Genomic DNA, 144,179 nt, shown 5'->3' on the forward strand with positions numbered 1-144,179 from the left:
GCGTTGGCGTTGGCGGGCAGGGCCGAGGGGGCGTCGGGGCGACGGGGAGGGACGCGTCCATACGGGGTAGGGGGGGAACCCCCGGCCTCCCTCTCCCGCATCCTCCGGGAACTCGAGGGGCTCCGGGCGACGGGCCCGGCAAGTTGTGGAGTTAGCCCCGGGCTCGCTCGCCCGTGCGTGCCAGTCCTGGGCCAAGGGGGGCGGCCTGCCGGCTTGTTGCCCCCCACCCCCCCGCGTAGTAGGGGAGACGGGCACGGGTGGGTCGGAGCGAGGTCGCAACCCGCTCGGCTGCCCCCCTTGGCCCGGGCGTCCCGGGCGTCCCGGGCGCTGCTTGCCGCGCCCGCGCTCGGTCCTGCTGCCCAGCGGCGTCCTGGGTGGCGACGGGCACAGTTCCCTGCCTTTCGCCCGGGTACCTCCCTGGCTGTTTGCTCGCTCGATTCCCAGGCAGGAAAAGTGAGTAGGAACAGGGACCCAGCTTTCCCAGCCCCAGGCCCAGCCCGGCGGCACTTAGCCTAGGTTTTAGGGAGGGCGAGGCTCCCTGGACCCGAGGCCTCAGCCCCGGGGCTTAACCTTTTTGCTAAACCGAGCTCTCCTTTAGGGTAAGCTTGGTGAAAGTCCCTGGGAACCTTTGGGAGTGTGCTTTTTTTTTTTTTTTTTTTTTTTTTTAATGTCTTTGATCGGTGTCCCCTTTCCTCTGTTGAATATTGTTTTCAGGAAAGGTTTCCCTGGAAATAGGCTCCAGAGCCTCCAGTCCTTTCCAAAGTAGTTTCCGAATTTTAAACAGGAGTTGGTGGTGAGTGAAGAAACAAAGGAATCAGCTGTGTCTTAGAGGCGGACAGACTGGGAGTCTGTGACACATGTTGATCTCTGAGGCATTCCGGGAGTTTCTGGCTCCTTAGAAATCTAATGAGCTTCTGAAGGTAGCAAAACTCAAAGCAGAAAGAGTTTTTTCTTTTAAAATTATTATTCTCTTTGGAGTTTTTAAAAGCTTCCCCCCCCCCCCCCCAATGGGACATTTTATCTTGTGGGGAAAAGAATATCAAGGCGTGCCCTAGGTCTCACGACCGGACCCCTAACTCGGCTGGTGGAGCTGAGTTGGAGTTTGTGTGCTAGAACGTAAGTGATTAAATTGGAGCTTGTGGCGAGGCATAGTGGCTGCAGAGGAAGCAGAAGCCATCTGTAGGTGTCCGCGAGAAGAGGTGGTTGTTGGATTGTGCGTGATGAGCGCTGGTTCTGTATTTCTTGGGATTTGTAAGACCAGGGGCTTGGGACTTCATTCTTTAAAGTTGTGAATTGTATCAAACCTGCTTATTAGTGAATCATAGGTTCAGCAAGTGAGTGGCATCTTCCAGAGGCGGTTATCCAATGTTTAATCATCAGTTTATCACCTTTTGTGGAAGAGACAGTGAAATAAATAGACTTTTTAAACAAACAGTGCCTCCTCTCTTAAGTGTGGGTTCCTGCCTGGACTATGTTGAAATGTTTCCCGTCTTCCACATAAGCTGCTCTGCTTAGCTGAGGTTAAGTGACATAGTAACATTCGTAAGGCTTAGCTGGTTCGGGCAACAGAGTCCTCATCATTGCTTAGGTCTTCGCCTGCACCCAGTGCTTCAGAGACAAAGGAGAACCAGGCTGTGGTGGTGGTGGTTACTCTAGTGGAGAAAGAGCTCTTTCCAAACTTACCCTTGAAAGTGCCCTAGGAGTGGAAATTACACACATCTCCCTATATATTTCAAAAAGGACATTGATCTTTGTTGCTTTTACTCAGATGAGTCCCCTCCAACACCTCTGAGAGTTAAAAACCACGTTTAAAGCTTATGGGAATGTTAGACTTAGAACCACGTCTTGACCTCATCTTCCAACTCTGTATAACTTTTGCTTAATTAAACACCTTAAAATACTAAGTTTGGGACAAGCAATGTATGTCAAGGAAGCCCAATGCTCTTTGACTCTTTCAGTTTTAAAAGCAAAACATCATGATAAAAAATAACCTATACCACCACCTAGAGTTTGTTGTTAGTTTATTGCTCCTGAAGTTGGCTTACATTGTCATTTCTCTTGCAGTTCTGATACAGTTAAAAAAAAAATGATTAAGAAGTGCCATCTTGTGCAGGACCTTCCAAGGAAACTTTTTTTTTTAAGTAATAAATAGCAAATGCCAATTTAAATTTTCCATGCTACCTTTAGAATCAAAAATTATATCAAGTTGAGTGGGCTCTGTTCCAAAAGATATTCATTCAGAAGAATACAAAACAATTTCCATCGTATTCTTTCAGGTAGCTTAAAGTGATTGCTTAAAAGAGTCTATGCGCTGTTATCAGAGAGTCCAGAAATCTCACAGATTAAATGCGAGGAGGAACTTCTGAAGTCCAGGGAAACAGAAGCAATGCCAAAATGTGGGCGAGTGCTAATACTATATAATTTCTCTATATTGAGAAGGTAAGAGAGAATGCAGACTGTAGTTAAGATATGAGAAGTGGGGATGAGTTGAAGTAGTGATCTTTCGTTGTTGTTGGTGTTGGTGGTTTTATGTGGGAAAGCAGTCTTCAGTGGGAGAGCCTAGGGAGGCAGCTTTGGGGCTTGTTGTCATGAGGTTTATCATTGTTTATGGAGGAAGTCATTCCCCCTTCCTGTGGTATAGCCAGAGAGAAAGATGGCCTCCAAGATCTTTAATTGAATATGCAGAGAACTAGAGCAATGTATTAATTCTGTCAAACGTCACTATTTTAGAACATTGAGGACAACTAAAAATGAATTAACTTATATCTGAAAGCAGAGTTTTATGGAAGGTGACAGATGAGGCAAAATATGTCAATCCACTGGAACAAATACGAAGATAAAGAGCTGTGCGATCCTTGGCTCCCTAGGAAAATGAAAAGGAAGAGGGTTATTATTAATTTCAGAGGTTCCATTGAAAGCCAGTCCTGTGGGATGATAATAGAGAAGTAATTTTGGAATGCATGAGGTTAAAGGAATTAGGTTTAGAATTTTAAAATCTGAAAATTTGAAGAACCTTGAAATTTCATGTTTTTAGTATTTCTCTGTAAAAGCAGGAAGGATTTTGTGTGTCAGGTTAAAGGATAACTCTCAACATAAATTGAAAGTGTAATTGTTATCCTGGAAAGGCATGTGGTCCCCCTAAATTGTGATCTGATGTTTTGCTTTTTAAACTTTGGTATCATTACTTTTTATTATTATTATTTTTCATGATATGGTTCCATAGGCACAAGGATTCCCCCCTCCATCCTCTGTTTCTCCCCGCCCCCACACCGTTTTTCCCCATATTATAACAATTGTATAGTCTTTCAACAATAGCCACAAGTCCAACATTGTGCTGTTTTAGCATATGATGGCATTGCAGGTACAGACAATGGTAGTATCCTGTTGTCAAGGTATGTTTAGCAGTTTCACTGGAAGTGTTTTTTTGTTCTGGAGTGGAGATAGCATTCCTTTTTAAAGTGTAGGATAACGAGAAAAAGAAGGAATCTGTTTTTTTCTCTCTTTCCTTTCCTTCCTACATGTCCTCCCTCCTAATCCCTTCCCTCATCTCTGTCTGCCTCCTGCCCTTCTTCCCTGTCTTCCTTTTCCCCTCCCTCTTTTCTTCCCGCTTCCCTCCCTTCCTCCATTCCTATCTCTTTTCTTCCCCTTTTCTAAACATAAAGTTTCTGCATCTCTTCATGTTTTCTTCTGTGAATATTGCCTTTCTGGTCATATGATAAGGTCGAAGTTGTTTACTCTCCAACTTAAGGCCATCTGCCCCGTCAGGTGGTTGAGCAGTAATGAGTGAGTTTCTTTTGTTTTAATAATGATTTTCTGTTAACTGGATGAAGCTTGGGGAAGAGGCATTTGCTAGACTAACAAGGCTCTGTATGTTCATGTCTTTCATTGGATAAATATTTTTACTAAAAAGAACCTTGAATGCTGTAAGAGAAGTCAGAAATGTTTTCAGTGGAATGTGGTGGTGGAACTTGCTGGTTGTGAGTTTGAAGCTGTGAATGTACAAAGTATATGCCATTGGGTTGCAGACTTTTTATTTTGTTACTTTGCTGGCAGGGTGTGAGGGATGCTGCTAGGGGATAAATGAGCAAGCTAATCATGATAGCACAGCAATCAGAAATATATACCAGGATAATCACTAAGAGTTCAAAGATAAAATTAAGGAATGTCAAATGACAAAGCAGGCAGTGGAATGAGCTGAGGATTATGTCCAGAATTTGGAATGGACAAAAAGTCAGTGGAGGAGAGAGAGCTTGTTTCTGTATCCTGTTTGTATGTGGTGCTGAAACAGGGGCTTGCCTTGCTGATGGTAATGGATTCTGTTTTATGAGGCCAGCAGTATTATATAAATAGTGGTTGGTTGAGGTAAAGAAATGACAAATTGCGCATTTGTGTGTGTACATTGTTATTAGTGTGTTAGACTCATTTGGGTGATCTAAAGTGGCACCAGGAGTTACAGTTTGTTTGAGGGAAAATGACTTGATTCTGGCTGTTCTTTGGTTTAGGTTTGTGAGAGCTGTAGCTTTGGTCCTAGTCAACATGGAAAACTGAGAACTGAGATTTGGATGGTGACCTGGAGAACTCTCATAGTGTGTCTTTGGTAAAGGTAACATAGAATTGCAAAAGGAATGCTTTATTTAGGGAAAACAAAGCTTTCTTATTTATTTTATATGGATTTCTTTGGAAGGTGAAATAAGTGGTTCATTCATTGCGTGGGAGATAGCAGCTTAATCCAGATCACTACCTGGGTGAGACAAGGACCTGTGTGCTAGGGCCCTCACTGTGGCCCTCTGTGGGTGTGCAATCGCAGAGAGCTGGAGTTGGAAGAGGGCCTGCGAGCACAGGGCACTGAGAGATGGGATGTGGGAGTCACGAGCCAGTTTTCAATCTTTGTGCCAAACTCCAATCTCGAATGTTTTCTCTATTTGATGATTCAAGATGGGTGGAAAATTGAGATTGACTGTTCTTTTCCCGTAAGTGAATGTCTGTCTTTCTTTTTTTCTTTTTTAAAGAATTTCAACAATAACATGAAGAGCAGATTTAATGATTGTAAGGACCCAGAACGCCGTAATGGAGATTACTGAGGTTATGAAAAAGACATTCGCACTATATCATATAAACTTAGCAGTATCATGATAATTAAACAAGCTTTGGGTTGTTCTTTGGGCCTGGATTGTGTCATAATGGTTCATCCCCTACCTGTGATGCTGATATTTCATGTGGGTGCTGGCTTGTGTTCTGGCTGCTCCACTTCTGATCCATCTACCTGCTAATGTGCCTGGGAAAGTGATGGAAGATGTTCCTAGTGCTGAGGCCCCTGCAGCCCACGTGGAGGCCTGACAGCAGTGCCTGGTGCAGTCCTGGCTGTCACCAGTGTTTGGAGAGTACACCAGCAGTTGGGGAACTCCTCTTCTACCCTCTCTTCTCTGTGACTCTACCTTTTGTATAAATGAATGAACCTTAAAAAAAGAGCAATAAGATTTAACAGTCTTGAAGATTATGTTATGGATAACGACATTTAAAGAAATTATGATTGATCTGATTTGTATTTTGGTTGATGTGACTTCAAAAAGAATTCCCAATATGTGTTAAAAATTTGGCTAGAAAGGCGTTTGTGACGTTCATTCATTAATCCATTCGTTCATTTCTCCCTCTGTCCTTTTTCCTTCCTTTATCTTCCTTTTCTGTAGGTAGGATTAGGTTAAAAAATAAAGAAACATGTAAATGGAATTGCTTCTTTGTTGGAGTAATAGTGGTGCTTGAAACTCAGCACTGGGATGGTTGAACAGTTAATTCTCCCCACAAACTTCAAGGAATAAAAGTTCAGAGTTACAACTCATCTTGCCTCTTTGTCAGTTTGTGAAACTGTCTTCAAGAATGTAAGAGACCCTTATTTGCCTTAAATTTCAGATCACTGTGTGAGTAAGCCTGGAGTTTCAAGAAATATTAAACTGGAAGGCTGCTGAGAATTTGAGTCATCAGCGTAAGGTGCCGCTGGGGCAGGATAACTGATGGACCTGATGTTGATGTTTACTCAGAGCTTTGGTAGAAAACAGCCTCTCCCCTTGGATGTTACTTAGGAGAGTCATTTCTCAAGCACCTGTGAAGTGATAGTCATGGCTACTCCTTGTTTTCAAACCTGGAGTTGCTAGGTGATTGAGAACAGCTCTGGAGCTGTTTGAAACTTGTATTATTAGTAGTTTTTTACATTATTTTACATTTGCATTCTTTGTTAGCAGTTGAAAGGACTAGGTAAAAATCTGGTGATTAGTTTTGGATAGTTAAGAGAAAAGCTTAGCTGTGAGTGATTATCTAGTGATTATTTCTCTCCTATGCTTTATTTTAATAGTTGAATTTGCCTGTACTCTAAATAATGCAAAAATATTCAATATGCTGCTGTCAAAAACTTTAAATGATAAATTATCAGTGAATAATAAGAAATGTTACGATCTTAAATTTAAAATAGTGTATGATGTTTTATGATAGCTTGAAGTTATAGAACACTATGTGTGTGTAATAGGACACAATCACAGTTTTAGATTTAGAGTTCAGAATAAAAAAGGGATTTCTGTCTTGAAGGATCATTCTAGAAGTCAGGAGATGAACTATTTAAGGGATTCAGAAAGGCTTGTGAACAGTATGTTTTTAAGCTTCTTAAATTCCCAAATCCTAATAATTAGGAGTAAAGTAATTGTTGATAGGGCATATGTGCAGAAGGAAAGAAAAAATTAAGGAGAGGGAGGAGAGCAGAAAAAGATGGAGGTTATCAAGAAGTGAGGAGTTGGAAACATGTGGAACACTGCAGATGGGAAGGAAGGAAAGGCCCCGGATGAATTAATCACAGTTGCAGTTTTTCCCCTGAAGGGACTATTTACACAGTGTGCAGGGTGGACTCTGGTTTGATTTTTGAAAAACAGGCTAAAAAAAAAGTTTGTGTTTGTTATTTGTTATTGAGGTTTATATTCTCCAACAAAATCAGTATAACAGGGATGAAAGGAAAGTACTCTTATTTCCCTAGCAGCATCTGTAGAATGTGAGAGTTATATTTGGTTTTTGAAATTGTGAAATTCTGAGCGTACACGTTAGTTTATGTTGTTGTTGACACTTAAGATTTCAAGCCTGTTATTTTTTTCAGAGCAGTAGACATGAACAGGTTAAAAAAAATGTGGAATATACACAAAGAAACCAACAGAAGAACCCGCAAAAACCAAAGTAGTGTTGAGTTTTTTGCCTTGTCCTTTTTCTGTTGGGAGGAGGAGCATGGAAGGGAAGATAGCTGGCGTTTTGGGAGCTGCTGCCTGGCGCCAGGCATAGTGTTGGCCACTTTGCACGCATTTGGCTTATCCTTCCAGTGACCTGACTTTCTGAGTTTAGACTGATCTAGCCTTCCAGGTGCAACAGTGAAATTGGGGGCCACATGGCTAATATCATTGATGTTGATATTTGATTCTCTGTGAGACCGGACTTTTTTTTTTTAACAAGAGGCCATCTGATTTTCAGGAAGTTGTTGAAAAACCTGTTCCTTTCCTCCTGATACCCATAACTCTCAGGCTGAGGGTGCAAGCCTTCCAGCCAGGATCCTGGTCTCACCGGGCAGGCATGCTGCTGCTGGTTGATGATTCTGTAGCAGTTCATTAATGCTGGAAGAGAGCGGATGTCCTGCTGCCTGCATTTTACTGGAGAGAAACCCAGGCAACCACCCAGAGTGGCTGAACAGGTGTCTTAGCAGTGCTTGCTGTGGAGAAGTGTCCCACAAAATTACAGCAGTGAAAGCAACAATGTTTCTTGATATAATTCATTAAAATAGCTTGTCATGGCCTTAATCCGGATGTTCCCAAGGCTAATTATGTTTATCCACTTCAAGGAGCAGTTGTAGCAAATTTGGAGTGGGAATTCTTCCTGGTTGAAAAGTTACAACTCTTAAAAAAAAAAAAAAAAAGAAAGGGAAAAAAGTTGCAGCTCTTGACTATTACTGTCCTGAATAGTTTTTTTATTACTCTGTTTTCATCCATAATAATTTTGTTAAACACTATGCTGTGGTAATAAACAAGTCTCGGTAATACAAAGAGGAAATTGACAGTGCATCTCTGCAGTATTGGAAAACAGTGAAAAAAAAGATGAGGAGTAGTTGACTTCATTTTGGGGATAGAGCATGGTTAGAAAGGAGATTTTTGAGGGCTGTGGCACAAAGTGCATTTTGAAGTACACACCAGGCATGTTCTTTTATTGTTAAGGCCATGAAAAATGGAGTTATAAACCTCTCCACCTCTTTTTACTTACCTCATTTAAAATTTATGGAATTTTGAACCCAAAACCAGTTATACTGAGTGGATAAGTAATGAGACTCATATTCACAGTACTTTACTGTGCTTTGGGCTTTGAATTGCCCAGTAAATGTTGGAAAAACAAAGGATTTGTGTAAAAGCTGAAAGGAATGTTTTGCTTCTTTCTTTTATTATGTTAGGAGAGAATCTTGTATTTTGGCCAAATAAAAAAAAGTAAAACGGTGACAGTGAGCAGTATGGGAAAAGCACCTTTACCTTCAGATGTGTACTTACATTGTTACTCTAGCCTATCTTTACCTTTTAAAAAGAGTTAATAGACTGAATCTACATGAGTTGAAGAATTCATGTAAGCATTGAAGATGGCAGTTTTTAAATTCACCGTCTATTTCTTCCCCTGGTGTCTAGATGGTTGGTGTTTTTTTGAGGCAGAGCCCAAGGTGATGCATTGCTAATGCCATTGCTAAAATATTAGTCTTACCTGTCTATCCTATAACACCTGAGTGCTCTGAGTCAAGTTTCTTTTTTTTTTCCTGTTGTTATTGTTCCTTTATAAACTTTGAGTTTTTTTCTGCCGCAACTTTCAAAAATTGAAGTAATCTCATCAAATTCTTTCATTTTTCAGGGTAAAAAAATAATCTGATAAAAGCTGTGCATGCTGTAGATTTAAGCACAATTGTCTTAGGGGATTCTTTTATTTATTCCCCTCAACGGACAGCTCAGTTTAGAGGTATCTTACGTATGGAAGAACACACAGCTAGTTTAGACTATAAGTCAAATAATGACTAAAATATTATCATTTATCATTTATGCCATTTATGCATTGTCTGATTTCTTAGTTTTTCCCTATTTTTGCCCATTAGCCTGTTATCTATCTCATTTGTTTCTCAGCATCTCTCCCGTTTTTTTTCTAAATTATTATTATTATTATTATTATTATTATTATTACTAGGAGGAGTCCATGTAATCCAGTAAGGTAAATGATTGCCTGTCATCCAGCAGTTTGTTTTGTTATTTGAAAATTTTCAGATCACTTATTATCTATATTTTATAGAAGACAAAATTAAATCCCTAAGAATTTACATAAACTTCTAGTGTCACACAGTTGCTAACAGTTGAGTGGGTCCAAGACGAGGAGTCAAGTATTGATTTATTTGACACTTTTATGTTTGTTTCCTTGTATAAAGCAATAACAGAAAGCAAGGTTTGCATTTCAAGTGCTAGGAAATGGTTAATACCATTTGGCAAGGAACCCAGCTGTAAAGTGCAGGTTACCACCTGGGGAAAGAACTGTAATGAGACCCCAGTTTGAGAAACTGAATGAGAAGGAGCTACTAACTTCACCCAAGTTCTGGTACATTTTTGCTCATGATGTTGAGAACTCTTAGGATTTAGTTGCTGTTCAAGCATTTGTAATGTAATTTGTAGATTGAGAATTTAAAGTAGTGAATTTTGCATAGATTCCTAGAGTTGTTTTGTTTGTTGCATTATGTACATTTTTGGGTCCTATTTAAAAAGAATAAGGGAACTTCCTGTTCGTAGATTAATAACCAGCTAAGTACCTTAAATTGACCAGGACATTCACAAGATGATTTTACTTGTTACTACCTAGTGATGGACTAAACCCACCCATGGAGGTGTTTGGGTTTGTTGGTTCAATTGGGAATGTAATTCAGAGGGTACAGACTCTCTTTCTGTATTCCGCTGTGAAAAAGTAAAATAAATTGAAAGGTAAACTGGGCAGTGTGATAATGATGTGCCATGAGCCATATGCCGCGTATTGAGCTCCATATTTTTAGGAAGAAGGCCTGAGAGAGGACACCTGACTGGTCCTTGACATGGGCCACAAGCTGATCACTTTTCTTGCATTGAAAAGGCAAATTGGAATGGGATTTGTTTTTGTTTTTGTTTTTTTTTCACTCATACGATAGTGGGTAAAATAATTTAGAGGCTCATTACAGTCCTCAGTCTCTAATAAGATAGAGTTTTCCTATTTTCTGTAACCCCTGATTATAGCAGTCACAGTTGTGCTCCTCAGAGCCTGTAAACCCTATAAACAAGCATATTCATTGTGTCTGGTGGCGCTGTCAGTGCCTGGCCCAGAGAAGGATGTCTGTAGACATTTGAACTGTACCAGTCCAATGGTTGGTAAAATCTGGCTCTTTGGGGCCCAGATGGCCCCTCTTTACACATAGCAGCTGTTAATTATGTGTTAACTCATGAATAATAGATGGATTTTTAAATTTAAATTAGGAATTCTAAGAGGAATATTTCTTCATAAAATTTATCATCTTTTTATAGGCATATTAATTATGAAGGAAAAAATGCAACTGTTGGTGACATTATAATTAATTGCCACTTGAAATAATTTGTTTTGTAAGACCAGGTTTCTTCAGAAATACACAAATTATATTAGAAAACATGTTTAGCAAAATTATTGGGACTAACATTTAAGGGTTTAGGGGTAAGGGACATGGAGCCTCCTATTTTGAGAACTCTGTGGACAGTTTCCTGAGCTTTACTTCCAGTAGTGAACAAGGACGCACCAGCACACCTCATTGCCTCGGCTTTGACTGCTGGGGATGTGGAGGCATTTTAACATTTCATGTATGCACTTCATTGTCATGTCTGAGAATCTTAAAAGTTAGAGGATATGGTCCATCATGAAGTCTCCATTTGTCCCATATTTCGCTGCCAACATGTAGCTGAGATGAATGATTGTCCTATTCTGTCTTCTGTCTTTTCTTGGTTAGAATTCTGAGTCCAGCAGTTCAAGTGGGGAGATCTCCAAAGATACTTTGAGGTATTCCCAGATTAGTTTCTTGTATGTTCTAGCAAGCACAGGGCCCGGCACAGTCCATCACCCTGATCAGCTGGTGGTTGCAATTGCTGTGTTGGTTCTGTTTTCAGTCCCGAGTTGCACTGGAACCAATGGGTGTTGCAGTCCAGTCTGGTTCGGCCCTTATATCAATCAGTGGACCACCTCATCGAGCGAAACTGGCAGTGACTCATAACTGGAGAACTATTAACTCCACTTGAGCACATATCTCAGAGCATGCCCCACATTCGGGACTTGGGGTGGGTGGGAAACCAGGTGGGGCTTCTCCCTCAATATCCCCCTTTACCTCAGATACATGATGGAAACAATATGGACATAATAGCATTGCCCACCTCCCTATCCCCCTGAACCTTTTTTTTTTCTTTTTCTTGTTTTTCCTTCAACTATAGTTAACTATGTAAAGATTGTCAACAACAATACAATAAAATGGATAAAAAAAAAAAAGTTAGAGGATATCAGGAACAGTTGATGGTTCAAAACCAGGTAAATGATAGGGCTTAACTAGAATCTGAAACCCTTTTGTTATATTTTGAAAACTAGGATATATACTTCACCAGAGGTGAATTTCCTGACTGAAAATACTCCCATGTTGAACTCCATTAGTAATTGCTGGTGGGAGGCAGAAAATAAAGTGTGTTGAAATTGGAGCTTAGAAATTTCTAGATCATAAATTTATTTTCAGTGCTAAAGAAAATGTATAAAATATCTGGATATCTAGAGAATTGCTTCTAAACAAGTACCGTTTAAAAACATTTAACTTAGGTTCTTGCTTTTTTTTTAAATCAAAGGTAAATTTATGCTTTGGTAGTGCTTGTCTCTTTTAGGTGGGAAAGACATCTCTCATGGCTCACATAGTTTTCTGTCTTCAAATGCTTGTAAATTATAGTAAAAGAAGAAGCTGGTGGACTAATGTGCAATGTAAAAAAAGAGAAACGGAAGCCTATTTGCCATGTATGTTGCATTCCCAGTTGTGCTTCTGTGTGTGTCCTGAATACTGAGCTCCTTTCTCCTTCATTGCCCAGCAGTTTCAGTCGTTACATTAGAAAGTGCATGCATTTCTATATGTTAGTGTCAATTTGCTATTTTTGGGTTTCTCAGCAAACGCTCAAGCTTAAATTCTATCCGTGAAGTAAAACTTAGAACTAACATGTGGTATCTCCTTTAAATTATCTTTCAGTGAAAAAGATGAGTGACTGAATTTGCTGTAACTTGCCCTGCTGCACATGTGTGTTTAGCTTTAACCATTCATCTGTGCATGTATTTCACATTTACATATCTTTGTATATTCATCCTGATGATGCCAAAGAAGGTTTTCCTTCGAATGTACGTTCTAATGGCATGAACACATTCACCTTGAATTTTAAATTCTTGTCTCACACTCTTGTTTCTCCCTTTATAAGTAATGAATTCTCCTATTGGGATTATTCATTGCAAAATTATTCATTTGCAAAATTATTATGTTAAATTTTTATGTTAAAGGTGTAATGGCCTGTTACCTTAAACCTGTAGGACTCAAGGCTAACCAAAGTAGAAGATAAAATATTGGTTAATATGGACAGTAGATAACAATAGACCTTTGAGTGATCAACAAAAGAGATAAAACCTTACTTGAAGTCTTCTGAAAATCTAAACTGACAATGCAGGTCCTTATGCCAGTCTTGTAAATCGAAATTTTGTGTTACTAATTTGTAATTTGTTTCATGTGTCACAGTATTTTTTTCCCCTAAAATGAATGGAAGGAGAAATAGTAGTATGACAAAATTAAAGTATCTGTAATAGCATGTTACTGCATTTTAAATTGTTTTATAAGGGGCCCGGCGGCGTGGCCTAGCGGCTAAAGTCCTCACCTTGAAAGCCCCGGGATCCCATATGGGCGCCGGTTCTAATCCCAGTAGCTCCACTTCCCATCCAGCTCCCTGCTTGTGGCCTGGGAAAGCAGTCAAGGACGGCCCAAAGCTTTGGGACCCTGCACCCGTTTGGGAGACCCGGAAGAGGTTCTTGATTCCCGGCATTGGATTGGCGCGCACCGGCCCGTTGCAGCTCACTTGGGGAGTGAATCATCAGATGGAAGATCTTCCTCTCTGTCTCTCCTCCTCTCTGTATATCCGGCTTTCCAATAACAATAAATCTTACCAAAAAAAATTGTTTTATAGGGAATTTTAAAGTTTTGCTTTTATTTTTGGAATTCTGCAGATATGGACAGCAATCCACATGCATAAGATAGATTTAAAAAAAAAAAAAAACTCTTTGGGGGAGAGTTTGGCCTTGTTCTTAAGATGCCAGTTTGCATGTCCACATCCCATGTCACGGGACCTGGGTCGAGTCCTAGCTCCATTCCCAACTCCAGCTTCTTGTTGGTAGGCACTCTGGGAATCTGCAGGTAATGGATGGCCCAAGGAGCAGGGTCCCTGCCACCCATGTGGGAGGCTGGGATTGAGTTTCACCCTGGCCACTGCTGGCGTGTGCAGAGTGAACCCTTGGATGCGTGTGTGCTTGCTTACTATCTCATTCTCTTCCCTCCCTCCCAAATAGATAAATAAATATTAAAAAGACATTTTAAAAGTTGTACATTTGTGAATGTCAAATAGGGATAAGTGTCATTTTACAATAGTTTCTGTATCTTAAGTCATTGTTTCTAAAATGACATCAGGAAAGAAAAAAACCTGCATTTGTATGGATTGCTTTGTGAATGTTGCAGGATTGAACAGTGCCCAAGGATTGTTTAGTTTGGAAGAAAAAAAAACAGTCAAGAGGGAATGGGAAGTTCTGTTTTCTGAGTGGAAAAAGGAAAACTTCCAAACTGTGTTGAAGAAACCATGTATTTTGGTTCAGGTCTGTCTGCATAGCAGTTCTAGAAGATATTGAGAGGGGATTTCTAGTGAAAATCTTTGTATCCTTAACACACTGTTGCTGCTTGACATGTTAATCAGAGGAATTTGGAAGAGAAGAAGAGTTAGAACCAGGGATTGGACAGATGTTAGTGTGAGTTTTCTGTGGAAAAACCACAAGATGGTTGAGTCATTTAATGTTTCCTAGCCTCAGTTTCCTTTGTAAAGTAAGGCGGTGGGACTAGAATCATAATTTGGTTGTTAGCTCTGTGAGAAACCAGCATTACTCGAAAATGAGGTTTCACTTTGGAAACCTGAGTATCAGGGTGCATAGAACTTAGGGCTGGGAGACTGTCTCATGCAATATTTTGATCATGGCATTTAATATTTTACAGCAAAGTTTTTAGTTTAACATAATTGAACTTGTACTAGATAGGGTTAATAGGCTAGAACAAAAGGTCAAAGCGTAAGGCATTAGGCTTAATTAAGGGAGAGCAGGAGTGGCAGGAGTGTGTGACAGTTAAATGGGTTTCCCACAGACTAATGTCGGTTACAGTGCAACCATGCCTCAACTTAAGTGGGTTATTTTGTGCAAAGGGCAGCAGTGATTAGCAGTTTGACATGCCAGACACTTCTGGCCAATCCCATCTGTTTTAGAGGTTAAAAAAGCACACCTTTATGAGCTGATGGATTGATTTGTGTGCCCGTCTGGTAAAGATTAGAAGTCCAAGGCCAGTGCAGTAAATGTCAGTTATAGAATATTGTACTTTCTTGTTTTAACCGTCAACTCTTTTATAATGGGGGATAACTGCTGTTTATGGAGTTGAACACAAGATGGGTGGGGGAACAGGTGAGTGAGGAAGAAAAACATTTCCTAGATGGAACTGGAATTAACATATCCTGTAGCAGGTGTTCCACATTTTATGGAGTGTTTTTGACCTTTCCTTTGCAGTTTGAGTCACTTTGTTCTGTATTATCTGAGCAGTGCTGTCAGTCCAGGATTCAATTTTGAATAGAGTTAGTAGGTGTCTTCCTTTAGGCTCCTCTGTTCCAGGCAGTTGGACAGTTTATCTGCCTATCATGATACATTTTAGAAGTATATTTTGTTCATTGCTTGGGAAGGAGAGAGAGAACAAAAGGGGAAATAAAGAGAGACATGCATGTGTGTGGGCCTGCACATGAGCACAGACATACAAAGTTCTGTGTTCTTTAATGTGGTCACTCAGGTATAGCCACAAGAAAAGACACTGGACAGGTTCAGGAAAGCAAAATTGTAATAGTGGTCCTAGGAGGCATAGCATGCTATGCAGGGCTAAAAGGCAAAGCATCAGCAAGGGTTAGGAAGCCAACAAGGCAGGAGCTGGTTGCAAATTTTATTGGAGTTTCTGCAGGACAGGCAAGACAGGGCTGGGTAACCAGGTTTTGGTTAATAATAAGCTTAGATATAGAATAATGATGTTATAACAACAATTTAGGTTGAGCTATGGTATATATGATGTAAGTGGTAGGATGGTCCCTAATTTGCCTGGTACTTGTCCTATGGATGATGAAGGCACAGGAATATTGCCTTGTTATGATGTATGGGTCAGAGTTATAGTCTGGATTGGTTAGTTTGCATATCAAAGGATTGGGTGGTGTTAATCCTTCTCAATCTGTTAGGAATTTAACTCCTCGGGGACAGCCTCTTCCTTGCCAGAAATACTGTTATGCTATCCAAAGATAATGTGCAGAACATACACCAGGTACATGGATGCTTTCTTCTTTTGTGGGTAGGATTTACAGTGGTCCCTTGGGATGAAGGTGTATCAGAGCCCTACTGGGACTGACTGAATATTGCAAGAGTGTTGGCATTAATATAGTTCACTTTCTGATTAAGATTGTAGCCCATTTGGTGACATACAAACTCTAGGTTGTGGTTATTAAAACTGGCTGTAGAATGCTCTAATATCCACAGGAAGAAGAACCCTAATTTTATGTGCATGAAGTAGAATTCCGTTATAGTCATTAATGAACTTAGGAGTACACAGCTTTCATTCATTCTTTTAGAGTGAGCAAGAAGTATTTGACAGAAATAAAATTTATCTCTATCAGATGATCTTCAACAGTTGAGGTCTGAATTCAACCAAAAACAGCATTGCAAGATTCTCATTGGCCACAAGTGCTCTAATCTTGACAAAATATTTGACCAAGAATTGCCTGTTTTTTTATTTTTTTTAAAGATTTATTTATTTTTTATTACAAAGCCAGATATACATAGAAGAGGAGAGACAGAGAGGAAGATCCTCCGTCTGATGATTCACTCCCCAAGTGGCCGCAACGGCCGGTGCTGCGCTGATCCAATGCCGGGAACCAGGAACCCCCTCTGGGTCTCCCACGTGGGTGCAGGGTCCCAAAGCTTTGGGCCGTCCTTGACTGCTTTCCCAGGCCACAAGCAGGGAGCTGGATGGGAAGTGGAGCTGCTGGGATTAGAACCGGCGTCCATATGGGATCCGGAGCTTTCAAGGCGAGGACTTTAGCTGCTAGGCCATGCCGCCGGGCCCAAGAATTGCCTGTTACATAGCTACACACACTGTCAGTTTTGTGTGTGACCCTGTATTGCTTAGTATAGAAAGAAAATTAAAATATTTCCAAGAGATGTAGTCATTTAAAGTAATAATAGTAATTGATATTTTATTGTAGGTGTCTGTGCATTTGTTTTTTAAACTAGACTGATTTAAAACAAAGCTAGAAATGGAGTTTTCTTAATTTTTAAACAGTTAAGATATTTGTTTGAAAGGCAGGTAAAGAGAAAAACAGACACAAAGATCTGCCATCCACTGATTTACTCTAAGCTGTCTGAGCTGGGCCAGGTGGAAGGCACGAGCCAGGACCTGAGCCTCGGTCTCGCATGAGGTGGCAGAGATCCAAGACCTTGAGTCATCTGCTGCTGCCTTCTGGGTGCATTGCCAGGAAGCTGAATCAGAAGCGGAAACAGGATTTGATCTCTGGCGCTTTGGGATGGAATGCAGACATCTCAAATAGCAATCAACTCCTTCTGGCACAATATCTGTTATTTTTAGAGAATTTATTATTTTTTTTTTATTTGAAAGGCAGACTTTTTTTTTTAAGTCGAAGAAGGAGAGGAAGGGAGGGAGGGAGGGAGGGAGGGAGGGAGGGAGGGAGGGAGAGAGAGAGAGAGAGAGAGAGAGAGAGAGAGAGAGAGAGAGAGAGAGAGAGAGAGAGATGTCTTTCATCTGCTGGTTCACTCCCCAAATGGCTGCAACAGCTGGAGCTGAGCTGATCTGAAGCTGGGAGCCAAGAGATTGTCTTCCCAGTGTTCTGTGTGGATACAGGGTCCCAGTGATATGAGCCACCCTCTGCTGCTTCCCTAGGCCGTAAATGGAGAGCTGTGTCAGAAGTGGAGCAGCTGGGCTGGCATGACAGCACAGTGGCTACGTCCTCACCTTGCATGAGCCGAGATTCTATATGGGTGCTAGTTTGTGCCCTGGCCGCTCCATTTCCCATCCAGCTCCCTGCTTGTGGCCTGGGAAAGCATTAGAGGATGGCCCAAAACGTTGGGACCCTTCCCACACATGGGAGACCTGGAGAAAGCTCCTGGATCCTGTTTTCAGCTGCAGCCATTGTGATCGCTTGGGGAGTGAACCAGCATATAGAAGATCTTTCTCTGTCTCTCCTTCTCTGTAAATTTGACTTTCCAATAAAAATAAATAATTGAAAAAAACTTGGAGCAACAAAAACGTACTTGGTACTGCAGGGAGAGATTAGCTGGCTATGCCACTGCACCAACCCCTCTTGCTGGTCTTCTAAGTGTATCCATTTGACAGAGTAATTTTCTTTTTAAGGATATTTGTGCCTTAATGCCTAGAGCCTGTGAATGTCTTTTTGTGTATGTGTGTGGCAAATGGGATTTAGCAGATGAGATTGTGTGACAGATTGAGGGCAGAGTGTCCTGGATTACCCAGTTATACGCACTCTAATCAGTAGGGTCCCTGCTGGAGAGAGGGAGGAGATATGGGATGCAGGTGTCCCAGCCAGTTTCTTAACTGCTGAGCTGATTGCCTCACCCCAGTGCCCTGGGGGCTTGGGGAATCATAGGGTGCAGGTATCACTAGGCTCCTAAATCTATAGTGTGAATTACATGGAAGTTGTTCACCTTGTGTGTGTGTGTGTATTTTTTTTTTCTTTAGGAGGACAAAGTGAAATTAACCTATTGGAACTTATTTAGGAATATAGTACTTAAATGGATGTGCACGTATCTGTACATATATATGTCATCCATCCTGTGTTCTTTGTGCAGTATCACCAATCAAAATGAGATCGCTACGGACTAGCAATAACAAACCCGTGCTCCTCTCTATAGGGAGAGAAAGTGAAGAAGCATACATTTTAAAATAACATTACTTTTTTCACTAAGTCATTTTTAAGTGGAAAATATCAAGTAGAGTAGTATAAAAATGCTTGAGTGGTAAGTTAACTCTCGGAGAGTTACGCAGTTTCGTGGACAGAAGAAACTTCACAAATTAATCTCTTCATGATATTGTTTTACTACTCTGAGCAAATATTTGATGCTCTACATTTCTACTAATACTAAAAACATTTTTAAAAGGATCTTAGCTCCTATCCGTTAGTTTCTTTTCATTTTATTTGGTGCATTTTATTGCCAGTTTTGTTGGAATGGCATTTGACTAAAGAGAAATGTTTTAGAAAGTTTGATCTATTTGGAGGTTTAAAGAATACATGCTGTCCCTTGTAATCTGAGGTAGTCAACTTCTGCCAATCTGTTGTGCTTGCTTCCTTTTTGTGATACGATGGTAACTAGATTTGAGAAGTGTGAAGTGTGCTCCTCAGAGCAAATTAGTTGAAACTCATGCTTGTTTAGATTGTAAAATAACAATTCAAAAACTACTTGTGTATTTAGTATCATATATTTCCCTATCTTACCGTAAAATTGTAGGGTTGTAACTTCAGTTTTTGTTGTTAGAAATTTTTGTGTCATAATAAAAGTAACAGTCCTGTTTTCTGTTTAAATTTTGGTAAGCTATAGAATTATTCTTGGCAGATTGAGTCCAACGAGTGCCATGATATGATGAATATACTCAGATACGTACGTGTATACTGGTGTTTGTGGTATACTTCAGATAGACAAGTCTGACCTGTTGAGTACGTTGTCTGGTGTCTCATGAGAGATGGAAAAGGTGCTGCCACCTGTCTAAGCGGCCCAATCCTCAGCAGATGTATCCATTCTCCTTTTTTTTTTTCTTGTATTTTGTGACCTTGCAGTCAGTGACTTAGGTCCAGAATAGTCTCAAAGTCATGTAAATGAAAGCAATTAAGGTATTGCTTATCATCTTACATAGTTCATGTAGAGCCTTATTGGATGGGGAGATTTGCCTGCTTTATGAGGAAGGTCAAAAGGAGGTTAAATTTTATTACATAAAATGATTTGGTAATGGTTTTATTTAGCTGCTGAAAAAGTCATGTCCTAATCAGAAATGATAATGCTTTTTCTTAGTTACCCAGAGATCTCTTCAGGGTTTTGTTTCTTTGTTTCCATCTTTTTATAAAACCTTATTAGAGGTGCCTTCTCTCCTGCTCCTGAGAGCATCCTGCCCTTAGGCAGGACTTTCAAGTATCACTGATGACACACACTCACATGCATGGAATTGAAAAAAAATGCAGCAAAATAAACATTTCAATTTTGTTTTCCATGAACATTTTTTTAAAGGACGATTTAAAATTTATTTATTTGAGAGTCAGGCCAGCGAGGGCAGGTAGGGGAGGGGATTGAAGAGATTCTTTCCACAGGTTCAATCCCCAAATGTCTGGAACATTTGTCAGAATTGCCAGACTGAATCTGGGAGCTGGGAATTTGTGTGGATTGCTCACATGAGTGGTAGAGACCCAAATACTTGAGCCATCACTTGAGACCTCTCTGGGTCTGCCTAGCAGGAAGCTGGAGCTAAGGCTTGAACCTGGACAGTGAAATGTTGGTTGTAGTGTATTAAGCACTAGGCAAGTGCTCAGTCCCTTTCATTACCTTTTTTTTTTAAAGATTTATTTATTTTTTATTACTAAGTCAGATGTACAGAGAGGAGGGGAGACAGAGAGGAAGATCTTCCATCCAATGATTCACTCCCCAAGTGGTTGCAATGGCTGGAGCTGTGCCGATCTAAAGCCAGGAGCCAGGAACTTCTTTCCGGGTCTCCCACATGGGTGCAGGGTCCCCGGGCTTTGGGCCGTCCTCGACTGCTTTCCCAGGCCACAGGCAGGGAGCTGAATGGGAAGTGGAGCTGCCGGAATTAGAACCTGTGTCCATATGGGATCCCGACGCATTCAAGGCGAGGACCTTAACCATTACACTATCATGCCAGGCCCTTCATTACCTTTTGAAGTACCTTCATATAGGTTACATTTCCTGATGTAGCTTCGGGGTTGTTGATATATATTCTTGCTTTTTTTTGTTAATGTCTAATTTACTAATTGGCACAGTATCTCAGAAAGTAAGGTGAAAAATCTCTCCTCATTTGGACATGCCACCCAGCCAGACTGAGTATCTGTGAGGGCTTGGAGAACATTCACGCAGATACAAGAGGAGCTTTACTCTTGAAGAACCGAGAGTCATTGATTATGTATGTGTGACTGTGAAGTAATTAAAAGACAGGCAGATATTTTTCATTATTGTTGGTCCATATAATTACCTTCTTTCCTTTTATGGTGATCTTTTACTAAAGCATGTTGTATTAATTGATCAAGGCTTTAAGATGCATTGATTCATTGAGCAGACATTTACTGAGCATTAGCTGTATGCTTTATACTTGTTAGGTATGAGGAGATTTAATGATGAATGAAGGGCTCACGGTCACAAGGAGAATAATAATAAGCCTGATTCTGAGAAGGTGACCCGGAGGCATAAGAGTTAAAGAGCCTGCTTGGCTAAGATGTTGGGGAAACTTTGCTCTGAGATGTTGGATACCTTGCAGGTGTTGAACCCCATATAATGAAATGATAAAGAAAAATAGCTGTTTGGGGGGAATGCTAGGATTCAGGCTTGGGGACTTTTTTTAGAGCTGTTCTTGAGAACTGATAACAGATTATGGACTAGAAATTGAGACTTTTTGGAGTGTTAGCTAGATGTATGTGCAGTGGCTGATACAAAAAAAGAATGTTCTAGAATGGGATCATGGAATTATCCAATCATCATCTAGCTTCATTTTCCATTAATAAATATAAGTATAAGTTAGTAAAAAGTTCCTTCACCCATCACAGCATTAAAAAAGGTTGTATCTCTAGATGGCTAAGAACTTCATCTAGTCTTATTTCCTAGAGTAAAAGCTTTCTCACATGTTGGTGTCATTCTAGACTGGTTTTTATTCTGGTTTATTTTAACATTTTCTGTTCCTATTGGTCTGGAAAAGAAATTAGATTTTTTAAAATCTCTGAAGACTATAAAATATTGTAATACTCTCTCCCAGAGTCCTTGATTGAAATTCCTGTTTATCCTTGACAATTAGCTTCTCGTGTCCTCAGAAATAGGCAGCAATCTTTAAGTTGAGTAAAGACAGACACATAGTATATTTTGGTAAATAATTTTGTAATGCAAGTTGTTTATCATATGGGGTCAAGAACTGTGCTTAAAGAAAGCATGTGTAATTAATGTTTTACCTGGTAGTATATCTTTTCATAATTTTTTGAGATGGCTTATTTAATCACCTGTCAAGACTTCATTTGTAAAATATGCTGTTGAAATTTGTGAAGATAAGAGACACCTAGTAACACTCATTTCTCTTCTTTTTCTGTTAGTGTTTGGATTGTGAGTTATTGGAGACCTCTGTCCTCAGGAATCCATATTGTAACATTCAGGAGAAACACATCCCAAAGGTATTGTTTTTGTGTTTTTTTTTTGTCTCATTGTTCTATTTCTTTTAACCTAGCCAAGCTTTTTTTGGTAATAGGAAGTTAAGACTCTTAGATCATTTTTTATTGCTTACTTTACTTTGGCTTTAATATTCACATCAAAGGAAAGAGGAGTGTGTTTTAGATGTGAAGAATAGTTAATTGATATCAAATCAGTTTTTTTATCTTACAAATATCTGAATTTCTCTTGTTATCTTTGGGGCCGGGAACCCAGATGCTCAAATCAAATAAAATGGACAAGTGAATATTACCTATCTATATCCTTCCATAAACTTTCATCATCTCTGGATTACTTACATGCCCAAGATAATGTAAATGCTCTGCAATTAGCTATTATACCGTGTTAGGTAAGGATAGTGACGAGAAAACAAAATGTTCAATACAGAATCAGTTTTCTCTTTCATTTTGTTGGAAAGAGTTTTCTAAAATTTGGTTGTTGAATCTATGAATACAGAACTCATTGACACAGGAACAAATTGCATTTATGTTTCAATTTTTCAGTTTAGATTTATCTTAAGAATGTCTTCAAAAATGAGATGTATGAAGTTCTTGTTTAAGACAGTGTGAAGTGTACATGAAACATTCGCGAAGGCTGATCGTCCTTCCTGCCTAGGACAGTTCCATCCTGTAGCAATCAGCTGGCCCCTGTATTACGTGAGTCTCTCATGAGGATCCACATGGCCCCACCTCTGAACACCTACCTGCCAACGCCCCTCTGCATTGTCATGTGTGGTTAGGTTGGTGCAGAACAGTGATAGTTCATCTGGCCGCAGACCCAGTAATATGTGACGTATTACCAGGAGGGTCGGATGTTCAGAAGATATCTTAGAGACTTGCCTTTTGCAGCCTGTCTTTGTCCGTTCGTGTTGTTATGACAAAATACCACGAGTGTGAGGATTATAAGAGAAGCAGTGCTAGAGGCTGAGAAGTCTAAGATGAAGACACCAACAGATTCAGTGTCTGGTGAGGATCCACTTCTCACAGCTCTAGCTAGAATTTCATAAGGTGGAAGGAGCCAGGGAACTTGTACAACCTTTTCTTTTTCCTTGTAAGAATCTTAATCTCATTTGTAACAGCGCTGTCTTCATGACCTAATCATTTCTCAGAGGCTCTCCCTGCAGATACCACCCTCACATAGTGGATAGATTGTAAGAATGATGGGGACACAAACATTTAAGTCATAATGTACCCCCAAAGTGCATGTGGAAATGCGGATAAACTGGCCAAAGTCAGTAGTGAGCTTAAAGCTTTCTTCTTAGAATCCAACTTTATACAGCCACCCCATATCTTATATTTTTCTTTTTAAAACTTTTGCTAGTTGTTTTTCTTGAAATAGAAAAAAGATGGAAGGCAGATAAATACATCAAATATAACAAGAAATCACATCTATGGGTTGCTTTTTGTCTGATTTTCAGGGGAAAGGTGTGAACATTTTGTGTGTGAGTCATATTTTGTATATCATTTATCTTCTGCCAAATCATTGCTGTTACATTGTATAGCTGAATAACCGTGTATCCATTCTACCGTACATGGATATTGAATACCTTTCTAGTTTGTGGCTATTTATTTGGCAACTATGAGTTTCTTTGTGATTTTTGATAGCTATAAACATTTGTTTCTGATGGGTGTGTCTATCAGATTGGAACTGCTGAATTGAATGTATATTACTGAACTCAAGGATATACTTCACAAACAGTGCCTGAAGTCTTTGTAATATTTCATAAATGTCAATCGATTCTTCTACTAATGATTGACATTATTATAAGTTAAACTTTTCTTCAAATTTAAATGTTACAGTTTCTTTTTCAGGAGTTACTTAAAATTTCTTACCCATTAAAGCTTGAGTATCTGATTTTCTGATCCAACAATAATAAATATATCCATATCTCTTCTAATCTTAGTGAAGAATAATAGACTTGAAAACTTCCTGTACATATTTATGACTATGGAAATCTTGAAAATTAATTTTTAGGCAAAATGAGATATAATGTATAATCAGATATAATGTATAATTTTTTTGTTTATTGCATATTTGCACCCCTCTGAATATTTAACACAGTAGAAACTTGAGATAAAATAATCTTTTCTCGGTATTTGTGATGAGTGTTTCTTGCAACTCTGTTTGCAGAAATCTGTCTAGCAGTTTAGTGGAAATTCTTGCTAGAAAAGTTTTTAACATTTTTATGTTAATTTTTTCAGATCTTTAAGACAGTGCTGTTCAGAAGTATATTACCAGTAGCATTATGTAATTTTAAGTTTTTTAGTATCCAGTGTTAGAAACTGGGATGAAGTTCAGATTTGCTTTATGTAATTCAATTTTTAGAAGTATTACTCTATCCCTTGATAAAAATGTAAGGTTATGAGATACTTTTTACTCTTTTTCCCTCAGCTTCTGAATCTGATTCGTACTTTTGCTTGCCATACCCTGTCTCAGTTTTAGGTAGGCCCCTTTTAGTGCTCAGTGGCCACGTGTCTGTTGGTTTTCATGTTGCACAGCACAACTGCAAAGTTGCATGTTGGAGTTTGTTAACATAAAATTCTTTGGTGAAATTCATATCTAGTGCAAATTGCCCTTAAGGACCCTTTGGTTTGATTTCATATAAAGTAGTGGGCCAAAGCTTGGGGCAACTTAAAGGCAAATGTCTGCCATTAGCAAAGCACCAGAACTCTGTAATGTGTAGGTTCACGCCTTTAATTTTAACCCAGGTTAACTGCGTGTGCCTGGTAGAATTCTACTTTCAGGGGAGAGTTTGCTCTTCCTTATTTCCCCTAAACATGGCTGGTTGATTTTGAGTAAGAAATATTGTGATCTGTTGTAACTCCATGTATTCTGAATACAATACAACAGTTTAAAAATAGTGTGTATTCATGTAGGTGCATCTATGATTTTTCCATTAATCAGGATATTTAAAGGCTACCTAGAATTTGAGTTATATTTGTTTGTGCTTATTTGCTAAGAGAGTAGAATCCATTTCATGTTATATGCATCAGATTTTGCCAACAAAATGGTTTTTAATGTTTTGTGGTATTCAGAGTAGATTGTAGATACAGGTTGCCTGACTTGTGAAAACAGTCATATTCAGAGGGCTGTTTTGGGGGTCAAGTTCTTGGGTCATATTCGGCACAGTCACACATTGAATGAGTCCCACATCTGAAATTTTACAGCTCTGACCTCCTAACACTTTTTGTTAGTGCGTATCTCTTACATCTTAATAGAAGTTAACAACTATACTTTTGACAAACCCTCTTAGCGTTAGTATCTTATGCATTATAAAATGAAAAAAGAGAACAAATCATTCCTCTACGTAGAAAATCTTCCTCTCACTTGGTATAAATTTTATTTCATGGCATTGACTGATTGTAGTCAGACTGATGACCTGCCTGGCCTCATTTGTATGCACCAAAATATAATCCTCTTTATGCTCTGCTATGTTGTTTTTGTTTGTTTTGCTCTTACATAAAACCTTTAGAAATACAAGGAAATATATTTTAAACATATTTAGTGTTTTTCTTAGGTATATGTGTGTTTTTCCATTTGGGATATGAAGTACACTTGTCAAAGATTTCTGAGGTTTCAGTGAGTTCCAGGAGACATACATTGTATTTTGCTATCTTAATAATTACTGTAGATCGGGTAGAACTTGAAGGCTTCTTGAAATTTTGCTATTTTGTGAAGGATAGATTGCTTTTCATTTTCTATAGGTAGTTTCTAATTGTACTTTTTGAAGATTGTGTTTTTACGTTGCCTACAATAAGTTTTCAAAATAGTGCAGAAAATATAATCTAAACTTACATTAGGAATGAATATATGCTGCTACAAGATACATTTAAAATACATTTAAATATTCTTATAGAAAGCTTTATAAGATGATTTTTAAAAAGTCCAAACAGAAGGTCTATTCGCATTTTTTGTTTTATACCGTGCCTTCATACGTGGAGCACAGGACAGCTGATCCTCCTACATTTGGTTGTAGCCAAAAGCATTTTCATTAGAACAGGAAGAATTAGAAGTTTTAGTTTGTCTTTCTACCACATCTCCCAAATTCAGGCCTTAGTTTTGTCTGCTAGTTAGTGGAATGACTTTCTAGCTAGTGTGTTGCCTTTTAGTATTTATTGCCCAATATATTCTACAAAGTTATGGAACAAATTCTTCCAATAAAAGTGTCATTATCCTGAAAAACTTTTGCTCCCAAGGTAAAGGCCAAATCCAATTTCTATCTGGCTCATGTTTACCACAATATCCAACATTTGATTTTACTCTATTTAAAAAATATGTTAATTTCCCAGTGAATAACAATGCCTTTTCAATGTTTTTGCCATCTCAGATGTCTTTTTATTTTCCCATCAGTTTCTTTTACCCTAATGCTGCCTATCCTGTGACATGTGAAATCGCTCTGACTAAAGGGCGTATATGCCTTCTTCTCTCCCACAGTAATTAATTGGTCCCATCCATATTAAATTTATTGTCATAGGTTTTCATTCATCTCTTCAGCAAGATTATACACTTCTAAAGAGAAGGGATCATATCTTTCATAAATTTATGATTTTTAAAGCACTTTACTTTGGGCCTCATAGAGAAGGTGATGAGGGCCAGACTGAAGTGAGGAACCTGGGATTTGTTGGGCTGTCCCGTGGAAGTGGCAGGGGCCTGAGCACTGGGCCGTCATCTGCTGCTTCCCCGGGTGCAGGAGCAGGGATGCGGAAGTGGAGTAAACAGGACATGGAGACAGCAGTTCACCTTGCGATGCCGCATCCCATTCAGGAATTAACATTCTGTGTCATAAAACCCACCCCTATGATGCTATTTCAAAAATTAGAAATCGTTTTTATAAAGGATAAAAACTCACCCTGTCTTAAGAATTTTCTTTATTCTTGTGTAACAGTTTTTCCATCGAGTTTGCTAAAGGACGAGATGATAATGTGTGTTAGAAATATGCAGGTTTGAAATTCTGATGTGAGATGTGTGATAGTACACATACCTATTGTATTGAATACACAAAATTGTTAGTCTTAATGTGATACACAGATGATATACAGAATGCTGTTTAAATGTGCCTTGCTGAGCAATAAGGATTGATTTCATATGTTAACTGAATGTTTGCCTTAGTGAGTCCCTTTACTATTCATCAAGAAAGAAAATACAGATGTCTTCGGTGAAATTAATAAATTACTTTTGTGGAATGCAATAGTTTCAAAGATGAATACATTTAAAGGTTTGACTAACTTTCCAGAATTGATCTTAGTTTTTCATATTTAATTCACATTGGTCAAAAATGTTTTTTTAAAGGATATCATTTCCAGATTTTCAGTGTTACCAGTAGGTGATCCCAATCCAATCCATTCTAATGTCCTAAAAGTGTTTAAAAACTAAATAGCTTACTTGCCAGTTGAGGTTCTAAATGGGGCCGTATTTGGGATGGTGAAATTATTTTTGGCTTCAGCCATTCTGGCCACTTGGGGAGTAAATCAGTGGATGGAAGATCTTTCTCTTTGTATCTCCTCTGTGTAAAAAGTGTGCCCTTCCAATAAAAATGAACAAATATTAAAAAAACTTTGGTAGGGACATGGTTTAGTTGCTGATAATGCTAACTAGCATTGAGTTGAGCTTCTGGCTTTCAGAGATTCTTTTTCCCCCTCTCTAAAGTTAAAACACAATCTGAGGGTCATTAACATATTGGCTGATAATTAGATTACAGAGGTTTTGGGAGAAAAGAGTTTTGTGAAACTAGAAATTTGAACCAGGATGAATACTGTCATCACACATGTAGTGGCTGCTGTTAACTTGGACTGACCATGATGTGTATTTGAATGCTCAGATGTTGGGGTCTTGAAGAAGTAGTAGATAGTGAATTTGGGAAGATAGTAGTTGTGGGTTCTGAATCTTTCTTACACATATCAGAATACAGTGTCTAATTTGGATTAATAGTTTCTGGGCAAATAAATAAGTTTGTAAGGTTAACTTTATAAGCTACCCTGTACTTCTTTGAGAGGTGAGAGAGAACCTTTGTTGTATAGCTAGGCCATAAAATTCAGAAAATTTTGAGCCTTCTCTTTAATATTAGCCAAAATGTTGATTCTTTGGTTTTATTTTACATTACAGACAAAAAATCTGAAAGCCTGTTTACTTGCATAGAATTGGGTAGAACCAGACAGTAAATATTAAAAAAAATTATTTTGATTAGTATATTAAAAAGCATGTGCATACAACCATTTAGTAGTGATGCTTTAGTGAATTAATGCTAATTTGCCAGTTTTACAGAAATTTCAGGAAATGAAAAGTTGATAACATTTTGATTTTTTTTTTAAATATTCCCAGGAGTTTCTGTTAAGAATGAAAAGCATCATTGCAGTTTTCGTTAGAAAGTCACATATGATTTAAGCAGTCTGTCAACTACAATACTGTTTTCTTTGGTAACTTCTCATAATGTAAAAATGGGAATTGGTTTCCTAGGTTTTTTTTTTTTTTGAAAAACAAAAAACTATATGAAATGAGTTTAGTGTGGTATCTGTTACCTATAGGAAGTGCCTGTCTGAGACACTAGTAGACTCATCCACATTAGTATACATATTTTCTTTTCCTGTACTTACATGTTTATTTTCTTTTCCATCTTAACTAAGTACTGATCACACACTGTGATGCAAAACTAGCATGGTTTGTTTTTCCATCTTTACGGTTACATGGATGCATGATGTGATCTAACTATAGATACTTCTTAGAAGCCTCAATATGTGTTTCTTTTTTCTTAAGTTGAAAGCTGTCTCCTTAAAGAAAGTACTGTATAGCCACTTTGTCATAACCAAATTGGCAGTATCACTCTTCTTGCTTTTTGGGACCACTATTAAGTGAAATACGGGCTACTTGAACACAATCACTGCTACCCAGTGGTACTTGGGCTGATAACTAGGAGGACCACTAAGTGTCTCACAAGTGAATAGAATATATAGTGCAGAGATACTGGACAAGGGGAAGTTTCATCCGTAGGCATGGCACACGGTGGTATGAGATTTTGTAATGCCAGTTTGAATGGGTCAGTGGAAAACTCAGTAATTGCTTATTTCCATTTAATATTTTTGGAACTCAAGTAATTTAACTGATTCCGAAAGTGAAATCATGGGAACGGGGGACATGTGGAATTATTCCTAGATATTTATGGGGAATTGGTTCCAGGATAAATGCTATATTATAATTTACATCTAACTTTTATAATCTTTCCCTCTACTTTGAATCATCTCTAGATTACTTAGGACATCCAGTGTAATGTAAACACTATGTAAGTAGATATGCTGGAAAATAGTGACAAGGACAAAATGTCTGTACATGTTCACTATAGATGTCATACGTGTCTCCTCATTGCACGCAAGTGTATGATTGGAATTCACAGATATGAAACCTGTGGATTTAGAGGGTCAGTGGTATTTTTCTTTTGCCTCCTATGTAGGCTTTACAAACTGCCACCCTCATGGCCACTTTTATTTATTTTTTTTTTAACTGTGGTAGAGTGGAAGATTATGGCCTTAAAATTCAGAAGTTCACAGTTGAGCCCTAGGTCTCCAGGTAGATTGTGGCCACTCATTTACCCTGACTTTCAGTGTGTTGATTTGTAACATGAGAACACAATCTCCATTCCAGGAATATTGCGGAGAATAAATGAGGGAATGTGTACAGTTATTTCATCAGTAGTATCTGATAGCACAATCACATGCTGTGGCACTGTTGTTAATTCCAATGTAGTTTTCTAAAAGAAATAAAATATGACTGTAGATGATTGCCATCTGACTCAGAAGCACATTTTTCTAAATTAGGACATTTTTCTCCTGACATTTTGTATTTTTCTTTATTAGCATCCACTTTCAAGAGGTTTCACCAACCCTAATCCATGCTTTAGAATTCTTTAGAATTTTGAGCCTGTTAGCATCTGCCGCCTCCTGTAGAGTTGCAGTTTCCCAGTACAGACTTGCTTCTAGTTCTCCTCTCCCAGTATACACTTGCTTAGTGGATTGCTTTGGTGCATTATCTGGCCTTCGTTCCATTTTTTGCAAAGATCTAGGTTGGTACAGGGTTAGGAATAGCAGTTTCTGAATTTCTTTGAACTTAAAAATAAGGCAGTGCATTCTAATCAGTAATAATGTTTATTTCTTCCCTAGGGAAGACAGTTTTCAGATAAAACAATTTGCAAAACCCACCTGGACTTGCTTTTTGTTTCATCATATGGCAGTTACAGGTTTTAAAAGTGACTTCTGCCTGCATACCCAGGTTAAAAATACGTTTCTGTATAAATTGTGAGTTTGGAAGTGACTCACCATAAATGGAACTACTTCAAAATGCATGGCCTTAACTATTATTTGAATTTTTATAGGTTTAAAGTTTTGCTGACTGGAAGCAAAATAAAAGGCTAGATGCCAATTTTTACTAGGTCAAGACTTATTTTTAAAATATCAACAGTTCCTCAACTTTTTGATAAAAAATCCTAAAGATACTGCTGCAAAAAATGTTTAACTAGGCTTTATTCCAGTAAGGAAAATTCAGTCTTTATGCTGTGTTAGTGATAGAAAGTAGTATATTTGGTGCATTTGCCAGTAGAAGGTGCCCAAAGTTAGGCTGCTTCATTAATATACATACAGGCACATAAAAACACAAAGTAGAAATTTACAAAAGATTTACTGTGGCTGGTGCTATGGCATAGTAGGCTAAGCCTCTGCCTCTGCTGCTGTCTTCCCATATGAGCTCCAGTTTGTGTGTGTTAGCTGTTCCACCTCCAATCCAGCTCCTAGCTTATGTCTTGGGAAAGCTCAAGTCCTTGGGCCGCAACACCCATGTGGGACACATGGAAGATATTTTTGGCTCCTGACTTGGAACTGGCTCAGCTGCACCTGTTGCAGCTGTTGAGGAGTGAACCAGCAGATGGTAAACCACTGTCTTTTCCCCCCGCTTCTCTCTGTAAAATAAATAAAAAAATAAAGTAAGTCTCTACAAATAGGTATATTTACTTAAATATTTGAAATGGCAGAATAACAGAAATCTGAACTCTTCTCATCCCTCCCCAGGTGCCCACAATGGCCTCCATTTGGGCAACCTCAACCTGGGTCTCCCTTCTGGATGGGAAGGACTCAAATTACTTGAACCTTCACCGATTGCTTTCAAGATGCATTAGCAGGAAGCTGGTTTGGGGGAAGCTAGGGTTCAGATATGCAGGCTGGTATGAGATGCAAGTATCTCAAGTAGTGGCTTACATATTTCCCACAAAATATTTTTGGCTAGAGTCTATTAAGCTCAACAATGTCATGTAATTATATTTGTGTCTACCATAATGCTAGGCAGAGAAGACATAGCCAGTGATTTATGGGTTAGCCATTTACTCTTTTGTGAAAGATCAGGAGGCATTTTCTTACCCTTGTTTGTAAAATTGGATAATAACTACTCCGCAAGTAACAAGGGAGAGGACATGTGACTTAGAATTGTTGTCAATAATTGCTATTCATTTCTCTCTAATTAATAAAAAGGTAATAGCTGGATCTAACTTCTAAGTGACTGTCTTAAAGCTTACAGAAATGTATTTAACTCTACCTAAAATTTCTAGATATTGGAGTCAAGGCAGTGTTCACGAGTGAATGTATTATAGTTGATGAGGGCTGAGACACTGTGATGTGATAGGAGATCCAACAGTGAACCCTAACTGTTGTTACCGTATGATTATTGACTTTGAACCAAGTGCTTTGTGTTGCTGTTGCTCAGTGTTTTCATCTGTCAATTGAAGCTGCCCTCAGGAATTAAGCCCTGGCATTTAATGCAGGTCTGGCACATAGTGTGTACTGTATTTCAGTGATTTTCATTATTCCATAAATAGCCTTTGGACACTAACTTGATTACTTGTGGGACTTACATTTCTGTATTTTTTGATATCACTGTGTTAGGGTGTTTAAATATTTTTAAAATTTTATATGATGATTGTGTATTTGACAAAAATCATTATTTTTTAGCTCTGTACAACTCATTAGTTAAAATTCATTCAAATTCTGATTTTCTTATTGCCAGCATATTTATATTTTTAGCAACAGATTGTTTTGGATTGGGTACACTTTTTGGTCTGTTCTTAATTCCTGCATCTGCTGTCCCTCCGGCTTTATTTCCAATGTAGAGAGTTCCCAGAGAAGCAAGGAAGACCAGGAGGCAGTGAGGGTTCAATTTGAAATCAGGTTATCATCGGTTTTGGATTATTACCCATCACCGGTGAACAAGAGTCCTCAATTAAATTGATCCAACGGTTGCTTTGTGAAATCTTACAAACAAAATAACTTTACTGTTTTTGTTTACTAATGGAGATTATGGTGGGAAGATTTGGAATAAGACCTCTACTTTGCTCAGTGACTTCTTAAAGTAATGTTATTTTGCAATGCTATACTTCATCCATCCAGTTTTCCAAAAACGACAGAGAATGGAACTATGGATGATTAAATAGTTATTATCTAATGTTGTATTGTATTAAGTATAATATAAAGTTGTTTATACTTAGATTAGTTTATAATCTCTTTTTGGTCTTACGTGTACAGTATGTTATTTTGTTGTCTGAGGACTTTATAAGTATAAAAGAATTCTCAAAGTTTGTAAGACTTATGTGAAGGATGTCACACTGAGAGCTTGAAGAACTTGCACACATACAAAGGGAACACAGTTCCTCGTTTTACTTGATTAAATCTCCTGAAATTATTTGCTCTTGGAATCTCTTTTTCTTTTTGTTTAACTCCAGAATCCTCTTTCATTTTCTCTCTTTTTTTCCTTCCAGTAGAAGAGCACTCACCATTCTCAAGAACATTTTGAACATATAGTGTTTAAAATTTTAGCTGATTTTACCATTCTAATTATTTTGAAACTCATTATTTGAACTATTTTAGTTTGATAATATGCTTATTTATAATTTTAATTAATAGCATGCGCAGTGCTGTAACATTCCCATCAGAAACATGTCTTGCAATGAAATATCTTCATGTATTTTCATATGACAGAGTCTAGAAGCGTACAGCATGAAAAAGAGGGAAGGACACCTGAGTTCTACTCAGCTTTATTTTAGTTTGCAGGAAATGATGCGAATGTTTGAAAACATATCCTGTGTTTATTAAAATATATGCAGTGGAAGACTTTACTAAAATGATTAAGGGTTTATCATCTCACCAGTTACAGAGTATGAAATGTGAGTGACTTATTGTCACAAAGAGGTTAGTTACCAAAGACCCATTTGGATTTCCTGTCTTTTTCCTCCACCATCTTGAGTGTCTTTGGATGTCACATTCAGCACTGACAAGTGATAAAGTGAGGACAACAGTTCCCCATCACTTTCCAAACTGAGCATAGTTGTATTTGTATACTTATGCCTAAGCCTGCTATTGTCAGAGGAAACACTGCTTGTTCAAAGTGCATTTTCATGGTCAGGGGTTAGCACCTGAGCCTGCCATCAAACAAGCAAGGGAGCAGTGTGTTGTTGAGGAGACGAGGCTGTCATGGCAAGTGAGTATACCAGTTTGTTATTTCTTTCAGCTTCTCTTGTGGGATCATAGAAATATGATCATGCTTAGTCAATGTCCGTTGTGTTCTAGTGGGATAGAATACTGAGCAGAAGAAATAATCATTGCTGCCTTCATTTTTTGATAAACAAATGAGATACATCATTTCAGTTTCATGGTGTCTTTCTAATAAGTGCTGATTAAAAATTGAAGACAAGAAGGGAGTGCGGAAGTTCTGAGGTGGGGAGCATGAAATTGTAGACTATATCCAGAGCGGACCTGACCTAGAAGATGTTGGCTGAAAATTGGAATCTGCATCAGAGCAGGTGATGCAGCTGTCTTGAGAGTAGTGTTCCAGTCGAAGACAGCTCTGGCTGGAGTGGAATGGGTGAGGTGAAGTCACTTGAGATCAGGTTTCCCAGAACCAGATCATTGTGTCAAATACAGCAAGATCTTTTAAAGCAGAAACCAGGGAGTTGGGAGGATGTTGTAATAATCTAAAGGAGTAGAAGATAACTTGAGTAGTGTCAGTAAGGAGAAGGTGGGGACTGTGCAGGTTGTAGTTGATACTGCACCACGTCATTATATCAATATCCCAGCCGAGAAAGGAATGGCACAATATGTCTTGGCTGAGTTTATCTGGATGCATGACTGAATTTGCTGACAAATTGGATGTAGGTGTGAGAACAGAGGTACCTCGGATGGCAGCCAGATTATTTGCCTGTGTTAGTAGAGGAATAGCATTTATTGGAGATTTGGAAGAAAAGGGAATGAGTTATTGCCATGTTTAAGCAGTTAGTAGACATGCGAATGGATGTCAAACAGTTGTTATGTAAATATTTGAAGATGGGCCAATATACATATTTTTAAAAGAATGTCATGGTCATTTGTAATAGGAAATGCCTTTAAAAATATTTCAAAAGAAAAAAAGTATTTCTTTGAAAGGTTGAGTTACACAGAGAAGGAAAGACAGAGAAAAGAAAAAGAGAGTGAGAGATCTATCCAGTATTAGGACAAGAGCTAGGACTGACACCGACTGAAGCCAGGAACTTAGCACGGCATTTGAGCCTGCCAGATCGGTGGTCGGGTTCGAGCCTGCTGCCATCTTCTGCTTCAGTATGGAATTGGATGTGGAGTAGTCAGGGCGACGACAAGAACTCACTCGGGATGCCGATATTGTAGGCTTAAAGTGCTTTGTTGCCACACAAGCCCCAGAAAATGTTTTTAACAGGATATAAATTCAAAAATAATGAAGAAAGGATAGGGAATGGTGATGTGTTGAGTGGGGATTATGTTCCATTGTACACTTCAGTGAAACACTATATGTGATTTTAAAACATTCTGAGATACATGCAAACACTGAAGACATATCTAGTGCTGACTTGGAAGTTGAATATCAAATATATTTGTTCTTTGAATTAGTTTTATTAAAGCCCCAATCTTTATAAAAATATGCATTGGAAAAAGGAACGTACCACAAGGACCAGTGGTGTGGATTGAGTTGTATATCTGTTTCTTCTGAGAAACAGGAGAAATAGGTCATCTTTCTTGACTAGGCTTCTTCAATATGGCACAGATTATAATTGATACTCAAAGATGTAACTAAACAAGCTCCAGTCAAGAGAAGGTATGATGTAGCTTGAGTGACTTTGCTGTTCCTTTTGAAGAGATAAAAGCAGAAGATGTACTTTGGCAAAATTAATGCACGTGTTTGCATTTCAGCAAGGATGCAGGACACAGCTAAATGATCAGTCCGTGCATATTACTTAAGATACTGACAAATATGCTTTCAGGTGCCTCACACAGGCTGCATATTCTAGAAATGGTTGAATAGAAATTTTGATTCAATCATTAACATTTCTGATTTATCTAAAAATTTCTAAGATAATATACTATGTACACCAGTTATTATTCAGTATGTGTCTTATCTATAATGCAAGGTTTTTGAGAAGAATGAGCTGTTTTTTTTTTTTCAGTTAAAAGTACTGTGCAGTAAAAATAATCAAATATTTAATGGGAAAGGAAACTTTATTGTTTGAAATGGAACAGGCATTTCTCATCATATTTTTTGGCCATTCTTATTTTTTGGTCATTCATGGTGAATATATTGTTGCTGGGCAGTATGAACAATTAGGGAGAAAAGCCTGTTTGGTTTACAGGGGGAATGCAGCTTGTTAATTTAGAACCTAAAATTAAAAAAAAAAAGAACCTAAAATGTATCGAAGTACTCCATTTTATTCTTACACTAAGAAAAATGTCAGATGACCATCTCCCATGAGACAGTTCTGAAATTTCAGTGATTAAATAGGCAGGCAATTTTTAGGTTTGAGAACAGAATGATGATAGATATCAATTAGACTCATTCTTTAATTTGAAAAACTATATTTTCCTTCCTTGCTTCTTTTTTTCTTCCCTCTTTTAATTTTTGTTTGTTTATGCGAGGTACACAGAGACAGAGTGAGCAAGCACTCTTACCTGCTGGTTTGCCGGGCCAGCTACACCCAGGAACTCAGTTCACCATCTCCCATGTTGGCCAAAGGCATCAGGTTACTTCACCCATCACTATCACTCCTAGGCTCTACAAGAGCTGCAGACAGCTGTTGAACCCAGGCGGTCCAATATGGGACATGGCGCTTTTACCAGTGTTTAATCACCAGCCTAATGCCCAGTGTGGGATTTAATTCCTCGGTCCTTCAAAACCTTTTTTTTAAAATCCTTTAAAAAAAATTACAGATGTTTTTGAATGTGTAATGGGAACTCCTTGCATCTTTATTTGCATTCCTCTAATGATTAATGGTGATAAGCGTCTTTTTGTGAGTTTATTAAACATGCATTAGTCCTTGATGAAACACCGTTGAATCTTTACCCTCCTTTTAAAAATGTATTAGTTTATTTTCTTTTTTTCTCTCTCCTTTTTTTTAAAGAGAGATTTCTGTATTTATTTTGAAAGTTAGAGTTACCGAGAGGCAGAAAGACAGAGAGGTTGTCCATTCACTGATTCATTCATTCCCCAGATGGCCACATCAGCCGAAACCAGCAGCCAGGAGCCAGGAGCTTTGTCCAGGTGTCCCACGTGGGTGGCAGTAACCCATGTCCTTGGGCCATCTTCCACAGTTTTTGCAGGCCATTAGCAGAGATCTGGATCAGAAAATGAAGCTGCTGGGTCTTAGAGTGCTACCCATGAAGGGTACTAGTGTCAAGTGTGACAGGTTTACATGGTACACCACATGGGCTCTTGGATTTGAGAGGTGCGGGTGCTGCTTTTGGTTTAGTCTCTAAAGGCCTGCAAAGACTGGCCTAGGGTAGGACACAAGACCACAGCCCAGTTTTCCTACATAGTGGCAGCAGCCCAGCCACTTGAACCACCAATACTGCGTCCCACGGTGCTGGTGGGAAACTTGGATAAACCGCTGGAGGCAGGAATCAAATTTTGGCACTCTGATGTTGATTGCAGGCTTGCCAACAGTTGGGCTAAATGCCTTCTCTACATCTTCCTACTTTTGGACTTTAAGGGTATACCATTTCTTTAACTTATATCTATGATTTGTAAATAATTTCTCCCATTCTGAGGCTTGTCTTGTATCTCACTCATTAGTGTAACTGCATGGATTTCACCAAGTTCAGTTTTCAGGTTTTTTTGTTTGTTTTTAATGGATTGCATTTTGAATTTTTAGTTCATAATATTTTCACTTACCATTTGTGGAAATTTTTGCTTTAGTTTTTGCGATTCAGACTGTGGTCTTTTTGAGTTTTTTTTTCCATATATGTATGGAAAAAATATATATAAAAAACTCTATTATACATATATATCTTGTGCCAACAACATTTACTTTTTTTTTTTTAAAGATTTATTCATTTTATTACAGCCAGATATACAGAGAGGAGGAGAGACAGAGAGGAAGATCTTCCTTCTGATGATTCACTCCCCAACTGAGCCGCAACGGGCCGGTGCTGCGCCGGGCCGGTGCCGGAAACCTGGAACCTCTTCCGGGTCCTCCCACACGGGTGCAGGGTCCCAATGCATTGGGCCGTCCTCCACTGCTTTCCCAGGCCACAAGCAGGGAGCTGGATGGGAAGTGGAGCTGCCGGGATTAGAACCGGCGCCCATATGGGATCCCGGGGCGTTCAAGGCGAGGACCTTAGCTGCTAGGCCATGCCGCCGGGCCCAACAACATTTACTTTTAAAAAACACTGTTTTTTACTCAGTCAGATTGCTGTGGTACATTAGTTAAAAATCAGATGAAATGTATGTCAGTTTATTCTGTCCTCTAGCCCTTAGCTATGTGTCAGTCCCATACCGTGTTGTTTACTATGTAGTTTTACAGTAAGATTTGAAATTAAACAGTTTCCTCTAACTCTAATCTTCTTCAAAATTGTCCACAGTAGTCTCAGTCAGGTATACTTTTATGTACATTTTAGAAAGAATTTTCATAAAAACTCAAAATGTAATAATGGATGTATTAATGATACTGGACATTTTTATTAGTTGAATCTTTGTTCCAGTAAATGAAGAACCAGGAATCTAGATCTTTTCTAATTTTGCCCAACAATGTTTTGTAGTTTTGAATATCCATTTTGCATTCTGATTGTAGATGTAGTGTAAAAGGAGTATAATGCATCAATAGGGACAAACCATTAAACAATTCTAAGATGTAGAAAAATGCCAAGACAAACATTGTAGCATGAAATAGCTTTAACTCTTTACATGGGAAATGTAGACTCAAGAGCTTCATGATATTCTTTTTTTTTTTTTTTTTTTTTTTTAAAGATTTATTCATTTTATTACAGCCAGATATATACAGAGGAGAGACAGAGAGGAAGATCTTCCGTCCGATGATTCACTCCCCAAGTGAGCCGCAACGGGCCGATGCGCGCCGATCCGAAGCCGGGAACCTGGAACCTCTTCCGGGTCTCCCACGCGGGTGCAGGGTCCCAATGCATTGGGCCGTCCTCAACTGCTTTCCCAGGCCACAAGCAGGGAGCTGGATGGGAAGTGGAGCTGCCGGGATTAGAACCGGCGCCCATATGGGATCCCGGGGCTTTCAAGGCGAGGACTTTAGCCGCTAGGCCACGCCGCCGGGCCCAACTTCATGATGTTCTTAACAAGTATTTTGTACTACCTGAATTGAGAACACTGGTAGACAGATAGTACTGGAAAAAAGTATTTGTGTTTTAGGAAACTTGCAAGACCCCTTATTTTTTTTCTAGAATGTATCTGGGTTTGAATTCTATGTCCATATCACTTTATGATTTGGGGTGGCGTAGAGCCATTTTCTTGATGTGTAAAATGGGTGCATTGGCTTTCCCCTCCTCTCAGATTCATTCAGCTTTGTATTTAACACATAGTTACTATTTGGTAAGACAGGTTCTGAGAACCTTGTGTCTTGCTGTCTTGGGAGTGCTGATGAGAGTGATAGCTAGCCCTGAGGGTTCCCTGTGACTTAGGGGCTCCTTGAAACAGAAAGGGACCAGCTCATCTAAAACATGTTTACCTTTTGCCAGAAGTTTGTTTTTTGTTGTTGTTGTTGTTGCTCATCGAATGTTTCTGTTTGGGGATCACTGTTTCTTGTTTGTGTACCTATTCCAAAGAGATTTCAAAAGGTAGTGTCAGAAGTTCCCATGATGCAGATCCTTTGACCTCAGTTTGTAGGTCATTGTTTGCATTATTCACACGTGAAAAATTTGGTTTCTTTAAAGAAAGAAATGAAACTGGAAACAAGTTAGTTAAAATTTTATTGGTTTAGTTAATAAAGATAGGGCAAGATGGGCTTGTTTGGTTATAGCTTGTGAGGTTGAAAAATGTATTTTAGGAAATTATCAGTTTACCTAGAACATTCTAATAGGAATTCTAAAGCAATTGCAAAAATAATTATTTTAAGCAGGTATTAATTACTTTCTTCTAGTTATAGTAATCAGAAAAAGTTCACACACACACACACCTTATCCCTTTTAGAATTGCTGTGAGAATTTATAGGCAAAGCTTGAGTGGAGTCCAGGAGGTGTAATTTGAGGCCTATCACTTAGCCAGCCCTGCTTGTGTCTGTTTCTCCTCTGTAAAATGGGAGAATGCCTTCTGCTCATTTCACTGAGTAATGAAGATCAAATGAGGTCACCTCCATGAAAGCGCTTTATAAACTGATAAAGCATGGAGCTTACATAATGCTTGTTCCCATTCATCTGTCAGACGTGCCTCTTTCTGTTTGTTAGGCTGCTGGTGAGGGTAGCATGACAGGCGGAATTACCTCTGTAATGTGTGCTGCCTGTTAGGATTAAGTATTTGTTTTATACTTGCTTTAGGGACTGGATAGTTTTGCCTTGTTGGTTTTTTCATTCTTTAAAAAAAAAGTAATGCGCATTCATTGTAGAGAGGTTAGACAATGAGTCAACATAAAGAAAACTTGGCTGTCTAAATGCAAAAAAAAATTTTGTGTAATTTTAAAGAATTCAGTCCTGTTTAGCATTAGTGTTTCTTGTTTTTGTCACTTATAATACAGTTTATCATTGCATATACTTAATTTCTATAATATCTCATGGCTAGATGATATAACATGTCCTTAACTAGATATAATTTTATTTTGATCTATAGAATGATTAGTTCTAAGGTTTTGCTGTTGGAAACATGTAAATAGTGAATATCCTTAGGGGCAAGTATTAGTCTTTATCCTTCATGTGGGTAGTCATCCTTAGTCCTGGGCCTTCCTGGCCTGTGCAGGGGGTCATGAGGGTATAGTACACCACAACCCTGGGATACCCGCAGGGAACTTGGCAAACTGAGACCTTGCATTGACCTGATGGCTGACAGGACTGGGCGTATATATCCTGTTTTCCTCTGCTTGCAAGGTCTTCCTCACCTTGTAGCGGAGGAAATGAGGTAACCAAGGTCAGGTCAGGCTCGCAGGTTACTCTCATCAGGAAAGATTGTACCTTTAAGTAGATTGGTGGTTGTGAGGGGTGGGAGGGACCAATTAGGTTGCTGTTACTGGTGCTCTGGGTCTATGTAAGCTTCACTGTAAGCCTCAGTAAGGGAGGGGATCGAGTCGGTTGTCTGACTCCTGGTCTCCTTTCCCTCGTGGTCTTCGCTGGGCCTCTGTCACCTCATCTTGGGATCTTCCAGGAGGACTGCGGAGAGCAGCCTCAGTTGGTGCCTAGGCAGGGACCCCTGGGTCGCCAGGTGAAGTCCCCCTGGTTGGCCCACCTCATCCCTTTGGGACTGCGGAATTTGCCCTCCTGTTTTCACCCTTGTCTTGTTCTCCTGTGTTCTGTCCGCTCCCTCTCCCCTTTGGTTCCTAATTCTCGTGGCTCTGCTCCTTTCCTTGGGCCTAGCCGCTGTGGCACCTGGGACCTTAGGCCCGGTATTCACCCTGCTCTTGCTCCTCTCTGCTCTGGTCGGCTATGAAGGACCGTCCTGTAATGGGGCAGTAAGGGTCTAGGGAGCCGCACCTCCAGCTGCTCAGCTGCCTTGCCTTGCGGCAGGAGGAAGTGGAGCGCTTTTGGCAGGCAGCAGCAGAGAGGTTCACTCCTGGCTGGAAGCTGCTGTCTTCTCCCGTTATGTGGGAGTACATTTGCCATCGCCGCACCTCTCATGGAGACTGATACTGGTAAGCCACTCCCGTTACAGTTTTTCCAGGTGTCACCATTGTCCTACAGTGTCTAGATCCCTACTTCGGGGGGGTGTCCTCCCGCCTTTTCCCCACCCCCAATCACATCAAAACCTTCCTTGGGGTGTTTTATGGTGGCAGCCGCCAACTGGGAATCCTCGGGCGACTCTTCTGATTCCGAAGGCGACACCACATCAGACATGGCACCTTGCCGCCAGGGTCCTGACCCCTGGCTTCTCTGGCACCACCGTATGGCTGGTCTTTGATGGGCTGGCCTTTCCACCTGGGGTTTCCCACCTCAGCTTCCCTCCTGCTGATGCCCCAAGCCGGACTTGGGATTGGTGGAGATTTACGCTCCAGTTTTGAAGCTTTTTAGAAGCCTCAGCCCCCAGCACCTAGAGGGAGGTAGCCACCTGCTCTATTTGCAGAAGGTATTCCCCTGCCCCCAGTGTCGGGGCTCGTGTTTGGTCGAAAGCCTCGGGGCCGTGGGAATCCAGGGCTCTTGGCCTCATGATGATCGCCATGTTTCCATTGTTGCTTCTGTGGCCAGTGCTGCTGCAGCCCTCGTGGCCCTAACCCAGACTTTTAAAACTACAGAAGCTGTCAGCAGTTTAACCTAACAGATTTTGACCCTTGATTCCACCTGTGTGTATGTACTAACATTCATCACCTTTTACCCCGGGTTGGTTTGATTGCCGAGGGGGACTTAAGTCCTGGTTTCACCGTTACACTCTTATCACCATTGTAATTGTCGTCTGTGGATTTCTTACAGCTACGCTGGGTTGAGAGTTTCCTCCATTGCGCAGGCAAAACAGAAGACTGCCCTTGTAACACAGGTATTAGTTGCAGACCTTCAGTTTAATACGGAGGGGAGAGATGTGGGTAGATGTCTGTGGATCTGGGCTTTCCAGGCTTATGGTGGAGGTAGTGAGGGCGCAGCACACTGCACCCTACACCCTCCCCCCCCCGCTCCCCGGGAAACCTGCAGGGCCTTGGCAACCTGAGACTGCGCTTTGACCTGATGGCCTACGGGTGATCAGGGACTAGATGTACATATCCTGTTTTCCCCGCTTGCAAGTTGCTCACCTTGCAGTGGAGGAAATGAGGGTACCAGTTAGGGACCGCTGAGGTCAGTTCAGGCTGGCAGGTTGTATTTGAAACTGACCTTTAGGTTGATTGGTGGCTATGGGAGGTGGGCGGAACCAATTAGGTTGCTGTTACTAGTTCTCTGGGCCTAAATAAGCTTCACTGGTAGCCTCAATGAGGGGATCAGATTGGTTGGCTGGCCCCTGGTCATCTCCCTCCCCTGGTGGTCTGCGCTGGGCCTCTGTCGCCTCATCTTGGGATCTTCCAGAAGGACTGCGGGAAGCAGCCTCACCTCCATGTTTGCTTTTCTTTGAGTGAAGGAAATCCTAGGCTTCCAACTGTTACACTAAAGAACGTGATATTCTTAGGCATTTGAAGGCTTTTTTGTTTTTGTTTTTGGTTTACAACTTGGTTGAGTTACAGTTGATAGATGCACATATTTAAGATGTATAGTTTAGTGTATTTTGACATAGATGCATCTGCGAAACCATGACTACAGTTAGTGCAAATGGAAGCACAGCAGTTGGGATCTAATACAATGTTTCATCTGTTTTTTTTTTTCGGACTCAGGATAATTTCAAAGTATATTCATGTTTATTATTGCATGTATCAATAGCATATTCTGCTTTATTAGCAAATAGCAAAATTATATTGTATTGATATGCCATGATTCTTTCACCTCTTGGTGGGCACTGAGCTTTTTACTAGATTTTGCCTCTTTTAAGATTTATTTTTGGGGCCCAGCACCATGTCCTAGCAGCTAAAGTCCTCGCCTTGAACGCCCCGGGATCCCATATGGGCGCCGGTTCTAATCCCGGCAGCTCCACTTCCCATCCAGTTCCCTGCTTGTGGCCAGGGAAAGTAGTCGAGAATGGCCCAAAGATTTGGGACCCTGCACCCATGTGGGAGACCAGGAAGAGGTTCCTGGTTCCCGGCTTCAGATCAGTGCAGCACCGGCCGTTGCAGGTCACTTGAGGAGTAAACCATTGGACGGAAGATCTTCCTCTCTGTATATCTGCTTTTCCAATAAAAATAAATAAATCTTTAAAAAAAAGACTTATTTTTGTTGGAAAGGCAGAGTTACGGAGAGAGGAAGAGAAACAGATACCTTCTATCCATTGGTACACTCGCCCAAATGATTGTAATGGCTGGAACTGAACTAGTTTGATGCCAGGAGCCAAGAGCTTCTTCCAGATATCCCATATGGGTGAAGTGGCCCAAGGACTATTGCTTTACCAGGCCATCACAGGAAAATCTTAGAATTGTGGTAGCCAGGACTCGAAGCAATGTCCATAATGGAATGCCAGTGACAAGGTAGAGGCTTAGCATGCTATATTGTTTTGCTGCTTTATACTTTTTGACTACTAAAAGCAAATTATCTTTGGATATTGATATGTAAATAACTATGGGAATGAGGCATTTTGTATTTATTAACAGATTTTATGCTGGCAAGCCTATGTCTGTATTGCAAAACTGAGGAAGTTTAAGAGAAAATTTAGGGTTATTGTTTCTTTGTTTTTTCTTTTTGTTGCACTTTATGGGAGATTAAACTTGTTGGGTTGTAATTTAATGGAGTATAATCTAACAGAACACTCTTAAAATGAAAAATTAACGAAGATTGAGACGCACATCATAGCAACTATAAGCCTTTTTCATAGTTTACTTTGTTGGAGCGTCTACTTTAATCAATTAAGTATGTATTATCTGGAACATAAGAACCTGCTGGCCCTTTAACAAGTACTTTCATAAATTCTTTTAAATTTCTGGCAGATAACTACTTCTACATTAAAATTGAGCAGGAAAAGGCACTTGGGTGAATTTACTGAACTTAGAAAAGATTCTAGAATCTATTTTGGAATAGATGGCAAAACCTTGTTTTCCTTTTCTTCAAGATGTACACTGACTGAATCAGGCCCTGGGAATGTGAAGACCCCAATGACGTCAGAGCTACCTTTCAGCAGCCCTCTCCATTTCCTTTCACAGGAGGCAGAGGCTTACACCTCGGTGAGAATGCTTTCCTTGATTTCATCAGGTTTAAGTATGATTTTAATGCATTTCTGAAAAATTTTAATTATAAATTGGCTTGTAATCATCAAACCTTGCATTATGTACTTTCATCTGTGGAAATTATTTCATTAGACTATGGGTTAAAAAATGAGTAAAACAGGCCTAATTCAAAAAAACTTGCATAGAATAAATGTAGGTAAATAAATGCAAATAATAAGGTTTAAACTCTCTGAGAAGAAAATAGCAAACATTCTTTAGAGTTCACTGTGTGAATTACTTCTGTTTGGAGAGACTGGGAATCTTAAAAGAATTGTATTAATGATACTTCTTTTTATCAAAATTCAGAGAAATGGATAGATAATGCAAAATATGAGATAGCAGCATAATTTTAGGTAGAAATTAATTATATAATATTTTGAGAGAAACAGAAGGATGTTTGATTATTGTGAGTTTATTATGATATGGGTCTGATTATTTCTGGAATTATGTGACATGATTACCTCTTTCAAGGCTAAGGGTTGATTAGCATTTCTGAGAAATGATACAGTAATTGGATTTAGTGAACCAGTAGGTGGGCAGTACAAGGATAGAGCTGAGTGAGGGCTTAATTCTCTGTGGATCAACACTCCTCTTTTCTAGTCTACAAACTACATGAATTTGTCCTGTTTTAGGCTCTTGGACACTATGCTGTTTGTTTCTGAGCAGAAGCAATCAAAGTGAACCGTGAATAGGCACAGTGACGGGTTATTGCTATCATAATTAATTTCAGATAGTTAGTTGAAATTCTGATCAGATTAGAGAGCAGGTACAGCATCCTGAAATGATTGGCACTCTGATTTACCAGATGTTTCACAAAAGGGTTGGAAACTGAGCCAACTTTGCACGTCACCTTCAGACAGTGACACTTTACTTGAGCTATTTCGGTTACATTTGGAAAAGTTAATAATGGAATTGTTTTAATTACTCCACCTAAATGATTATCTTTTCTTGTAGTTTCAGCAAGAAAAATCTCTGAAACATAACTTTTTAAAAAGTTGTATGAAATTATTGATTTTTTGGTTGTTAAATTTTTTTTTTACCTATTCATGTTGGGATTTTAAAATAAACTAGACTTTTTAAAATACTAAAAATTATTTTATTTACTATTGGGTGTAAGCAAACAGTTGGCATTTTTAAATCTGTTTTGGAGTGGGTGTTTTGAAACCTGTTAGGTTAAGCTACTGGTTGTGTTGCAGTTTTGTACATTGTAATACTAGATCAAGTCCCATCTCTGTTTCTGATCCAGTTTCCTGCTAATGGAATTTGGGAGGCTGTAAATGATGGCCCAAGTGCTTAGGCTCTCAAGTACCCACCTGGGAGACTCCCTGGGAGATTCAAGCAGAAATTCTTGCCTGGCCCTATTAATGCACACTTAGAGAGTAAACAAATAGATGGAAGACTACTCTTTTTTCCCTTCTTTCTCTGTGTGTGTGTGTTTCACTCTGTTGCTTTCAGAGTGGTGAAAATAAGCATCTTTTTAAAATTCCATGAAACATGCAAATGATAAGTTAAAATTGATGGAGAAATTTGTTAAAAATTTGTCCTGGACAAAGTATCTATAAAGAAATAAAGTGGCCAATAAAGCAGGCTAATTTTGTACATGAGTTACTTTCTCCAGATGTTACAAAACTCTCCTTAAAGTATGGGGTCCTCTCTTTTGTGTGGGGATACCTTCCAGTACTCTCAACAGAACTACTGAAGACCGTGGATAGCACTCAACTGTTCATACTGTTTCATTTCTATCCATACATAATGTAATAACATTGTATTTATAAATTAGGTATGATAAACTGTTAACAGTAAAACATGAAAATTACATTGTCTTCTAAAAGGTGAATATGTGAATGTGAAATTTCTCTAAAACTTTACTGTCTCATATTATTCTAACAAGGGTTAACTATGAATGATTAAATCATAGAAAATGAAACCATGGTTAGAAAAGAGTACTATAATGTGTTTTGGGTTAAAATAATATTTTGTAAGCAATGTTTAAACTGTTAACACTAAGTTTCAGTGAGAAAGTGTCCCCTGGCTGGGACAACTTGGCTTTGGAAATCTGGATGCTTGGCTCAAAATTGTTAGTTTTCATCATTGCTTGCAGTTGAGCCATTCTTAAATTCCTGTTCTCACAGCTAGTCATGGAAGCCTTATATCATTTCTCTTTCTCATTAAAGTGGTTCTCTGAACTCTCTTTTTTTAGGATTTATTGATTTTGCAAGTCAGAGGTACAGAAAGATAGAGATCTAACATCTGCTAGTTCGTCTCCCAAATGTCTACAATGGCTTATGGAAGTCAGGAGCTTCTTCCAGGTTTCCCATCTGGGTGGCTGGGCCCTCGAAATAGTTGGCCCATCCTCTGCTGCTTTCCCAGGCCATTAGCGGTGAGCTCAATTGGATGAGGAGCAGCCTGGACACCTGCCAGCACTTGTTAGGGATGTTGCTATTACAGTCGGCAGCTTTACCCAGTAGGCCGTAACACCAGTCCTGCCTCACCATTTCTTGTCTGGATCTCTTGTGCAGCTGAGCCTCTATACTGGAGGTCTTCACTCCAGTCTGTCACACCCACCAGGTCTTCCTGCGTCTCTGATTTGTTTGTGGTACTTCTTTGATCAAAACTAACACAGTGTTTCTAATAGCACAATGACCACATGAAACCAACAGGCCTTCCTTAATTAACTCAACTTACAATGCAAATACTACTGTAAGTAATATTTCTTCTTAATTTGATCTCTTTTAAAGTGCTGACTTGTGGTCCCCAGTGTTACTTATACCTACAGAAAAAGCATGCAAATTGAGAAGACCCTTTTTCTTAATCTCATAAGAAATTTTTCTATTTTGACCCAAGGGGGTTTGAAAACACTCTTTAGAAGGTAAAGTTACAATCTGGCGTTGAGCTTGCAAGGCAGTGTGTCTTTTAATACTTTAATTGATATAACTAACATGATGTAGCGAGGAAAATCCCTGCTAAATCTCCATATCAAATTATTTTTTCTTAATCCCTGAAAAGTTTCAAAGTAAGTGATTAAAATAATTTTAAAATGTGTTGATGCAACTGTCAATTCGCTTTCTCTTACATAGACCCTGCTCTCTCCACTTGAAGTAATTGTGGTGAACTTGATATTCTCCTTGAATCTCTGCTACATTTGTCCTTCAACATTGTGGCTTGCAATTCTGAAATTGGTGAGATTCTAACCAGAGAGCATATTATGCATTTTATTTAGACAACTAGAATTTCCCCATTCTGTTTTAGGAATATACAAGTTATTTTCAAATGTTTATTTCCTTTTTTGCATTTTACTTCTGGAAAGATTGTTACAGTCTGTGCAAGAGTTTAGCTGGAAACCTCATTACCTGCTGTTGCCACCTCCATATGCCTCCTCCCTGCCATGGTGCAGTCTGTCCTCAAAGTTATTGCTCCAAGGTTGTGTAGTGAAGGGCCAATTTTTCTATGTTTTCATTTTAGTTTCTTTTAAAAAAACTAATTTTTTAAAAGATTTATTTTTATTGCTATGTCAGATATATATGAGAGAGAGAGAGAGGGAGGAGAGACAGAGAGAAATATCTTCCATCTGATGGTTCACTCCCCAAGTGGCCGCAATGGCTGGTGCTGCGCTGATCTAAAGCCAGGAGCCCAGATTCTCTTCCAGGTCTCCTATGCGGGTGCAGGGTCCCAAGGCCTTGGTCCGTCCTCGACTGCTTTCCCAGGCCACAGGCAGTGACCTGGATGAGAAGTGGGGCTGTGGGGATTAGAACCAGTACAAGGCCGTGGCGCTGGGCCCAAAACTTATTTTTAACAAAGCTTCTTTGTGCAATAAATTGGAAATTAAGAAAAAGTTACACAAAATATTAAGTCTAGACTTTCATCAATTATGTACATTGGACAGCACATGACTGTCACATTCCATAAATGTTTGTAATTATTGGCAATAACGTTTCTGCAACTGTGGCTGGTATGTTTTCTTGCTTGAGTTAATACACCTCCTATTTCCCAGAGCTGCTTTTCCAGCGGGCCAAGTCTTGGTTATTTCTAGAATTAATTCTTACCCCACCTCGTAGAGGGCTTTCATTAAGAGTAGTCCCCAATGAATCTATAGCTATAAAGCATACAGATTAGGAAGACCCTTTTTCTTAATCTCTTAAGAACATTCTTGGGCCTGGTGCAGTAGCCTAGTGACTAAAGTCCACGCCTTGCACATGCCGGGATCACATATGGGTGCTGGTTTGTATCCAGGCTACTCCAGTTCGCTTCCAGCTCCCTGCTTCTGACCTAGGACATCAGTAGAGGACAATCCAAAGCCCTGGGACCTTCCTGGCTCCTGGCTTTGGATCAGCCACAACAGCTCAGTTCTAGCTGTTGTGGCCGCTTGGAGTGAACCATTGGATCAAAAATCTTTCTCTCTGTCTCTCCTCCCTGTAAATCTGCCTTTCCAATAAAAAATAAAATAAATCTTAGAAAAAAAAATCGAACATCCTCTGTTTTGTTTCTGGGAGTTTGAAAAACCTCCCTTGGAAGGAAAAGTTACAATCTACCTTCAGAAAAATTGTCAAGTTCAAAACTGGACCAAACTAGAGTGGGCACAAAAGTAGGAAATAATCACCATTTTGAAGTTGGTTGTTTAAAAGAACCATAAGTTCATTGTATCATATATTAATTCCATGTCCTTCTAAATATGCCTTTAGATTTTCAAGTTACAGCCAAAATATAAAAAAAAATCCAATGAAGTAATTTTCTCAAACTATTTTTTAAGGAGTAGTTGGATGGACCAGCAACATTTGGTGGGAAGAAGAAAAGAGACCACCAGTGTACTTTTGGGAAAAGTTTCCTTCGCTGTAGATTAGGGTTGGATAGCATGGTGTGACATTCTGCCCATGGTGACTCGGGTTCTCTCTCTGGAGTGGTGGAACACCATGACACTTGTTTTTAGTCATGGTTATAGACCATGGGCCTGGCATCAATTTTGCTGCATGGTTTTGGGAAAACTAAATTGAAAAAGTCAAAATGGAGGAGTTGGGGAGAAACAGTCCCATCTTGTCACCTCATCTTTTCCCCCAAAATCTAGCTTTCAATGCTTTCTGTACTTTGTTAATGTCTTCTCTTTTATCGGTTCTATAGTGTTGATTTGATTTTTTTCCTGAGAGCCTGGTAAGGACCATTTTATCACTGAATTATCAGCAATTCTTAGTATAAGACAACTCCTTCAGAATTTTTATGAATTTGCTACTTCTTGTATGATAAATTCAGAGTAACAATGACTATACAAAGGTGGAACAGAGTATATCCTCTCTAGTCCACTAAAATAGCACTGCTCTGTTCTTTCCCACCTGTGTCTCAGAGCCATGTCTGTATGAAGAACACTGTTGATATGGCATAGTTGTGGACACTGAGAAAATTAAAAACAAGAATATAGAGTAATGTGCTCCATTCTGCATCAAAACTGACTGATAACAGAACAGTACTTTTTGAAGTTGGTAGCAAAAGGATAAATTTGTTTTGTTACAAACCATTTTGAAAAACATGAAGTTTTTTTCATAATACCTATTTTTTGAACTTTTTGAAGACCCGCTCATATTCATGGGTTTCAAATTGTTTTTGTGCCAAATTAAACTTTATCACTTACTTTCCATTTCCCATGAACTTTTGAAATATTCACATATAGCTGCTAGACAGCATTCCCCCAGTATAGTCACCAAAGAAAAGGTAAAAAAGCAGATGGTAATTTAGTGTTATAAAAGTGGTCTCAGCCCCTTGCGTCTCCTGACTGGTCCATAGGAACCTGTGGCCTCTCTGCACCACATTTTACAAACTGCTACTTATAGGAGTTCACTTGTTTAAAGGCCACAGGATACCCTATCTTGTACTTTTATTTCAATAATATTGTAATACAGATTTTGTGTTTATAGGTTACTTTAAAATAATTTGCAAAACTTATTACCCACCCATCTATTAATGTCTAGACATAGAATGTGCTGGAACTTAGTGTTATCTTGGCAGGTATAAGACAGAGATGCTTACTCAAGAAGTCATTTTATTTGTGGATACACAGTAAGGTCATTCCTAGTTGTGCCCTGTCAGTAACCCAGGCATTCAACTAGTAACCCTCTTCACAGTCTGTAAATCTCCTGATACTTCTCCAGTGAGGATTCTTCTTGCTGCAGGTTGTAGCGGTTTGGTGGTTTTCATAAAATGAAGTTTGTCTTGTCTTTGGCTGAAACAAATTAGCTTTCCTTGAGAGCTTTCCTTCTCCTCTCCTTTGTGCGTCCTTCCCCTTTGCTTGCCTCAACCCGATCCCTGATGCTGGCACTGCCTTGCTCAGAGTACAGTCCGCTGCTCTCTGGCAGATCTTTACTTGGCCCTAGTGATTCCTGTTCTTTCTCACTCCCTCCCCTCATACTTTGGCTGATACTCTGTTAAATTCTTTCTGAGGTCTTAGCAGGACAGTCAGTCTCCTGAGTATTTGACGACTCTTTTCGAATTACATGGTTGTGCGTCTTCCCTGAGAGTTCTGGGAATTTATTGTGTACCTTCAGCAGGATAGGAATACCAAGATGGATGCTCGTTGAGCCTCTCAGTTGACCAAGAGCTGACTGATTTTTTTTTTTTAACTCATTTGTTTTATGTAATGATGTCAATGATATGAGCTCTCACTAGTATCGTTATCGGTGATAATCTTGGAGCACAAAGCTGATAGAATGCTGAGAAGTTTTTATATTTTAGTCCTATGTCCTAAACATAGTTGGCACTAAATAAATGTTTGCTGTGTTAATTTTTTTCTCATTAGTGTTAGATGAAGCTGTTAGCTCCAGCAGCCACAATTTGATTTAAACCAGAAGGCTTTTCCTTATAGCCAGGAGAAATAAGCCATCATTCTATTCTGCAATGGTGGAAGATACTGTCTTCATAAGTGTAACCTTTATCTAATACTTAATGAAGATTAATATTCAAAATGTATAAAATTAAGATTTCAGACCGGGTCTGATTCTGCCTCTGTTACATACCTCCATAGGAATTACTGATATACTTGAATGTTTTTACAAATCACTTTAACAGTGTTTTACAAACCTTGTCTGGAGATAAAGGAATTGCTTTTATCATTCTCATCTTCTGATTTAATGGTTACTAATAAATAGCATACACTTTTATAGTACTACAAGTATTTATGCTTCACAGATCGCATTCTGAATATTCAAGCCAACCTTCACGTGTTCAGATGTCTTTTTCTTTCAATGCCTTTGCCCCCACCTTACTTTGACCATAGTTTCATCTCAGTAGTAATTGATCTACACTATCTTCTCTTTTCTAAGTCATCATCAACTCCATGGCTTCTGTTTTTGCTTTCTGGTATGCATCTAATCATGTTGTTGCCAGCCAGCCTTTCACTTCCACTGCCTACCAGATAAAAGACCATCTCCTTGGCATGGCCTTGGGTCAAAGTCCTTGGTCCCGGTTGCATTTCCAGCCTAATCTTTGTCACATTGGGGCTATCTCTCTTCCTGTAACACACTCGGTTTTCCCTGTCTTTGAGTGCTGATTCTCTATCCCAGTTTGACTGCTATACTCTTGTGTCTCAAGAATCTACTGATTTCTTTAACTTTCAGGAATCAGCACCTACACACAGACATGTGAATTAGAAATTAGAGCACTTTAAACATTTCTGTCACAGTATTTAACACATTTTTTAAACATTTTTTTCTTTTCCCATGGTGACTCAGGAAGAAATTCATTTGTACTCTATACACTTATTTTTACAACTGACTCGACTCTTTACCCTTTAATTCTACTCTTGATTTGTTCAAGAAAACATATCTGAATTCAAGTGCAAGATTGACTTTGGTTGTTGCTCAGCATTATCTTGAATGTACTTGATGTTTTTATGAAAGGAGATAATTTGCAACCTATTGTTCCTTAATTAAGTCCTTATCATATACTAAGAACACTTAATTTAGAGTGACATACTTTATACCTAATAATGACAAGCAAACATTTAGGTGGAGGCACTGATTTTACGATGGTTATTCTAGACTGCCGAGAACTAGTTCCGCCTTTTTTTTTTTTTTTTTTTTTTTTTTTTGCTGTTGTGCTGAAAGAATAATTTAAAAACTTGCTTACAATAGCTAATAAATTAAAATTTTTGAGGGCAGTACTAGGGAAGTGTCTTTTTTTTTTTTTAAGATTTTATTATTATTGGAAAGCCGGATATACAGAGAGGAGGAGAGACAGAGAGGAAGGTCTTCCATCCGATGTTTCACTCCCCAAGTGAACCGCAACCGGCCGGTGTGTGTCGATCTGGTGCCGGGAACCAGGAACCTCTTCCGGGTCTCCCACGCAGGTGCAGGGTCCCAAAGCCTTGGGCCGTCCTCAACTGCTTTCCCAGGCCACAAGCAGGGAGCTGGATGGGAAGTGTGGGAAGTGGAGCTGCCGGGATTAGAACCGGCGCCCATATGGGATCCCGGGGCGTTCAAGGCGAGGACTTTAGCTGCTAGGCCACGCCGCCGGGCCCATAGGGAAGTGTCTTAACCAATTTTCTGCTGTAACAAAATACTTGATCTGTAATAAGTCAAGAATGGAAATGTATTTACCTTATGGTTCTGGAACCTGGAAGTCCCAGGGCATGATGCCAATATCTGCTGGACATCTGATGAGGACCTGCTTGCGGCCTCCTATAGGGGCAGGCCGAGGAAGTATGCTAGATCATGGCTCCCGTCTACCTTCATGGCTTCATCCAGTCCACATTGAATGCCAGAGGCCCCATCTCCAAATAACACCAGCACATGAGTTTGGGGACTAAGTTTCCAGTTGCATGGATTTCCAAACCAAAGAAACTCTGCTGGCATCTGTACTTTCTCTTGGGTCAGTCACTGGGAAGGGTAAAGCACAGTAGTAAAATGCCGCACTGATTTCTTGAAACAAGATGGAGATTGCCTTACTTTAGATTTACCTCTGTTTGTTTTTCACTCCTTTAATGATCTTCCCCTTTCTCTTAATAGTCCATCACGTTAGGAAAGAGAAACTTAGTAAATATGTAATTCACCTATTTTAGTTTTTGTAAGATAGTTTTTTTTTTAAAAAAAGAATTCTTGAGGCTAATGTTACTAGAAGACTATCCTTAATGTTAACCTGTCACTACTGCAAATCTAAAAGATATAGAACAAAGATTTTTCATTTCCTACACTAGAATATGGTCATGAAATAATTTGGCCTGAATTCTTCAATAAGCACAATGGAACTGCTGTTTACTTTTGGGGACTGATAGTTGCCCCAGCCCTTGTGATCTCTTGCTTACATAATTTGTTATGAAAGAATGCTTCAAGGTAAACCATCTCTCCAGAATGCTTCTGGTTTGTGCTGTGTTGCTTGGGAAGGGTTAATAGAAGACAACATCCTGTCAAAGACCTTGTTTTTAATTTTGCTTCTCACACTGGCACAGATCCTGCTAAGAGCAGCCCAGATTAGTTTAGAAAACCTTTGAAGAGATTTAAGATGTCCTTCAGCCAGTTTGAAGGTTTTTGTCTTGCAAATCCAGTACAAGGGCGCCTGCAGGCATCTCGACCCTTGCTGTGCCGCTGATGCCGCTCAAGGTCACACTAACCCGCCCTGTGACATTCAACAACAACAAAAAATTATGCGGTGAAACAGCTTCAGCATTCAGCCAACCAACAACTTCCTTCATGAGGGACTCAGGAAGAAGTCTCCCTCCCCCCTCCTCTTTTTTCTCTTTTTTGGGGGCTCTGTGAATTTTTGCTGTAGGAAATAATCCCGGATTTCTGGTGTGTGTGATGACAAGGTCATTTCTTAATTAGAACACATGTAAAGAACAAAGCTAAATGGCTTCAAAACAGCTTTGTAGTTGATGGAGAGGATTTAAATTATTTAAAGAGATAGTCACCCATGTTTGATAGAAGCTGAATTTTAAAGGCATTAACTCCTTCATTCCTGTCTGCTTTTGTTTGGAATTCCTTGTCTGACTTTAGAAGGTTGATTCTAAACTCTTCAAAAAAAGTTTTTTTGCAGATGCTGATTTTTCTCAAGGGATGAAATATAATTTATAAATCAAATTTTGTGTAAACTTTTGATGGACAAGTTTTCTCTCATGAGAAAATTTCTTGGAATTTTATAAGATGGCCTAACTTAGGAACTAGAGATGCCTTGTATACGTTCCCCTCTGGCAACTATGATTTATTTATAATGTGTGGAAGAGGGGTGAGTAGTGCTTTAGGGCCTCCCCATCTTGTTCTCACTTTTATCCATTTATGATGTAAAGGTCTGGTGAAGTGATTTCCCCCTGCCTTTGCAGAAATTATAGCACTTATTCAGGTTTCTCAAAAAAATCAGTTAAGGAGGACATGTATTTTTCTAAGAAAAAAATAATTTTATTTTAAAATGGTCTTTGTTTTAAACTGTTTGTTTCAGAACATAAGTGCCACCTTAGGGCACAGTGAGCCTGTGCCAGTAAACACAAGGTTGCCATGCTGGATTTGCTCTCCTTTCAGGGGCTTGTTTCCCTGTTGTGGTTCCTCCCTTGTTGCCAGAGTGACAAGTCCCAAATCCATCAGCTGGATGGAGACCAAGTGAGTTGTCTGTCTGTGCTTGGGACCTAATGCACACCACCTCTGCAGGACTGAAGCAAAATAGTCTAAGGAATGATTTTGTGATTGATGTTTCCTTTATACGTATGCATGTACTGCAGTGTGCAGTTATTTGTACGGAGAAATCACAAGCTGTAACTTCTGTGTTACAATATTAGCAAAGCAGTTTTCTTGGAGTTCATACCCAGTTGTTTTCCTCAAATACCTTTCCTTGTAAAGCTGAAAACGGTAAAATTAGGGCAAGTAATTTATAAAAATGGATAGTATTATAATTGTGATTATTGGAAATAAAGTTTTGAATTTTGTGGGTTGCACTTACGAAATTGAGTTATGAGGGTGTGACAGAATAGATTACTTAAGAATACCTAAATTGACTGTGCTAAAAGATTTTCCTCTTGTCAAGAAGCAATTTCTTTGGCTCCATGAAAGAAAAATATGTAAATATTAAGGTAGATATCTTTAGGAATGGGTATTTTAAAGCATTTCAGCTTTGCAAAAAGCGTGGAGGGAAAATCTATATGCAAGGAAGTAGTTAGTGTGATTCACTGCGTCCTGCCCTTGCCTGGAGCCTGGTATGCCCTAAATGTTATGTATGACCCAAGCTCACCTGCTAGTAATTTCTAATTTACTATCCTAATTCATCGATTTGTTATCACTAATTGTTCTTCATTTACTTCTGTGTAGTTTCCAGTACCTAAAGGGTTGAAAGGTTGCTGTAATTGGCACCCGCAGCTGCTCTTTCTTTTGACAGGGGATAATTTTGCAGCCTATGCTTTGTGTGACAGCTGCCTAATTGGGCATTCTCCCCTTGTAGCAAGCCTGCCTCCTCCAGCCTCCCTGCTGACAAATGGTGGTGGATTATAGATGAGGACACGCTGACCCATTCGACCTTGCTGAGACAGCGGGGAGGGGCCTCCTGCGACTTGAGGGAAGCTTTAGGTCATTTAGAGGACAAGGTCATGAGCCAGGTGGAGAAATGACATGATATCACATGACAGTAGCCTGATGACATGGTCAGTGTGTCAAGGACAAATGCATCAGTATTGATTCCACATTACTGCAATACTTCATGAATCACTGGTATTTCTTAATTATTCCTATTACATTTTTTAAGTCAGAGTGCAGAATAAGTCACTTGTATTTCCATAGTGTTAAAGCAATTATTTACATGAAAATAGAGCCAGAATGAAAGTCTTCTCATATATTTCTTGAATTACATTATTTTCTTTTTAATTGTTGCTTACATCTCAGCCTGCTGACTATTCTAACTCTTGTTTGACAATTAAGGTAAGTGAATTAAGATGAGGTCATGTGTGATGTTTAGAATATAAACAACTTTTGATATTACCGTAGTCATTGATGGTCATACTTTTTTTCGTATTTTGAGTCAAAAAAATAAATCAACTGAAAATATCTCATTGAAAGGAACCTCAGAATTTCAGATTAAGGACATAAAAAAGTATAATGTTGTACCGCCATAATAAAGTGTTGAAGTGCTTTTTAAAACATTTTTGAGAGCTGAAAATATTTTTAAAGTACATAATGTTAACGCTTAAAGATAAATGGAAATCTTGTGAATGTATTTTCATAGTATTATTTGTGTATGCTCTTTATGAGGAAGGATACTTAAGCTAGTCACATTTTTAAGTGTGAAATTTTAAGTATCTATGTTGAGTTTATTAGCCCAGTATTCATACTCAAAAGTGAGGCCATATGAACCCCACTAGCTAGTAGAGCTTAGGAAAAAAGATCTTGTTTTAAAAACAGTGAGCAGTTTAATGCAGAGAACACTGATCATAAATCTCACTTCTGGACAAACAGTTGTTATTGGATGCTATTGGATTGAATCCCTCAGTTCAACAGGAGGCAGTTTTATACCCCTGAAATTAAAAAAGAAAAAGAAATAAATAAAAAAGGGTAGGGTAAAGTGTGATGAATTAGTTCACCCAAGTAGACACATCTATATTTTCACGTCACCTGCTTGTGTGTGAGTGTTTAATTTTGACCAAGCTGTGCATGTGTTTAGCTGCTCTCAAACCCTGACTGGAGCCTGGTGGAGATTTAATCCTGTGCCCTTGTACACGTATACTTGATTAGTAGTTGTGGTTATCTCAGCAGAAGATATACCGCCCTCCTCCTTGTATTGGTCGGGACCGGGGCATTGGGGAGTCAATGCAAAGGAGAAAGAAAAGAGATTTTTACATTAGTATTCTATGAAAGCCTTACTGTCTGCAGAACAAATTGATTGCTCCGGTGTACCTGTGCTTGGCACCACTGCTGTGAAAGAAAGGTAGGGCTGTAATCTGTTTTATTGTATTACATATTGTGACACTCCAGGAATATTTAACGTGTACTCTTTCTATCGCTCGTGCTGTAAGTCCTGACTAAAGAAAGGGGAAATAAATGAATGAAAAGTATGCAAGAGCAGTGGGCTACAGCTTTGTTTACTTCAGTTCATGAGTTCATTCAAATAAGACAGTTTGTCTGAAAGCGTCACTGGGAACATGACCTGATTGATAACGAAGCCCTATAAGGTGTTCTAAGCCACTAATTGGCTTCCCTGCTTGGAGTGTTTCAGGCAAAGATGAAATTCAAGCTGATTTTTCACTTTTGTATCCAGAGTGAGAGAAGCACATCGATGTTATGGACATGATTAGTTTTGGAAATTCTCTAAAATTGTTCTTTTATCACATCGTTCTTAAAGGTCCTATGTGATGTACTATATGATAGGAAAAAGGGTTTTCATTCAAAAAAGGATATTCTCTAAACTGGGAATTAAGAAATGTATTATTTACTTTGTCCCTTCACTAGTTTTATTTGTGCAAGTATTGTACTGTTTGAGCCTCCTATAGGAAAAGAAATGGTAGTGTTTGCTTTCTTGATAGTTCTTTTTTCTTAAATTCTGTGAATTGTTTTCAAATGGACACTTACAATGTGCAGCATGAGGATTGCTTAGTGTGACTGGAGTTAATTGTTTTCACATTTTACAAAATGACTAAAATATTTGTGATTTGCATTTGACCCCTTGCCATTTTCAGGCATTCTTGAAATGTGGGTGTAGCTGTACTTTTAAAGTTGCATGTAAAATCGTCCTTTGAGGGAAAGCCGGAAATCCCTCTTGTCCAGGCTTGTTGCCAGAGGTGCCCAGCAGGTGCCCATTACCACCCGTCTTTATCTTGATCCTTCCATCTCAGTCAGAACACTTGACTTTAACAAAAAAAAAAGGAAGCATGGCTCATTCAAATGGTAGTGGCAGTGATGAAGCTGCACTTTTGTTCCAACATTCGCTTTCATATTCCTGTAAAATATTGTTTTTCAAAAATCTTAAAATTGTATTTCACTTTTTCACTTCCATTGAGGTATGTGTGTTTTATAATGCCTTCATAGACTTGCTTGGTATCGTAAAGACATTTTTGATGCAGATTCTTGTATGTTTATTACATTGGTCTAGACTTGGCTCACAAAAGCTTAATACAGAAGCACTTTTAAGCTTGTGTTATAGACAAATTCAAATATACCAAACCATAAAAACAATGGTTAAAATTAACCATTTGAGCTCATTTTATCTATAAAGTAAATGAGATGTTTTGAAAGAACTTTTGAAATTTGTTATAAAACTACTACTACTGTTAAATGTATATGATCAGATTTGCTATTGCATTTATAAACAGTTTTGGGAAGTTCTTTTTATATAAAGTATCAGAAAATAAGCAAGAAAAATAAACCTTAGAACTAAAAATGAGAATATCTTATTTTACAGAATAATCACTTTAAAACTTTCTTCAGTTTACTTTAGTTTTTAAATTTATAATTATGGTACAGTTTTTGAAAGATTCTGAAATCTGGTTTCCTTTCAAAAGAAACTCTGGGCATGCATGAATTTAATAGCCAAATAAGAGGGAAAATAATATGGGTTGTGGGATACTAAGTAGAGAAATTTGATATTTATGATTTCTTCTTCTTTTAACACTTTTTAGTGGAATAGATTATATGTAAAAGACAAGACTATATTGTTTACCAAAGTACCCACAGTGTTTAACATTGTATCTGATACATAATAGCTGTTCAGTAAATATTATTTTGACAGTCCAAGAAAACTGAGTGTGTTTAGTTTAGCCAAATCTAAGTGCATTAAATTATAGAGAAAAAACTTGAGAAGTAATTACAACTGGTAATTTCTGTTGTGAATATTGTTCATGAGGGCAGCTTAATTTCGGTGATTCTTTATGCTCGCTTAACAAGCAAACCATTTTCATTGTTTTGTATCTAATTTTGGTTGGGCTTGGATTGACGTTCCTGAATAATAAAAAAAAGTATGAATTAGTTAATATGAAGAATTCATTTAACTGAAAAGAACTGGATTTTAGACAAGTTGCTACTTAGTCATTGTAATAAATACACAATGCTTGGTTTTATAAAAGTGATCTTTTTCTTTTTTATGTACAGTAGCAGCTCTTTAGTTTTATACTTGTGAAATAATAGTTTTGTCAATATCAGCCAAGTTTTATAATAACAGTAAAGTTTAATTTATAGCAAAATTAGAATGTAAATCACACTAAACTGACATTGTGCATGGGGGTGTTACATATGTATACGCTTCTTGCACTGCTTTCAGTAGCTCTAGTCCCAGTATGTATTTTTTTCTTTTTGGTATCAATTATGGATGACACAATATTGGATATCAACAAGAAGGATATAAAAAATTCAAAAGAAAACTATAAAATTACAGGATGTGTATGGGAACAAATTTGTGAATAGTACAGTCACAAATAAGTAACTTTGTAGTCTGTTGATCTTCAATCCTATGGCAGTGTTTCATTTAATAACATAGTCGTTGCTGGACCAAGGGAGAATACTAGATAGGCCTTGCCTCCTTTAAGGGTAATAACATGCTGAATCGTCAAATTCAAGTAGTGTATGTATATGTATGTGTATTTTAAAAGATGTAGTCCCCCCCCCATACAGATTTACATGCAATGAGGTCATCCTTTGCCCTCCCTCTTCCTCCTCTCGTTATTTGTCCCCAAGCCATTACAGTGGCATATTCATTCATGTCACCATTTCACCTTAACTTTTTGATGTGTGTCATGACATGACAAATGTAAAGAAGGAAGAAAATAATTTTCCTGTAAATATATAACCAAAAATAATAGTGGGTCGTCTGGCATGGTAGCCTCGTGACTACAATCCTCACTTGCATGTGCTGGGATCCCATATGGGCATCGGTTCATATCCCTGCTGCTCCACTTCCTTTCCAGCTGCCTGCATGAGGTGGGAAAGCAGTAGAGGACTGGCCAAAGCCTTGAGACGCTTTACCTGCATGGGAGTTCTGGAAGAAGCTCCTGGCTCCTGCCTTTGAATCAGCTCAGCTCAGCTCTGGCCATTGTGGCCACTTGAGGAGTGAACCAGTGAATGAGAGATTTTCCTCTCTGTCTCTCCTCCTGTCTGTAAATCTAATTTTCCCACTAAAAAGTAAATAAATCTTTAAAATAATAATATCTATTCAGGAGTAAAGACACATGCTGTGTAAATCCAAAATTCAGTTCATGTTTTTAAATTCAGTTTGTTCATGGAGAAATTAGAGGCCCCCAAATGGCGTTTCCATTTGCATGTAGTTTTCAACAGCAGAAGTCAGATGAGTGTGCCTCTTTAAGTCTATCTAAAACTCAAATGTCTCGTTCAAGGAGCTTGCCAAACTCTAGTGGGTCAGGCTTTCAAATTCCTGAACTGAGGCCTGTGATGGATTTTGATTTCCAGGGTAGAAAAAGTAAAGACCAGGACGAACTTGTCAGAAAGCCACACTGATAAAACATAAGAGCAGTGGGGAAACCAAGGTACTGTGGGGGATACAGTTTTGGGATTTGGCTGTCTCATGCTGATAAGTGTAAAAGTTATAGGGATGGAGATTAAGCTATTCTTAATCCTTTTCCTGTTACAGTTCAAAAAGAAATCCTCTTACCTAGCTTTTTAGTTGAGCAATTGGGTGAAATTTATAAGCGACGTACTGAACTTTGTATTGGCATAGCGGGTAAAACTGCTGCCCATATGGCTGACGGTTCAAACCCCTGCTGTTCTACTACTGATCCAGCTGCCTGCAAAAGGCCTGGGAAAAGCAGCAGAAGATAGCCCAAGTGTTCGAATTCTTGCCGTCATGTGGGAAGCCAAGATGAAGCTCCTGACATGGTTGTTGCATCTATTTGGGGAGTGAACCAATAGATGAGTTTTATCAATAGGGGCCAACACCGTGGCATAGCAAGTTAATCTAACTGCAAGTACCAGTATCCTCTATGGGCACTGGTCCGAGTCCTGTCTGTTCCGCTTTTCAGTCCAGAATCTTGCTTATGGCCTGGGAAAGCAGCAGAGGATGGCAGAGGTCTGGACCATTTCTCCCGCACGGAAGACCTGGAAAAAGTTGGTTCTTGGCTTCTGATCACTTCAGCTCTAGGCATTGTAGCCTTATGGAGAGTGAACCAGCAGATGGAAGATGTCTCTGTCATCTTTATAAATCTGCTTTCAAATAAAAATAAATAATTCTTTTTTTTAAAAAAGTGTTCTATGTATTTCTTTTTAAACTGTGATTAACAAATAAGAAAATCAGTCTTTTTTAAAAAAAATTCTGAATCTCTATGAACCAATTTCTGCAGTTGAAAATGGGTATCAGGGTTCTATCTGTTGGTTCACGCCCCAGTTGGCTGCAAGAACTGAAGCCAAGAAAACCGGCCCTAGGCACTGCTGCCCACCTGGATGTCAGGCACAGGAGGACGTGAGCCATCGTTTACTGCTGTGACAGTGGTGTTCAGGTAGCAGCTTAACTCACCTTGGTCTCAGCCTCTGTGAAAATGTCTGGAAAAAAATTGTGCTTCTCTTTTTGAAACATATTAAATTGTTTGGAAAATAATAAGCTACACCAGATAAGGTAATCTTCTCTCCAAGGTCCCTCACAGTTTTCATACATTTTGTGCCTCCCTTTAATTGTAGATATTTGTTGGCAGATTTTTTTTTTTTTTGGAGGATCTTTAGGAAACTGAGGTGGTCTGATTAAAGTTTTACTTTTTATAGATAGCATTTGTAATTTTAGATGACGTATGCTTGTTACTTGAAATTAAGTATTATTTCAGTTACAACTTATAAACTTGTTTATTTAGCTTACATGACGATTTAAACAAATGTACATGTATTTTTTTCTGTATGTAAAGATATAATGCCAGTCGTTTCCTAGTATTGTAGAAATATGAGGCTACTTCAGAAAGTTCATGCAGAAATTAAAAGTTCATTTTGTTTCAAAACATGTAATGTATAGTTTTGTTTAGTGCACATTATCATCAATATTTTGAAGACCTCTTTTAAATAATTAAGATGTTCCAAATGAAGCTAAGAATATATATGAGTGTGTGTGTTTTCAGCAAGAATTCAGTATTTCAGATATGCCCGTGGTGAACAGTATAAAAGTATTTCTTGTCCATGGAGCAGTGACTCCAGTGTGTTACTAGAAGACAAGTTGTAAACAAGCATAAAAAAGTAAAGAGAGCAAGCAAAAAAATGAAAGAATGTAACATGTGGCTCAATACCTATGACCTCCTCTGTGTTCTACAAAGGAGTAAATGTGAGGGCCGGGTAGACTTTATCTTAAAACGACTGGGGGAAGTTGCTCTTGGAAAGTGACATTTAAGCTGAGTTGAGGAAGAAGGCTAGGGAGCAGGCATGGGAGGAGGCAGAGGATATTGTCAGAAAGAGGAGAAAACACACAGAGGCCTAACGGCAGGGAAGTTCTAGAACTGAAGGAATTCTTTGTAGCTAGTGCTGCGCTGTCCATTATAGTAGCCAGGAACCACATGTGAAAATATGTGAAAACCACATGTAAAAAATATGTGAATTGGAGGTATAAAACATCTGTAAGAATTTCATACTGATTTCATGTTAATACCTTGCTATTTTGGATAAGTTGGGTTACATAAAATAAGCCAAATTCATTTTATGTATTTTTAAGACCTTAAGAAGTATGACAGTGTGCTGAAAAGCTTAAAAATTATATTCATGGCTCTCCTATTTCTGTTGGGCATCTGCACACTAGAGTATAGTGAGCAAAATCGATATGACAGGAAGTAAGGTTAGTCAGAGTCACTGAGCCAGTTAATGCTCAACCTTCTATAATCTAGAGAGGAATTCAGCTTTATTCTAAATGTACTGGGAAACCATTATGCATTTTTAACAGTGAGATTTATCTTGGACAAAGAACATTGGATAAAATTTTGAGAATGTTTTGGATGGGAGCCAATAAGGAAATTACTAAAATGACACACATATACAACTAAATCAGTTATCAAAACAATTGTCAGGTAGTTGTATAAAACCATTGTGTCTAACTTGGAGTTTGAAGTTCTTTAATTGTGGGTGTAGGTTTTGGTCTAGGTTTATGTGTATCACTCTTTTCTCCACATTTGTGGAATATTAAAATTTATACAAAATTAAATCTCTGCCATTACCCCAGAATGCTATAATTCATAGAACTAGTAATAATTTCAAAATCATTTATAGCTTTAGAGGTTTGGAGGGCTTTTTTTAAATTATTAATTACATTGCATTATGTGACACAGTTTTATAGGGACTGGGACTCCCCCCACCCCTCCCCAAATCCTCCCCCCATGGTGGATTCCTCCACCTTGCTGCATTACCACAGTTCAAAATCAGTTGAGATTCTTTCATTGCAAGCATATACCAAGCATAGAGTCCAGCATCTCATTGCCTAGCCAAATTCAATGGCTTGTTGGGGAGACCAACTCTGGTCTGAAGGCAGAGCCGGCAGAGCACCATCCCTATCAATTTAAAGCCCCGACATGATGTCAGTAACAATTTACAGTGTCATGGAATTAATTGACATAGTATTGAGCAACCAACATGTTAAAAAAAAATGCAAGTTCTTTACCACATACTGTGACTCCTTCGCCGACACTTCAACTTTGGTTTATACATGACCGGGTTCTATACACCTTAAAATGGCCATAGGCTACCACTCAGCTGTCTCATGTCTATTTTCATTATAGTATTACATTTTACATATACTGTTTTTCATATTGACATCATGTCATCTTCAATTAAGGCAAACGTGGTATCTAACCTTTTGTGATTGGCTCATTTCCCTTAGCATAATGGTTTCCAGTTGAGCCCATTTGGCCACAAAGAACTGCATTTTGTTTTTTTTAATAGCTGAGTAGTATTCCATGGAGTATATAAACCATAGCTTTCTTATTCAGTCTTCTTGGAGGGCTTTTGACAAAGCTCCAACATTTCTTAAAACTTTGGGTTTCCAGTTATGATTTGATGATTTGTTGGAAGCTGTTGACATTATGAATCATACAGGACTAAACATAAATTTTGTAGGACACTTCCATTCCAAATTTAACAAACTTTGTCATGTAGTCCAACCTTTGATCTTCCAACTATTCTGCATTAGGACTTGTTCTCCCTATTTTAATTAAGAGTCTGAGATTGAGTATTTAACCAATGTTGCCAAGGTTAACACTGATATTCAGTGGCAGACTGTAGGCCAAAGTTCAGCTCTTTGTGGTATATATTTGAATTTGTTTATCTCATTGCGTTTTTATGAATTGTGTATGTATGTATGCTTACATATATATGCAAATTAAAGTTTTTATTTGGCTCAGACACTAGTTATAGAACTGCCATTTAATTTGCATGAAATTAGAATAATATTAATATGGTTTTTATTGCTATTTATACTACTACACAATGGTACAGTGTTGTGTTTCAGCTGTGCTCCAAAAATAATAAATGGAAGATACGAGAAATAAACAATCCACTCATTAAGTATGCAACATTCTAAATTCCATACTACCTTGTGTGCTCCTGTTCTGTCCTTCCTGCAGCTTGGGTTATCCCCACTCCGTTGTAGCCAGGCTGTGCTGTCTGGTTATTACTCTGTAGCAATCCCAGTTAACAGATAATTTTCCAGTATTCAGGTAACTCTTATTTTACTTAATTTTGCACCCAAAGAGCAAAACAGCAGTGCTAGCAATTTCAGAAGTTGTAAACTGCTTTCTTTAAGTGAAAAGGTCAAAGTCTGTACTTAATTAGGAAACTAAAATAAATCTTAATGTTGTCCTTGGTAAAACTTACAAGAAGTTGTTACTCTCTTACTGTTCCTAATTTATAAAAACTAAAGTTTAGCATAGATGTGTATATATGGGAGAAATTACATACAGGAATCACTTATGATTCATGGTTTTGGCATCCACTGAGTGTCTAGGGACATGCCTTCTGTGGATAAGGAGGGGCTTCTATATTTTGTATAGTAATGAAAAAATTCAAGACATGTTAATATAGAATAGTTGTTTCTTAAATTGTTTCTTTTTTTTTTTTTACTTTGGACAAGAAAATAAATTATTTGCTTTAGAAATATTTCACTTAGGAGTATTTAGAGGATGCCAGATGTAATATAAGTCCTTTGAATGTTTTATTTAATTAAATCTTCTTTTTTTTTTTTCTTTTGGTAGCCCTGTTAAAAAGTTATTACCTGCCTCAGGGTGCAGGAAAAGTTCAGTGTATCTGATCTAAGATTCAAAGTCACAATTGCCTGATTTCAGGCTTGGGAACTTTAGTTTCATTATCTCTGCTATTCAATATTCACACTTGTTAATGTTTTTCACTATAAGAAACAGACCATTTAGAATTCTAAAAAAGTCATTTCTTTACTGAAATCAGCATTTATTCTTGCCTATTCACTTAACAAGGCTGACAATTTTCAGTAAACAGTTTTATTTCTTCAAGTTAGATTAAAATGAAATATCAGGTAGTATTCAAGGAAACTCAATGAGCAGGATTAAAGTCTGGCAAGGTTTTTTTTGAAGTCTTTTTAAAAGATTTTTTAAAAAGTTATTTGTTTATTTGAAAGAGTTACAGAGAGGGGTCTTTTGTCTGCTTGTTCACTCCCCAAATGGCCTGCCAACACTGGTTGTCAAGAATATCTTGGTCTCATGTGGGTTCAGGGGCCCACGGATGTGGGTAATGTTCTGATACTTTCCCAGGCATAGTATCAGAGTGCTGGATCGAAAGTGGATTAGCTGGGTCTCAAACTGCTCCATATGGTATGCCACCATCAGAGGGAGAAAGCAGCTTTTTAACCACTGACCACTATGCCAGTTCACTAACAATTTATTTTTAATTCTTATATTCATAACCTAAAGGAGAGAGGAATCAGTAGACTTGTGAGAACTAACCAGTATCTTATTATAAAAGTACCAAGTGATCATAAATATGTGTGTCACATATGGCTGTACTTTACATTTTGGTTTCTGTGAAGTTAGAAATTCCAAATACTTCATATATGATATTATTAAATAGAAAATCAAGCATGTTTACATCAAGTAATAAAACATACTTTAGTTCCCACGATACTGTTTGATTTGGGACAGGAAAGATGCTAAGTAGAAGAAAATCATACTAAAACAATTACATGGATCATGACTCATACCTGGTGGTCAGTATCAACAAGGGAAAAAATGAATCAGCATTTCATGAAGACCTCTTGTTGCATGATGTTTATACTTTTTTTTTAATCTTTTAATTTGCCAACTAGATAAGTTGGTTTTACACAAATTAAATAGAGGTGCAGGCAGATTTATCTGATATTTCATAACAAGTGAATAAGCCCCAGTACTGCTTTTCCTAAAAACCATGTTTTTGGGGCCAACACGGTGGCCCAACAGGCAAATCTTCCACCTTCATACACTGGCATCTCATATTGGTGCTATTTTGTGTCCCAGCAACTCCACTGAACCTTTATTCTGAGTACATATTCTAGCTACTTCTGTTTCATAATAATTATATTAAAAATATATTTGAAAATAAAAATATTTAAAAATGTAGGGACTCATTTTAGTACCCTGCGTATGTTCTTAGCATATAGAAGGAGTGCTCCCCACCCCACCCCCTGAAAATATTGCTACAGTGTATGTGTTTGGTGAGAGGGGTGTGACACCTTGCAGTAACACCGATTTATAGTTGAAGCTGTTTTGGCAAATAGTAACTTTTGTTTTGAAAGTTTGAATCATTTCCTCTTAGGTAAGTGCAATGTTGGAACCTATCAACTATTTTAATCAGACTCACTCCAAAATTAGGTTTGCATTGCTGAACTGATATCCTTGTCTTAGTGGCTTATTTCAGAAGTAGACTGAGTTCCGTTAGGTTCTACTAGGTTCTACTGGATATTCAGAACAGAGGAAACAAGAGAAAGGGGAAACAATTTTGGAAGGAAAAGGGACTTTGTAATCTTGGATGCAGTTTCTTGCCATCTCAGATGTAAATGGACATTTCAGTTACCTCTCTCCATTTAAAGTAGGGAAAATGTAGCATATCTTTGTCACATGCGTAGGCTCTGCAAATGTCATGCAGAAAGAAAATGGTTTTTCCTTACATATTCTTTCCTGTTGGAGACTAATTTGTTTAATTCATTTACTTTTTAAAAAAGATTTATTTATTTTTATTGCAAAGTCAGATATACATAGAGGAGGAAAGACAAAGAGGAAGCTCATCTGTCCAATCCTTCACTCACCAAGCGGACACAGTGGCTGGAGTTGAGCCAATCTGAAACCAGGAGCTTCTTCTGGGTCTCCCATGGGAGTGCAGGGTCCCAAGGCTTTCAGCTGTCCTTGACTGCTTTCCCAGGATACAAGCAGGGAGCTGGATGAGAAGCAGGGCCTCTGGGATTGGAACCGATGCCCATGTGGGATCCCGGCAGCTTTAACGGGAGGACTTTAGCTGCTCGGCCACTGTGCTGGACCCCTCATTCACTTTTTGAAAACATGGTATCACTCTAATGTTTTGCCTTTGGTGCATGGTATTAATCTCTAAAACTCAACTACAGAAAATGAAATGATACTTTTAAAGTTCTCCCTTATTGGGAAAGAAGGAAAATAAGAAATTATATCTCATCTAGAGAGGGAGTTTATACTTAAATCCCCAAAGAATTGATATTCTGGAAGATGAAGCTGAGAAAGGAAAGTAGAATGTTTAGATTTAGGTATACTAAGAATATCATCAAGAAAACTTTAAAGGGGTGAAATAACCTAACCCCACAGAAATGCAATGAAATCTTGAAAAGGATTTGAGCCATATGCTTTTAAATGAGCAAAGTCAGGCCCCAAGAGAGAAGACATAATCACGTTTTTCTTGGCTTAGCCACGCTCAGTTGCAGAGTTCTGAATTGGAGTTGGTCCATCCAGCCAGATTTAATCTTTCCTTTGTTGTACCTGCCCAGGTTTTTTAATAACTGTTTTTTCATGGTATGTGGGAAAGAACTGAGAAGTAGTTGGGAAACTACAGCAATGAAATCTTCTCTTTTTCTCAATTATTCCATCATGATGTAATTGTTATTTTTGACACTTTCATTTTGACAGTTGTAGAGGTGTTTTGTGTCACATTTGTAATCTAGGACCAGGAGCAATCCAAGTCTGAATCTGAGATGTAGAAACCCAGTAGTTCAGAGCAGTTAAAAAAAAAAAAAAAGGCAGATGCTCATAAAATGCCTTGTTCTAGCTGGCTCGGCCTGATCCTGGATGACCATGCAGTTTCACTAATGAGTTTTGACTGAAGGTACTGTTTGATGCCTGCTTATTGTTAAATGCCATGCCCATTTCCCATTACAAAATGGGAATATTTTGCTGGGGTTAGTAGAAGTTAGCTGAATCATGATCCCTTTATTTAATATTGTGCCATCCGGCCCTCTCAGAAACAGCAATCTGGTATTTGTTATCCAACTTCAATATAACCAATCACCGCATGCTTTCTGCTACATTTTACACTGGCAATTTATTTTCTCCATCCACTCATATAGCTTTAAAATCAGTATGTTAAGATTTTACCACCTCTTGTCTGATTATTGCCATTGCTCTATGGTTTGGCTTCTTACCTTCTAATTAAAATGTACAGCATCTTGATCATCTGTTGGGTAAAGACATTCCTTCCAAGCTTGACTCATTCTTTACAAGGGTTTGGTTGACCTTGCTCAAGGCTAATCATGTAGTGTTTGACCAACTCGAAAGTGGTATTAGTACCTGCTCTTACATTGCTAAAGAAGTAACCTGTACCCTAGCCCATCCCTGTTTTCTTCTTTTAAAATGTGGGGTACAGCATTCATGTCAATATTAGGAATCTTGTAGTTCTGAATGGAAAAAAAAGGGGGCTGGTCTTGTGATTAATGGATTACGCTACCACCCAGAATGCCATGTGATGTTGGTGCAGGCCCTTACTGTTGCACTTCCGAACTAGCTCCCTGCTAATACAACTGGAAAAGCAGCCCAGATGGCACCAGTACTTGGGCCCCTGCACCGCGTGATAGATCTGTAGGACGCTCATGGCTCCTGACTTCAGTCTGACCCTCCCCTGGCTGTTGTGGCTCTTTGGGAAGTGAACCAGTGGATGGAAGGTCTTTCCTCCTGTCTTTTTGTAACTCTTTTACTCTGTCTTCTCTAATTCTGCCTATCAAAAACATAAAACAAATCTTTTAAAAGTAAAATTTGAATTTAAAAAAATGGAAATAAAAAGTAAGGTATCAGAATAAGGATGAAAGAAGATAAAAAATTACATGCAAAGCGCACATGTGGTCTGGAGCTATTCTAAGGCGGGTGCTACTAGAATTGTGATTGTAATGCATCTGATTCTGAGATTTTAGAAAATATTCTTCGATTTAATTATCCAGATTTTGTGTGACTTTAGCAAATTGCAGAGTGAGAGAAGATGACAATGAGCTAGTTTGACTGTATTTTCTTTCATAGCTTCTTTTTGCTGATAGGAGGAACAATAGTTTCTATGTGAAAAGAATAGTGCATCATATTTTTTTCATAATCTTGAAAGAATTGTCCTTTTTGTATGTAAAAAATTTTAATGCCAAAATTCTCAAGCTCCACCCCTAGCTACACACACAGAATGTTTATGTTCATATGTATTCAATAACTTCAGAGCCACTGAAGCTGCCTTACTAATATGAAAATAAAGACTTACCTAATTATAAATTGAACAGCGAGGGGAAAATGATAAAAGGCAGTTTAAAGTGTAACGTTCTTCAACAGCAGTAAGTTTCACACAGCTGCAGGGATAACGTGACGTAAGGACATGCTCATCCAGATGGCCTGTGCTGGCCTCCTTCCCATTCCTGCGGAAGATATGTTATCCATCCCAGGGTAGCTCAGGGAAAGAGCTGATTATGGAATTAAAACAACCAATGTCCAATTAACCCCTGTTTTGGTCAGTGTTTCCTACACAGTTTGGGTAATTGACATACTTTAGTTCCATCAAGGGAGGCAGCTGGTTAGTGCAGACCCCTGGAATAAGAAATCTGAGATATTATTATCAGCTCTACTGCTATAAACTTTACATATGACCCTGGACATTCTTATTTACCTCTTTGGGGTCGTTAGCTTTTTCCACTTAAAAACTAGTGAAACATGGTGCTCTTGAACCATACATGAGGTAAATATATTAAGGGGGTGGGACAAGGAGCGAGCAGTGTTGGTATTTGTAGACTACCATGAGTTTAAAGATTGTGGATTAAAAGTGCAGTGTGTCTTACACATTGTTGCTGTGGTGTCTTTGGAATGATAAGATTCCACGGAAAGGAAGCTCCCTCGATGAGGTTCAAGTACTGGGGGACCTAATAGATGAGCAGCAGGTTCTCGAGGAACACAAAGGGAGGAATGCTGTGTACTCCTAGAAATGGAAAAGCTCTCAGGCAGCTCCTTGCCATCTCCTGTCTTATCTGTTGTGCCTTCTTGTGGGCTGGCTTCTCTGTATGTGTGGCACTACATTCTTTCCTCTTGGCATACTGTCTTTTGTATACTAAACTGTGAAATATGACCTTATCCAAAAATGAAGTTTTTTTGTCTGTCTCTGAATTCCAGATTTCAAGAAAGGAGATAACTGATCCAGTTTGGTTGGGGGTTCCAAATATTAATCCATTCTCCTGATGTTTGCAGTAAGGAAGAGAGCCTTTAGAAAAGAAAAAGATTTAGCAAAACAAACAAACAAACAAAACAACTGCTGGCCTGACCCTTTCTGTTGTCACCACCTTCTACAGAATGGGTGGACATTTTCTTTATCCTACATCATGGAGTCCCTGACCTGATCACACCTTCTGATGGCCCCGTTCTTTACACATCCCTTTGGTTAATTTGAAGGATCACAGGAAGTTATTTGCTTCCTTGAAGGAAAAGGAATAGTTATCCAGGACTTCTGAATCATATCCTTCTTGCAAATGATGCCATGCAGGATATTAGGCATTCACGTCTTTCAGATTTTGTAATAGCCACACATATACATTAGTTAGATTGCAGTATTTCCATATAATTTGTGGATCTGCAGTCTTTAGCATATTCACTAGAGTTTACTGAGCTTAACAAAAGTGCTGTTGGAGATACAGTGAAGGCAAAAAAGCTGCAACACTTTTTGAATTCTGGAACTCATGCCATTGATGCCTCCTTCCTGATGAAGAAGTTACTGGGTTCTTTGCCATCCTTTCCATTCAAGTTATATTAGGTGTAACTGCATGTGTTCCTTATGATAATCCTTAATCTTAGGAAAGTTTCATCCCTACCTTTGCAAGCATCACTTTGGCAAGCTCCCTTCTCAGGCACTTGGTCTTCAGCTCTGCAAAATTCTTGTTTCGTTTCGTTTCGTTTCGTTTCTTTTTTTTCTTTTCTTTTCTTTTCTTTTCTTTTCTTTTCTCTCCTCTCCTCTCCTCTCCTCTCCTCTCCTCTCCTCTCCTCTCCTCTCCTCTCCTCTCCTCTCCTCTCCTCTCCTCTCCTCTCCTCTCCTCTCCTCTCCTCTCCTCTCCTCTCCTCTCCTCTCCTCTCCTCTCCTCTCCTCTCCTCTCCTCTCCTCTCCTCTCCTCTCCTCTCCTCTCCTCTCCTCTCCTCTCCTCTCCTCTCCTCTCCTCTCCTCTCCTCTCCTCTCTTTTTAGGGTTTTTCTTGCAGAAAGACCCTTCTTTTTCTTCTATTTTTCCAACCAGAAGAGAGGCTTCAAAAATTATTTGGGAGGCAGAGCAGACAGTGAGAGAAACAGTGTTTTCCAGGAGAGTGGAGTGAGTGATGTGTAGGTTCAGACACCTCTTGGAATACCTGCATTTCATATGAGAGTGCCTGTCTTGGAGTGTCCTCCCTACTTCCTCTTCCGGCCTCCTGCTGATGTGCAGTCTAGGAGGTAGCTGGTAATGGCTGCCATAGTTTAGTCCCTGCCCCCCACATGGAAAACCCAGATTGAGTTCTACGCTTCAGTCTGGACCAACCCAGCTGTTGTAGACATGTGGGAAGTGAATCATTTCTCCGAATATCTGTCTCTGCTTTTCAAAAAAAAATAAAAATAAGCATGTTTACATTTTTAAAAGGGGTGGTGAGAGAAGAACATGTGCTGTTACATGCTGGTTTAATCCACAGACATTCATAACAGGAGCATCGAACTGGATTGAGCAAGAATTGAATCCAGGTATCCCAAATGAATAGAAGGGACCCAACTGCTTGATCTATTGCCACTGCCTCTTAGGGTCTGCACCAGCAGGAAGCTGGGCATGTGCTGTAGCTGTTACTCATCCCAGTATGGGAAATGTCTGTCCTAATTGGCATCTTCTCAACTAGGCCAAATGCCATCTCCTAACAAGATTTCATATTCTAGCTTGATCAGTGAAGAATTTCTAAAAATAAAAGAAAATCATAGCTTTTCAGCATCCATGAAAGAATAAATCCCAGAAACATTGATGTGCTTTTGTTAGACTCCTATCAGCAATGGATTTTAGCTTTTGTACCTGGATCTCCACAACAGGAAAGAGCCAGTCAGTGGAAGATAATTGCATCTCTGATTTAAAGACAAGTGAAGAATTAACAAGTTCTTTAACCCTAGAAGAACCAGTGATCAGACTGAAAAGAGATAAACTATACCCTACTAAAAGGAAAAAGTTCTGTACATACAGAAAAATTCTCAAAATAAAGGATAATCTTACTTACCTGTTATGTGGCTAAACTAAACATTATCATGTTTATTATTCATAATGTTTCTGTGAAGTATTGTTAGTTTTTTACACATTTGTGAATGATAAAGCTTGCCCGAAGTTCAACAGCTGCCAAATGAAAAAGCCAGAAATTGAGCCCAGACCCATAGAGTTAAGCAAGATATCACTTCAATAGATAGCCCACGGTAACTGGAGGTTGTCAGAAATAAACAATAGCATGTAGGAAGGCTATAAAAGGATTAAACACACGGATGATGGGCTAAGCAGTTGATCCTTCAACTCTTGTTGTAATTTTTAAATTATCTGATTCTGTCATATATGGCGAATCATTTTATAAGCCACAATGTTAAGAAATTGATAGCTGATAGTACAGTCACCAGAGAAAACAGGTTTTGGCTTATAGAAACTAGCTGTTCTTCCAGTATTATTTAATTTTCAAAAATCGATGTGTAGGGCCCGGCGGCATGGCCTAGCGGCTGGGGTCCTCGCTTTGAACGCCCCGGAATCCCATATGGGCGCCGGTGCTAGTCCCAGCAGCTCCACTTCCCATCCAGCTCCCTGCTTGTGCCCTGGGAAAGCAGTTGAGGACGGCCCAATGCATTGGGACACTGCTCCCGCGTGGGAGACCCGGAAGAGGTTCCAGGTTCCCGGCATTGGATTGGCGTGCATCGGCCCGTTGCGGCTCACTTGGGGAGTGAATCATCGGACGGAGGATCTTCCTCTCTGTCTCTTCTCCTCTCTGTATATCTGGCTGTAATAAAAAATAAATAAATCTTAAAAAAAAATCGATGTGTATAGAATAATGGAAGACAGGATGTTTCTCTGTTTAACTTTGAAAAGAAGTCATTAGTTTTAGTGGATAACATCAGCCTTCCCCCAAAAATCAATTTGTAGTGGTTGATAAGGAAATTTGGTACTTCATAATGAATAGCCTCCTATATGTATTTATCTTTTGAAGCACAATTTACTTTGTTTTCATATGTGTTGAAAAGTGTCTTACTTTACACTTTAGAAAGCTGGGTTTTCACAGCCTTATCCATCTAGGACAAAGTTGGATCTTTTTTGAACTCCTACAACTTGTTAATATCCTCAGAACAAGAAACATGATCAAGGTTTAACACCTTGATATGAAGCACAAGTAGACTTGAGATTTAGCTCTTCGATATGGGTCAAAGCAATGATTTTTCCTTGATCTTATATTTATACTAATGGCAACTCTATTACAAAGTACAGAAGGCTCAGTAATGGCATATTGTTGATACTGAACAAAGCCCAACTTCAATAGTAATTTTTGTTGTTGAATTGACCTTTTTTTTTTTTTCCAGATTTAGTCTTTCAAAGTTAGCCAGGTTGCTCTTACATGTTTTAATCGAACCATATTTTCTAAGATACTGTTTTTATTTAGCCAAACTCGGTGAAAGTTCATATTTGATGTTCTTCAACAAATATAGCTTCAAATGAAAATGATCTTTGTAAGAATAGCTTTGACCAATTTCACAGAATCCTTATAACACAAGTGATTTGGCAGTTCATAAGTATCTACTTGAAGAATTTTTAAAATGGGCACAGAGAAACACTTTCTCAATTGTGGAAACAATTCATGGAAAAAAATGCATTTAGTTCAAAAAGACTTAATTTCCTTGTTTCTTTAGTAACTATTTTTTAGAATGAGTTTGATTTGCCTGGTTTTAAGCAATCTTTCCTCGTGAAACTTCATTTCTTAAAATCTCCATCCAAGATGTTTTAAGTATGTTTTAGTTTAGATAAGTTTTAATTACTCTTCTTTGGAGAGGAGAAAATTTGAAGGGAAATTTGATTTAAAAAACATGGTACTGCTAGTATGTTTGAATACATATTCATTTAAAAATTTATTTACTTGAAAGAGAGACAGAGAAAGAGATCTTCCATCTTGGTTATCAACAACCCCCCCAACCCGCCCCGCAAGTTACCACAGTGGCTGAAGCTGGTCTAGGCCAAAGCCATTTGCCAGAAACTCCATTTGGTTTCTCCTGTGTGGTTGGCAGGGGCTCAGTCAGTTGGATTATCTTCTGCTGCCCTCCCCAGCACACTAATGAGGGACTGGATTGGAAGAAGAGCAGGTTGATATTGAACTGATGCTCAAATGGGACGCCAGCATCTTAGGCAGCTTACCTCATTGCGCTATAATGCTTGTTATGTTTGCAAACCAGAATTTACTAACCTTGACTGGGGATATAGTAATTGAAGGCAACTAAATGAGCATGATCAAATCTTTGTAGCTAAATGTTAAGATAAAGATAATTTCACAGAAACTTTAACACATTTTGAAAATAGATAAATATTTAAATATTTACATATCATGTTTTCCATAAAATCTAGTAGGTATTTTACAGACTATCAAAAACTTGTTTTGTGGAATAGACTGCTTTTTTATTCTTTCTGTAACTTTATATATACTTTATATTCAGGGGCAATGATTTCTTAAGTTGTAAAGCAAACATTATAAAAATATTGCAGTTTGGGCCCGGCGGCGTGGCCTAGCGGCTAAAGTCCTCGCCTTGAAAGCCCTGGGATTCCATATGGGCGCCAGTTCTAATCCCGGCAGCTCCACTTCCCATCCAGCTCTCTGCTTGCGGCCTGGGAAAGCAGTGGAGGACGGCCCAAAGCTTTGGGACCCTGCACCCACGTGGGAGACCCGGAAGAGGTTCCTGGTTCCTGGCTTCGGATCAGCGCGCATCGGCCCGTTGCGGCTCACTTGGGGAGTGAAACATCGGATGGAAGATCTTCCTCTCTGTCTCTCCTCCTCTCTGTATATCTGGCTTTCCAATAATAATAAAATCTTAAAAAAAAAAGAAAACAGAATTGGGAACACTTCCCAGTATAATAAAAAAAAAATTGCAGTTTTCACTTGAAATTTTATGGTACCTTAAATTATGACAGCCCAGCTGCATTTTACAGACGGAGCATCTAAGAGGTTGACTTCTCATATGTTCTACTGGCATGCTACCCTCACCAGTTGCTGGACTGTAAGGATTAGACAGAATTCTCACCGTAAGGAGTATACACTCTTGTAGGAGCCCAGAATTAGCAAATCAAAATATATTTCTGTTAGTGAGATGATTAAAAAATCTGAGGGTTCTGAAGTTACAGAAATAAAAATCAGTCACCAACCCATAACTGTTGCTTCCTGAGAAGGCTGCCTTGGAATGGTGCTTTAGCAAGGACCATGTGTGGTCTATTCCTGATGCATAAACGGACTAAACCTCAGATCTGGGCTTTGGCAAAACCAGGTCTTGGATAGCAAGAAAGGGACCATCACTTAAAGCACATGGTTATGTGCAGAGATGAGCAAGACATTAGGGGAAAGTGTGCACAGCCATATCTGGAGTGAAAATTAAACTTAGTGGTTTCATCTTTCTAGTTGAAGGACATTCTTGCATTATCTGCTAATATTTAAAGACATAAAATGTTCATATGCTATTTATATTTTGTGTTCATTAATCCAAAGTAGTGGGACCCTTTCAGGCTGGTTGACAACGTCCCTTTGCATATCTCATAACCATATCTGTGTCTGGATTGTGTTTATGGGAATATGTGTATTCCAAAGACTGGCTCAAACCTGCTGTCCAGATGTCTGCATTATGGGCCAGTACCCGCAGGACTGTGTCTCTTGCAGTGTTTACTACTTCTGGAACATCAAAGTTCCTGGTCCCTCACAGCCAGTCATCATTTTTTGTTTTTTTTTTTTCCCCCACAGGTAGCAAATTAAGCAGAAAATATTCATTAATTGATAAGGGATTTCTCTAAAGATTATATTAGTATATTTAGTAATGGATTCTATTTCTTTTCAAAAGAATTTGTCAAGTAGATTTTGTGATCAAAGTCAGATGTACTGGAACTTTAGCATCAATCAGTAGTAATTTTGATAAACCTTAGTAAAAAAATTTTATAATTGATAATGTTTGTTTTCTTTTTACTTTGTTTTGGTATTAAAAAACTAGAAGCTTTAGTTAAAAACTTAGGCATGACAGTCCTGGTATTTTGATTTAACCCTCCCCATCAAAGATAATTTTGCAAAACAACAATCTAATAATGGAGAACATTTAGGTGCTATATCATATACTGTGAGCAATTTGCCAAGCATATAAACCGTAGCAAGTGATATTAGATTAGCAAAGTAAGCTCTTACAGTATAAATTTGCCTGAACAAAGGTAAGCATTCTTTAAAAAAAAATGAGCTCTTGATCTGAATTTTTCTGTTCAAACTTCCATCATGTAATTATGTTTTGTAAACATAATGTAAGATAAATTCAGGTTTTTGTTGGGCAAACTGAAATAGGTGTAGTTTTGTTTTATAATTGTATTCTTCAGTTTCTTCTCATGTGATGTTTTGGAAATTGTCACAGAAGACTGTCTATACATTATAGAATTTCTCTGTTTGAACCAGTACTTAACAGTGAAATCTGTTTATTTGGAGGAGAAGTAACCTGAGAATATTACAGAATGGATATTGAATTTCAGCTTCAAGTGAAATTAAAATCTTAAGTTTTGGGGAGCATGGTCCTTCAGGGAACTGTAAAGTAATTTCAAACTTTTTATGTGGAAGATGTCAGCTATAACAAACATGCAAAAATAAATGTGCAATCATGCATGCATATACATGGAAATTCTCAGTTGTAACGGATATGTGCCCTTTCACTGTGATCCAATGATAAGATTTTTACCAGAATATCCTATGTAGCAAAAAATATATGAAGTAATTGTTTTCCAATGTGAAGAACATTGTGTAAAACAGAGGGCACCCTGTGAGTAAATGGAGAGTGTCTGCTACGTGCACTAAAAATCCTAGGAACTTTGATTAAATGCCAGCTGTTAGATCAGTTGTGTTGGTAATCTTTCTTGCTGATCTGTGACCTTGACCTTGTGCTTGTGTCTGTATGTCAAATCTATTTTAGGTATGGGGAAACCATAGTTGAGTGTAGTGTAGTAGGATTTATGCTCCCATCTAAAGGGGTGTCCCTATTTATATACTATAGACACTCAGACGATTTTAGGAGTACAAGATCCATTTTCCATTATATTTCTTTGGTAGAAATTGAAAAACGTTATGCTTCTGAAAAATGATATCACCAGTTAGTAGTTAGTTTGCTATTCAGAGGTTAGGAGAAGCTCTACCTTTTGTTACTTTTACGCTTAAATGTTGTTTTATATTTACATGCTATCAAAATAATGTGTTAGTGATTATGTTGTGGTTTTTTAAGAGAAAATATTGTAGAAAACATTGAATAAATATTAACACAATTGAATATTGCCTTATCTTGTCATATAATTAGTTCTGTATTTTTAAAAAGTGTAGTTAGAATTTTATTAACAATAAATGAATAGTAGGATTATTGTGTCTGACTCACATACACAAGCCTCAGAAGTCTTTTATTTTGATTTATCCATTACCAGGGGTGTTTGTGTGTCTAGGACAGTTATTTTACACATTGTTGCATTCTCGTACATTGTTGAAGATCTTAAATCCTTCCCGTGTTCTTACGTTTATTCAGTATGTAACCATGTTAAGATAAGCAGAAGTTCCAGTTTCAATACAAGTTCATATTTAGCTTTTAAATAAACATCTTTTCATTTCTGCTGCTCTACTACGAAACAAATAGTGAAGATAAATAACTTTTGGAAGTATTTGGTGGATAAGGTATATGGCTATTTCAAAACCGCTTCCTTCTATTAGAACTCACAGCAAAAGACTAACGCATATTAGTCAGTGCTATTTACACAACTTTATGACAGAACATCATCTTTTTGCTTAAACTGCTTGTCACTTTTATCTACTAAAATTTGACAAATTACTCAGTATCACAGAAATACAGTGTTTGAGTTGAAGAGGCCCTCAGATACCTATGTCCTTGTACTGTATGCTTGAGTTGGACAAGCAGCAGAGTCCCCTGATGAGCCTCGAGAGTGTGAGTGACAGTGTTTTACTCGGAAGGAAGCAGCTGACAAGCCAGTTAAAGCTGATGGACCTGGAAGTGAGGAGCAGATTTGGCCTTGGGCAACAATCTGTTGGGTCCCTTGGGTTGTAGAGAACAGCCTGGGCGGCTGCCTTCCTTGCTGCAGCGGCACTCAGCCTCTTCCCTGTTTTCCACCTCTGCGGTGTGTTCACACACCTCGTGTGAGGACCCTGGAGACATGGCGAAGAAACGCTTAGGTTGTAATCACAAATGTTGAGATCCTCCGTTCAGCAGAATGCTTTGAAATAAATTCATATTAAGGGGCAAGGTGCACCCAGTAACTTGTACAGCCACCCACTGATGATAACTGTTATATTACCGAAAAAGTTAGTGTCTTGAAATTCAAATTCCTTGAAGGATTGTATTCCAATTATAATACATTTCTGCAAGAAATTTGAGTTTATTTTAGTGAAATTTTCAAGTTGCTGTTTCACTATATCCTTACTATTCTTACTATCCTAGAAAATTCTGACAATCAAATGTTTAATACTTTTTTTTCCCTAGTTTTAAGAATTTTTAATTATTTCTGACATTTAGTGTGATTTATAGGAACAGGTCTAAGCACATAATGACATCCCCTTCTGCTCCAGCTACTTTGCAACTTCCTCTCTCCTCCCTTTCTATCTTCATTTTTAGTTTCTGAGATAACATTTTAGAGTTATATTATGGGAAAAAGGCTCACTCCTTCACTGAGTAAGTTTACCAAGTCAAAACCCCAAAAACCCTAATTTAGTAGGAATACAGACAACAGCTATACACAGTAGTTGAATGGGAAAATGACCATTTCACTCATATATTATTTATTTTAAAGTAATCACAAATCATTCAAACAACAATAATAGAACTTTTTAAATATTAGATTTGACAAAGGTAACAAGTAAGGTTTTACAAAACTACATTTGAAGCAATAGTGATAGACATTTAGCTTTCTTTTAGATTATACAAGAGGATTCACTATAGTTTTTGCTTTTAGTAAAGTTTCAAGATTTCCACCTACAATGTTAGCTGCATTCTCTAATTGTACATTAAATATCGAGTTGTATGTGTTCTACTTTTTCAGTGACCCTTGATTTAGAAAGTTACCTTCCTTTGGATAACTGTTTGATTTTACACCCTGTTGGTAAATCGTACCTAAATTTTTGTTTCCTGTTCAGCTTTTGAAACTTACGTTTAGGATCTAATCTTAGAGGGAAACAAGCGTTCTTGAACTATTTACATTTTTTAGGAACTGCAGCTACCAATCCAAGTGCTCATTCAAGGAACACTGCAGAATTTCCTTTAAAGGTAGCACTCAAGTTGGTTTTACTTGATAATGCAGACGAAATTGGACAGGATTTCATGGAAACAATTGAAAGTCAAGTGTTTCATAGACATAATTTAAACACATATCACATTATTTCATACATGTTTAATCACTTTTTTATTTTCATGATTTTGTTTTTCCTGTGTTTAAGCATTTTTTGCCATTTTATTATCTAACAAATTAATTCATAATTTATTCCAAGCTGTGCTTTAAAAGTAACTAAAATAATAATACAAAAATAATGAAAAGACCTTGAAGGAGTAGTAGAATGATATGGTAGTAAAATATATCATTACTAGTATGCCATCTTCAGGTTCCTTACCGCATATCCAATTAAACTGGATCATATTTCAAGAATGCAAAAAAAATTGTAGACATTTTAACTTAATTAAACACAATTGGGAACTTAATAGTTTTTATTCTCCGTCAAGAACATCAAAGAGAAGGATGATCCTTCTGTGTAAATCAGAAAATAAAAGTAAACACGAGAGACGATTAGCACTCTAGGCATGAGTGGTGATGACGCAGAGGCCTCGTCTCTGCTGCCTTTAGATGACGGCATCCTAGGTGGGTTTTCTCAGCTGAACAATCAACAAGTAAAAAATAGAGTTAAACAATAATGTGTCTAAGAACAAAATGGAATATGCTGTCTTCATCCTAGTTAGTTACACAGTAGAATGTATTTGATCATTTAGTATCCATCATTTGATGTTTTGTAAAAAGAATATCTAACCCTGTGTTAGAGGATGTATAGGCCATGTTCTTAGATCTTCTATAATGTTATGCTACCCTAATTATGTGAAACTGTTCTTTAAATGGTAATATACTAAGATAGTTGTGTGATAAGGGAGATTGGAAGGAAGTAGATGATAGAAAAATAATTCCCTGAGTGGAACCAAGATGACTACGTATTTTCAACCTCATTATAAGCTCTTGAAGTTTTTGAAAGTAACACAATTTGAATTAGGTCATATAAGCAACTGGAAATCATTGAATCATTTAGGCAAGTACAGGGGACTTTGAAAATTCCTGGAAAGATACAGTCTGGTGGGGTTGGTGCAGTGGTTAGGACACCTGCTGAGAGGCCCACCTCCTGTCCTGCAGCCAGGTTGGGTTCCTGGCCCTGGCTGCAGACTCCAGCCTGCTGCCGTGCAGATTCCAGGAGGCACCACCTGGGCTCTTGTGGCCCGTGTTCTCAGCTCTCAGCTTTGGCCTTAGGATTTAGGGAGCAAGCCAGTAGGTGAGAGCTCGTCCTCATCCTCTCTTCCCCACTCAAGGAAAACTTCAAATCAATTTTACGCCATTTAAAGAATCTGGTCTATCTTTTAGGTCCAGATGTGTTTTTAATGACTTTTCTTGACAGGCTGAGGATTAACATGAGCTCTTTAAAATTATAAAGAGCAAATTTTGATTTAGTTGTATCTTGGTATTACATCTTACACCTTTTTAAATTATTCTCCTAAAATTTTATAGAATCACTCTAAAAATAGCAATCAGGTTGAAACATTATTCAATGAATTTTGAGGATACATATTTTTAAACATTTATTTATTTTTATTGGAATGACAGATATACAGCGAGGAGGAGAGACAGAAAGGAAGATCTTCCCTCCAATGATTCACTCCCCAAGTGACCACAAATGGCTGGAGCTGAGCCAATTTGAAGCCAGAAGCCAGGAGCTTCTTCAGGGTCTCCCAAGCTGGTGCAGGGTCCCCAGGCTTTGGGCCATCCTTGACTGCTGTCCCAGGCCACAGCAGAAAATTGGATGGGAAGCAGGGCTGCTGGGATTAGAGCCGGTGCCCAGATGGGATCCTGGCACGTTCAGGGCAAAGACTTTAAGCTCTAGGCTATCACACTGGGCCCTCAATGAATTTTTTAAAAAAATAGTCTTTAGTAGACTTTTTCACCTACACATATGTAGATTATTTAATATTAATAAGAAATCCTTACTTCCTTGTCCCATGTATGGATCCAGTATTTAAGAACCGACCAAACTAAGTTTTTGCTTCTAAAACCTTATGTGATTGGCGGAGTTTATGAAGTCTTCATTTGTTCTTTCTTTCTTTTTTTTTTTTTTAACTCCAGCTTTTCCTCTTTCCCTGCAATATTTTACTCTCTTTGGTTCCTTTCCTCACTCATAATCAATTTCAGGAGGAAATCTGTTCTTTGGACTCACATATCATGAAGTAAGTATATGCAAGTAAATTCTTTGAAGAAGATATTGAGCACTTTCAAATAGACGGCTACAAAATCTCTAATGAAATCAAGCCAACACATTACAGTGTTTTATAATTTGTTCCAGTTTTTAAATACATTGTTCGAAAATCCCTAAAGAAACCTAATCTTTAATGTGTGCTGACACTGAGGTATTTGTAACTGAATGTACTCAAGTATCAGCCTGGAAGCATTCTTCAGAAATATGTTGGTAAAAGCAGGCAGGAGAACTGTTTTTGAATGCTTTGAAAATAATGTGCTAGTCTTTTTTTTTTTTTTTCAAAAATATTAGGCCTAATGCAGAATAATTTGAAATGACATTTTTAACCTTCAGAAATCTGTACATCAGGTACTTTTAAAATTTGCAGTAATGTTTATAGGTCTCAATGAGGTATGTTATATCGAGATATCATGCCTCCTTTCCTTGCTTAGTTTTCAAATTTGTGAGAAGGCAAGACTTAGTGAAAGCGGGTGGGCTGTTTAAATATTCTCCTCCTTTAGTTGTTTAAAGGTGGGAAAGAAAGTTATTTAAAGAAAGTTGGTTCTCTGTACTCCTTAAAGTGTTTTCAATGATAGGGGCTAATTGAACCCCTGCTTGTCTAAGCACCTCGCTTTCTGATAGGGTGGAGGTGGTAGGTGTGTCACCTGAAGCAGGGCCCCCCCAGGGAGACACAGGCTTGACAGGAGAGGCCTGTCTCAGACAGCAGGTTTCAGTAGAAGCTCTTGCTGCTGCTTCTTGTAACGGGTACTTTGTAAAGGACTTCTTTGGAGTAACTGATGAAAAATAATTGTCTTGATCTTGGAAGTACTTGCTCATTTTTCCTTCAGTTAAATTTTTCTTTTAGAAAACTTAAAATAATCCCAAAGGATTTTTCAAAAACATTTAGCTTTTTAAATTATTTGTACTTCCTGTTTAACAAAGTCACAAGTAAAGGCATGGGTAGAAAAAAAAATTATATCAGGAATATTCTAGAAACCTGAAGGTACAGGCTCACCTTGCTTACTGTCTCTCTCTTTCTCTCTGTAACTCTGTCTTTTCAAATAGTTTTTAAAAATTATAATAATAATAGTTCAGAATCTTAAGGAAAGTTCTTCTTAGTCCCAGTTTGTTCATTCAATTTTATGTATTACAATGTTGAGTCACGTTGTATTGCTCTTGACTAATTCTAATTAGCACAAGTCTCTGACCCAAGAATTAAAATTGTTGTATGTTATGTGTTCTTGATGTTAACAAATGTAATGTGCTTGTATTACTGTGTTAAAACAGAAATGATGATTATTAATCTCTGTCATTAAGTATTTGTTAGGACAGGAAATAAATTATCAGAGTTGGATAAGTAGTTAAATGCAGAATTGAAGCCTTTTTGCAAAATAATATAGCTGTTCCCTTTAAAATAAACTTGAGGAGCTAGCAGGGTGGCATACAGGCTAATCCTCCACCTCTTGGCACTGGCATCTCACAAGAGTGCTGGTTCGTGTCCCAGCTGCTTCATTTCCAGTCCAGTTCCGCTTAAGGTCTGGGAAGGCAGCAGAGACTAGCTCAGGGGCTTGGATACCTGTAACACTGAGAGACCTGGAGCAGGCATGAGGCTGCTGGCTGCCAGCTTTGGATTACCTAGTTCCCATGGAGATCATCTGGGGAGTGAACCAGTGGATGGAAGATCTTTGTCTCTTCTTCTCTCCGTAAATTTTTAAAATAAACTTGCAGATCTGATTTCTAAATTCAAAAACATATAAGTTCAGTCTTTCTATTGTGTTGAATGCTACTTTGAAGGATGTGTTATGCATAATAAAATGTGGAATAGAAATAACATGAATAATAACAAAAAAGTACAGCAATTGCCTTATTGCGTTCTTCTGTTTCAGTGGAATAATGCTACTTAAAAATCAAATATCAAGTCACTGATATGAATTTGACTGATTTTTATTCAGTCTAGTCGAGGATCGAAAGGATCCCTGTGGTAGAGATAGAAATACTCATATAGTAGATTTACACTACATGTTAAATGTTTAAGTGTAAAGGTAGTATGACTGTCAAACCATATTTCTATAATTCCATGTTATTATCATCTATAAAAATGCACACTTATTTTTGGTTTTAAAATATTTATTTGAAAATTAGGCAGACATAGATAAAGATTTTCCATCTACTGGTTCATGTCTTAAACTTTCAGCAGTCAGGGCTGGGCTGATGCCAGGAGCTGCAAACTCAATGGCGGTCTCCCATCTGAGTGTCAGAGTAGCCTGCTGCCCCTCAGGGTAGCCATTAGCAGGAAGATAGGCTTGGGAGAGTTTCAGTGAGACAAACGTAGTTACTATGATGGAAGATGCAGGTATCCCTAGTAACATCTGAACTGCTATAACAAATGTCTACCCAGAGATCATATTAAGTTGATAGACTTTAAATTTCAAGATGTTACATGTCATATATATCTTCATTGTCCCTGTTTCCATTCTATATTCTTTTTCGTGGCCTTAATTATTTAGAATTTTAATCAGAAAGTCCAGTGATTTGTACAGTCAAGTAATCATTGTAATGCTTTCCAAAAAGTTAACTTCCAGTTAATCATTTTATATAGAAATCTATCACTTAATCCTGAATAAGATGAGCTTTTTTGAACAATATATTCTGCCAGCTTCACTAACAAACTTCGTGTAATTTATTCCAGCTGCTCGTCTAATGGTGCAGTGGCCCTCTATTTGGGGTCAAGTGTAACAAAAATCTTTCTAACAAAAGTGTATCTAATTAGAAATGCAGTGGGTTCATCAGTTGGGAATATGTTGGTGATGTAAACTTGTTTGGTGTTATCTTTAATAGTAAGTATCAGTGGAATATTTTGCTGATTCTAATAAAAGATGTTTTTCATACTTCATAGTCTGCTTTTTTAGTTTACAAAGGAACGGATTTCAAATCAAAAGTCCTATATGGAACATGTGAATAAGGATTTTCAAAAATAGACATATTAAACCTTTAGATAACCCTACATGAACTTCTGAGAAGTGTCACTTCCTTCTGTCTTTATTCAGTCATGGTAAAGACTATTCATAGATAAGCTTGTCATTATACATATTTTAATGTTTATAAATGTGATGAAGATTTTCCTACTTTGCCAAAGCCTACCAAATAACTTTAAGCTTATTACTTCTTCCACTTCTTTGAAAACAGGAGTGTTAAGTAAATCACTTCTGTTGGCCTCAGCCCCACATCACATTTACTTATGAAAATCTCTGTCTATTTTGATTTTTTTCTAAATGTCCAGAAACATAAGGAAGCTTATTCCGGCTCCCTTGTAGGCCAATAACACTGAAAGCAGAATTACAGAAATGTGCTCAACAGTCTTTGAAAGCTAGCTATACACCATAAATTGTTTCCCCTAAATGATTTGATCATTTTAACAAGATGGGTTCACCCATAGGATTTCTAGTAGAGTTTAATGTAATAGCAATGACAGTAAAATGAAGTACTAACAAAATGATACAAATGTATGTGTTTATTAAATATTTTCCACTAATAACGTATAATACATACACAGGTATATATTTTCTTGTGTAATGTATATAAGTCTAAACTTACAAATGCTGTATTCTTTTGCTTATAGGGATCATAGCGCAGTCCTAGTTCTGCACCTCCTTAACTGTTTTTATTTATTTTTTTTAGAGTACTGATATTTGCATTTAATGGGGAGCAAAAGATGAAGACGGAAAAACAGTATACTCACTAAGGATTATATCTGCTTGCTGCTACAGACCCGAGTGTTCAGGAATTCCACTTCTTCCTTAAAAGTTGACCAACTGTGTGGCCAGACTGCATTGGAGTTTGCCTGCCTTTTATATTTTGCTAGAAAAAACAACAACAACAACAACAAACAAAAAAACCCTGGTTGGAACGTAACCGTGCAGTTCTATTTAATTGCTGTGGAAGGTGAGAAACTCATGCATCCGTATTGAAGTTAATCTCAATCACGCAGAGAAAACCATTTTTAAAGTGAATAGGAACCAAGCCCTTGTGAACACTTGTATTGAACATGACTCATGGAGAAGAGCTTGGCTCTGATGTGCACCAGGATTCTATTGTTTTAACTTACCTAGAAGGATTACTAATGCATCAAGCAGCAGGGGGATCAGGCACTGCCATCGACAACAAGTCTACTGGCCACAATGAAGACGATCAGAACTTTAACATTTCTGGCAGTGCATTTCCCACCTGTCAAAGCAATGGTCCGGTTCTCAATACACAGACTTACCAGGGATCTGGCATGCTGCATCTCAAAAAGGCCAGGCTGTTGCAGTCTTCTGAGGACTGGAATGCAGCAAAGCGGAAGCGGTTGTCTGATTCCATCGTAAACTTAAACGTGAAGAAGGAAGCTTTGCTGGCTGGCATGGTTGACAATGTGCCTAAAGGCAAACAAGATAGCACATTACTGGCTTCTTTGCTTCAGTCATTCAGCTCTAGGCTGCAGACTGTTGCTCTGTCACAACAAATTAGGCAGAGCCTCAAGGAGCAGGGATATGCCCTTAGTCATGATTCTCTAAAAGTAGAAAAGGATTTGAGGTGCTATGGTGTTGCATCAAGTCACCTGAAGACTTTGTTGAAGAAAAGTAAAGCTAAAGATCAAACACCTGAAACTAATCTTCCTGACGTAACTAAAAACCTCATCAGAGATAGTTTTGTTGAGTCACCTCATCATGTTGGACAGAGTGCAACAAAGGTCATGAGTGAACCCTTGTCATGTGCTGCAAGATTGCAGGCTGTTGCAAGCATGGTGGAGAAAAGGGCCAGTCCTGCCACCTCACCCAAACCTAGTGTTGCTTGTAGCCAGTTGGCATTACTGCTTTCAAGTGAAGCTCATTTGCAGCAGTATTCTCGGGAACATGCTTTAAAAACACAAAATGCAAATCAAGTGGCAAGTGAAAGACTTGCTGCTATGGCCCGATTGCAAGAAAATGGCCAGAAGGAGGTTGGCAGCTTCCAGCTCTCAAAAGGAATGCCAAGCCATCTTAATGGTCAGGCAAGAACATCATCAAGCAAGCTAATTACTAGCAAAAGTAATGCTGCAACATTTCAAAATCCAGTGGGTATTGTTCCTTCTTCCCCCAAAAGTGCAGGCTATAAGAACTCACTAGAAAGAAACAATGTAAAACAAGCTGCTAATAATAGTTTGCTTTTACATCTTCTTAAAAGCCAGACCATACCTAAGCCTATGAATGGACATAGTCTTAATGAGAAAGGAAGCATTTTTGAGAATAGTAGTACCCCTACAACTATCGATGACTATTCAGACAATAATCCTAGTTTTACAGATGATAGTAGTGGTGATGAAAGTTCTTACTCCAACTGTGTTCCCATAGACTTGTCTTGCAAACACCGAATCGAAAAAGAATCTGACCAACCAGTTTCTCTAGATAACTTAACTCAGTCATTGCTTAACACCTGGGATCCAAAAGTCCCAGATGTAGATATCAAAGAAGATCAAGATACCTCAAAGAATTCAAAGCTAAATTCACACCAGAAAGTAACGCTTCTCCAATTGCTACTTGGCCATAAGAATGATGAAAATACAGAAAAAAACACCAGCTCTCAGGGAGTACACAATGATGTGACAAAGTTCAGTACCCAAAATTATGCAAGGACTTCCGTAATTGAAAGCCCCAGCACAAACAGGACTACTCCATTGAGCACTCCACCATTACTAGCATCCACCCAAGCAGAGTCTCCCATCAATCTTTCTCAGCACTCTCTGGTCATCAAATGGAATTCCACACCCTACTCCCGCAACACTCAGTCCGAAAAGCTAGCAAGTACTGCTTCTAACCACCTGATGGACCTCACAAAAAGCAAAGAATCTCAAGGAGATAAACCAGCCCAAAATGAAGGTGTGCAAAACTCTGCTACTTTCAGTGCCAGTAAGCTGTTACAAAATCTAGCGCAGTGTGGAATGCAGTCTTCCATGTCACTTGAAGAGCAGCGACCCAGCAAACAGCTGCTAAATGTAAACCCAGATAAACCTGTAGGTATGATTGAGAGATTAAATAGCCCTCTGCTTTCAAATAAAGCAAACGCAGCTGAAGAAAATAAGGCATTCACGAGTCAGTTGACAGCTCCTGAACCAGGACTTTGTGGTTCTGAAATAGAAAATCTGCTTGAAAGACGCACTGTTCTCCAATTGCTCCTGGGAAATACCAACAAAGGCAAGAGTGAAAAGAAGGAGAAGACTCCTGCAAGAGACGAAAGTACTCAGGAACATGCAGATAAAGCTCTAAGCGAACAGATACTGATGGTGAAAATAAAATCTGAGCCATGTGATGACTTACATATTCATAATACAAATGTGCACTTGAACCATGATGCTAAGAATGCCCCAATGTTAGGTATGGCTCCTGCGGTGCAGAGAGGAGCAGCCGCCTTATCAGAATCTGAGGACTTTAAATCGGAGCTTAGTTCACCTCAGGACTTTTCTTTTTCAAAGAATGGTCTGTTAAGTCGATTGCTGAGACAAAACCAAGAAAGTTACCTGGCAGATGACCCAGACAAGAGTTACAGAAACAGTGAACTGACACTTCTGGAGTCCAAGAATCTTTGCATGGTCCCTAAGAAAAGGAAGCTCTATGCTGACCCATCAGAAAATCCCTTTAAAAAGGTGAAAAATAATGTCCTTGATGCTGCAAACAGTCACAGTACTCCAGAATTATTATATGGATCCTTGATGAACCAGGAAGAGCTGAAATTTAACAGAAATGACCTTGAGTTTAAATATCCTGCAGGTCACGGTTCAGCCAGTGAAAATGAACACAGGAGTTGGGCCAGAGAGAGCAAAAGTTTCAATGTATTGAAACAACTGCTTCTCTCAGAAAACTGTGTGCGAGATTTGTCCCCACACAGGAGTAACTCTGTTTTTGAGAGTAAAAGAAAAGGACACAAAACTAGTATGACCAATAGCAAACCTGATTTCAGCATTTCTTCATTAAATGGATTGATGTACAGTTCCACTCAGCCCGGTAGTTGCATCAATAACAGGACATTTTCATACCCAGGAGTGGTAAAGACACCCGTGAGTCCATCTTTTCCCGAGCACACGAGCTGTGCAGGGTCTAGGCCAGATCCTGGCCTTCTGAGTGGGTGTTCTGTGCCCAGTGAGAAGGGACCCATTAAATGGGTTATCACAGATGTGGATAAGAATGAGTATGAAAAAGACTGTCCAAGACTGACCAAAACTAACCCCATCTTGTATTACATGCTCCAGAAAGGAGGCAGTTCTGCTACCAGTCGAGAACCACAGGAAAAGGACCTGTGGAGGGAACCAGCCTCCGCTGAAAGTGTCTCACAGGTTACAGTCAAGGAAGAGTTACTGCCTGCTGCAGAAAGTAAAGCTGCTTTCGTCCATTCAAGAAGCCCGTACAATAGCCATATGGGAAATACTGCTTCTCGCCCACACAGCGCAAATGGAGACGTTTATGGACTTCTGGGAAACGTGCTAACAATAAAAAAAGAGTCAGAATGAAATGTACCTATCATCAAGCTTTGGATCACTTTAAAACTAATTAGTATGAACTTGAGATCTGTATAAATAAGAGCATGATTTGAGAAAAGCATGGTATAATCGAACCTTTTCTTTATTTTGAGAAGTATTGGTTACTGGTGATGTTTATGCATACTAATTTTTGCTTAACATTAGATGTTATGAGGAAACTACTGAACTAGCAATTGGTTAACACTTCTGTATGCATCAGATAACAACTGTGAGTAGCCTACGAATGAAATTATTTTGTAATCATAAATAAGAGGCATAAATTAAAATGTAAAGCTCCATCCATAGTGGATTACTGCATTTCTGCCTTTATTAGGGTGTTTCATTTTGCTCTTCAGAAATCAGCTTACACATTTTTTAAAAGCCCAAACCCTGAAGTAACCTTTTAGGGAATAATATCAAATTAAACACCTAGTGCTGATTCACTTCTCATTATCAAATTCAAAAATAAAGGAGACAAAACATAGACTTACATTTTTCACTTTTTGCTAAAATACATATTTATTTTTAACTCTTGGAAGGGGTTTTGTGATTCCCAATGTGTCTGCCCTTTTCAATACATGTTTCTTTACACCTTATAGTACTTAGTAAAAATTGATTACATTTGAGGGAAGTTTGATAGATCCTTATAAAAAAAAGACAGATTTCCATTTTTGTATTTTAACTACTTTACTAAATTAATACACCTCCTTTTACAGAATTAAGGAAGCTAACATTTACCTTCAGGTGGTTTCCTGAATTGTTGAAGACTTAAGAAATTGTTTATAACAAATAAAATGGCTTTTCTTTGGACAACTTTCACCATTTCTTGTAAAAGTTAATCCTCACCATTCCGTGGTCCCTGGGAGTCCTAGGACCAGGATTTCTGAAAGCTGGACTTAGACTAGACACCTGCATAAGAACCCTCTGGAGTACTTGTGCTAAAATGCAGAATTATAGGCAAATCGAATCAGATCTGCATGGCAAGGGTCTCTGATTGCTCAATGGATCTGGGACTCTTCCATCGGCACCTGAACTCGCTCCCTTGGTGTTTCTTCTGCACACTGATGTTTGAGGACCATTACTTATTACTCTTCTCAGTATATGGACTGTAAAAAGAAAAAAAAACTATGATGCCTATATTTCCCACTGCAGTCACATGTCAACTCAAAATTTGCAGTACTGTCATTCCTATATTACTGTTATGTCTTTGGAAATCGGGTTCAAAATACTTTTTATGACAAAAAAAAAATTGGGTGGAGGGGACAACTTTCTTATCTGGCTCAACATCTCAGGAAAATCTGATTATTCATGTATTTTAATGAGTAACATCTACTTAATTAGCCTTAGGGATGGAATAACAGGGCCACTTACCAAACTCAGGTGATTCCAGGATGATTTGGAAACTTCTGACTACATCCTTAACTTCTATTAAGACCATTGTCCTAAGAACAATGCTGACAAAGATTAAAACATTCAGTTCAAACCCAAGAAAGGCACTAATCTCAGATTTAAGCAAACTTGTACAGAGGTCACATGTATCGGACAGAATTGTATAACAGCCACTCCATTGTGATGAGAATTTTAAAAGCTTAATTCTGAGCCACTTACGTTTTGATTTTGAGATAAGTCTTTTTAAGTTCAGCTTTTACAGTGCATATTTCATTCACTAGTTTTGGCTTTTAATGGTAAAGCAGGTTAGTAACTATCAAATTATTATCAACCGTTACTTATCAAGAAATTAATTTGAAGTTCTACTTGAAGCTGTTTCTAAGAATTTTATATTAAAATGGGTGTTATTTCCTAATGATCTAAAATTTGAAATGATTATTTTTTCTCAGGATGGTTTGTACAAAGTTACTGGATATATTGTATAATAATAGTCAAGACTGAATTTTACTGAAAGCATATGCTTATTCTGACATGCGAATTCCACTGGCCAGTGAATATATTCTACCCCATATTTATACTGTGATAATCTTATTGTCTACACTGTATAAGTAAGCTTTTAAATCATTTTTTTTCATCATTGTGGAAGGTGTAGAACCTTCCAGGTATGTCAGGAAAAAAAAATACAGATATTCTCCTTAGGTTAGGAGAACCTGGGCTTCTGACAAGTGAATGAAGTGTGGGTCAAAGAGAAGAGCATCAAGGCCAGCATTGCTGTTTTTGTTTATTTGGTTGATATTTTTTTTAGTAACAGGAAAGGGATTGAGAATATCTAATGCATAAATAAATGTGACCACAAAGAATGCGGTTCTGATTTATTAGACAATGTCCCCAATTTGACTTTTTTTTTTTTTGAGGAGAGCAGTGAGAAAGGGCATACATCCACGAATTCACTGTGTTTATGCACATATATTTACAAGGATGCACATATACTACACATTTTCCAGGACTATTTTAGATATCTAGCTAATTTCTTCCTAATTCAGTCATTTGTGAAAGGGTACTACAGCTCTCATCAACATCGGTAAGGTAGCATTACCTGTTTATTCAGTGCTGCATCTTACAGAAGAGTAAACTGGTGAGAGTATATATTTTATATATATATATATATAAATTGTATATATATATATTGACTTGTTACATGAAGATGTTAAAATCAGTTTTTAAAGGTGATGTAAATAGTGATTTCCTTAATGAAAAATACATATTTTGTATTGTTCTAATGCAATGAGAAAAGCCTTTTAATCTCCTTGGTTCCTGTATATTCCATGTATAAGTGTAAATATAATCAGACAGGTTAAAAAATTGTGCATGTATGTATACAGTTGCAAGTCTGGACAAATGTATAGAATAAACATTTTATTTAAGTTGTGATTATCTGCTGCATGAAAAGTGCATGGGGGACCCTGTGCATCTGTGCATTTGGCAAAATGTCTTAACAAGTCAGATCCGATGTTCATCCCAGTGTGACAGTATTCCATTTCTGGATGTGACTTCTGTGGTTTAAACTTTGTGAAAGGATGTGCTTTGAATCCAATGGTCTTACATTTTTTTTTTTAATAAATTCAACTACTGTTCAACATAAAGAAGTCACACAGCTATTTTCATGAATGTTTCAATCCCATTGAAAACATACAGGAATATTCCAGTATTAACAAATACTGGAATACAGGCACATTACCATTCATGGTAAGAATTCTGGGGTTTACATAACCGATTTTGATCCTCTGTGCTCAGTAATATAATTTGTCATTTTTATTAGGAGTTTAATTTCTTCATGTGATGTCATGAAACTGTATATACTATAGTGTGGATTTTTTGTTTTGTTTTTTAATCTTTTAGTGTTTACTTCCTGCAGTGAATTTGAATAAATGAGAAAAAATACATTGTTTTGAAGTGACTTATTTTGTAAGCTTTTCCTTATTATTAAGCTTTCTATAAACAGACAATCCAGGTCATAAAAATTAAAATAGGCTCCCCAAAAATGTTTTGCTCTTTTGGCGGAAAATAGAAGATGAATAGCAGGTCAGTGCATCTAGAAATGGCAAATAAGACAGAGTAAGTTGGGTTTTAGCCTTTCTCCTGTTACTGATGTAACTAATCATTGCTGATTGTTTTACTGGATTAGTGCAGTGTTTGAAAACAAAGATGAGTGTATGTGCACACACACACACCCTTTGAGAGCCAGCATCCACTGCTTTGCTCATGCATTAAAAGTGAAACTGCCGGCACTCAAACTGGCTATTCGACAGAGGATACGGGCAGGGCTGGCAGCAATATAACCTGTACAATAATTACCATGGTACTTTGGTGTTAATAGTTTAATTTTCATGGTAATCATTTTAACTGCAGAAATATTGCTTCTACTGTAAGGATTAAGCCACTACCACAACCCCAGCCCTATACAAACTTTTTAAGATAGTTTTTTTTTTTAAGATTTATTTTTATTGGAAAGAGGAAGTCCTTTAAGTACCTCAACACTGAACCAACATGAGCAAGCTAGGGGAAGCTTCCGGCTTCGGGCCATTTGAGGAGTGAACCAGTGAATGGAAGGTTCTGTCTCTCTGGAAAAAAAAAAGTACAATTATATCTGCCATTTAGGAGGAAGGTATTTTTGCTAAGAAGAGTTTCATCTCGGGGGACTGAAATAGGTCTGTTATAATCCAAGAAACTTCTCTCTTAGCAGATATGAACATTATCTAAAAATGCATTCCTTTGTTAGAAATACATCCTAGGTTTACCTTGTGAAAAAGTGGAAAAATGAGACCTTAGTCAACAATGTCATTTAGATGGTACCATCAAAGATATTCAACCATGTTTTGTTATTTGGTAAAAATCCATGGTAAAAACATCAATTTTGTAAAAAGTATTTTGAGAACCAATTCTTGACTACAACGTAGAACCAGTGACTTCAATGTGAACAGTGCTGAACATCAGATTATAATCACATTATGTAAGATTATATTTCAAACTCATGGAAATATCAACAAATTTGAAGTTTCTTTTTTTACCATTTGGATCTCTAAATAGACCATTGTGGCATTTGAAAACAGGATTTGTTCATCACTAACCGAATCATGTTTTTCTTTCATAAAACTTAAAATATTTAACCTTGTGAGAGTTAGTAGTGATTTATCTGTTGGCATGATTTAATACTTCATTTCTTAAAGTAGTTGACACTTTTTTTACCTTACTAGGTAATTAAAAGATTTCTGCTCTGAAAGATCAAAACATGTGTTTTGTAAGTTCCTAGCTACACATTCCAGTCTCAGAGACGTGCTACTATAATTCTGATACCCTCCCTGAGTAATTAATATTAAAGATATAAAACTTAGCTTAAATTTTAAAATAATCTTGAACCATCCCAGATAATCTGGCAGCCATTTTATGGACACACAGATCCAGATGATATCCCATTTTTCCACTATTGGCTTTTACCAGATGTGCTTAGGTTGTACACCAGACTTTGGTAACAGTCTACTATCCTTTACACAATCAAGGTCAAGCTATAATAAAATTCATTGACTCAAATTGTGTTTTCCTGTCGCTGATTGATTTGATGATCCAATGAGAGTAAACGGTGTTTTCCTTATGTTAAAACAAATAGTTTTTTTTGTCCAAAGACAGATCTAATCATATCTGGAAACTTTGGCACCTATTCTTTGCATCAGCAAGCTGAAGTTCTCTAATTTTTTTTTTAGATTATTTATTTGAAAGTCAAAGCTAGAGACACGAGAATCTTCCATCCACTGCTACACTCCCTATATGACTGCAGTGATGGGTGAGGGAGCAGCCCAAAGAGCCTCTTCCACATCTCCAATATGGGGGTCTCTAGCCCAAGGGAGAGAGCCACTTTCTCAGGTGCAATAGCAAGGAGTCAGACTGAAAGTAGAGCAGCTGGGGCTTAAACTGGTGCCCTTTATGGGATGCCCACTGCCCCAGAGCACCAGTCCCAAGAGGACATCTTTGGGAAACTCAGCACGGAATTGGGTATACCAAACACCCTAGCCATGTCTTTGAGTGCGCCCTGGTCTTTTCCCTCTCTACCCTTATCTTTTTTCTGTTTGTGTTTTGATCACAGTGATACTTTTGAATACACTGAATCATTTGGATAAATCTTGAGAGGATAAGTAGGAGAAATCTCTTCTCTCATAACTTTGTAAAAAAATCCAAAGTTTTCAAGTAGACAATGAAGAAATGTACAATCCATATGCATATAGCTTTCATTTTCCTCTTCTAGATTAATCAGCTTGAGTTACCTTTTATTTGGATAAACATGAAGAGGCAAAGTCAGTTTTCATTTTGTATACAATTTCTATTACTGCAACAAGACAAAACAGGTATTATTTACCTTTTTAAACAGCTTTTTAAAAGTTGCAATGTTAACCAAGTCCTAAACTGTAATTTCCCTCTGCCATTCATGGCCCATCCGTTGAAAGTGGATGTAGATTGCTGATTGATCTAAATGTGGATAAAGAAGAGGACAGTCAATAGGAGAAACTAAAAGAGGGGATACCAGTGGAATCAGTGCTGGACCATTACCAATCAGCGAGCTGTCCATCTCCACTAAGGTCTCCCCCCTTTCCCTAGTTGCTGTCCTGGTTCTAAAAAATATTTTCCCTTTTATAACATCACCCATTCCACTTCAGCATGTAAGATACATCTGTAAAGTGACAGGGACTTTGCCATGTATTCATAAAAGTCAGCTTTTACCTGTATGACCATATGCTCTTATTTTTTGTTTATGTTTATGTTTGTAACGGAAGCCAGTGACAATATAGGGAAGAAACTCTTTCTAATCCTTACCATCAACCACACAGAGATTTTTAACTCCTCAATGGCATTCCAATGCTGACCTTTAGGAGCAATTTGACCAGGGGTTGGAGTAATTTAGGGCTTGATGGGGCCGTGCATTATTATCAGTTTCATTCGTTCTGTACTAATGAAATTCTGATAGTCTTTCCAAAATAAGAAACATGAATGGCCTTTTCTATTCCTTTGGGATTACTTGCAACCCTGGAAACATTATAACCTTTCTTCCCAAGTCAGGCCCACCTGCTAAAGAACAGAAAACTCACTCAAATTTCTGCTGTGTTCTTTTGTGGAAATGCCTGTGTTATGAAGACTGTGATGCATTAAGGGCAGAAATTCTGACCCATTTTGCATTGTATGATGTTGAAGGGTATATAACAAGAGTACAGCTATGTCTGCAGATAAAAGATCACCTACCTTGAAAACACTCAGGCACAGCTGTTAAACTTTCAGTACTGGCTGGTGCAAGCCATTGACACATGGTCGCCGGTTTTCACAGCCCGTTGTCTTCCTAATGCTGATTGTGTCTACTCTTGATCTTTTAGCCATAACTGTTCATGTTTCTCTTTTACGACTCAATCTCTTTATGTTTCTTTGGCAACACTGGTCAACCCTTGTGTTTAAACAGCCTATCTTTTGTTGCAGATTCCTTAGTTATCTAATATTCTGTCTTTCGTTTGCTACCACTGAAATCAACCTACTAGTATCTGATTTCACTTGCCTCAAGTAAGAATTCAACTACATATTCAATTTCTCCTCCCTTTGTTGACAATCAAAGTTTGTCAGTAAACTATTGTTCAGGGAAGATTTTCTTAATCTGTGAAGTCCAGCCCATCATCTCCTTCCCCGTAACTCAGAGCTCTGTCTTGTCTTGCATCTGCTGTTGCTCTGTGTCCACTTGGGTTGCCTTCCTCATACCTCTCCCCTTCCCAATCATCACATCCACTGTTGCCAGAACAATCTATTTGATTTTCCTAAAATTCTAAAATCTGCCTAAAATTCTCCTGTGAACTTATTGCGTATGGAATTGCACACTCCACTGTCTTAAGTGGTCTGTGGGGTAGTAAGGTATGTAAGGCTTCTGGTGAAAAACATGGAAAGTGGTGAATCTCCTTTAATTGGAGGAGCTTATGATATTCTAATTGAAATTCAAAACAAACAAAAAAATCCAAATAAAACTGACATGATTCCTGGTGTCCTGGGTTAGGCCGGGCAGTTTTTGACTTCTGGTTTGGTCTGTATTTGGATGTTTTCTACTCATTCTCCTGGCTTCTAATATCCTGCCTGTCACGAACCATTTCATATTCAAACCTTCACATATAACTCAGTCTCTCGAGTATACTGTTCTCTCTGGCTTCCTTTTGTCATGCAATTTTGTATGATAAAACGCTTTCCCCCCTTTGCCCTCCATTTCCTCTCTCAGCCTTGTGAACTTTTATTGATCTTCACAACAACAACTACTTCCCCTCAAAGGAGACCTTGCTCCATAGTCCACTGCTGCAGGACAGAATACTGGGCAGTCCCTCTATTATAATACATTGTGCAAACCTCGCTACACTCATTAGATAGAAGGCATTATCAACATGCTTTGCATTCTTTCTAGAAGCAAAAAGTGCTTACATTCAATATGAACATGTATCTTGATATTCAGCAATTACTCCGTAAACATATGCACAATTCAAGAATGAAGGAAAGGCAATTTCTTCTCAATAATGAAGAAAGAGAGGCTGCCTCATTCATCTTGATTTGAGAGGGAAACTTGCTTGGAAGGCAGGGAAGCAGTCAGCTCCCTGAGTCGAACGCAGACATCCCTGGACTCTTCTTACCAAGGTTTGATGAACTAGGTCAGTTGAAGCATTTTCCCTTTGGCCTTCTCAAATCTGCAGAACTTCCAGAAATGGCATAAACGTCTTAGAAACTTGGCCCTTTGCAGGGAAGCTATCAACTCTTCCAAGACCTCTGCTCAGAGGGACCTGAAATCTGAATTCCTGCTCACTGCTGATGGTCGGTTCATGAATATGAGCCATGTGTTTTGATTCAGTAGGCAATGTAACTTAAGTCTAATAATCTTTTAATTAATTATTTCTTTGAAAGGGGTGTAGGAAGAGAGAGACTTTCCATCCTTTATTCCAGTTCATACTTTCAAATCGCAGAAACTTTTAGGGATGATCAAGGTCAAAGCCAGGAGCCCCACATGATTGTCAGGGACCTAGATATTTGAATGGTCCTCTCCTGCTTTCCCAAATACATTAGCACTCTAAGATGAAATGAAGATGATGTAAGTGGTATCTTCATTTTCTGTGCCATAATGATGGGCCCACCATTTTACTTTTTAACTAGTGCATTTTACTTATCCAGAGAAATCTCATTTCCTATTGCTAGTCCCGAAGTGGAAAATATTTTAATTTTATAAGATATTTGTAAATGGATCTGAAAATTTTAAGTAGAGAACATTATCAGAATGAGAATATTGTTTTATAGTAGAATGACTCTTTCCCTAGCCAAAAAGTAGTGATAAATGTGTCTAATTGTAAGGCGATGGAAGCCTCTATCCTTAAAGGTGTTTTTCCAAATAAAGAGGACGTTTTCAAGTTGTTATTTATGTCACAGAGGGCCCACAAATATACCTGGCTGTATGTAAAAGAGGGGCAAATATGCCTGAAGTACAATATCTGGAACTCGCTCGGAAAGAGTGGACTAGCCGTGCCTATAAGTTCCTTTCCAGACTGTACAAACCAAGAAAGCTTTTCATCTGTACTGTATAGATGATAACCGTGTTCTCAGACTTGTGATATGGTTGTCTTGTCATTCTGTGCTTTTAAAATTATACTTTTTTTTCTTTCCCAGCGTATTTATTTTCTCCCTTGGATAAGGTGTAGACGTGTGAAGTTGGGAAGTGAATCCATATACCAAATAGGGAAGCGTTCTTACCAGTTACACCTAACTGTCATACCACCAAAACATTATGCATATTGCATGACCTGCTCCTTCTCCCAAGTCAGGTTTTGGAGCCACTGCTGCATGTCTGGAGGAGACAGCACCAGAGTGGCTCCCCTGCTTAATCAGCTTGACGTAGACTGTAGTCTGATCTTCTGGCCTTGTTTCTCCTAGTAGGAAAACTCTTGACTCTGAGTGAGCTGTGGTTGATTCAAGATGACTCAAGTGTTCTACTCAGGGTGAACTATCCAATGAGTGAAGGCAGGGGAGAAGAACAGAGCTCCTGAAATGGAGATCTGCTGAACTCAAGTCTGGAATACCAAAGTTGGGAGGCCAGCCAATCCCAGGAGATCGTACGGCACATAGCTGGGGTTTGGGGTAAGAGAACCTCTGCCACACTTGATTGGAGTGAAGCTTCCACCCCTAGGCTATGGAAAGGGAGGGGTAGGCCATGGCTTGAATGACAGAGACTCTCAAGTATTGCCTCATACGTGTTTCCAAGGATTTAAACAAAATATTTACCAGTTTTGTTTTTGTTCAGAGTGAGTTCTAGAGCTGTTGACGTGGGCAGCACAGAGTAGATCTCTCCTACTTATCTTTTCTCTAATCTTCTAAAAAATGTAACTCAAAGCCGCATTCCTCCTGGGTCACCTGTGTCAGTGGCATCATAGTGCAGCTTATTTGAGCCTAGGATGGTCTCTTTCTGCCAGTGAGGACTCAGTGACATGCTACTTTGAAACATTATACTTCTTTTGTATAATCATCATTTTACCTAAATCCTCAATGTTTGGGCAAGAATTTCATTCATTGTTTTCAAATTTTCCTCTGAGTAATATTCATCTTTATAACTCTGTGTTGCTATCAAATATTCCAGAATTGATTCCACCATGCAAAACTCAATACCACATACTGCCATACTTACATATTCACACTGTAATAATGTAGATGATATTTAGTTCTATGCTTTTTAGCTCAGGAAAAAATGCTTATTTAATATTTTTAGAAGTTTAATATTCGCAGAAAAACTGAATAGGAAGAACAAACCTTTCCCATATGTATTTCCTCCCAATTTCCTTTACCTTAACATCTTGATAGGTATGGTTCATTATTTTCAATTGATAAACAGATATTGATACATTGTTATTATCATCAGAAGTTCATAGTTTGCTTTGGAGTCACCTAATACTGTCCGTTCCATGGGTTTCGACCAAAATGTAATGACATGTCCCACCCTTATAGCATCATACAGAATTTTGTCCTTTCTCTAATGTTGCCCTGTGCTTTCATGCCCATATTCTGATCTGTATCCTATGCCTTAGCCAGTCACCCATCACCCTCAACCATGACCATACTTTTTGCCCTTTCCAGAATGTCTTATAATAGTATGCATGGAATTACAAAGTATTTAGTTTTTTCAGAGTTGCTGCTTGCACTTAAGAAAAAGCATTTAAATTTCTCCCTTTGTCTTTTGTGGCTTTATAGCTTACTTTTTAAATCACTGAATAATGTCGCATTGCATGGGATGTGCCACAGTTTATGTATTTACCTATTGCAGGACATTTCATTTGCTTCTAAGATTTTACAATTGTGAACAAAGCTGCTATAAACATTAGTGTGCATGTCTTTTTGCGTGATTCTATACTTCCTGTCATTCATTTTGACATATACTTTCAGAAAACAGAGACTTACATGCTAGGAACTTAAAATTCCCATTGTTCTGTACTCCAGAAGCACTTGGCAGTTAATTCCAAATACATCAGATTCATTGGATGAGTCAGTCACCATCAGCTAGACTCTGCTACAATATCACACAATGCTGTTGTCTGGCTGTTGAATGTTTAGAAGACTGGGTCCCCTGGGAGGTGCCATTGTGGAAAAGTGGAACTTTTGGGAGGTGGGGGTGTAATGGGAGGTATTATGCTGTTGAGGAAATAAACTCGAAAGGGCATACTCATGAGAGGGTTATTGTAAAAGTCAGAGACAAGGCCTGGCAACTTTTTGATTCTTGGTTCATCACATGGTCCTTCCTCGGTCTGCACCCCGTAAGTACTCACCAGCCCTTTGCCAGTGTCTAAGACCGTGCTAGAACATTTGGATGTCCAGTCTCCAACACTGAGTTATCATCCCCTTTCTCTTTGTAAGTCAGCTGCCTGAGGTGTTTCCTTACAGGCAAACAGAGCCAACTCACACCATCGCTGACCAAGAAAGAAAGCTCTGTTTGATATTTGTGACAGCTGTCCATCTTGAACTGTCAAAGGATTTGTTCCACCACATCATCTGTCTGTGGTTCAGAACGGAGGAACTGTACTATCTGGAAATGTCTGCCTTTATAATAGCCCAGGAAAAAGCACGTGGTGAATTGGGCACCTACTTTCATAGGACCTAAGGTTTTCGTTTTACAAGACATCATTCTGATTTTCTAAAAGTCACAAAAAATGGGAAATGAATGTGATCCTGTACCAGGGAGAAGACTCTGAAATACCAAGGAAAATGACTGTGTTCTCTGGTGGTTTCAGTGTTCCCACATTGATCAACACAAAGAAAGAAGAATTGGTCTCCCATGCAGTAATGTGAAAGGAAGCAGGAACCAGAAGAGCGGGGCCTAATGGCAGATCCACCAGTCATTGAGGGAGTTATCCTCTGAGACTTAAAAGAAGCTGTTGTCAGAACCAGAGTCTAATCTTTGAATCTCACTCTGTTTGCCTGTCAGCTGATGTTCTCCTCAGTTCCCACACCTCCACCTGTCTTGATGTCATTTGCGCTGAGACCCAGACCAGAGGCAGAAGCAGTGGAGCCACCTGGTCCTGGGCTTTTAGCCTCCAAAATTGGGAGCTAAGTGAATCTTCCTGTATATTCTCCATGCTTGGGATATTTCATTATGACAATGAAGAATGAACTAATTGTAGCAACCAGGAGCATAGAACCACAATCTTTTGATCACTACAGTGAATTTGATTATATTTCACTGTTTGCTTTCTCTTTTCAGACCATAGACTGAAATTAACTAGCCTCACAGGCTTTAACAATATTTACTGAAGTCTCAGGTTGTGAAATAAACTCTATATGGTTACTGGAAGAAAGATGGGTTTCAGTCTAATGAGTGGCTGAGTTTAATAGTGTAGGACTAGAAATGAATGAGTATGAGTTCTTTTTTCCAGTATAACAACAGAGGGATATGCACTCAGATGTCATATAATTTTATGGCCATATACATTTATTGATTTCACTGTTTTTGTTTGTTTAGATGATTAAGGTTTTGTTTCTCTTTCCACAATGGAATATTCCATTGAAACCTAAATACATCCTCAAGCAAACTTAAACACAGAAGACAATTTTGGTACGGTTCATTTTGATTCGTTGATTTCCCTTGAACTTTCAGGATGAATAGGTAGCTTTCTCCTCCAAAGTTTACCATAACCTGTGTTATGCAACTCCTTTATGGATGAGCAGTGCCAAGGGCAACTACTTAATCCTTTACTAGTCCATCCAGAGAAACTTTTCCTTTCTAAGAGAAACCACTTTCCGTGGAAGTCCACCCTGCTTTTATTTCCATCTCTCTTGTGTCAGCATCCCAGCAAGCAGGGAGCAAGGCTTGCTGCAGTCCCCTACTGGGTTATTCAAGCACATCTACAGGAGCCAAAAGCAGGACCCCTGGAACCAGGCATATACTTTCCGCAGCAAGAGATTGCTCTCAAATGTACAGCTCAAATTTCCACATTCCGTTCTCTCTGAAACTTTCTAGGTTTGCTAGAAGCTTCTCCAGAACTTTTTATATTAATTGATAATGCTTCTGGAGCAAAAGAGAATGACATGGAGAGGGAGGGATAATCGTCTATCCATGATTGTATTAAAGAACTCCTCTGTGCGTTTTCACTAATGAACCACAGCAATCAATCTGTTTTAAGGAGAATCCAGAGGAAATAGAATACAGTCATATGTAGGATTTTGGATCCGAAGTCTGGAATATTAGTTGTAGATCCAGCACACACTGGCCATAAACCTGCCTTAGCCTTAGAGTTTGGCCTGAATTCTTGTGCACCTGATGATTGCTAGGATTACACGATGAGTTACATATGGGAACGTTGCATGAAGTGCTGTTCACTTCCTCTATTTTCTGAAAAGTGTTTTTTGGGGTTGGTATTGTGTCATGGCACTGTAAACCACCTCCTACAATGCTGGCATCCCAAGTAGGTGCCAGTTCAAGTCCTGGATGTTTCACTTCCAATTTGACTTCTTGTTAATGCACCCGGGAGAGCAGAAGCAAATGGCTCAAATGCTTAGGTCGTAGCATCCAGGTGAGAAATCGGGAGGAATTTCTTGGCTCCTGGCTATGTTCATACCCACTCCAGCTGTTGTGGACATTTGGAGAGCAAACCAGCAGATGAGTTATCTCTCTATCTGTCCTGCACCCATAATTCTGTTTCAAATAAGCATTTTTAAAAAATTATTTCTATTTTTAGTCATAGAAATTTTTTTTTTATTTAACTTCATTAATTACATTGTATTATGTGACACAGTTACATAGATACTTGGGTTCTCCCACCCCTGCCCAAACCCTCCCACCATGGTGGATTCCTCCACCTTGTTGCATAACCACAGCTCAAGTTCAGTTGAGATTCCCCCATTGCAAGCATACACCAAACATAGAGTCCAGCATCTTATTGTCCAGTCAAGTTCAACGTCTTCTTAGGTATACCCTCTCTGGTCTGAAGACAGAGCTAGCAGAGTATTATCCCAGTCAATTGAAAGCTCCATCATACCATCAGCAAAAATTTACATCATTATGGAATTAATTAGTCATAGAAATTGTATCCATTTATAAAACTTTCGTGGAATTCAGAAAAATACATGAAAACAATAAAAATGACCTATTATTCTGCCATTAACGTCTAAATATTATTAGGTATTCTCTGCTAACATAAAATTCTATTATTACTTTCTTCTGATTTGCTAGAAATAATGTTTGTGTTTCACATTGTATATTGAGGTTGTATATAGCTCGTGGCCATCCGTGACAGATTCCATTTCCTGAAATTGGCCACACAGTATTTGTAGTCCCATTACTTTGGCTGTATATAACTAGAATCTTATTTTTTTTAAGTGTTATGTATTTCATTTGAAAGAGAGCTACACAGAGAGACGGAGAGACAAAGAGATCTTCTGTCTGATGTTTCACTCTCCAGATTGCTGCAAAAGTCAAGGCTGAGCCAGACCAGGAGCCAGGAGCTTCATTCAAGTCTCCTGCATGGGTGTTAATGACCCCAAAACTTAGGCTGTTTTCTGATGCTTTTTCCAGGTCATTAGCAGGGAGCTGGATTAGAAGTAGAGCAACTGAAAAAACAAAAAGAAAACTAGTGTAGTAGCTTAATTCACTGCATCACAATACTGGCCCCTAAAGTCCATTTTTCCTTCATGGGACAGAATTTGTAATTGCCTGATGAGTACAATGCGGCAAAAGTGATATTACATGGCTCCAAACCCCGGGTGATGAAAGATGATAAGGTGTGTTCCTGCCTTTGACTGTGACCCTGGACCCTGGGATACAGCACTGTGTGTGCACAGATGGGTCGCACTGTGAGTGCAGATGGGGATGTTCTGACACACTGGACATAAAAAGGAGCAAGTCTTTAACCACTGACTTCATTATTACGTTAATGCCAACGGGAATGAAGGAAGTGTCTCTAGCAAGCCCTGACCAATTTACCGATTCATAAGCAAAGTACCTATTACCATGATTCCATTTGAAATGGCATATACATATTTTTTCATATCTTCAACAACAATTTCACATCAGCTTAATGTAGCTGCATATTCTTTCATTATACAATTGTTCTGTAATTGATGTCAACTGTTCTGTGTTGTTGCACATTTAAGTACCAGTTCTGATCATCTTCTTGTTTTATGAAACATAATATTATTCAAAAAACATCTGCTCATGCTTTCTGAGTTTGAAATTTCTGATTATTTCTAGAGAATAATTCTTAGAAGACAAAACAAATTGTTTCTATTTCTCACGTGCATTTCGTTAACTGTAGCTCACTAGAACCAAAATCATCTAAAGTACCGTCGTTTCTACAGACAACAGACTCAATTTCCAAACTTTAAGTAACTGACTCACAGCATTTTGAAACACAATCTTCTTCTGAGGTCAGGAACGCCCTTTTGCAATGATTTGTGAATTGCAAGGAAGGCATGACATGTTTATTCCGTGTATGTAATTCTTTCTGTCATAGCTTAAACCTCTTATCTTCAGTTTCCTCTGGATTGTTTATACCCCAGAAGAAGTGTACTGAGTTTTAAAAATTGTTTATGTTTTTGTTCTATCTTACAATTTTTATTTTAAGGTGTTTTATTTCATTTCATTATTTCAAGGAAAGAACAACACACACATACACACAATCAGAGACAAAGAGAGACAGAGATCTCCAGACTTTTGGCTCATTTCTCCAGTGCTCGCAACAGTTGCAATTGGGCCATGTGGAAGCCAGATCCTGGAACTCAATGCCAGTTTCCCACTTAGATGCAGGGACCCAAGGACTAGATCCATCTCTTGCTGTCCCCTAGGGGACATAAGCAGGAAGCTGGAATTTGAGAGACGAGCCAGGACTCAAACCTAAGTACTCTCAAAGAGTGTGGGTATTCCAATTTATGTATTAACCATTAGGCTCAAGCCAGCCCCACAGTGTGTTTTTAGTAAGAAACATTTTCACCCACTGTGGTTGGCTGAGTACAGTCCCCAGATGTATAACCCTTTCTTAGCCTTTGGAACTATGTTGCAGTATAATTCAGATTAGGATTTTCTTATGGGAAGATTATCCTGGGTGATCCAGACAGGTGCCAAATGCAAGCATAAGAGTCTTTATAAGAGGGATGCAGGAGAAAATCTGACATAGAAGAGTGATGGAGCCTCAGCTAAGGTAAGCCAATGGCCAAGAGAATCCAGAAGAGGCATGGAACAGATTGTCCTGTGGAGCCTTTGGAGGGATTACAGCTTTACTGATACATTGACATTGGCGCAGTGAAACTGATTTTGGATATTTAATCTTGATAGTAGTAAAGGAATGAGTTTCTACTGATGTAAGACACTACGTTTGTGGTATCTGTTAAGGATGTCGGAAGAATCTAGTATCACTTGCTACCATATAGGAAGTAAAGGAAATACAGAGAAATTAATTTTCCAAATTCAGTTCAAGTATCTTCTTCCTAGGGTAGGTACCAGTTCTAATAAACTCACACAAAATTCACTGGAGATCTTTGTCATTTATTTATGAGCATGAAAATCTAAGTACTGGCTGTAGTACAGTGGACAATAATGAAACAAAGTTAAGATTCCCATATTTGAAGAATTTATATTCTCAGTTGGGACATGCACAGACACATGTATAAATAGATGGAACAAAGTACAGAGCCGTTTCTATCTTCAAATCTACCTGGAAGTACACACTTTGAAATATGTAGGGATTCAAAGAATGTAAATGTGAGAGAGTGGGTTGAATCTTCTCCCTTTGGAGACATAATTGCATTGGTGGACTGGAAAATAACAGGGAGTTACAGAGAATAGCGCCGCAAGGATCTCAGAGAAGTAGGTTCGTCTCTCTGTGGCTCCTAGTATGTCATAAAATATTAGTATGCACTAACTTGTCTTTTCCTTTCTTGGTTAAAACTGTCCCTTTATTATCAAAGTCTGAAAAAAAGGCAAGACATAATGAGTGAATCTGCAGTGATGTTTGAAAAATATGCTCTGACACATTTGGAACATACCCACTGTTCAAAATCTGCCAGCTAAGAGAAGTTGATTAGAACCCCCGATGGCCCGTGGGCACCCCATCCAGGTGCCTGTTACCTGCTGCTGTCAGCTCTGCCCTGGGCCAGCATGGAGCCAGGGCAGTTAGCTGTCTTGCATCTTTGTATGGGCATCATACAAGGAGGTCACCCCTACTATTGATTTTAACAGGAAGGGAATGTTGCAATGGCTAGATAGTGTGACATAGCCACTCTCTTCCTTGCTCTCAGCACTAGATTTGAGATGTGCTTCTAGAACAGTAAAAGTCATCTTTCACTTTATGAAGCCCCTGGATCTTGCTAGTTATGGTGCATCTCTCCTTTGAATAAGAACACAACCACTCTACACCCAATTCTCTACAGTTGGAGTTAAAGATCCAGGAGGGACATAAAATGATCACCTGCCTTGGTATGTGAATTTGAAACTGATAGGCCAATTCTAAGATTGATTCAAATCCTGAATTCTATCACCATACTGTTGATTTTAAATGCATTTACATGCCTAGTTTCTTCTTGAAAGGAGGTAAAACAATCTATTACACTTTTCACTTCACATGTATCATTTTTAAATACTAAATACCTTCTGAAATAAATCATTAAGGAGAGCACATAAATAATAAAACATACATAAAGTTTTTAGGGATAAAATAAGACAAATGGAGCAATTGATGTGGTAAACCACAGTTGAAGAAGCCAAAATCCATATAGTGTAGAGCAATTTTAGTTAGGCATAAAGCAATTCATGCATATATTAATTCATTTAACAAAATATTTATGGGTACTCACTCCATAACAGCATTATGTAAGCTACTGGAATTACTACAAAGAATAAAACAGATCTGGTATCTGCCGCTAGAATTTTTTAAAAAGTTATATTTACCTACTTAATTCTGAAGAGGATAGAGAGAGAAAGAGAGAGAATCTTTCATTTTCAGGTTCACACCCCAAATATCTACAAACACCAGGGCTGGGTCAGGTTCAAACCAGGACATCAGAACTCAGCCTGGGCCTTCCACATGAATGGGAGGAAACCAAATATCTGAACCAATACCAGATGCCTCCAAGTGTGTACATTAGCAGGAGGCTAGAATTTAGAGTGGAATCAAGATTCAAACTCAGGCGTACCAATAAATGATGTAGGTGTTTCAAGACTTAGCATAACAACTGCCCCAAATGCCCTGTCTTGCTCTTAGCATTTGAGGTCTAATTAATTAAAAGACTAACAGGGAATATGATCAAATTTCAATGACCAATTAATATTGTACTAAAGTGCAGTAGACAGTACTTTACCTGAACCTGAATGGCAATCATATTTTCCAGAGGAAACAGTAATTTCTTTGGTTTTCAGCAGATGGCATAAAAAGTGATTTGGAGGGAGATAACAACCTGAACCGTGTTAAAATAGCTAGAGTAGTATGTAATAACTGAGTGAGAAGCCTGTGGAGGTGAAAAGAGAGCTCTTTAAATGGGTCCTTTAGAAGAAAGATCATGGGAGTTATTAACTGGTGTTAATCAGGCTAGTGATGGGATTCAATTTACTCCTTAGAGTTGTCTGTGGTGTAATAGCCAGCTGTAGGAGTTACTGAGGCAAAAAGCATTGGTCGTGTAGGCAATGGCCATGAAATTGAAGGAGATAAAAGGATGATGTAGCAATATTTAGGAGAGATATTTGTCAGCTTGGGGGACTGAGTGGGTGAAAACAGAAAGGGATACATCAGCTGGCATCTTAGTTTTTCAGACTGATGAAGTAGGAGGGAAAATTAATGAGCTCAGCTTCAGACAATAAAAATGAAGATCTCTAAGTTATATTCTAGGGAAATGTTTAGCTGAGAGTTGAATGGTTCAGTTGTTTCAAAGAAAAATTGTAACCAGATACAAATTTGGGAGTTGTCAGTTGGTAGTTCATCACTGAAGCAAGGAAGCTAAAAAGAGATTGTTTAGAAATATTATGGGTTAAGAGAGATGACTTCCTAGGGACAGAACCTCAAGAAATACAGTGTTTTAAGAGAATGAAGAGAGGAAAATTCTGCAAACGAGATGACCAGATAGGATAAAAACTGGGAGAGTGTGTTGTAGGAGTCAGACGTTTGCTCAAAAAAAGGATGTGGTGGTTCCAAGTGTTGAATACTACCTTGATCGCTGACATGCCCAGTGTCATTAAGACCCAGAAGGGTGTCTTCTGCCACGTGGTGAAATCCTTTTCAGTTACTCTCAGGGAAGACCTAATCAGCTTCTTTATTTTTCTTGACATTCTCTGAGGTTAAGATGAGCACAGTTCTTTTCTAAAATGTCAATTTTAAAGGCATTATTCAAATTCAGCAAGCCACTTTACCAATGGATTAAAATCTGCACTTGGCAACCAAGTCAATAAACATCTCAGTTTGCACTCTTCACTGTTATCAATTTTGAATACAAATGAAAACTTCCAGTGGTAACATAAAATAACAGAATTAAAAGAACTCAATTTCTGTTTCTTTGTCTTTAACAATCTCTGTGCCGTCATTGTTTAGTTTGAATTTACTGATTAAACATCAGATGTTGACTGGAGGGTTGTATACTGCAGGCTCGGAGACAACCTGTACCCAAAGCAACTTGAATTGTTATTAATTTCCCTTTGAAATGAATACATGTGGCTGAATCAATGTCTGGTTAGAATGTGTAACTGCAAGTTTCTGAAAATTGCTTTCAAATATAAGGGATGTTTATTAAAGGATAAACAATAAAATTGTTCTTGCTTGAAGTTTACCTATATCCAATACATAAAACTATACACATGTAATAAGATATTATTATTTAAAATATACCTGTAACTATTGCAATTGTATACTTTAACCAAAAGTTTGTAAGGAAGAGTTTAAATACACACACACATACACACACACAAACATATGTATGTATATATTCGGCTTATGCAGTGTCATAATAAAAATGTCCCTAATATTGTTTTAAAAATTTTCATAGATGATGTACCACCTTAATGCCTTCACTCAAGGTTGACTGCATTCACTGTCCAACCTTTGGTACAATAGGGATCTAGATACCGAGTTAAAGGAGAACTGGCCATCCTCCATGTATTCATGACGAGGTTTGCGCTGGCCTTAATAGAAGTGGGTTTGGAGAAGGGAAGCTGTAGTATTCTGAGCTGAGAAGCTAGTAGGTGGCAAAGCAGTTAACTCAGCAGTCTGTCCTACTTGTCTTAATTCCAACAATTCCATGGCGACTCCTTATCTCTTGCCCTCCATCCTTGCCTATACATCCTACTTTGCTGGGATAGTCAAAGTTTCCATTCTTTGCCAAGCATACCAAGAATTGTGTTTATTTACCTTTATCTCTGTCATTCATTTTGCTGAAATTCCTTTTGTCTCCGATTAATTCTTTTCTTTTCCTTCTCACTTTTTGAGGTCAGTAATCAAGTGACAGCTTCCTAACTGCTCTAAACCAAGCTACCATTAGTCCAGTCGGCCTCACAGTCTTCACTTCTGTATCTGACAAGATGAATACGACCTAGTTACACAATGTCCTTTATCTTTCACATCCCTATCAATTAGCATCATGACTCCTTGTTCTGCTCATAAAAGTTTCTTTGGGGGGCACAAAAGGAGAGTAGATTAAATAAGTTTATTAAGTAAGTGAGTACAGCCCAAGATAACCTGAGATCTTCATGAGAGGAAGCACAGGAAAACCAAGTAGGTTGGTGGGAATATGATGATGAGTCAAAGTAACAGGTGATATTACTTATGGGGGAATTTATTAATTCAATTTGGAAAGCAACATGATGTCAGATGTAATGATTCTCAGACTCTTCTGCTGTGGTACCTGATTTCTACTAGGCCTGCTCTGCCCACATTGGAGGGTTTCCTTGGGTCCCACAAGGAGAGGGGCATTTTTAGTTCCGTAGATGAAAGCAAGCAAGACCATAATTCTGTAAAAGCAGTTTATCAACTCATTCATTGTACAAATCATTTGAGTTACTGTTGCTCTAATTGATTTACCCAGAAAATGCTCTGTTGGGTTTTCAAAATGAATGATCCAGATGCATCTGAGTATTTACTTTTGTTTGGAAAAGACTGAGATTTCAGCATGTAATCTGCCACACATCTTACATCTCCAATACCTCAGCTTTCCTGTGCTTTGTTGTTTGTTGAGATGACACGTAACTGGGTGGCACTTACCGCTGACCCACTGTCGGCTCCAATGCTAAGTATTTGCCTTTGGTCATGAAGGAAGGCTGGGTTATTTCCTTCCCTAATGCTTCAGATCCAGAATTTTCCTCTCCTCTTCTTTTAACACATTTTTTTTTGTTTGTTAAATACTTTCATTTGGTAACTTTACGATGGAAGCACAGATAATGTGATATTAGTGGATCTTGCTGAATAATGAAGCTGCTGGAGACAGGTGTCCTGAATGTAAAATTGGGCTCGTTATTTTGAATATTTGTTTTCAGATTGTGCCTATGGAGTTCCCTAGCTTACTTACTCGGATTCACTGTCTCCAACAGGAGCCATTTAAATATTGACAGTGTAGTTCTCTTCAGTGTATTCAATTGAATGAATAGTTGAATAAATAGTGGAAGACAAATTCATGTGAAGAACAGTAACAGTCACTAATATCTTTGTAAAAATAGACCCTTTATAGCTGAGTACATGGAATCCCTCGGTGAGCGGGAAGCTCAGCAGGCCTCCAGGACCACCCCATCCTGGAGGTTAGGTTTCCTGACCCGCACAGGTGCCTGTAGCCAGGCCACGTACTGCCTTGGTGGAGGGGCATACGCAGCGGGCCTTCAAGACCCCCTGCTTGAAGGCTTTTTGAACCCATCGCAGGTCGGTATAACCGAGCACATTGGATCCCTGGGAGGAGGGAAACTCAGCAGGCATCCAGGACCATCCCATCCTGGGGGTTCGGTTTTATTGACCTGCATGGGCGCCTGTAGCAAGGTGGCCTGGGCACCAAAGGTACTGGGCGAAGCCCCTTGTGTCACCCAGCAGCAACCCCTCAAAGTTAGAGGGCTTGAGTTACAAGGGGATGATGGGATCTTATGGGTGGCAGTGGGAGATGACCTGTGGTTTTTATTTCCAGGTTAGGAATTACAGCTGAGGGATTTCCATTGATAAGTCCACGATGTGTGTCAAAGTGAGAGAAGTGGGTCTGATAGCTGAATCTGTGGTGGCAATGTGGGATCACTACTGTGGAACTGCAGTCTCTGCTGGCTCTCTCAAGAACTGTGGATGGGGTCAGGCCTTGCTGGGAAGCTAATGGGGCACTCACCTTGGTTTGGGTGCCCATTGGTGAGAATGAGAACAGGATTGAGGGCAGCAGGTGTGGCTGTACATGGCTACAGACTGCACTGGTGCAGGTGGGCACTGGAATGGTGCAATGACAGATTGGGATTGACTCCAGCCCCCTGTTGTACTCATGAGAGCCAGTTTCGGGGTGGAACAGGCCAGACTCGGTCTTGACTCTGCTGAACTTTGTGAAAGCTGTGTCTGGGTGCAGACCAGGTTGCACTAGGCTACAACCAACAGTAAGAACCAGAATGGGTGTGGCCAGTTGAGCAAGGTCACTGTTCTCGTCAGGACAGGGGGTGGACAATATCAGCCAGGGCCAACGACCCACTGGTGTGCGGGAAAGCTGTCACCAGGAGGAGAGTCAATGGAGGAGCTTGGGAATCTCCTTCACTGGGACTCAGACCCTGCAGGAGGGCGCAAGAAGCAAGGCAAGGAGCAGCCCAGACCATATCAGGTTACATGTGGGTCAGGTCTTGGGGCAGACCAGTCTGGGCCAGCACATAACACACACTGGCAGATCTGAGAACCAAGTCAGGAGGCAGGAGGAGCCAGACTGAGCCACAACACCAGCCAGGTCACATTAGGACCAGGACAGCAATCTGGCTGGGCTGAGATAGGCTGCAACACCAGCAGGAGCTGGAGCTGCGGGCAGACTAGACTAGGCCAGGCTGCGCAGTAAGACTGTGGACGTTGAGGTGAGGTGAATCATGCCAATCTGGGCCCAGTGGGGGCCAGATATGTGAATCTCAGGGATGGGGGATCTGACAGGGCTTGGGTAGCTTGACTCAGGTCATGAGGCCCACCTGTGTGGTGGGGGAATGGTTTCTGAACCCTGGGGATGTGGGAACCGGTGCAATGTAGATGGATTGGCCCAGATCCTGGGACCCGCCTTCTAGGTGGGTGTTGGTTTCGTGAACCCTGGGGGATGGGGGAGCTGGTAGGGCTTGGGTCTCCTGGCCAGGGTCCCGGGGCCCGCCTACTAGATGGGTGTTGGGTTCATGAGCTCCAGGGGTAAGGGATTTGGCGGGGCTAGAGTCTCCTGGCCTGGGTCCCAAGGCCTACCTGCTAGGTGGGTGCCAGGTTTATGAGCCCCAGGGGTGGGGGATCTGGTGGGACTTGGGTCTCTTGTTCCAAGCCCTGGGGCCCAGCTACTAGGTGTATGTCAGGTTCGTGAGCCCCAGGGGTGGGGGGATCTGGTGATGCTTGGGACACCTGGTCCCCGTACTTGGACTCACATGCAAGAACATGCCGTACTGAATGAAAAAGGTGGAGTAGTGGAGCTTATGGAAGCACATTTGATGCTGTAGCAGAAGAACAGAACTAAATGGACAACTACCCCAAACAAAAGATGACAAAAAAAAAAAACTCAGTGAATGGAGCCAGTGACATTGGGAGGGTGACATCATGCTCAGATCAGTGAAATTGGCAGCATATCAGAACTATCCAAACCACTTGGACAGAACCCTTGGAAATGTTCACATTGAGACTCTGGGTTGGTATGGGGTGGCAGTTCCTCATCCCTGAGTACTGGGATGTGTGGAAAGTCATGAGTGGTTTACCCCTTTGTCTCTCCCCTTCCCCTAGGAACAACAAGAAGAAATAGCAAGTTTGGAAGCAAGGAATTCACCCAATTTTTTCTAAACCTCGATCCTTCCCACCCAGATCAACCATGTAATCATTATTAAAAAAATAAAATTGAGGGCCCGGCGGCGTGGCCTAGCAGCTAAAGTCCTCGCCTTGAACGCCCCGGGATCCCATATGGGTACCAGGTCTAATCCTGGCAGCTCCACTTCCCATCCAGCTCCCTGCTTGTGGCCTGGGAAAGCAGTTGAGGACGGCCCAATGCTTTGGGACACTGCACCCACGTGGGAGATCCGGAAGAGGTTCCCAGGTTCCCGGCTTCGGATCGGCGCGCATCGGCCCGTTGCGGCTCACTTGGGGAGTGAATCATCGGACGGAAGATCTTCCTCTCTGTCTCTCCTCCTCTCTGTATATCTGGCTGTAATAAAATGAATAAATCTAAAAAAAAAAAAAAAATAAAATTGAAAAAAGAATAAAAAGAATAAAAAGAATAGAACCTTTATGACTTTTATTTAAAGATTTATTTTTATTGCAAAGTCAGATATATATAGAGAAGTGGAGAGATAGAAAGATCTTCTATCTGATGATTCACAACTTAAGTGACTGCAATGGCCGGAACTGTACTGATTCAAAGCCAGGAGCCAGGAGTTCCTCCAGGTCTCCCATGGGGAGTGCAGGGTCCCAAAGCTTTGGGCTGTCCTGGACTGATTTTCCAGGACACAAGCAGGGAACTGCATGGGAAGTGGGGCTGCTGGGATTAGAACCAGTGCCTGTATGGGATCCCAGCACATTCAAGGTGAGGACTTTAGACGCTAGGCCACCTAGCCCTTTATGACCTTTAAATATCAGAAACTTGTAACAATATACAGCTACATGAATGTCTCTTTTGATAACTGGACATTTTCCCTGTGATATGAAGTTCTACATTTAACAGCTGTCTAGTCAACAATCAAAGCTGTGCTCACTTGTATAAACTATGACATTCACGTATTCCTTCCTCATTCCTTCCCTCCATTGAGTTTGTTGATACAAATCTAAATACTTGGCTGTGGCTTATTCAAATCTAAAACAGGATGGGAATAATAAGATCTTGTTATTTGGTGATAAATGTTTGGCAATGGGAGAATATTCATACTAACATGAAACTTGGGATTTGGAGTGATACAATAGAAAGTCCATGACTCCAGTCCTCAGCCTTTGAAACAGCTATATGCTCTTAGAGAAATCAGCAAACATCTCTAGGATTCAGTTATTGGATTCGATTAATGGCTTTCAACTGTGCTTCAGGAGATATTAGTTGATGCAAGATTTCTCTTTTTCTGTAGTGTGTTTACTTAAAGATCGAGATAAGACATTGCCATTTTATTTTACTATGTAACTGATCAATTTGAATTTTGTTATTATTTTCGATGAACATGTTTTTATTGTTTTTTTATGAGGTAATTTATATTTACCCCCCACCCAATTCTGATCTCAACCTCATACCTTCTGAACTGGTTCCTCCTACTGAAGGATAAACTCCAGCTCTACCCCATCTGGCATTAACTATCCAACTCTTGTAAGTTGCTTCTTTCCTCTGAGCATCAATGAAAGTATTTTGAATAAACCTCTTTTTCATTGTGTGCCTTATTGCTTGCTCAACAAGAAGACATATGTTTTGTCAGAGTATAATAGCAGACTCTTAATTGCCTCCCAACATCTCTCACCCTTAGAATAACTAATTAGCGCTACAAAGCTGATGATCTACAAATGGCCTAAGCTGATTGAAGAAATCTCATTGACCCTTTCTGGGTTCCCTAGCAGTTGAGGTTGACCTCATGATCCAGTTCTAGTTAGTGAGAGTTAGGTCAATTGAAGCCTGTAGGAGAGACCAAAGCACAGAAAACATTTATTCTAGTTCTCATTCTCCCTGCCATGACTATTTAGATAAGATGCCTTGAATTGCTGTAGCCATATTGCAGTTTCAAGGCAATGAAGAAAATGAAACGTACAAGGTATACTCAGATAAAAAGGACCTGTTGTTGTTAAATTACAAAACCAGTGAAAGCATCATCTTGTCATCAGAATTTTGTTTTGTGAAAAAATTTTAAGTGATAATTGGAATTTCACACGAACAGCTATTAATTCGTACAGGCTTTTCAGCAATGTTTTATGATATATTCGTGATATCCCAGGCATAACACATAAAATACAGCAGTAGACAATAATATAAAAAGTTTCCATCCTTAACAAACTTACATTCTGGAGGAGAGATGAGACAGGATATCAGAATCTGCATTATAACAATCTAAATTATAATCTGAATTGGAAAACGTTAAGTGTTGGGATCAGTGCTTTGGCAACCAGACTAATCCTCCACTCTGGTACAGGCATCCAAATGATGCTGGTTCAAATCCCAGCTGCTCCACTTTATATTCAGCTCTCTTCTTGTGGCCTGTGAAAGCAACAAAGGATGGCCCCAAATCATTACAAAGCTCCTTTAAAAAGGAGAAACATGTACAGGAATAGAAAGAATTTAAGGAATGTGTTATATAGGAAATAGTACCACTGAAACAATATCAAACTGAATTATTAGAAATGAAGAACACATGGGCCTGGTGTGGTGGCCTAGCGGCTGAAGTCCTCGTGTTGCACGTGCTGGGATCCCAAATGGGCGCCAGTTCTAATCCTGGCAGCCCCACTCCCCATCCAGATTCCTGCCTGTGGCCTGGGAAAGCAGTTGAGGACGGCCCAAGGCTTTGGGACCCTGCACCTGCATGGGAAACCCTGAAGAAGCGTCCGGCTCCTGACTTCGGATTGGCGCAGTACTGACTATTGTGGCCACTTGGGGAGTGAATCACCAAATGTAAGATCTTCCTCTCTGTGTCTCCTCTTCTCTGTATACCTGATTTTGCAATAAAAATAAATAAATCTTTTTTAAAAAAAGAAATGAAAAACACAATAATCAAATAAAAAATATAGTATAAAGCCTCAATCATAGAATGTGTGAGGCAGAAGAAAGACTCTCAGAGTTGGAAGATACCTCCTATAATGATGCTGAAACAGCTGGAAGAGGAATGAAGTGAAGGTAAGACAAGCCTCCAAGAATCAGAGGATACCATCAAAATCCTGAACATAGGGCCCAGCACAGTAGCCTAGCATCTGGGATCCTTACCTTGTATGCAGCAGAATCCTATATGGACTCTGGTTCATGTTGGTAGCCCTCTTGCTCATTCAGCTCCTTGCTTGTGGCCCAGGAAAGCAGTTGAGGATAGCCCAAAGCTTTGGGATCCTGCACTGGCATGTGGGAGATCTGGAAGAAGCTCCTGGCCCATGGCTTCGGATGGGCTGAGCTCTGGCCATTGCAGCCACCTGGGGAGTGGTTGAGCAGGCATAGGATCTTCCTCTCTGTCTCTCCTCCCCACTGGATATTTGATTTTCCAATAAAAAAATAAAACTATATTAAAAAAAACCCTGAACATACGAATTTGGAGAGTTCCTTAAGGCATGGAAAGAGAAGCTGGGTTAAAAGGTATATTCAATGAAATAATAATTAAGAACACCAACATGGAGAAAGAATGGGAAAGCAAAATACAGGAAGAGCATAGAATATAGTTGACCAAAAGCAATCCTCACCACAACACATACTAATCAAGCTCTCTTCAGCTGAACATAAAGAAAACATACTTAAATTTGCCTATGAGAAAAGTGAATTAACTTATAATAGCATAATTAAAGAAGCTTCCAAGTTAACAAAAGCTGAAAGATTTCCCCTCTACCAGACCTGCCCTACAAATGGAGTTTAAAGATGTGCTACAGGCAGAGATAAAGAATAACATCTACCAAATCGAAATAAAAAAGTAGAGAACATCTCAATAAAACACAAAAGAAACCTAAATCAAACAATGAGAAACCCAATGCTAAAATGACAGGACCAAATTACTACCTGTCAATATAACCCTGAATGTAAATGGCTTAAATGCAGTACTCAGAAGACATGGATTATCAGATTGGATCGAAAAACAGGACTCATCTATCTGTTGCCTACAGGAGACACATTTCATCAACAAAGAAGCAACCAACAAAATGGAAGAAAATCATTGCACACTACAAAACAGAAAGGGGACTAACATCTAGAACTTACAAAGAGTTTCAGAAATTGAAGAACAACAAAAATGAACAAAACAAACCAAAACCAAAACAATAGCTAACAAAACAACCAACCATGTGAAGAAATGAGTAACAGAAGTAAGTAGAGATTTTAAAAAGAACAAATTGAGGGCCCGGCAGCGTGGCCTAGCAGCTAAAGTCCTCTCCTTGAAAGCCCCGGGATCCCATATGGGTGCCGGTTCTAATCCCGGCAGCTCCACTTCCCATCCAGCTCCCTGCTTGTGGCCTGCGAAAGCAGTCGAGGACGGCCCAATGCATTGGGACCCTGCACCCGCGTGGGAGACCAGGAAGAGGTTCCTGGTTCCCGGCTTTGGATTGGTGCATACCGGCCCGTTGCGGCTCACTTGGGGAGTGAATCATTGGACAGAAGGTCTTCCTCTCTGTCTCTCCTCCTCTGTGTATATCTGGCTGTAATAAAATGAATAAATCTTAAAAAAAAAAAAAAGAACAAATTGAAATGGCTTAGGAAAGCACATTGAAGTTCCACTGAACTCCAGTTCGGTGAGATGGGCTTATCTTCAGAAATCTAACAACACCTACTGGTCCATGGATGTGGGGACAAAGATAGCCTCTATTGTTGGTGGGAGTGTAAGCTAATGCAGCTACCAAGGAAGTCAATACGGAGAATGCTAAGACAATTGAAAATTGATTTACAATATGACCCAGGTATTCCATTGCTGGGAACATATCTAAAGGAAGTGAAATCTTCATTCTGTCATTGGGTAAAACACCAACAAAAAACATCTCCAGTACAACATCCTTAAATGAATATCTCTTGAAATCCCCTAGGTCTAATTTTTGTTTCAAGTAAACCATTATCCCAGGACAACTCATTAGCTAAACTGATGAGACAGAAGCTAACCACTTTTTATAATGACTGTGTTTTATACTGTGGTCCTTAAAAATTAACCACAAGTTCCTTTTTCTGAATTTGTTTTTCTTGTTTAAACAGAATCAAGAAAAAGCTAGTTTCTGCGGATTCGGATACATGCCTATCTAGTGGAATGCTGTTCATCCTGGGGTTTATACCAGAAAGCATGAACTAGGCATTTGCTAAATCCAGACCACTGTGCTGGGGCTTAACACTCCAGTAACAGCTCGAATGAGAGCTTTTTAAAGGCCTTTCAAGCGCACTACAGCGGAGCCACCGATTACACTTAGTCAGCTTGAAGAAAGTTGAAGACACCAGAAAGCCCGGACTGCATAGTTGTAATAATCTCCTTTAGCTCAGAGAATTGTAAGTTGTTAGGGAATTCTTGGCATTATGACAGGATCTAGCATATATTGTGAAATAATATACTAATAGACAAATAGCTAGAAAACATTTCAAGCACAGACAGTACCTTCTTGGCAGAAAATGACTGCACTTGGCAACAGCCTCAAAGACTCAAGAGGAAGACAGGAATCGTGCTTTGTTTAAAGCAATATATTTTTCTAAGATTTATGTTAAACATGTGATTTAGAAGCCATAGAGCCTGTTCTTCTAAGAGTTTTTAAAATTAAACTCTTTTTGTTTTTATTTAATAAAAGTTTTTAGTAAAATCTTCAATGCATTCTAAAAATTGTAAGGTTTTCTTTTGATATTTAGGATGAATCAATATTTTTATCCACTTCCCCCAAACAGGTTGATACTCTCACCTCATTTAAAATTGTTTTCTTCTTTAACTCTGCCATTTCTCTTACAGAATTAAGATGGAATTTTTATCTCATGTATTTATCCACTTATGTTAAGATTTCATTATTGATCTACAAGTCAGTTACAGAGGGAGGGAGAGGGATAGGCAGATACAGAGACAGAGATCTTCCATCTGCTGGTTCACTTCCCAAGTGGCCGCAATTGGCAGGCTGAAGCCATGAAGCCAGGAGCCAGGACCTTCATTCAGGTCTCCCACATGGGTGGCAGGAACCCAAACACTTGGGCCCTCTTTTGCTGCTTTTTCAGGCCAACAGCAGAGGGCAGGATCAGAAATGGAGCAACTGTGACACTAGATGACGTCCATACAAGATGCCAGCATCACAGGAGGTGGCTTTTATGTATCAGCCACAATCTCCTTTCTGCCTCAGATGTTTGCTATGTTTTGGTTTGTCATTGAGCATAAATGATTACATGTTATCAGAAATTTGATTATTATTTTTTGGATATTTATTACTACATAAAGCCCTTTTACCATTCATTTCTAATTTGTTGGCACGTATCCTCTAGTATTTCTCTCAGAGATTGTTTAGCTTGGAAAACATTATGAAACTTTTCTTGTAAGAATGTGCATTTATAATTTCTTTCATTTAAATGCCAGTTTGGCTGGATATAAGATCTCATGCTTGAAATGATCTCTTCCTCCCTCTGTCAGGCTGCAAGCTGCTGAACACTTGTGTTTTTGGGAAGTAAGGCTGACAGCAGGATGCTCTTCAAGGTGTTTGGTTTGTTGTTTTTTTTCTGAAAATCATTATTATTTTGTTTATTGTTGAAATTCCAAAGCTTCACAGTGAGGCATGGTTGCCTTGGTCTTTTAAAGCTGGCTTAGGACTTTTAATGTGAAATTCCATGCTTGCTTCAGCTCTCGGGGTGCTTTCCTTAAGGGGTGGTCTACCATATGTAAGTGATGATGTGCTTCTCTTCATTTTCTCTTGCTCTAATTCTGAAATTCCTGTAATGTGGATTTTGACATTTCTGAATCGTATTTCAGGTCGCTTTCCCCACTCTCCACCTTTTTGCGTGCACGTGGACTGCTCCATGTGAGAATATTTCAGCTCAACCTTTCTGCTCACTAATTCACTACAGAGCATACTGCTATTTTTGCTACTCATTAAAAATTTTCATTTTTTTTTTTTGCTTAACTCTAAGAGGTCCAGAAAAACGGTTTTGTAGTAAGGCAGTGTGCTTTCAAGGTTTTCTGACTATGCTCAACTCTCTGTGTTAGCTTTAGTAGCTCTTGGGAACAGGCTTGCTCTTCCCTTGCTTAATACCTGATTTCTTTCGTCCTGACTTCGGCTGTCTAGGGGCTCCTTGGATGACTGAAGCTTTGGATTTGAGAGTCACTATCCATGTGCCCTTTGCTGCTTTAGGACCGCCTGATTACCAGGATCGACCAGAACCCACTTATAAATTTGTGGGGGAAACATTTGGAATGGGGGATGTCTGGAAAGCTGAGAGCTGTCATCATGGTTGGAAGGAAGCAGCTCTCTGAGCATCACACACAGCCTCTAACCCCAGTGCTCTTCTCTAGCCACCTGCTAAACTTCAAAGATTCCAAAAAGTTGAAGCTGTGAAGGGATAAATGAGACTGCTGCTCCAAAAGGAACCTTTCAATTAATTCCCCTTAAATATTTCCAGGATTGCTCTTGATCATAGAAATTGTTGGCACTGAGCTGAGAGATTAAAAAAAAAAAAAAGGTTTGCTGTGCATGACAGCCTATGGACTCCTGTAGTTTTATTTTCGTGGAAGTCACAGTTGTATAACAATATGCTCTGTAACTCTGCAAAATTTCACAAAATCTGTGATATCTAATTACTGTTTATAGCAATTTTTTGTTATTTTCTGTCATTTGAAGTAATAGAGTGGATATAATTCCATGCTGTTTATTTGATGTCCAAAATCTTTTTTATAAGAAGAACTTGTAAAGCAAAACTTATTTCCCTCAAATTCAAACGGAAAGCTTAATTTCAAGAGTTTATTTAGTCTTCAGGTCAGGGCTTTACTAAAAAAATGACAGATTGTACAATACAGGTAATTTTGACAAGAAATTTTTTTAGGTTTATTGCAGCACAATAAGATAAAGAGAAAGTACTTTGAATTCTTTTTTTGACCTTCTATCCTGCTATTTTGGGCAGTTTGTTTCCTAGCAATGTTCTCATTATAAAAAAGTTTCACCACACTAAAAGTTAAACTTCCTTGCAGTTTATTGTAATTGGTGAGGATATTAATTTTTAATGGAGTTCTCACGAGGACAAGGATACATCCTTTGGGATCATGTGGTGGTTTTATCCTTAGAAGGGATGAAGTCATTTTGAATATAGAACAGTCTCTTACATGCTTAATGGGATCATTGACCAATAACTTTCTATCAGTGACCTCACTTGACTTGAGTGATGAGTTGTTTGAAATGTATGCAAGACTATGACATTCAATTTCCACACAATTTTCAGAAATACCATCATTACATGTTAGTCACTGGGTCATACACTTTCGGTAGAGGATATGGCTAATTGATGCAAACTTTTTTTTTCCTTTTTCAAAGGAGAAAAAACTCTGTTCTCCATAGGACTACAATTCTAGAGCAATGACTGTTAAGCCATTACAGGTGGTTGATAAAATCTGAATAGTCACAACATTGTACTGTTTTCTTTTTATCATGTTCTACTTTTCTTGCAAACTACAGCAGAGAGTTTGTGAATTTTCATGCTGTCTGTTAGCATCTTTCTTCATTTCCTGGAGTTCACCACAAGATTGTAGATTTTAAAAATTCAGAAATTCAGATAGTTTTATATTTAATTGGAGGTCCCCACTATTCTTTCAAATAACTCAGATTGACATTACTTTTTTATTGGTAAGAAGATGAGTCATGGTAGAAAATGCAAATATTTGCTGACTTAGCAGTGGATTCAGTATTTTGTATTATATTAAAAAGTATTAATGTTAGATAATCTGGAAAGAATATTTGATTTTCTATAGCAAATTTGACTTTGACTTTCACATTCAGTTCTACTAGAACACCTGCCCTTCAATAAGCAAGTTAGCTCTTTAATGTTATATTACTTACTCATGTACATGAAAGCAATGATTCCTATGTAGTGGTTTTAGAAAAGAGATGAACTCAGTTCACTTGAGTAACACAACCACTCATTGGTAGGTCCAGGGCTAAAATTCTGGAAATTTGGCTGCAATACAGAGAACTCCCCAGTGACTCAAAAACTTAATGTAAAAAAAAAAACTATAAATTAAAAGAAAGAGCTCATGTTTCAGAAAGCTAGAGGCTGAGCGAAAATGTCGAAGAACTCTCCACTGGTCACTGTATCACTGGTATGAAGGTATTCTAGTTCCATTGAAGAGAGCCTCCCTATCCTATTCTCATAGAATTTAAATCCAATGGTGAATGGTTGCTAATTAGATCTGCAGAAAATGTACATACACAGCTTTGTTATAGATTGTGTTAACTCAGTTTGCCAAACATGTGCTCAAGCAGAAGAAATGGTAGTGAGAAAATAAAGGTAGTGTTTTACTTCGTTAGTATTGCTTTACACTACACAAAGGTATGAGATAGGAGATGAGCAGAGAAAATATAATCCATACTAAAAAAAAGCATAGTAGAAGCAGGTGCTCAATATATAGAAGGTTTTTGAAGACAGAGTATGAACTTAAACACAAAAAGTATAAACAAAAACTTTCAAAAGAAAACAAATTAACATACTTTTGCAACTGTGCATGGTACATAAAGACTTATTGGAATAATACATTCATCACCAATAATAGAGTATCTGAAAGTTACCAAATGATGCATTTCTGCCTATCAAAAATTGGCAAGGACAGAATGAGAACTACTGTTATCATTTATGTCTAATAAATAATACTTAGACCATATAAAAAATCTTTATAAGTTAGCAATTAAAAGATAAATAGTCCAATTAAGAATTGGTCAAGAGTGGGCATTTGGCACATGGCATAAGACATCTCTTGCGCAGAGCGCCCGGATTTACATCTTGCCTTTGCTTCTAGTTCTGTCTTGCAGCTAGAGCATACCCTGGGTCAGCAGTAACGGACAAGTGTTGGTTCCTTGACACCAATGTGGGAACCTGAATTGAGCTTCGGATTCCTGGTTTTGATTTGGCCCAATTCTAGCTACTGCAATCACTTGGAGAGTAATTAGCCTATGGAACATCTCTCTGTGTCTTTAGTTACCTGTGTCTCGGAAAGTCAGATATACAGAGAGGACGAGAGACAGACAGGAAGATCTTCCTGCTCTCCATGTAGCCACATTGACTGGAGCTGAACCAATCCGAAGTTAGGAGCTAGGAGCTTCTTCCGGCTCTCCCACACAACTGCAGTGTCCCAAGGCTCTGGGCCATCCTTGACTGCTTTCCCAGACCACAAAAAGGGAGCTGAATGGAAAGTGGGGCCACCGGGACATGAACCCGTGCCCATATGGGTTCCAGTCACTGAAGGCAAGGACTTTAGCTACTAGGCTACTGCACTGGGCCACTAAATAAAACATGTGAAAGATGATTGAAAGTTTTGAACAGACAGTTAACAACAGCAACAACAAAACAATTAGGAAGTGAGGCAGCCTACGCGAGACAAGGTCAGTAAGTAATGAAAAGTTCCACAACATCGTAGTTCATCAGGGAAATATAATTTAAAACTATAAGGAAATAACACTTATTGTGACTAAATGCCCCAAATATTAAATAATGACAAGAGGGTTGGCAGAACATAAATACCCACAGATAAACAATATGTGAATAAGTATTTGTTGCTAGTGTAAACCGTCACAACTATTTTAGATAATTAATCATATTATGGGGCCAGCACTGTGGTATAGCAGGTAAATTTGCCAGCTACAAAACTATCCTTTCCTATTTGGGCAGAGGTTCATATACTAGCTGCTTCACTTCTGATCTAACTTACTGCCTTTGGTCTGGAAAAAAGCAACAGAAGATGGCCCAAGTGCTAGGGCTCAGTCACCCCTGTGGGAGGCACAGACGAAGCTACTGACTGTCCCAGCTTGTCTAACATTCTGTTGTCAAGATATATTCAACAGTTTCTTCAGGAGTTCATCTTGGATCTACAAGTAGAGATGCACACTGCATTGTATCCTCACTTCCGGAGATGATAGTCTCCATCACACAGTTACTGTACAGCCATTTAAATGAAAAGCCACAAAGCAAGATCAACAACAGGAATATAAATGGAAATTTACAATGCCATGAAGTTAAATAACATGCTACTGAATGACTAAAGTGTCACTGAAGAAATGAAACAGAAAATCAAGCACCTTCTTGAAGAAAATGCTCCTATTGTATGATCTATGGGTCAGTGAAGAATTCAATGAGGAAAAAAATGTTTTGAAGAAATGAAACAAGCAAAAAAATCCATCAAAATCCATGATATATAGTTTCTGCTGATCTTTATTGGTGAGATGTGTCTTCTTTAGGCAACAAATATATGGGTTTTGCTTTTTAAAACCCATTCTGCCAATCTATGCTGTTTGATGAGTGTAAGCCATTTACATTTAGGGTTAATATAAACAGGTGGTAACTTGGTCCTGTAATTTTAGAAATGAGGTGTTCATTCTTTGATTTTGTCTTCTGTTGTCATTTTACTGGGATGTTCTTCACATTTGCCTTTGGTTTTGGTGGGTTCTATTCCTCTTCTTTGTCAAGAGAACATTTTCAAGTATCCTTTGTAGGGCAGGTTTGGAAGAGGCAAATTCTTTCAACTTTTCTTTACTGTGGAAGAATTTTATTTCATTTGCAAAGACAAAAGAAAGCTTTGCTGGATACATCATCCTGGGCCAACAATTTTTTCTCTTAGAATCTTGAATATGTCACTCCATTCTCTTCTGGCCTGTAGAGTTTCCTGGGAGAGGTCTCTTGTGAGTTTAATTGGCATTGCTTTATATGTAAATAGATTTTTTTCATGTGCTCATTTAAGGATCTTTTCCTTACGTTTTATTGAAGAGAGCTTGATTATCATGTGCTGTGAATATTGCTTTTTGGTCAACCCTGTTGAGAGCTCTTTGTGCCTCCTGGATGCTGTTTTCCAATTCTTTCTCCAGATTAGGGAAAATTTCCTTTATTATTTCATGAAATACATTTTTATAAGATTTATTCATGTTTATTAAACAAGCAGATATACAGAGAGGAGGAGAGACAGAGGAAGATCTTCTCTCCACTGATTCACTCCCAAAGCAGCCGCAATGGCCAGAGCTGAGCCAATCCAAAGCCAGGAGCCATGAGTTTCTTCCACGTCTCCCACACAGGTTCAGGGTTCCCAGGTTTTGGGCCATCCTCGACTACTTTCCCAGGCCACAAGCAGGGAAACTGATGGGAAGCAGGGAGGCCAGGTTATGAACGAGCACCCATATGGAATCCCAATGCATGCAGGGCCAGCAGTCTAGCACTAGGCTACCACACTGGGCCCCATTAAATAAATTTTTAAACCCAACTTCTATTTCTGTGCCTTCTAGAACTCCCATAACTCCTATATATGGGCATTTAATAATGTTTTTAATTCTTAAACATTTTTTGCTTCCAGCTTTTTGATTGTTTCTCCCTTGTGACAAGAAATAGCTTTCAATTCTGAAGTTCTTTCTTCTGCCTGCTTCATTGTGTTATTGGGACTTCCCACTGAAGTTCAAATTTGTTCGATTGCATCCTTCATTTCCAATAATTCTGCTTGATTTTGTTTCAGTTGCCATTTCCTGTGACATATTCGTTAAATTCCTTGAACTCCTGTATGTGCTTCTCATTGTTGATAAGAAGCTTTATATTGAGTTTTCTGAATTGTGTATCCCCCATTTTCTCAGTGTTAACTTTAGGGTGTGCAAGGGCTTTTGTTCCTTTGCAGGGGAATCTTCAGTAATATTCTTTGGGCCTTTGTCTCTTCTTTTGCTCTTGGTCATTGTACTTCTTATTAGCAGATTCTTCTCTTTAGGGCAGGTTTCTAAGCTGTGTCACCCACTGGTCTACAATTTGATTTTACTTATTGAAGTTGGTACACAATGCTTTGCTTGCAGTCACTTGTGCCACTCTCTCCAGTGAGTTTCTGATCTGGGCTCTTATGTTAGACTTCCAGCACAGTCTCCACAGCCCCAGTTCCTGGCTCACCACTCACTACCTCCTGTGATCCTGTGCTGAGGCTGCACCATTGTATGTACAACCTTTCTCTCACTTCAGGTTCAATCAGTTCCCAGTATTAGGGAGACATCAGGTATCCTAAAAAACTAAGTTGATGGTGCTGCTGATTTTGCTGAAACCTTCTGGCCATTAGATCTGAAGGCTACGCAGACCTATTTTGAGTTGTAGAATGCCAAAGTTAGTATTATTTTTGGTGTGGGACCAGTGCAATGCACTGAACTCACTGAGTTCATTCCCAGCTCAGCACATTTGCACCTCAGTGTTGTATCAGCAGGCTCAAAGCCTTTGCCACACTGCACAAAATGGCACCTGATGTGCCACTTGTGGCGTTCTGGATCTGCTTGTCATTAGGTCTGAGGGATACCTGGACCTAGTTTGGGTGGAACCTGTGGGATGCTATACCACTGCAAATCACTGAGTCAGAAATGAGTTTGCTCCCAGGTTTGTGCAAGCTCAGTCCTGTCCCATAACCTTTGCTTCCCTATACAAAATGGTGCGTGATTTGGCCCTAGTGGGGGTCAGGTCTGTGAAATCCACCCTGTTTCTGCACTGCCAATTTGGATTCTGCTGCTCTGTCTCTGGTCCTGGTCAAACCAAACAATCCAGCAGGACAGGCAGTTTTATGTCTGGTTTCACCTCCTGAGCTTCCAGTGGACTCCCCTTCCCACCTGGCTGCTGGTGGAATTCCAGCCACAGCTGGAGTTTAGATCACTGCTCACTGGCTGTTGCTGGGGTATCTGATCACTGCAACACCACACCGCTGCTTCGGCTGTTTTTCCGTATTAATCTCTAGGTGCCCCTCTGCCATGGGCCTGTCCCCTCCTATTTCCTGGAATGTGCCCTCTCTGTTTCACCCTAGGTAATGATTCTCCCTCTGTTTGAACGTGTCCTTACTTTTTTCCGCCATTTTTATTTTCCCCATAACTAAATATTGTTAAAAGAAATTAATTATCCCAGAAATTCCACTCCTGGGTATGTATCCAAGTTGCAGCAAAAACTTATATCTAAATAAAGGTTTGTAGACAAATATTTAGAAAAGTTATGGAACGACCTAAATATCTATATTCAGGAAGATGGGTTAAGCAAGTTTGTTAAATTCATAGTTTAATGTCACTCTGCAATGGAAAGGAGTGAGCTAATGACACATCCAGTGAGCTAATGACACATCCAGCCACTTATTCTCAATACCTATTCAGAAGCTCAATGAAAAGAATATAATGATATATCATGTTCAGGGACAGATACAATTAGTGCATGGAAAAAAGAGCTTGCACAGTGGGGTTTGACAAAGGAGTGTGAGAGTATACTTTGTTTAGGTAGCTTGATGTCTGTGCTTGCAGTTGTCAAGACTCACACACTGAACATTTAAAATGTGTCTAATTTAGTACAACTTTAAAATCACACAACTTTTAAGAGTGCAATGAAAGAAAGCAAAAGTCAAAATAAAAATTTCAGGCATCATGGTTTCTAATGAATGTTTATTAACTTGACATGAATGTATTTCAAAACCACACGATGGCGATGAGGTTAGGATTTACTGTGAGTCTGTGTGGCAGAGGTCAAGGTTAAGCCAGCACCACCTGTTTCTGGCACTCTTCAGAGGAGACACCAGATTGCCTATTGCCTTTCTCCCATCTTTTCTGAATGTGAGGAGTGGCAACAATACCAGGGAGCTTATAGCTATTCAAGGGACACCATATGTCTTCAGTATCGTTTCATCACTGTTTGCATCTGTCTCCCTTGTCCTTTAGGTGTCTGAAGTCTAGTAAACCCAGGAAATTGAATGCTAGAAGACACCATGAATGAAATATTAGATTTTTTTTGAAAAGCACACGCAAAAGGAAATGTGAATGTTTCAATTTTCTTCAGTGGTTCTATAGCCGTTACTTATCAAATCATCACCAATAGCTTTCAAACTCTGAAAAATGCTTTAGAGGGGCATTTGTGAAAACTTAAGATCTTTTGCATACATTATTTACAAATGAGGAATTGTGAATAAAAGACAGTCATGTATCACTTTTGGGAAATGTACTCTGAGATAAATCTACTCCTTACTTAGGAAACTCAGACCTGTGACATGACCAGCAGGTATAATCTTTCAGAATCACTGTCACAATCCCATGAGAGCATCATCAGAGATGCTCTCTTGCTGACCGCAACATTAGTCAATGTGTAGCATATGACAAATAGTAAATACCTAAAAGTAAAAAACAAATGGCAAAATTCTCAGAAAAGAAGACATTAAGTGCACCTGAAACAGACATTCAAATTAAAGTCATGTGCTGGGGAATTGAGTGAGGTCTTTAATTTTTTTTTTAATTACTCACATTACAATTGAATCAAACTAACTTAAGCAGAATTTGATATTTCAAAGATTTTTGCTAATGAATGTAAAATGTGCACTCCTGCCTTCCTTTTATTCCGTTTGTATGACTTCAAAAAAAAGAAATGTTCAGCAACATTGTTCTTTTGGCCACAGGCTTCTGTTTGCAGTTTTGTATTCTAGAGATATTTGGAGTGTCTGGAGATGGTGGTGGGAAGGTTTGTATATGAAGGTGATGTCAGTTAGATGGCAGAGAAATGTAAAACTTGGGGACTGGCTGTATAGAATTGAACATATTTTACAATATAATCGTAGGATCCACAGCAACATTTTCCTATTGAGTGTGTGTATGTGTGTTTCAAATTGCATGCTTGCGCAACTCATTTTTTCTCAGCCACTAAAATTTCTTGCGTGGCTTTTGAACCACACATTGCAGTAATGAAGCAATGCCATTTACTTATGAGGAATGAAGTGTGGATGTGGTTTTAACACTCACTGCTTTTTTGTGCCTACACTTTGTTCATTTCCTTTTGGGAGTGAAGAACAAGCTGTATGAATAGTTCAGTCTATCTCCCCCAAAGACTTAGGAAATAGCTTCACTCTCCTACCTGATATGTAAAATTACTTCTTTTCCCTCATTATTTTATCATTTTATTCAATCTTGTACTATCTTGCTCTAACTCCCACTTTTTTTTTCAGCCCACTCTTTCAACTTTTTGATGTGGGTGATTATAATGTTCAGTTGTGGATCAGTTTGTTCTTAGGATGTTACAAAATATGCTGCAGTCAAGAACAATTGAGAGAAAGAGAGAGAGAGAGAGAGAAATGCCCCATAAAAAATCAGTACAGGTATTACGGGATATAGAAATGGTCAGGCTATTGAGAAAAGGTATTTATGGCTCCTTTGTTATTTATTGTATGATTGATTGTAAGTCAGATAAAACAAAATGACTTAAACAACTCAGGATGTGAATGTCAACACATCTTGTGTGTGGACCAGCCTCTCTTTTATCAAGTTTTGGAAGCAGCTGATAGGTACACGCCAGCACGTGTCCCTTGGTTTGCATTCACACCTGCTGTATTGCTGTACATCTATGGTCAGGTGACATTCTCCTTTTGCTGTCCTCCCAATAACATGCCTTTTGCCAGGGGTCACAAATACATGTGCCTCTGGATAGATTAGGCCAGTTTTTCCCTCTCCAGATCCTGCGAGCTTTCACCCAGTCAGCTGTGGCCTTAATTTAGTGTATGTGGAAAATTGTACTTGTTAAAACGTCAAGAGTAGAATAACTGGTTTCGTGCTTGCAAAGAGGAGTGAATTTATTTGCACTTTGTCACTCAGAAGTAGTCTCCTCTTATTATTCAGGTATTTTTGAGCATCAACTGGGTGTACCTCGTGGGGCTTTATGCTTTTTGCATGCTTATCTAGTTGCCAGGAAATTGGAAGGTGTCTCTGGGTTTCTTTATTCATTTTCTATCAGCTTGGGCTTATTATTCAAGATTTTCCTTGCCTCTGAGTTAATTTTATATTCCAGAAATCCTGAAACTTTTCAGATTGAAGTTTATTTTTTGTTTCATGTCTTGTAAAATCTCGGGCTAAATCCAACACAGATCTAAAACTTTTGCTTATTAGTGAAATATAGTCAGGCATGTTCTTGGAGTATCTGAAGTCTTATTAAGTGCTCACTTGGTTAACTTAGGCTTATACTTTTTGCAAATGCTATTTCACTTGTGATAGCGTAGCTGCTTGCAAGAGTGCCTCCCACATTTAATTGAGCTTTGCTGGCTTTGGCCTGGCTTATATTAATCCATAGGTATATGGGTACTGCTTTGCTAATGGTAATTCTGACCCACTTATTCTACAGCAATTTCTGTTGCTATGAAAAACTACAAATATTTGAGATACAATGTTAATTTATGCTGTATTTGGCCTAATTTAAAACATCTTCCTTTTCTTTTACCTTTTGAAAGATAGAGAGGCAGAGAGCAAGAGAGAGAGAGAGAGAGAGAGAGAGAGAGAATTTCACATCTACTGGCGTAACAGCTATAGCTGAGCTAGGACAAAACCAGGAGCTGGAAACTCAGGGCAGGTTTGCCATGTGGGTGTCAGGGACCCAAGTCCCAGGCAACACCTGTTGCTTCACTCAGTCCACAGTAGCAAGAAGCCATAATGGGAAGTGGAGCTTGGACTTAATCTCAGGTTCTCTAATCTGGCATGTGGGTGCCCCAAGTTACCTATTAACAACCACACCAAATGTCCATCCCTTAAATTTCTGTTGTTAATAATAATCATCAGTATTTTTCCCTATTTATAAAAATTGTGGACCACTATAAAAAAATGAGTTAAAACTTTAACATGTTTATAAGAATGTAGAAACATAGGGCCCAGCATGATGGCTTAGTGGCTAAAAAGTCATTGCCTAGTGATTCATAACTAGAGAAATATTAAAACCACTAGGGGCTGATAGCAGCTAAATAGTCTCCCCAAGAAGCTGTACATTCCATCTGGACAATGAGCAGCTGGACTATGTGCTTAGCATCTGTTTGCAAGTGAAGAATCTTGATTGAATTTGAACTGTAATGCTGCAACGGGGTGGGGGGGTCCACCGTGGGGGAGGGGCATGAGGAGGGGTGGGGGGGAATCCCAGAGCCTATGAAACTGTGACATAATGCAAAATAATTAATAATAATAATAAAAAAAACCGCTGGGCCCGGCACAGTGGCCTGATGGCTAAAGTCCTCGCCTTGAATGCACCCGAGATCCCATATGGGCGCCGGTTCTAATCCTGGCGGCTCCACTTCCCATCCAGCTCCCTGCTTGTGGCCTGAGAAAGCAGTTGAGGACGGCCCAATGAATTGGGACCCTGCACCAATGTGGGAGACCCGGAAGAGGTTCCTAGTTCCCGGCTTCAGATCGGCGCGCACCGGTTGTTGCGCTCACTTGGGGAGTGAGTCATTAGACGGAATATCTTTCTCTCTGCCTCTCCTCCTCTCTGTATATATGACTTTGTAATAAAAATAAAATAAATCTTTTTTAAAAAATGTTAAAAAAAAAAAGTCATTGCCTTGAACACACCAGGATCCCATATGGTCACTGGTTCTAATCCCGACAGCCCCGTTTCCCATCCAGCTCCATGCTTGTGGCCTGGGAAAGCAGTCGAGGATGGCCCAAAGTCTTGGGACCCTGCAGCCACGTGGGAGACTTGGAAGAGGTTCCTAGTTCCCGGCTTCGGATCAGCACAGTACCGGCTGTTGCGGTCACTTGGGGAGTGAATCATTGGATGGAAGATCTTTATCTCTGCCTCACCTCCTCTCTGTATATCTGACTTTGCAACAGAAATAAAATAAATCTTTTAAAAAAAAGAATGTAGAAACATAGTTAAAAAGAATTTAAATTCTGAGGCTGGCACAGTGGCATGATGAAATAAATCATCTCCCTGGAGTACCAGCATCCCATATCGGTGCTGGTTCAAGTCTTGGCTGCTCTGCTTCCGATCCAGTTGCCTGCTCATGTCCTGGGAATGCAGTGGAATATGTCAAAAGACTTTGGGCCCCTGCAACCAACTGGGAGAAGCAGAAGAAGCTGCTGCCTCCTAGCTTTGGACCACCCTAGCTCCAGCTGTTTCAGCCAGTTGGAGAGTGAGCCAACAGATGGAGGATCTTTCTGTCTCTCCTAATTCTCTCTCTCTAGCTCATTCTCTCTGTGTAACTCTAATTTTGAAGTAAAATAAATATTTAAAAAATAGAATTCAAATTCTAAGGATTAGGATAGTCATTGGTACTTCAAAAAGTTCATGTCAACTGTAATTGGAAAAAATTGTTCTGGCTCAAAAAAGGTATGAAATTCTTTCTGTCTTTTCCATTACACTTATTTTCATTGAACTTTGCTTAAAAACCCCCCTTTTGTCTTGACTCTAAACACCTTACAGTAGACCATGATGAGTGGCAACTGATAAATCCCCTTTTGGTACACAGCAGCCAGAAACCTTTTCTAACTATTGGCATGGTTACTCTGGAGCACAGATTCTCAAACAAGGAAGAGAGTGGGATGGAGGAGAGCTAGGGTGTTGTCCCTCAGGCAACATTTAAGCATGGCTGGAAACACTGCTGATCATCTCACCTGGAGGAGAGAGGTTAATGGTAGCTGGTGGGCAAAGGCCAAAGAGAAATTGCTGCAAAACATCTTGTACTATATGCTGTAGCAACAGCCCATCCCAGTGAAGGTCATCCAGTCTCATATGCCAACAGTGCTGAAATAGAGACATCTTCTCCAGTGACTGCAAGTGAAAGAGTGACTTCCTTTCATGACTTTGGGTGAGATACCTACATTAAAAACAAGGATGAAAAAAAGAAAATTCAGCCCACCGGCCCCCCACTTTTTTATAGCCAAATCTAAATGCATGTTAGATTTTTAACTCTCCACTGAACATTTTCATATTTACAGAATTCCCACCACTTTTTATTAGGGCAAGGTTTGACTTTCAAATCACATCTTAGAAAATAAGTTAAATAGAAAACATAAAACTCAAGTGTGAGTATCCTAAAGTTAAGAGACAGTGGAGGGGACCACTCGGCATCTTCTTATAGACTTGTGAACACCTTCAATGATCTAATATAAACCATCATTTAAGAGGCCACTTCACAGCTGAATTTCAACCATTGAGCTCCATAGTAGATACGACACACTTCACATAAAGAAGTCTAGTTGAGTTTATTGCCTAATACAATGATTTTTCTATCATGTTCAGGCTCTAAAATTTGAAGCCAAACCTTTTGTTGCTCTGGGGATCAATGATTCTGCATATAGAGTATAGGGGAAAAAATGTGTATAAATGTTAGTATTTTGTAATTGAATATTCCAAAAGGGGTTCTAAAATAGTATTTTCAAAAGAAGAAAAATGTTTAAGAAATTATTGATATGATAAAGATTAAAATTCTTGTTGAATTATCTTACAGAAAGGACCTTAACATAAAAGCACAATTAACTGAAAGAAATTTCATGTTTCGATGTAATATCTTTTAACAAATTTACGAGTGAGTTAGTTGGAATACTTTGTTAAATTATTTAGTGGTGTATTAAATTAGAAATGGAGCAACATCTTTTTTTCTTTTAAATATGAATGATTGAATTCCTTAGAATATTTGCTGTGATTTTGTAATGAAAGACTCACAGGCAACCACTCTCATACATTCCATATATACAAAAGTACATCCATTCTTTTTGTCAGGAATAGAACAAAATTCTACTTTCTGTTGAAGGCGATGACAACAAGCTCATCAGAGAGACTTGAAAGTAGGAGACGTAATTAAATAAGTTATATCTAGTTATATAATATATCTTTAGTTATGTAACTGAAGTAGGCGATACGTCTAGATCTTTTTAGTAGTTCTGAAGTAAAACCATCTGAAAGCATATTTTCAGGCGAATTTTTTTACAGTGTCCACCTTACAGGTTTGATATTGCCTCGTTTGTATTTCTTCAGATTTAGAAACTGATTATTTTTAGTTATTTCTAAAAGAAAGTTTATATTTAAATGGGAAATAGAGTGTACCCTAGGGCAGTAAACAAAACAAAAATAAAAACACAGATTGTCACAGAAAATGAAGACTGTCTTCAAGAAGGAAAGTTGAAAAAATATTTGGAGGAACAGCGGCCTTCTTAGAATAGGTGCAGTGTGCAAGGTGGAATTTTTAAGGGCAAGGATAATCAGGCGAGGGCATGAATTGTCATTTAAAAAAATCCAGCTCATGCCTTCTAATGTGGTTATGAGTATGTTTTTTTTTTGTCTTGCAAATGTTCATAGACCAAAGTCTGTTGGTCCCCTGGTACCTGTGCCCGCCTGCACAGACACACACGTGGTCTAAAAAGGTATGCGTCTGTTGTAACTAGGTCAGCATAATATTGTGATGCCTTGGAAACCTGCTTAGCTATGGAGTCTGGGAAAGTGAATGTCATGGATTCAGACCCAGTGGAAGCAACGGGCCCAGACGGTCCAGTTGGTGTTTAAGAAGTCAACTTATTTGTTCAGTGAAGAGGAAAGTAGTAGACTCGGAAGCTTTTGGATTTTGTCTTTGGCTTAAAAGTAAAAATGCTAACATTTTTTTAATCAGCTATTTTACAAAGATATTGTCTCCTCTCTCACAGTTGAGGCTTTATTGATTAGGCATATAGTATTATAAACTAATTTTTCTTTCTGGAAGGGAAGACGCTTTTAATACATATTCTTGTTTTTCTTTTTTCCTCTTTAAAGCTGTTGTTTTCCTCCCTGAAGGAAGTATCTAACTCACTGTCTCCATTTGTATAACCTGTCCTGACATCTATTTGATAGCATATGCAGAATGAATGGACCAATTCAACACTTCTATTTAAAAATATATATATACTTCCAGATTCTATACACTGCAAATACCATGCATTGAGACTACATGACATAAAATTATGCTGGTAAAAGAGATTATATCTTCTTGGGGTTATAAGTTATTTTAGCCCATTTCTTTTGTTTATAACACCTACTAATTCTCTTAGTGGATTTCATAACTGCTGTTTATGCCACTGCTTTTCTCCCTTCCTTTTATGCAGGCATAACCCATCTGTTTGACAAGTTGGAAAATCTTTCTGTTTTCCATTGTTCCTTATGAGCATTATCACATGTCATTTTTACCTAGCAAGCCCAAAGTTTTACTATTAGTTCAGTACATTTTCATTCAGATTTTTTTTGGCAAACTAGGAAGTACTGTAAAGTTCATTTTATTGAAAATGTGTGCAAAAGACTAAAGTACCAAGGTGGCTTTTTATCTCAACTTCATTAACTATTACACTCTGGATTTGAAGGGAACACATGTACATGTAGCCAGAGATCTTTGCTTAGCTTAAACTGAGAATAGCTTCTTAGATTTTGTAATCCTCCCAGGCATATATTTGCATTTGTGTTTTACATTTGGAGAAAAATGACAGAGAAAGGAGATGGTCTGATTTCTGAAGAGGCTTGAGAAGGCTTGGGAGATGAGAATATAGGAAATGCCAGTGATCACGTGGTAACTCCTTCCTGGTACATGAAAACAAGGGCTATTCTGAGTCTCGTGTATTTAGGAATTAAGGATTATTGTACCTATTTCATGGTGGAACCCAGCATGTGCCTAACAGCATGTGCCTACCCGGAAAGACCATGCCACGATGGTGTCATAGTGCTGTTATGGATGAGGTAATATTCTTGTTAAAGATCAGCAGCCTTTGACGGGCAGAGATCTGATGCCAACACAGCCATGGCAAAGATCCCCGCGAATGTGAAGCAGCACAACCAGCCGGCTCCTCACCTCTAAAGGAACACTTTGGAAAGCACCAGAATTTCCTGAGTAGGGGAGGTCATAAGATTTTTCATAAGCAGGTAGCAGAGAGAAGCCAGCAACTTTCTGTACATGTGTGAGTACTATCATGCAGACCGAGACCTGACACTGGGGTTTAATAGATAAGGAAAAAACAGAAGATAACTTTGGGTTCATTACCTACTGGGGTTGGGAGAATACTTGGAAGGGAAATTCACACTAGTCTATAAAATTTAAGATAAGGAAGATACTTTTCAGAATCTCCTTTCTTTGTTTCCAATGAAGCGATTTTCCAGAAACACATTAAACGTTGCTTACTGTGTTCGGAATTGGATTTGAATTTCATGATCCACTATTTTTTTTTTCAGTAGTTCTGAAATTTTTTAATTTGTTTGTTAGAACTTTTACAAGTTGACTTCTTTTAATGGGGCTTTTCTAAATTTGAAAAATGGTTTTGGTGGTAAAGAACATGTAACAAAATTTAACACTCTAGCCATTTGGAAGTGTCTGCTTCAGACACTGCATACACTCATGATTTTGTCCTACCACCACCCTTAGGTAGTTCCCAAGCATTTTATAGGTCAACGAAAATGTGGTAGGTGAAATTTGCTTTGCCTTATGAAAATTATAGGTGAGATGTGTGGTTATGGCTGTTTCTGTGCATGTGCTTATTAAGCAATGAATGAGCATCCCCTTCTGATGCTGGAAAATTTGTTTATGGCTTGAGTTCCAGCACGAAATCTTACAACTTTTTGGTCAAAACCAATAAGCATTTGAAGAAGAGAAACTCATCAGGCTTCTACTTTTTATAGTTGATGGGGTCACTGAAAGATCATTTAAAATCTCACTTCCTCTTAGTGTAGTATCTCCCTTAAGGCTGACATGTTGCTGATCACACCCTCAGAGGGTTTTGGTTCATACATAGATAGTCAGGGGTTAAGTAAGGACTGCAGGCTCACTCCCTCCATCAAGCTTGCAACCTGGCATCTTTTCCTAATGAGGTCTTCCAGGAGCAAAGTGCAGTAAGTCACTGACAGCAAGGTTCGTGTGGCCTCTTCCACAGTGACTCACCCAGATTGATCCTGTTCCAGGTACTCCAGGTTTAGAGTATGTGAAGGTTTGGTTGTCCTACCGCTAACCATGACTTGAGGATATCTTAGATCCTTCACATGGCTTGCATGTACAAGGAAGACCCTGAACCTATGGGCAAACAATTCCAAACCATTCGCCCCCTTAACACATTACCAGTTAAATTCCAAAGGGAGAGCTCCAGAGCTGTTTCAATAAAGTACTGAGGAAAAAAAAAAATCACTGGGCAATTTGATGAAAATCTTAGTCATAAAGAAACCTGAGCCTGATTATTTTGATCAGAAATAGAGAAATCTCACTGGAATTCAGATCAAACAGAACACAGGGCAGAATTAGACTTTGTCTCAAAAGGGATTCTGTCTCTCTCAAAACATCTAAACTTGAGCTGTGGTTATGCAACAAGGTGGAGGAATCCACCATGGTGGGAGGGTTTGGGGAGGGGTGGGAGAACCCAGGTATCTATGTAACTGTGTCACATAATACAATGTAATTAATGAAGTTAAATAATAAATAATTTAAAAAAAAAGATATATTTTACTGTTATTTTAAAGGCAGATTTTACAGAAAGAGGACAGAGAGGTGTTCTATCTGCTGGTTCACTCTCCAAAATCCTGCAGTGGCTGGAGCTGAGCTGATCTGGAGCCAGGAGCTTGCATGCACATCTCCCAGGTGGATGCAGCTCATCCTCTGCTCCCTTTCTAGGTCGTAAGCAGGGATCTGGATGGGAAGCAAAGCAGCTGGAACACAATCTAGTGCCCATATACGATGCTGAGACTTCAGGCTGAGAATTAGCCTGTTATGCCAGTGCTGGGACCCCATTTTTCATTAAATAAGGTATGTATTTATTTAAAAGATGGTATTACAGAGAGAGAGGTGAAGTCAGAGAGAGAATTTCCATTTGCTAATTCACTCCCAAGTGGCTGTAACAGTAACATCACAGTCAGGTGGAAACTGGGAGCCAGGAACTTCTTCTGGGTCCCCAATGTGGTTTGAATGTTTTGTTGCGGCATCCAGCTTTGATGAACATCCACATCCATCTACATTGTCATTCTATTTCCCCAAATATTATAGAAACATTTTTTCCTAACATGTGTGGGGTTTTTTGTCCTGCATTTTGAGAAAGAACCTGGGCACATCTCACTTGGAAAGTGCTTGCAACATGCTGGATAATGATGGATATTGAAAAAGAATATGAGGGATTGGATTCAGCAGTCCTACCCTGATGAAGAATGCTGTTAAGCTATACATGTTAATCTCAGTAATAATGTCCTCACAAAACTCACAAAACCACTGCTGTTTTCCCAGCATGCTCCCCACTCCCCCTTTTTTGGTTGTTGTTTACATAGTCCCTTTCATCCTTGAAGTTCTACAACTCTTGAAGCAGGTATTACTGGCATGGATCCCCGCTTAGGAGAGCACCCAAGCATTTGTTAAGTGTTGCTGTCTACTTGGTGATTGTGGCACTAATAAGACATGCATTTTAGTAACTGCAAATGGTTCTTTTAAAATTCTGACATGAGTGGATAGCTAAGACTGTAATTTGTAGATAAATCTTCCTGTCCTTTCTGAAACTGAGCAAAGTTATCAACACATATTCCAACAACTAGTGTTGAGAAGTGTGAAAATGTTTTAGGCCATGCTTTGTGCTTTGTATGCAATGTTTCATTTAATCTTCATGATTTTCTTACAGGATGTATGCCATTAGCACTTTCTCCTTATACAGGAGGGAAGGTGACATGGTGAGATATTAAAATGTTCAAGGCAAGAACTAGAGGAGAGCACAGAATGTGAGCAATCTAGTTCTAACTAATTCTAACAATTTCTAACACTTAACTGTGAAGGTCTGCCCACCGACTCCTACCTCTAGTTTAAATGAAAAGAGACCTATGGATTATCTTCTCCAGTACTTTGCCCTGATAAGGAGGACGAGACCCGGAAAACTGAAAGTGCTCTGTTGAAGATTAACTAGTTAGCTAGAAGTATAGGTAAATCCAGGTTTTATGATTCTTAGTTTTATGACTCCACATTCCCTGATACACCAAAGATCCTTACTGGATAGAATTTTCTAGCAATAATGAATTTCTCTTATCTCATTCTGTTTCATGCGCTTTTACAGCTTCTGGCATAATTTAAAAGAACTGTGGATACATGAGTTTCAAGGGAGAAAACATTGATAAGTGGATTGATATTTGCAGCATTGCCTAGGCATTGATTTTAAGTTAATGTACTTAATTTGTCCTGGTCATTTGTCTTCAACACTGTTTTTGCTTTTCTTGAAAACACCTAAGAACAGTACACACATTATACTTATGAAATTGATACAAAATATTTTCTCCCCAAATGAGAACTTTATGACCACATATAAAGAAAAAGTAAAACCTCTGTTATGCAATTGTGTAGTAATTGAAACTACAGATTTTAAATGGGAATTATGACAAGTATTTAACTCTTATGGGACTGTAACTGGTTGTATTATGGTACAGTTGCTCCCTTAAACCTTCCATAATAAATCACACACCTGTGATACATCTCTGTTCAGTAGTTTCTGTGTGTTGAGTCAATGAGACTATTATAATTAGTAAGAAGAGCAGGGCCCAGTGTGGTAGCCTAGAGGCTAAAGTCCTTGCCTTGCAAGTGCCAGGATCCCATATGGGTGCCAGTTCTAAACCTAGTGGCCCCACTTCCCCTCCAGCTCCCTGCTTGTGGCCTGGGAAAGCAGAGGACAGCCCAAATATTTGGGACCCTGCACCTGCATGGGAGATCCTGCTCCAGTATCCTGGCTTTGGATTGCCGCAGCTCTGGCCATTGCAGCTGCTTGGGGAGTGAATCAGTGAACGCAAGATCTTCCTCCCTGTCTTTCCTTCTCAGTGTATATCAAACTTTCCAACAGAAATAAATCTAAAAAAACAAATTAGTAAGAGGCCCATTGCATTTTTGACTTGTCTCTGCACAAGCTTGATAGAGTTTCTATGGAGTGCTTCAGGATGTAGAGGTAGGAAAGCTGGAGCTGGAAGATGCTGACATCATGTTGGGCATCATTCGCCAGGATACCAACAGAACCTACCTCTTCCAAGTCCATTTGTTTTTCATGCTCACTCAAGTTTTCCATTTTTTTGGTAAATAATTATTGCATGCTTAATATGTGTTCAACACTGTACAAGATTTCAGAGTCATTTATCTGTAGGTTGTAAAACATCTAGAATTTCTTCTACACAAGTTAAAACTAAGAATGCAATTCAATATATGTTTATGTGTCCTGCTTTGCTGCTTTTGTATCTCTAAGTGGATGAATTTTCTTTCTTTTTTTTTTTTTACTTTTATAAAATTTATTGGTGAGGTCAAACATCATAAATGTTATGACAACATTTTAAAAGTGAACCATGATGTTGGGGCCCGGCAGCGTGGCCTAGCAGCTAAAGTCCTCACCTTGAACGCACCAGGATCCCATATGGGCGCCGGTTCTAATCCCGGCAGCTCCACTTCCCATCCAGCTCCCTGCTTGTGGCCTGGGAAAGCAGTCAAGGACGGCCCAAAGCTTTGGGACCCTGCACCCGCGTGGGAGACGCGGAAGAGGTTCCAGGTTCCCAGCTTCGGACCGGCGCGGATCGGCGCGCATCGGCCCGTTGTGGCTCACTTGGGGAGTGAATCATCGGACAGAAGATCTTCCTCTCTGTCTCTCCTCCTCTCTGTATATCTGGCTGTAATAAAAAAATGAATAAATCTTTAAAAAAAAGTGAACCATGATGTTAAAAATGTAGGGATTCTAACCAATATTTGTGACACTGTCATCAAGAATGAAAAATGGCAATCTGTATCAATATCATATAATTACTATTCAACATGAGAGAGAATAACAATCTTTTCCTTTATACAATATTTAGTAAGCCAAGGGCAAACCCAAATCTCATCAACTACTACTCACATGTAACAAAAACAAAACTGTTCCTTTCCCAAAGCAGCTAATTATGTACTCACAGATATGACTTACTAATGTAAACTGGTCATAGACTTGCATCAGGTCCTCCATTTTGTACTGTTCTAGCACCACAAAATTTTCCAGACTTAAGTGGATGAATTTTCAAGGTTAGAGGATTTAATAATTCGCATTCCAGTACAGACTGCTCATGTAGCAAATAAATATGTAATGGTCTAGAGTTAGTTCCTTTTCAATCTTTGGTTTTTTTTCATGCTATCCAAATTAAGACCTTGGGGAAAGATGAAGCTTAAGTGTTGCTGAAAACGAAGTCTGATTATAGTTCCCTAGAGTGGCAAAACTCTGATTTCCCTTCTTTTTTCCTTTTGCCAGTTTCTTTTTGTCTTGGGGGAAAATTTTTTTTTTCTTTCCCTTACCTTGAAGTTTAAAATGAAGTCTGTTACTTAAGTAAAAGCAGTATAAAATCACATCTGCAATGTGACTCTGAATCTAATGTCACATTTTGTCCTCAGAATCTGTTCAAGTCTTAGATAGAATATGGTTATTATTATTATTATTATGGTACCAAAATGTAGAGAATGACATTCGGGAAGTGCTTTCCATGGGATGCTCACTTCAAACCTCTCTAATCCGAGGCTGTTTTCTTTCTTCCTACTGACTGTGTGAAGTATTGCCCCTGAAAGCAATGTTGAGCACAGGGGAAGTGTGAGGCCCGCCAGACAAGGGCCCGCCTGCGAAGTGTCAATTCCTGGGGCCAGTATAATTTATTCAAATCACAACATATGTTTTCATGTTGTGATTATCATGTTATTGATAATACAAATACATCCGGGACAGCTGAAATGTACCAACCACTGTTCTGGGTATACGATGTTGGTTGATAAAGGAAAAAAATGTTTTCCTGATAGAATTTGCCTTCTAGAAATGAAAAATCTCAAGCTTTCCAGAATGATAAATATTTTGATTATTATTCCAACATGAGGTTAAGTCTTTAAAAAACTGTAGTTTCTTTGTGTGGATGTTTAGTGCCTGATTGTTTCTAAAAATTATGCTTTTGATGTTTATGCACAACTCATATTGATGGGCATATGGTGCTTTATTTATTAAGTATTCTTTATTCCTTTCAGAAATATTACTTTAGCATAGTCCAAATAAAATCCACAACCAACAATGCTAGAATTTTTCTTCAAGCCAATTTATGTTTGTAATGTATTCATAAGCTTAACTGAAAGTTTGAGAATGGGAGTAGAGGGGAAAGATGCCATTTTTTAAAAATCAGATGCCTTATTTATTCCATATATATGGCTTTTTAATTAATTAAGATTTTGAGTCTAAGCTAATTTTCATGCATAAAATGAATGGAATATACTAAGAATCTATAGATTTAAAAAAGTGTCGGTATTGCTGTGTTCTCAGTGATCCAGATTTCAGAAAATTTACCTTTGCATCGCTGGGTGATGCTGGGCTTTCGATCAATTCACCATACTCAGTGATCTTTCATGGAATCTGTTCCTGCAAAGCTTTTGAGATGGGAACACACAGCATGCTGTGTTCCATGTCATGTCAGTCACTACCGTCTTTGACTTGACTTGTATTCTTAAGTCAATATGTTCCAGATTAATGAGGCATTTGTCCTTAATCAAGGGACTATTTAAAAATCTACTTTCAATTTTAATGACTTGTTTTTGATTCATTCTTTCGACCTGCCCCTTTCATTCTTGAGGGTACTCCAAGGTGCATGCCTTCTTCCTGAATAGTTCTTCCACATCAGAATACTGGTAGGAGCTCTGATCCAATGATCTCTACGAACTGAACAAATACAGTTGTTGATTTTCTTGAGAAAATTGTTCATGCACTATCTTTAAATGAAAAACCACCTTTAGTTATAATATAAGCTATGGTTATACAACATTTTAATGCTTGCACATTATATGATTTTATTTCCTTTAAACATGTATACTAAGTATAATTCTATTGCTTTTATGAGGAACAATCTTAGAAATAACTTTCAAACCAACCTGATTTTACTTGTTATTACACACACACACACACACACAAAACACATAATTTCTATATTTCTCTCCCACAAGACTGGAGTGTGGTTACCAATGATTGGCTTCCTAGTTTTCCATTTACCAGTTCAGGCACCTAAAGAAGAAATACTAGAAGAGAGTGGTAGAATTGTGATTCCTTAAGAAGGACTACATTATTATAATAAAATGGGAAAAATCTGACGGAGGGTGGGAGTTTGGGGGGGAAATCCCAGCCTATACAAAATTGTACCACAATTCAAAATTCGAAATAAAAAAATATATATTTTTAAAAGAATAAATACTAGTTCTCTCTTTTGAAAATATTTATTCGAAATTCAGAGTTACTGTGAGAAAGGGATAGAGAGGGGAGAGAGAGAGAGAAAGACAGAGAGAGAGAGAGAGAGATTTTCTAGCTTCTGGCTCACTCCCTCAATGGCTGGAATGGCTAGGAGTATGTTAGGCTGAAGCCAGGATCCAGGAACTTCATCTGGATCTTCCACGTGGGTTTAGGGATCCAAGAACTTCATTCATGTCCTGCTACTGTCTCAAGACCACTAGCAGGGACTTGAACTGGCACCCATTTGTGGGTACTGGCACTGCAGGTAGCTGCTTAATCTGATGTGCCACAGCACAGAATGGAAAGATCTGCTCTCAATGTGATATTCCCAAAGATAGATTCCAATTTTTGGAATTGTGTGACATACTCAGCATAGATGCATAAGCATGAGATAACATGGATATATATGCATTAGGTAACATGGGGAAGGGATTATGATAAGGTCATCTACTCCCGACTCAATCGACTGTGGCTAAGTGAGCTTTGATGATAACCAGATAAATGACATGAAGAAAACAAGCAATTCCCAAATGATGGTGCTGGATAGATAACTCCATATGTTTCTGTCATAGTTAGCTCCAACTATAATCAAGTATCCC

The 144,179-nt window shown here is 38.8% G+C and overlaps 1 protein-coding gene across 3 annotated transcripts; it reads left to right on the top strand.

Annotated features, from left to right (window-relative positions):
- The first annotated feature begins 317 nt into the window (after positions 1–317).
- On the top strand, positions 318–92,700 carry NRIP1 (nuclear receptor interacting protein 1). 3 transcript variants are annotated; one of them, XM_058661752.1, is made up of 4 exons: positions 318–453; positions 21,747–21,824; positions 43,933–44,044; positions 85,849–92,700. In XM_058661752.1, the coding sequence occupies exon 4, from the start codon at positions 86,216–86,218 to the stop codon at positions 89,687–89,689; it is 3,474 nt and encodes a 1,157-aa protein (XP_058517735.1). In that variant the 5' UTR covers positions 318–453; positions 21,747–21,824; positions 43,933–44,044; positions 85,849–86,215; the 3' UTR covers positions 89,690–92,700. The 3 variants fall into 3 exon arrangements, with proteins under 3 accessions (XP_058517735.1, XP_004588669.2, XP_058517736.1); XM_058661753.1 differs by lacking the exon at positions 318–453 and adding an exon at positions 1,083–1,116; XM_004588612.3 differs by lacking the exon at positions 43,933–44,044.
- The last annotated feature ends 51,479 nt before the right edge of the window (positions 92,701–144,179 follow it).

This window comes from Ochotona princeps, chromosome 3, assembly GCF_030435755.1.
Source record: "Ochotona princeps isolate mOchPri1 chromosome 3, mOchPri1.hap1, whole genome shotgun sequence".
NCBI lineage: Eukaryota > Metazoa > Chordata > Mammalia > Lagomorpha > Ochotonidae > Ochotona > Ochotona princeps.

Bases quoted from the DNA above. Each gene is read 5' to 3' on its own strand.
- NRIP1 (XM_058661752.1), top strand. From the start codon at position 86,216: ATGACTCATGGAGAAGAGCTTGGCTCTGATGTGCACCAGGATTCTATT.